This window comes from Echiichthys vipera (genome assembly GCF_963691815.1).
Source record: "Echiichthys vipera genome assembly, chromosome: 1".
In the NCBI taxonomy this organism is placed as follows: Eukaryota; Metazoa; Chordata; class Actinopteri; order Perciformes; family Trachinidae; genus Echiichthys; species Echiichthys vipera.
The window spans coordinates 31,122,983-31,267,161 of NC_139826.1; the positions used below are offsets into that span (position 1 = coordinate 31,122,983).

Below are 144,179 nucleotides of genomic sequence, written 5' to 3' on the forward strand. Positions count from 1 at the left end.
AACCAGTGGTTTAATTATATTTTACTGGACTTAAGCAAAGGGAGTGCAGAGGAATCATTTGTTTTATGAACGTTATTCTTCTCCTAATTGAAGCGTAATTGCTTTGTGAATTTCCCGTGGGACTGCTGATGAAATGTAGCTTTGTAACTAACTCACAAATAAATAAATAGATAAACAAATCATAAGAGGAATAGAAGTGTCTTCAACATAGGGGTTCAATGTTACATAATTCAATTCAATTCAATTTTATTTATAGTGCCAAATCATTACAGAAGTTATCTCAGGACACTTTACAGACTAGGTAAAGACCACACTCTATGACTTATTTATGATAAACATAGACCCAACAATTCCCACATAAACACATAAAATATGAAGAAGTCAGAAGTCTTCGTTAAAACAAAGCTGCGTGGATGTCACAAGCATGTCATTAGTATTTATGAAAGTAACCTCATGTCTCACTTCCCACCTTGCATTTGTTGGTGTTAGAAGTACACTGAGATTCAATTGGATGCCTTTGTTTGCAGAGTCAGTGCTGGAATGCTACTAAGAACAACACACTTTGACACACATATAATAATATTTGCATTTAATATTTTCTACTCAGTGAGAAGGTTCCAGGTTCGCATCCCGGCCTGGGCCTTTCTGTGTGGAGTTTGCATATTCTCATCGTGTCTGCGTGGGTTTTCTCCGGGTTCTCCAGCTTCCTCCCACAATCCAAAAACATGCAAGTGTTAGGTTAATTGATGACTCTAAAATTGCCCTTAAGTGTGAATGGTTGTCTGTCTCTGTTTGTCTCTATGTGCCCTGCGATAAACTGGCGTCCTGTCAAGGGTGTACCCCGCCTCACGCCCAATGTCAGCTGGGATCGGCTCCAGCAACCCCCGCGACCCCGACAGGGACAAGCAGTTGAAGATGAATGAATGAATGAATGAATGTTCTACTTTTCATTTCTGAGGGAAATGTTCTACTTTTTACTCCACTACATTTATTTGACACTCATAGTTACTTTTTACTTGCCGTACTAATCCACCCAGTATCTAAATTCACTCCACACAATGACCTACAACATTACAATTATTTCACATGTTAAAAACAGAATACAATATTATATTACAACACTTTCAAAAGGAGCCATTCTGCATAATGAGTCATAATTTAGATTCTTTACGTGCATTTTGCTGATACTACTTTTATACTTTAACTTACAGTAACATTTTGAATTCTGGACTCGTACGGGTATATTGTTCACGGTATGGTTTTTCTATTTTTACTTAAGTAAAGGATTTGAGTACTTCTTCCACCACTGGGCAGAGTGACTGTAACTTTGATTTAATGCTGTTTGTTTACCGTCAGTTGTTCTTTCCCCCCACACAGCATGTAGGAGTGAAGGTTTGTTACTGTAGCTTTCACCCGGAGAAGATTTAGTGTCTTTGTTGACTGGCTGTATGCCATTAGTGGTTTGTGTTTGTGTGTGTGTGTGTGTGTGTGTGTAAGTGTGTGTGTGTGTGTGTGTGTGTGTGTGTGTGTGTGTGTGTGTGAGTGTGTGTGTGTGTGTGTGTGTGTGTGTGTCCATCTGTATACAGTTGAGCTTGCTTTTAGTACATTCAATAGAAAACAATACAACATGATGATGCCAAGCTATACCACAATGCAGTAGTCCCTGTTCACAGCAGACTGTTGGCTTATTACATTAGGAAAAGCATTACTAACAACTTTACAGTTAGCTTTCTTTCTTTTTCTTTCGGACATGTTAAAAAACATGCATCACAACATCACTGAAATCTTATTATTATCTGCCTGTACAGTATAAAAGGTGTTTTTAGGTGTCTTCAAGTACTCTGGCTTAGGGCTGGGCGATAATTATCGTCTTTCAATTGAATCTTATCGTGATTAACTCACACTACTCGAAGTGACCTATCACTGAAATGCACCTTTATCTCTCTTGCACATTAAAATCCACGTAGCATATTTTAATATAGTGTTTATCTGCGATACTGTACTTTTATTTTATTGTTGTTCATATTTTGTATTTTATATTTTATCTTATTTTTAGTACTTCTGATTGCTTTGTACCGCTGCTACGATGACCTAATTTCCCCTCGGGGATAAATAAAGTTATCTATCTATCTATCCATCTATCTATCTATCTATCTATCTATCTATCTATCTATCTATCTATCTATCTATCTATCTATCTATCTATCTATCTATCTATCTATCTATCTATCTATCTATCTATCTATCTACCTACCTACCTACCTACCTACCTACCTACCTATCTATCTATCTATCTATCTATCTATCTATCTATCTATCTATCTATCTATCTGTCTATCTATCTATCTATCTATCTATCTATCTATCGATCTAATCATATATCGAGATATCGCGATGCACAATGGCGTCATCTAAATTGATAATAATGAGCACATACCAACTCAGACTACATGTGAAATATTTTGAGTTTATATTTTACTCTAAAGTTCTTAATAAAATTAGAAAACGATCTTCATTTTTTATGCTGGACTTTTTATTTACTGAATTACCAGTGAACATGCTATATCGTGGTGTATATAGTTATCGAGATATAAATTGATATGATGATAGGGTAGAAGATTTTCATCCAGCCTTACTCTCCAGTCAGTGTGCAAGGTTCAACAAACCTAAAAGGACAGTGAGGAAGAAGTCGTTTAGCTCAGTTTTTACACACCTTGGGAAGCGTCAGTGAATGAAGTCCAATCTACGCACACTAGGAAGCACTTCACTTTAGGTCTATTAAAGGGGAACTTCAATATTTTTCAAAGTGGCCCCTATTTTCCTATGTTTTTGTGCCTAAGTGACTTTTTTGAATTTGGTCCAGTACTGAGTCAGAGCCCTGCAGCACCAGCGGCTGCAAAATGGGCTGCAGTATAATCCTAAGGGGCTATTACGAACTGTCAGTGTACATCCACATAAAGTGCTTGTTTTTGCCACCGACAGGTTTACTGTTCTTACTGTCAACATTATGTAAAGGACCCTACAAAGAAATACAACATTTTTCTTTATCTTCTGCTTAAGCCGGTCCGTTTGTCTCAATCACAGAGAAGTGTCGTTCTGATATCATGGGACTTGACTGATCCACATTGTCCGAATCAGCACAATATTTAGCGTCATGACATTGAAAATCTTTTGGATAACACTATAAGTTATATCTTAAAACACAACAAACTCTCCTCTCCCCTCTGGCTTTCACTCACTGTTTCCACAGCTGTCCTACGAGTCACCAGACAGAACGAGACTTGGTTAGACACAATAACAAACAGACAGGGTAATGTGGATAGCGTAATAAACAGTATTTACAGGCAGGTATTAGTCCAACAACACCACAGGCTATTATAAATCACCATAAAGCTCATTGTCAGGATATATGCTTCAGTTATGGGTACGTATCAAGCATTTGTTTCACGTTGAGAAATCCCCCTTCTGACACTGACAATAATACAATCAAGACTCACTGTATCAAAATCCCCCTTGTCATTATATTTGAATATGATTCACTCTTTGTGTCATTTTGCCAGCTCAGTGCAGATGCATTAAGATTGTAGCGTTAATTGTGCCCTATTACTTTGTGCAGTACAGGATGGGATGTTTGCCACCTCCTGAGTGCACTTCCTGTCCTCTGCCTGCCTCAGCAGTCTAAGGACAGGAGCGCTGCCAAGACAAAGATCCTCAGATAGCCCACTCAGTCAAAAAAGACAAAGACAAAACAAATCTTAGGAACGTCAAATCGTCCAAATCAGTGATAATCACAGAAACGGATCAGATCATTGTCCTCAGCTTTACATAGAATTACATTTACTACAGATTCACATATTTGATCTTTTCTCTCAGTTTTAGCTCAGTCTGTTGCCATGTAAAAAATATACTGCACTGCTGACATCTTGTGTGTAGAAGCTGTAATTACACCATCTCTAATGTTATTTGTTTCCTACAGAGGCACATTTACAAAATGCCAACATTTACACAAGATGAAACCAAAACAAACACAATTTATCCATCAGCCTCCTCCCTGAGAGACAGGATATTCACAATGACTTCCTGACTTCTGACACACACACACACACGCACGCACGCATGCGCACACACACACACACACACACACACACACACACACACACACACACACACACACACACACACACACACACATACACACACACACACACACACACACACACACACACACACACACACGCACACACGCGTACATCTTGTAAACTACTGGTTTGGCTCTGATTGTACACATGGCTTTGTAAACACATCAGTTCAAGTTGTATTCAATTGTAGAATGGCCTTGGTGGTTTCTGTCACTGGTTTTTACTTTGACACAGATGCTCAAATTTTAGGATAAATTATGGTTTAATTTTGCACCTGCCTCGCTCTAATAAATCAATTAAATTTAAGTAACCTTATTTGTCCCTGAGGGGCAGTTTGAGGGTACATAGGGTAGTTGTACACACACAAAACAGAACAAGATCAGACAAACCAAAATAAGACAACAGCAAGCAAACAATTGAAAGTTTGTGAAATAATTTAGCTTTCAAATGCTTTTTGGCCTTAATGACATTTAGTTAGTTTTACTCTCTGTACATAAGTACGATTGTTACATGTTAAATACACTGTGCCTGATTTTCATGGTATCATATGCCAATTGACAGACCTAATTGTCATCATAAACATGTCCTTATCGGCTATAGTAGAATATTATTCCCAGGTCTGTTGCATAGTGAATAAACTGCCATCATGTGTTCACTGCATATACCGAAGTTTGTGCTGAAATAGTGCTTTCTTTAAATAATAGTAGGGATGGAAAGAGAATATTGAACCCAAGTCAAACACTGTTACTTTAAATATATTTTACCCAAGTAACATTAATGTACTTAATTCACAGTTTTTAAACACCAAGTTTGTTGCTACGCAGCGCAGTGGTTGACGATCTGGAGGAAGATTTATTCGTTAGTCCGTTTGTTGTTGTTGTACTCACCTGTCTGAACGTCAGTCTGCTCTAGGTTCAACTTCCTTACCAGTCCACTCAGCCTCTCTGTCCCACTCATAGACTGTATCATAAAGATGGACGTAGCTTCTGTGACCTCAGCCACTGATTTACAGTTTTGAAGCAGTTTTGAAGCCAGGAGATTGCATTTTGGCCGTTGCCATCTTGTTTTTTGAAACCGGACGTGACCATATTTGGACAAAGGGCGAGCTGGATCAGGCTGCGTTCTTCTGACAATTCAATGACGCTGCACTAAGCTAAACACTAAAGAGGGAAACTTTTCAGCCAGTTGGCGACTCATTCGGTGGACTATTGCTGGCGGGAGCTCCGGTCGCATGGCACCATTCGCTGCAGTGACAATGAGCCGGTTTTCCCTTAAGTTACCAGCTAACACTAGCTAGCTTTGTTAGGAAGGTGCATCAAGACATTTTAATGTGACCACAATGTTAAAATGAACTCTGATGAAGTAAAAACACACTATGAGAGGATCAAAGTTCTTAACACAGAAAACACTATCCTGTCACTAGCACGGCAACCTGTCACGCCCCAAAGCATCCCCTGCTTTATAGTCTATTTTCCTCAAAATGGGACCATGACCATTTACAAACCGAACATCGTGCTGTATTGAAGAAGACTTGACACTAGTGATTGAGACTTAAAAGCAATTTGGAAAATGTTTACTGAGGTAATAAATCAATTGATGAAATAGGGTCATTTTCCCATTGACTTCTATACAAAAGGACTTCTTTCCTTCTTATGGCAACTAGTGGAGCTGCCCACTGCCTGAAATGAGAATGAATGAAGGTTTGAGGCATTTCTGCATTGCCTTCACTTTTCAGACCTGGAGCTATACGCCCGTCTTTTCTCAACAATATGTAGACCTACTAGTGTTTTTTAATTATGTATAGGTGCAATCATGGGCTACGTAGTGGTTAGCACTGTCGCCTCACAGCTAGAAGTTTCCAGGTTCGCATCCCCGCCTGGGCCTTTCTGCGTGGTTGGTTTTCTCCGGGTACTCCGGGTATTCCAGTTTCCTCCCCACATGCATGTGTTAGGTTAATTGGTGACTCTAAAAATTGCCCTTAGGTGTGAATGGTTGTCTGTCTCTGTTTGTCTCAATGTGCCCTGTGATAGACTGGCGTCCTGTCCAGGGTGTACCCCGCCTCACGCCCGTTGTCGGCTGGGATCGGCTCCAGCGACCCCGACCCCGGGATAAGTGGTTGAAGATGAATGAATTAATGAATAGGTACAATCCTTTTAACCAAACACTTAAGGATTTGTTCCTTAGTTTAATTTCATTGTTTTGCATTTTTTTGTAACCTCACTTCTGTCTAACTCCACACCAACAGTAATTGTAGGAAGGCGTGAGTGTGGTTTTGCGGGGTGAGGTAATGTGGTGCACGGGATGACATGATATTTAGTTGTCTTTTGTAAATGCCCTTTGACTCTCTTTTGGGAAGGTCTAAACAGACTGTCTCCAGAGAACAAGGCAGATATGGAAGGACATGAATTACCCTCTTCATATCAGACCCAAGGGCAGTCTGTTTGTAGAACTTCAAAGACTGGAGCTGTGACTTTCTGGAGCAGGGAAGCTTTTGATATGCCATCTATTTACAGCCATTTTCAAACACTATACAGAAGATACTTTATTTTTTCAATGTTTCCAAGAAATCCTTTGGACAAACAAACCCTTATTTCGATTCAGATTCCTATCTGTGGTCACCAGGTCTGTGTAAATACGTCTCATTTGAAGTGCTGTCTTTGTTCCATTTAAACATCAGTTTTAAATTTAAAAAAAAACAGTTGTAACACAGTTCAATCCCTTTGATAAATCTTGATATGATGTTAGTTGTAATTTGTTACGCTGACAGTGGTCAGCTTGAGAGCATCAGTGAGCAGCAGTGTAGTATTAATCTGTGTAAAAGTGTCACTTCACCACTAGAGGTCTATGTTTTCCTCTTAGAACAAAGAACAGAGAGTGGACAGAGAAGTTACACAGACTCGGAAAAGAGGAGTGAGGCTAAAAAAATGTACACAAAACAACAAACAAAAGGGCAAAAATCTTAATTATCCATCTATTTTTCCTGCACATGTGCTATTGTTACCACCTTCAGGCAGGCTACAGAACATGAGCCAGTAGTTCTCGGTGTTCCTCAAGGACATTTCAAAAGGTCACGATTTCCTGTGCGGATCAAACGCATGACTTCCCAGCGGTGTTATGAACAGTAGGGCCTCTTCTTCACCGGCTGACTTCAAGTGATGGATGTTGCTGATTCCTTCCTCATCCAGCTTTGGAAGTTCTTTAAACAGGCGGCTTAAGATCAGCTTTAGTCCACCGACCCTCCTTGACGATTAGAAGTTTTTTTTTTTTTGTTTAACTGTATGTCTAAGACCCAGTGTAACACCTTAGTGTGAAAATATTTGTATATAATACATTTTTTTGATCATGTTTTTCTTACAATAGGTCATTTCACAAGTCATGAGTCAGCCTGTGACATTATATAAACAGCTGTATAATGTCATCATTAAGGGGTCATTTTCTCAGACTTGAGGTCTTAAGGAATATTTTTACTTGGACTTGAAGACTGTGTTACACGCTTGGGGCATAGGATAGTTATATTCAAACTGCATTTCAGTCTACCTCACTCGTGGATTTTAAATATAGGCCCAAGTCCTGTCGGATGAGCCAAACTATCTGAACTAATATCTGACTCCCCCATCCTTCCCTCTCTCTCTCTCTTGCTCGCTTTCTCTCTCTCTCTTACTCTCTCTCTCTTAACTGACTAAACACAACTGTGCTTTTGTATGGATGCGTGCACAGTAAAAAACACACACATATGCAAACACACACACTCTGTGTCTACAATCTACCTTGTATTATGTAATTCATGTTTTTGCTTGATTGCCTTTTGATCCTATGTTTTTTTTGACGGTTTTCCAAGCCTTTATTATATTGGACAAACAGGAAATGGGCAGAGGGCATGCAGCAAAGGGTCGCAGGTCAGAGTTGAACCCGTGGCCGCTGCCTCAAGGAACTTTAGCCTCTTTACATAGGGCAACTGCTCTAACCACTCAACAACCGAACCCCGTCTTGATTCTGTTTGTTCGCTGTTTATTTTTGTGGATTACATTACCTTGTATTTGCTTGTAATTCTTATTGAGATGAGAGTTCTATAAACCTCAAGGATTTTATAAAATCTCACCTGCACAACTTGCTCCTTTTGTTATGTTTGTATGTGTGTGTGTGTGTGTGTGTGTGTGTGCGTGCGTGTTTGTGTGTGTTCTTGATTTATCTTAATCGTTGTCAGTCCCCCAACTTTAGTTCAATACAGATGTGGTAAACTACTATTTGGTTAGGGGTTAAAGGAAAAGTAATTTCAAAAAAGGCATTTTTAAAATATGCACATAGACTGTTTGCGGAGAACATTGTAGAGAAGATTCTCTACGACCGTCATAATGAACTACATATGTGATTGACTGATTACATTACTACCACTTTGCTTGGGTTAGTAAATGTGTACGTGCTGTACTAAACTGTACTAAAGTGCTGAGTTTCCCTGCGGTCTTTTGGAGATTAGATAACAACAAAATCATATCAGCTTCTGAAGTCCCATCAAATCCTGGACAATATCAAAAGATGTATTTGTGTCGTCTTCTCCTCCGTCACAGCTCTCTTCATTATGAATTATGTGTTTGACATTAATGCCATCTTTCTCTTGTCCAATAACATTTAAATAGACTACATCTACATAGCTAACGTGTGTGTGTGTGTGTGTGTGTGTACGTGCGTGCAAATGAAGGCTCAAAGGGTGGGTGGTCTGTCTGTTTTGTGTTTCGACAAGGAGTCAGAGGCACTGGACTTCTTCTCTACTGGCTGCCAAAATAATTCAGCTGGAGTCACACCAAACCCCAGTAATATGTTTTCCTGGACTGGAGAGCAGCGTAGACCAGAGGGCATCTAATGAACCAGAAATGACAAATCACTAATTTTCCTGCTCTTTTGAAAATGACTGTTGGCAAGTTTATGCCTAGCGTGCATTTGAGTCAAATGGACGGGAAAGTAGCAGCTTAATGCACCATTTGTGGCTCATTTTCCAGATCTGTTCCACCCATGCATTTTCAGTCATGATGTCTCTTCCCCCTTAAAACATAGGCAGCAAAATATTTAGTAGTTTTTGTGTTAATACATTTAAAAGCATTATTCTGAAGGTAACGGGTTAGCAGGCAAATCATTGTTTTCCTTCAAATGTTGTCTTAGAAATGAGTCCTGAGAGAAAATTATCATTACGACTTCCAACACGAAGGAACAATCCATTTTCTCCTTAAACTTTTCCCAAGATCATATGGAGGTATCGTCGTCAGATTAACTGCAAAATGATGTTTACAAGAAATCTTTAATAAAAGACAAGTGTTACACCCTTGTAGAGAAGATTGACATTGATAATACACACGCCAGGTCATAGTTGGTTTAATGTACAAACACATTATTCAAGCGAATCCCATACAAACACAGACACACACACAAAGAGAGAGAGAGAGAGAGAGAGAGAGAGAGAGAGAGAGAGAGAGAGAGAGAGAGAGAGAGAGAGAGAGAGAGAGAGAGAGAGAGAGAGAGAGAGAGAGAGAGAGAGAGAGAGAGAGAGAGAGAGAGAGAGAGAGAGAGAGAGAGAGATTCCTGCTACTATTTACCTTCCATATCCAACTATACCTAATGTATGTTTTTTGGCCATTGGTACAGTACACTTTTGCACACAAAGGGGATGACTTGGAATTGTATAATGAATACAACGTGATACAGGCTGTCCCAGTGTGCAGCAATGATCCGCTGAGTGGAAAGACAAGTCTCAATTCATTGAACCACAGCAGCAGGATATTACAGCGAGCTTCGTGAAAATGGATGAAGAAGAAACAGGAAGACGACGGCAAAAAGTAGGACGAGGATGTGAGCTGTCAGGGGTGAGCGAGCGTAAAGGAAGTAGAAGGAGGCAGGAGAGACCAGCAAGAGAAGGAGCAATAGGTGAAAGAGCTCAGGTGTGTGAGGTTAAAGCGTTCCTTCGTCCAGCAGTTTGTTGACACCATTGCAGATCTTCCTCAGGGAGAGTCTGTACTCCTCTCTGTCCCCGTACAGCTCGGCCAGGTACTCCCCGTGGGCAAAATGGTTGAAAACATGGTCGATGCGTGCATGTGAGCGCGCCGTCAGGTGCTGCTCGACCAGGGTGTGAAGCAGGTCCCTGCACTCCAGCAGGAGCTCTGACAGAATATTCCTGTCAAAGGTGTACTCCACCTCGTAGAACGACACCGCCGTCATGGCCGCCTGGTTCATCTTCTTCTTGAAGCGCTCCACTGTGTCGAGCTCGTCGGGGCTGAACTGGTGGTTGCGGTACAAGATGCCGATCTTGAGAGCGATCTTGATGACGTCCTTGATGATCTTGTGGGCCTCCTTCTTGCTCTTGGTGAACTCCCGGCTCGTCTTGTAGAGCTCGTCCAAGATCTCGCTGCTGGTGTCATCTGTCAGCATGTTGGCCACCACCATGATCGCCATCTTACTCAGGATCTTCTTCTGGGCCTGCAGGGCCAGGGAGCGAGAGTTGAAGCTCTCCTGTCCTGAGGGGAGAGAAAGATAAGTGGTTTAGGGTTAATTCTCAAGATCAGAGATCTTCAAACATCCCCTTTGTAAAGGAAAGCCAGACGAACAAAAAAAGAAGAAGAAGAAGAATTCCTTTATTCGTCCCGCAATTGGGAAATTCAATTTTCACTTTATTTTTTCATTTTACACACACACACACACACACACACACACACACACACACACACACACACACACACACACACACACACACACACACACACACACACACACACACACACACACACACACACACACACACACACACACACAGGCCCAAAATACACACACATGCACAGACAGGACCTATATACATGCAACTAATGGAGAGATGTTAGAGCGAGGGGGCTGCCAGTGACCGGCACTCCGAGCAGTTGGGGGTTGGTCCACTTTGGCAGTACAAGTTGGAAACACTGACATATTATTATATTATTACATTAAGTTGATATGGAGTTTAGTTAGTGCGGAGTACTTTTCTTGTTGACCTGATGAATGAAAGCACAATATTCACTCTCCTTTTTGTTCACTTTTAGTTTCTACCAATTAACTCCTGAGGGAAATGACATTATTACATTACATTCATTTAGCGTTATCGCCTTTATCCAACACATCTTACAATAGGTGCATTCAACTATTAAGATACTATCCAAAAAGTGCAAGAATCATGTGAGGACATAAAAATTATCAAAACTGCTTCAAGTGCTGCATCTTAGAAACAAGTTACCATCTGGTCAGATGAGTTTTCAGTGTGTGACGGAACATTTGTAGGGTTTCTGCTGCCCTGGTGTCAGTGGGGAGCTCGTTCCACAATTGTGGAGCGAGGACAGCAAACAGACAGGATTTTGTTGAGAGGTGGTTCGTCCCCTGGTAGTGAAGGAGTAGTAAGCCGTTTTGCAGTGGCAGAGCATAGTGGACTGGCTGAGGGGTCAGGTTTGACCATGTCCTGGATGTAGGAAGGACATTCACTGCACGGTAGGCAAGAAATATCTGGCAACACTGCTGCTATGAATAACAGACTGATCCAGAGGACCGTTTTTAAATCAATCAAATCATTTTTAAAACAATATTTTGAGTCAAATTATTGATTTCTTTAGTATTAAGCATGTGATAAGTGGGATAATGTAGACCATGTGGGTCATTATACTGAATTAAACCCCTTCAGCGCATTAGCCTTACATATTTTGGTTGCCTTTAAGGGAATAACGCAAACTTCCCAGTTTCCCTTGCCTGTTTAAGGAGGAGGAGGTCATGGTCATAACACTGGGCTGGTTCTTTTTTAACCCTAGAAAACCATTCCACCCGAACAAACACATTTATATGATTTTCCTTATGTTGTGTTTATCTGAGTGTCATGAGTCTCTGGGTAGCTTCAGCATTGTCCTTGACATCTTTGATGGCATGGATGTTTTTTCTAATCCAAAACACACTTTTACCTACAGGCACATGTTTGGGTGTTTTTCATCAAACAATATCAGAATCAGAATCAGAAATAATAATCCCAGGGGGAAATTGTTTAAACAAAATAAAATAAAAGCATCATTATAGAAGGTAAAGTAGGTTGTGGGTGGATTCTACCCAGGGAAAGTGTTATTTGTGTACCAAGAACACTGAGCCTTTACCAGGAATGGGTGGACAAAAAACAAGTTTCCATCTTCATTGGGGTTTTTTTAGGAATTTTTGGTTTCCATATTTCTAATTTTCCAGTTATTTTGGAGCATTTTTAGATGGTCCCCTCATAAGCATAAGCAACACTACTCAAATGTGTCACATATTGTCATAAGCCTGTGAATGTTCTCATTCGTCCAGGTCATCGTTATCCTCAAAGCAATTTCAGTCAAAAACAACTGGACTGGTTGTTTGTCTAGGAAGACGTTTCACCTCTCATCCAAGAGGCTTCATCAGTTCAGTGACGATGCGTACATGAACTGATGAAGCCTCTTGGATGAGAGGTGAAACGTCTTCCTAGACAAATAACCAGTCCAGTTGTTTTTGACTGAAATTGCTTTGAGGACACATATTGTCATGTTTTGATATATTTTGATGACAAGTACTTTTTATTGGGTGTATTATCTCAGGTAAAAATCACCCGGCGTTAGTGATGGTGTTTTGAATTTGAGCGATAGTGTTCTAGGGTTAAGAGTGTTTTGGTCAAAATGTTATCATTATATCAATGTTAAACTGTATGTTACAGAAGATTTATGTCCAAAAGTTCAGTTCAGTGACCACACTGTTTGTTTTTTTACCAGACTAAACCAACTCAATTGGTCTGTGGCATACATAATACACTGCAAGATCACACTTGTTCTACTGAGAGCATTGTCCATCTGCACAAGTAAAACCTTGTGTTGAGTACGAGCACTGATAAGGGAAAACCAATACAAAACACAAAGTGAATCCTGTTTTTACAAGTTTGACTGAAAAAATGTATAATTCTGGTACTTTTCAACATATAGATGAAAAATGTGCTGTGACTTTAAGAGATATTGAATGGATTTTAAAGAAAAATATAAATAAAGTAAAATTAACATTGGGAAATGATTTACAGTACATCTTGGTTCATGTTATTATAATCATAAACCCCCACCCTTAAATTTCCGTATGTTTACATGACACAGCTGACTTCTATCTGGACAAACAGGCTTTTGCTACTCTGTTGACCAGTTTTATTAAAAATATGGGTCTTCTCTTTATCCTGTTTTCACTGACATTACTTTGTCCTTGCATAAAGAACTCTGTGTGCTTAAAGGAAAAGTCCTATGTATTGATTTATAATTTATTCAGAAGAAGACACTAACTTATTGTCAGCAAGCCGTATTAAATGTGATTTACTGAAATCACATGAAGGCTCAGCACTGATGTAAACGGCTCTCGGAAGATTCAGTGTTTGTGGCTTCCAATCCTTTACAAACTTAGATATAAACTAAGAAGACGGTCTGAACGAGTAAGAGCCGAGGAGTCGATAAAAAAAGGAGTGCAGCCACATTCAAAGCAGGGCGGCGTCCATCCCATCCTGGAGCTGCCTGTGGTGTGGTTGGCTGACGATGGGAGGAAGGATTATCTGCTCTGGATAACATCAAACAGCTGTGCACCGATAAGAACCTCTGTGCACGCTGTCTCTCTTCAGACTGATCGCAGTTTTATGCCGTGTCCCACTGTAGTCGCAATTTATCATGAAGAAGAACATCAAAGGCTGCATGTGTCATCATACAGAGATTCCAGCAGCTTAACATGTGGCTGTGTGAATATGAAGAGTGGGAGGACGGAAAGGGGTTTTATTTAGGTGCCACCCAGTTACAAATTACACACCAGATAACTCCTATTATGATTAAAGCCCAGGAAAGGAGGCCTCACTTTTTTTCTCCTGTTTCCTGGGCACATTGTCAGCCTTGTCCTCCTCCACATGTCCAGAGAGAGAAAGAGAGAGAGAGAGAGAGAGAGAGAGAGAGAGAAAGTGTGGATGGGGGCGTCAATGCCCAGTACACTCAGCACAGAATAGCAGATGAGCCCAAATTCAAAGACACCTGCTTTGTTGTCATTATTTATATATTTTTTCAAAACAGACAGCTGTGTGACCACGCAGAATTCACACCATCATTGCATCGTCCCTGTGTTTGTCTGTGTATAAAGTATGCGTATTATTTAAACACAAACATACACAAGAGGTTGAACACTACACGACAAGTGGCAGAAATCCTATCCATGGCATTTCGTGTAAATGTACAGAAGTGACATTTCGATGTGTTGGTCTGAAGCTAAATGACATTTCATGTACACATTAGCCCACGATGACATTTACAACTAATTATGAGCAAATGTCTTTGTCTACAGTCACTTCCCGATACTACCCTTTGTGCAGCTTCACGAGAGTGAGACCTATTGCATGTTAGAAGATGCCAAAGAAACTTGTATCAAAGTCTTTGTTATAAAGGAAAACAAGTTAAAAAGCTAATTGAAAGGGATTAACTCCTGGCTGTGCCATCACTTCTACTTTTCCAGAATAGTCTTTGCTTTTTTTTTGACCACTTGAGGGCGGTAGAAAAGTTTGAAACAAGAAGATATTCACACTTATAAAGTTGGATGTGTGTATAAAGATGGACGACACGTCTCCACTTCCTCCAAATGTACAAAAGTGAAATCAAAGTATTTTGGATATGGGCGCTACCATGTTGTAATTTTGGAGCCAGAGTCTGCGCAGTAGTGATCGGGAGGTAGAGGCACATAACTGAAGTTGCATCCATGCACCCGCCCGACCATTCAAGAGTCATTCACAGCTGTCAATCATGAGATTTCTCCCGGTTTGCATCAAATAACTTTTTAAACCAAACGTATCAGAAAGATGAACACCTGGATAAATGTCAGAATGATAAAAAAAAATGCCTAAAAATGGCAGAAATCATCTTTAGGAAAACTTTTTAGTTTGTCCCATGTCCCATTGGCTAACATGGAGGGGGCGGGACTTATGACCTATACTGCAGCCAGCCACCAGGAGGCGATACAGATGCTTTGGCTTCACTTTTGGGGCCATCAAACCGTCCCTCTTTATACACAGAGGGACGGTTTATGTCACCAACATATTAGTTACCAAGTTTCAATTCAATTCATAAATATCTCTTTAGTTGCCAACTGCCTTACTTTCTTCACTAGTTAGTTGTCCATCTGCCTTTTGGGTCTGTGCAATTCGGTAACAGTGGGTTAATCAAAACTGTCCCTCTGGAAACAGCTGCCAGCAGCAGATAGAAACAAGGTGAAAGACAGTGGTGACACGAAAGCAAAACCTTTAGGTTGTGGGCCACAAAAATAAAACGATAAAATAAAAGACACTAGAGCTGAAGGTAATTACAAAGATGATAATCCTCTGTGTCTCACGATGAGCAGCTCCTTTCATGTTACATAGTCATTTGATCCATTGTTGATATGAAAATATGCATTAGTGCAGCTTAAAGTGCATTAGGATTGAATCAAGTACATGAACGGTTAAAAACAATTGCATTATTAGGCCCTTCATATTTTACTGTTCTGTGCTGTTTGTTGCATGAATAGATGCATTTTGCATTTACAAAGGATGATATAATGCACTGTGACCACAACCAACATACAGTACTAAGAATAGTCTTCATGACTCTATACAAATCCTAGACTGTCTACCGTCAACGTCAGCATGTGATAAATGTGTATGTGTCTCATCTGCAGGCTGTTGTTCACGCACTTCTCTTAAAATACCAAGTGTAAACATAATGACCTAAGGTGATAGATAGCACATAAGCATCAGCAACATGGTAGTTTCCATGATATTTGAATCGCAACACCAGAAAATATATCTATGGTTCTCATTAGGCAGATCTGTGCCTCTCATCAACAGGCTCTCTTTGTCACCGTTATTTCCTGTTTCTCTGAAGCAGCTCTTTGTTCAAGTGAGCCTCTGATATTCAGAAACCCAACTGGATAGATTTCTGAAACCCTGGCACACTGATAAAGGTGACAGCTCGCTCCATAAAGCCGGCCTTGTCAGACCAATGGTCGTGCAGGCTATTTGGAATTGGATCCTACCAGTATGTGTGACCAGTCACTTTCTAAGTGAATTTCTCTTCCCTACAGTCAATCTGTGATTCTCAATGCAAAAATCAGTTAAAGTTACAACTTAAAAGAGTGTTGCATTAAAGGAAGTGATTGGATCTTTTCTGTTTTTAGCGCAGAGCTAAAAGTAGACTCATTATTCTTCCGCCACCCTCCGCCGCACAGCCTAGAGCCTGTTTCGGAGGACCAGCAGGTGGCTATCGACTCACTTGCATTGAATCCTGGCTCAAGTCTGTTTTTGCACGTCCCAGAGTGGTGAAGAATGTAAGCAAAAATGAAGGAGTGTGTGTGCGTTTGGTGGTGGGGGAGACACTGTGAAGAACGGACACGCGGCTGCTTTATGTTTGAGTCAGAGTGCTGTGGAAGGAGTTGGGTGATTCAGAGTCTGGCAGGAGATTTTAGCACACATAGTGAGCGTAAATGATTCTAAAAGTGCACATGGAGACGCTGAGAAGTCACACTCTCACACTCACATGGAGCCTGTCACCCAGAGGCTGAGATGGGTGACATGCATGAGGCAGACTGTCAGAATGAGTTAGAGGAGAGTAAACTGTCGATCCTGTTTCTTATCTCTCTCAAACTTTCTCTCCTGCCTGCTCATTATTTTCTCACTTGTCCTGAAGTGTAAAGTTTTAACAGAATAAAGCGAGTATTCTGTGTAGCATGTTGGAATAACTCACTGAAAACAGCAGGAGCAGGAGTTGCCCACTGACGCAGGGCCAGTCGCCATCGGCCCATCAAAGTGGTTACATAAGAGTGTTTTGGGAGTTGGTGAAGTTGACTTTTAACATCAGGATTAGTAAGGTGCTCGCTGCTCTCTGGCCGTGGCTGTTGACTAGACAGTCTCTCTTTGTTCCGCCTGATGTTTTTAGAGCGCTGAATCAACATTTTCTGCTGCTCTGCATCAGAACATACATACAGTGTGGTACATGGAGACCAGCCAAACCTGCCCCGCTAAAGGTGGTACCCTGCAAAAAAATGTCCATCTGGGCTGATTTAGTTTCATTTCAGTCAAAGACACTTACAATGAAGTGACATTTATAGCAAATGGTGGAGCAGTACGTCTATCACAAGAACAGAAAAAAATACTTATCACTTCATAGTGGGGTGGTAAATGTGCTTATTCCCTTTCTGGCTAGGTGTTATGGTGTATTGACATAGACCTGAGCTGAGCTGTGTTGACCACTGCTTGTGCTAAAACGAAAAACTACTTGTGTTGCTGAATTTCCAGAACTTTTCAAAAACAAACTGGCTTCATATCTAGACAGACTAAAAAGACATTTGCTTGACGGGGCTCAGTATCATTATGCAGATGCAGGTACCAGGTTTGTTACAAAAACACTCTTTGAGTCTCTGAAATGTAGCAATCTACTGCTGGCGAAAGCACTGGGCATTTAAGAGTGTAACATGCAATGAAACACCGTTGTTTTTTCACCTTTAGATGAGAAATACAAATATGATGAATGTACAGTAAGGCTACAGCCAGCAGCCGTTTAGCTAACTTTAGCATAGTGGTTGCCAAACCTTTTCTGCAGGGTCCACCTTTTTGTAGATAAAAGTCCCCTCTTGCTCTGGGGTCGTCCCTATTTTCCTATGTTCCCCAACCCTTCTTCCCTAAAAGGTCCTACGTTCCCCAGTACCATAAGCCTCTGCCTTCGCTGTTTCAATTCAGCATTTTGTTAGGGTTATGGGTTACGGTTAGGGTCAGGTTAGAGGGTAGGGTAAGGGTCTATATAAGCCTATTTGCCATGGAATTGAGCACTTATTGTGGAAAAAAATAACAGACCGGGGAACATACAACCCTTTTTTGTGAAGAGCGGACCCTTTCTTAAAATAGGGTCCTTATGCTCCCCGGTCACATACAAAGCAGAGAACATAGGACCCGGGAAACATATACGCTCCCCTCGCCCTTCATTACCCAAATTTGAACTAGTGAAGCCTAGGGTGAGATATGCCTTATCATATTCTCTTGTGTTCGTTTTGATCGTTGTGATGTTTGGTGAATTCATTGTCTTGCTTGATGTCTACATGGTAGTCCTTTCGCAAAGTTGTCTGTGCTTTGCTAGCAGTACAGAACCATGCATCTTTTATATTTAGCCTTGCCGTGCCCCCCTCCTTTTATAACTCCAGGCCATCAGTTTGGGAGCCAACCACTGGTTTAGCACAAACACTGAAAACAAGGGGAAGCAGCCTAACTCTGTCAGATGGAAATAAAATCCAAAGGTAAGAAATAAGCACATTTGTAATTTATGTAATGTGATAAAACTCAACACTAAATTAAATCACTTGCCAATCTGGACATTTTCTGCAGCGTGCAGGGCAACTCGGGTGTGAGTCCGAGGTCCTGAGGCTCATGTTGGTCTCGTTCCAGAGTAACCAGTGGAATGAGCCACTAGCAGGACTAGCAGCTAACATGCGGGCCGACTGACCTTTAACGCTGGAAGCACTTGTGGGCTTGTCAGCTAGAACACTGCAGAACTCACGTGTCTGACTGAAGCTTCTGAAGCTCTGCGTGTGCGTGTGTTTGTGCGTGTGTGTGTCTGTGTGTGTTTGTGCGTGTGTGTGTGAGTGTGTGTGTTTGTGCGTGTGTGTTTGTGCGTGTGTGTGTGTGAGTGTGTGCGTTTGTGTGTATGTTTTAGTGGCTGCTTTTTGTGTGTTGGGCTTCATAGCTTGACAGCAGAAGAATAACACTATATAAATACAGAAAAATAGGAAACACAGTAATGGAAATCAATCTAATGTAACCCTGACATTAAAAGAAAAAAAAAATCCAGCTGTCTGTAATCGTCTTTTCTTACAATTTAGAAAATAATTATTTTCTATCCTGAGCTCTAAAACATTTACTTCGGCATCCACTAATGATGTTTTTGCTCTGAACCATTCAGAGCACCGCAGGGCTCAAAGCCTGACAGTATCAGGTATCTGAAACATACACACACACACACACACACACACACACACACACACACACACACACACACACACACACACAATGCTCGACCAGTTCTTCTCTGTTTGGGGTTGCTAATGACGACATTCTCATGTTTAGTATCTGACAAAACCGGGTCACAGTCCCTCGACAGGTGCATGGGAGGATTTTTGCCACATATGCTCGTATGCGCTCACACAACAGACACAGGTGTTCATATACAATCATTGTATTAGGGTTGGATATTAGCACCGGATGAACATGTGACATTCGATAAGAAGAGAGAAAGGAAAAAGAAAAACATCTATTTACCATTCTCTCAACTGCTTAGCACGCTTTCCTCGCAACATTATTAGTTCAAACAGCCAAACATTAAAGGTTGCTGACAACCCGGCTCCGAGATGTAAGGCAGGTTAGGAGTGCTATTGGTGAATGAAAAACAAATAAGCTATTGTTGCTTTTGTTGCCCGACCATCATTAAAATCATCTGCTGTACATTTACTTTCCATGCAACCTATTATTTGACTGTATTTTATAACTGACTCTCAGTACATGCCTTCTGAAATGAGTAGTTGCCAGGTCAGTCTTTGCAGTAAATGCTGAAAAGGAAATAGTTTTCCAGACATTTTCCTTTTCAGATATTTTCTTTTATAAGGGGAACAGCAGTAAAGTTTTAATCCCCCCTTGCCCCGTGTGTACTGGACTTCTGCAGTAGTTGTAAACTAATATGTTCATGTTCTTGTGCTTTTGCAAGAAGTCCAGGAAAAACCCTCAGTAATGCCTTTTCACAGAGTACAAACACAACGTTGACAAAATATCAATACTGACAAAATGCCATGAAAAGAGAAGTAAGAGACGTAAACAAGGGTGACAGCTTGACTTCCTCTTCTTTAGCCTGGGCCTTTCCATTTGCTTTTTGGTTTTCCAATGAGGAGTCGCTGCAGACTCTCTCCGGCTGCATTTACGAGGCTTGAGGAAAACAATGGAGCAGGTCATTCGGGCACGGTAAACAGGTTTTTAATAGCCTGCAGGGTGTTAAGCAAGCCTGAGAGGCCAGTGAACTGGAGTAGGGAGGAGAGAGATGGTGTGTTGTGCCAGCTGGTACCAGAGTCCAACAAGGGTGGAAGAAGTATTTGGACATTTCACTGAAGTAACAGTAGTAATATCAAACTGTAAATACACTGTCTGCCTGTAAGGTTGAGGATTGATTTTAAAAGTATTCGACTTTGCTAGCTTTTAAGGCTTCAAACTTCCTCGTATGTCATCTGGTGCTGGCTTGCTCAACGTACCTGAAATAAATTATAAAAAAGTATGTTGAAGCAGCCTCCTGTTGTTGTTATCCACCAACAGTTTTACTCCAACCACTTATCAGATCAGCAGCTTCTGCTGAGAGTTTTTTTGTAAAAAAGCTCAAAACATATTTTTAAGATATTGCTTTTGCCATTTCCATTTTTGTTTGTATTGTTTACTGCCACTTTTACTGTTATTAAATACTTCCCATACTTGTTATTAGGCTTTTGTATCATAAAACAGTTTTAAGCGTTATTTACGTGATTTATTACAAGTATTATTCCTATTGCATCTTTTAATGAATTGATTTCTTTCGTGCTTTTGTGTGTTTTCTGTTTTAATGCATATGTTACTGACAATATATAATGTTATATATATAAAAATAAACTTTATTATTATTAGTCTACATTCAAAGAAAAAGTATACCAATACTTTATGTACATTAATATTTGGGGATTTCTGAAGTTTTCTGAAAAAAGATTAATCTAAAAAGTAGCTAAAGCTGTCAGATAAATATAATGTAGTAAAAAGATAATTTCCCCGTCACTTGTAGTGGATTAGAAGTTAAAAAAATAGCTTAAAATGGAAACTCTCAAATACAAATACACAAAACTGCACCTATGTAAAGTACTTGACTAAACAAATGTAGTTACTTTACAACGCTGGCTATTAGTGGAGCTGGAGGTAAGATGAATTCTTCATGTGTCATTCTCTGGGCTGCACACACACACACACACACACACACACACACACACACACACACACACACACACACACACACACACACACACACACACACACACACACACACACACACACACACACACACTGTGTATTACATAAAGTGTCAGGCATTCATACACAGGAAAAGAGGCTTCTTTGTCTTTTCATGTCTCTCGTCCACTTGCTTGAGATCTGCAAAGGCTCCTTTCTGGCGTATTTTTTACTCCCGCTTTTCTGATCACAAGACGACACAAACACACAACTCCCGCTCACTCTCCGTCGGCTGTAAAGCATGCACGTGTCTGTGTTTTTTGCATCTAGATGAAAGTAACCAGGGATATTAAATATTAAGAAAGATACAGTTTCTATTGAGAGAAAGAGAGCAGACACAGTACGGTGTAGTGCATTGATGTAAAATCTGACTCTGAGCCAGTTTCCAAAGGGCACTCTGCTGCTGAAAGAGGTCATTCACTGTGCCATTAACAGCTGTTCAGGATGTAGAGAAGCATTTTCACCTTAAGGGTTAATAAATAACTCTCTTTTAATACCTTAATGACTCCCTTTTGTGTAAAGTGGGGTTACAGAGTTTAAAGTTCATTCTCTTTAGTAGATGTGGATCACTGGCTGAAACTGGAATGCGCAGGTTACAGCTAACTCGTGCTGTACTGGAACAAAGTGTAATAGCAGGAAATACGTTCTTATCCTCGTCACAGATCCACAAGACTTGTAAAAGTCAAACTGCTTACTTTAGCCTCGTTTCCAATGAGCAGTCCACTTCAGCTGAGTTCAGTATTTTACATATTAGATTAGTTATTTTTTGTGTTTCCATTGGCAAAAGAAGTTGTGGATGGTACCAATGGAGTCGTTCCCTTCTGTCCTGTGCTGTTTTTTTTGTTACCTTTCTGCTGAGGTACTTAGCACATGACCCGATACTAAAAGTTGAAGCTAGAAACACTGTAGTCTGCGATTGCTGCAGACGTTTCTCTTTATCTTTCGTGAAGAGGAAATACAGTGAGAGCTGGATGAAGCAGTGAGGAATGAAAAGGTTTTATAGTGTCTGTGTTTCAATCGCAAAACAAATCTAGTGTTTAGGTCCACGTCCGTATAAGCTATGTACGGTCCTGAAGATGCTATACCGAAGGTGTTTGATGGAAATGCAGCTTTAATGTAGAAATGGATGTTACTATTTATTGTGCTGTAAATGGCTTGAGCTGACCCTGCTGGTTGAGAGTGATGTTTACCAACAGAATAGATTATAAACTGTCTCCTGAGCCAACTAAGATGTAGAGGGCCATACCGCCTCGTATCTGTAGTAGTGACTGATAAGCATCTGACAACGCTCGTTTAATTGTCTCACAACGTTTGAAACAGAACATGGATGAGGTGAGGCTAAAAAAAAACTGCATCATCACAAAAAACATGAGATAGGTAAAGATAAAGGAAACAAATGCACATAAAGGACACACCATAAAGTGCAAAATCAGCTGAGAAGGCCAACAAATATAGACTTCGCTGTCGGTCAGACTAAGGCCTGATCCTGTGAGTCACTCTTTTATGATCTTTTTTGTTGGAGGACTGTGTGAATTTGATCCTGATAAAAGGATGATGTTTCCGTTGAAAGCCTCGCCACCAGCGCAGCAACATGACATACTTGATTTGACAAATCTGTTTGAGCTGATATATAATATTGGCTCACTGCAGACATATTGGTGTCATGATATTATTGTATTTTAGCTGAGCTGAGGTAAATGTACAGAAATGCTGACGATATGCGACACCAGTTAGTCCACTATAAGCACTAACAAGTCTGTTTCATCCGTAAAAAAAAATCCCACTCAAATATGCAAATGTTGGTGACAATCATTCAATAACCAAATGTACTAAACTTTTATCAAAACTGTTTAAGGTACAAAATAAAAAATTTGGCTGATCTATCATTATGAGATCTAAAGTAAAACCTTTCTCTATCATGCTCCTGACATGTGAGTGTGCTCATACAGTGTATAAAAAATGGATGTAGCCTCTATGTCGAAGTCCGTTCTCTCAACTTGATCTAATCACCCTCGCCTATGGGAGTCGCCATCTTGTCAGACTTTGATTCATTCCTGTTACAATAAAAAAAGGCATGTGTGTGCATTTGTCGATCTGTCTGACGGTTGCCTCCGAGGCAAAGGGAGGGTGAGGGGCTAGCTTTCACTCAAGAAGCCACGCCCCTAATTATTCATAAACAATTTACCTCCAATAAAATAAAAACTAGCCTGGTTCAATCCACCATCCCCCCCCCCCCCCCCCCCCCCGCTCAGTGTTGTCATGGAGATATGACCTAAACATACAGACTAGAATGTTTTTTGTACCAGACCTTATATGGGTCTAATTGTGCTGTGAAAACGGTCTATTTAACACAAGGGTCAGTGAGTAATGGCTCTATTATGCAAACTTGCCCCTAGTGGACACTCAGAGAAACTGCAATTTTTGGCTCTTCTTTATTGGATCAACCAGGAAGTCTATGTGATGGGGGCTTGGTTGGTGTAAATCAACATAAAGATACATTTAATTGAATAGAACAGTTAAAATGAAGGCATAAGAAGCCGTCTAAATGAAGATGGTAGACTTTAGGATGTCGTCTGTGTTACAGCATACATGGCAATGGGCACTCAAACCCGGTCTGACTCAACATTTCTGGGTAATACATACAGATTCAAATCACATAAACAAACCTGTAAGGAGAATTTCTCAATAAAATCCAATTGATGTTAGTTAATGTAGCTGTAATGAAAAAGGTCTGATATACAGTACGAGGCAACGTTTGACCCCACAAGTGTGTTTATCCTGGGGCTATCCTGTCTCTACAGTGACTAACAGTCCATGGGAAAAGCACTTAGGAGTATCTCTGAATCAGAAGGGACACAAGAGCAGCCGCACAGCCTTATTTAATGCTCCATCCCTCATCTCTTTCTTTGTCTCTCTCTGTCTCTAAGCCTTAATGGCCACCCATGTCCCTGTAGAGCAGAACCAGAGAGATGAAGCGAAATGAGGCAGTGACAGGAGATGTCTGATTGATTTATGCGCCGCTAGCTTGATCTCCTGTCACAAGAATCGGAGAAGGGGGGGAAAGGGTGAGAGAGTACGATATTTGACCTCGTCCGTTAGCGCCGACCTTGGCTTTCACCACAGTCACTCCTCGTCAAGAACACCAGAGAAGCGGCCTTTCCGCGAAAGAGGAGAAATGGTATCCGGGACTTCTTGTCAGAACACAGGGTGGACTGCAGGGCCCTGTGAGATCCTCGCACTTTGACCTCTCCTCTGCTGTGAAGCTAATGTCTTCACCAGCTGTAGTTCGCCTTGTCTGCCATTGTTTAGATACAGTAAAGAGCCAGGCCACAGTGAGCTGGTTAGCCGGGCATGGGAACTGGCCGGAGGCTGTCTCCCCTCTCTGCTTCCTTTCTCTGGGAGAATCTCTGGAAAACCACTCTGCCACGAATCATTAGCTTCCAGGTGGGCGTTGTTTTAGGGTAAAAATACTGAACTTTTCAACATTAGTAAATACATTTTCACGGATATTTTCTACACCACAGTAAAGTGTATCAAACAAGATCAAGGTTTTGCATGTACAGCTCTAAACAACCCGTTTTAGGTACATCTCGTGAACTGTCTTTGCTTTTGCAGGAAATTATGCTTTTTACGTTTCTGTCAGCAACAACAACCACCACGATTGAATACACAGAGCAGCAACAACAGTCCAACCGTGCTGTGAAAACGTTAGACAGCGCTAACAATGTGATCGCTGGTTAATGCAGCTGAAGAGGAAAAAAAATCCCCATATCATTTGATTCGTAGAACCGTCTATTTATAGAAAGCTGGCTACAAATGTGTGGGTGTGTGTGTTTGTGTGTGAGCCATAATGATAGACTTTGAGACTGTGAGGCCTAATAAAAAACAGAGGATAAAATATTGGGGCTTTCCTTCCTTTATCTGGCTTGGAACTCAGACAGAAAGTTCCCTTGACTTTTTCCGTCTGAAATAAAGAAACTAAGCTATTTACAGAGAGAGGAAGAGGGTGAGGAAAAGAGGGAGGGGACGGGCAAAACTGGCAACATGTACATTTTCATTTCACACCATTCAGTCAAGACTAACAGTAGGGAGCATGAGAAGGCATAATAATCAGAGGAAGAGGACATGTTGGCTTGAGAAAGGGTCTGAATTGAAGAATAAAAAGAATAACTACACAATCATAGTCATTCTGATAGCCTGCAGATGTGTCACTTCATTTAAAACAAGCATGGAGGAGTGATGGAGCGAAGGATGGAGGAGGTGGGGGGGTGTTAAAGAAAGAGAGGTGAAATTATATATGTCCATGCTTTGATTGTCTCCTGTCAAAGTGGCTTTATGTCAGACACAGACCCACACAACATCAGTTCTCACCCTCGTCCCCTTTTTAAATCATCTGCAGCTGTATGAAGAACCGGATGTAGCGTGTTTCTTTTCTCTTAGATTCATGACGCTCTTGTCTCTTTTTGTTTATCTCTTCCCCTCTCTGTTCATTTCTCACCAGATCTACACTGACCCGAGCGTGAGTGGCAAGGAAGTAAGTGTTTTCCGGTCCTGGGTGAGTTGCTCCTCTCATAGACCTCAGCCAAGTCTCAGCATGCCGTGGCATCGTTTACAAAGAGGCGTACACATACACACACACACACACACACACACACACACACACACACACACACACACACACACACACACACACACACACACACAATCATCCAGGCCTTGCCAACTCTCCCCATAACTTTGGCCTCCTGGTTTGTTTACTAGTTCACCCACTATAACTGCGTTTATGTAAAAGTGAGGCACTGGGAAGTTTTAAATCACTGTCATTGCCCTTATATAGAGCTGAAGCCCCGCCCTCTGCCCTAGCGACCCTCTCTATCACTTAGCAACACAAAGTAAGCTACTCATTATGCAGCAGGATGGCTCCTGCCATCGCAATGCAACTGTGTCAACTATTATCCAATAATTAGTAATATAACATGTCTATTTAAGCAATTTTACACTTTTCTTTTGTAAAATGCTCCTAATAAAGTAGCTGAAAATGGAAATGCTCAAGTAATGAAAAGTAGAGTCAATGTACTTTTGTTTTTCACCACTGATCATAATGCAAATTACAAAAAATCCAGCCCTCAGCACTCACTTTTTGTACATACAACTATGATAAATAGGCACTGTACTTTGTGTGTAATCAATGTATTAATGACAAGACATTACGTCCGGCGCAAAGAAGGAAATCAGGCGATCACTAGTATGAGAGCCCTAAACTCTGTGTAGATAGGAGGGTTGGGGTGGTGGATGGGTCCAAAAACAGAGGACTTTGACCCAGGGGACCAGTTCAGGTCCTGAACTAAACAAAGCACCAACCTTTTCTTATAATCCTAACCAAGTCATTTGGATGCCTGTCACCTTTTGTTGCCTAAACTTACCGTTGTGGTCTACCTCTGGTCTCCATTTCGCAGCGTGTTTTGTACGATATTATAGGAACCTGTTAATGATAATAAGTGCAGTTCAATCAAGCACGGCAACTAAATAACAATGGAATAATGCTGTTAAATCAATGCCAGCTTTTTTAAGATGACCTGTGACCAGGACTTAGGCTATAAAATATTGCATTCAAGCATGTGGCTGACAGACTCAGTGTTATAGTTCTACTAGTCAGTACAGCTGTACCTAGAGTTATAAATGTTAAAGGCGCAAAGGTTAGGAAGGGGTGGAGTTTCAGATGTCCATGCTGCCTCAACTAAAAGGTTGCTCTTGCTTTGATTGGAGCGATAAAATTGGATATACTTTGGCCTGAAGGCGCTCAGTGTGCATAACACGCTGTAGTGTAAAGCCAAAGTGCTGCTGCTCTCTTGGCTGCTAACCCACCACTAACTAATGACCAGGAAATAACTGTGGTTCACACACACACTCACACACACACACACACACACACGCACACACACACACACACACACACACACACACACACACACACACACACACACACACACACACACACACACACACACACACACACACACACACACACACACACACACACACACACACTTGTAGATTTGTTTCTGACTTTTAGTGAATACATTCCTTCTTTCAACTTAACCCTTTACCAGCCAAAACCAAATCCTTCCATGAGTTAAATCAAATCCTTGCCTTTGAGGATAAAACCGTGTAGGATTTTAGTTTCTCTCTTTTGCCATTATTTCCCATGAAATGTCTAAACCCACAAATGTAATTGCCACATTTCTGTCCGTTCCACTGCTTTCTGCCTCCCAGAGGCAAACTGCTTTAAATGTATGCTAAAAGCAATTTAATGTGACACTACACTAATTGCTGTTATATACCATGCTGAACATAAACTTGTTCTCGTCGTAATCTTATGATGCTATAATGAGCAACATTATTTCAGTTGTGCCAGAGTTAAGTGTGAAAAGCTTTGTGTGTAATTTCCTCCCACTCTGTTGCCTTTTTTGCATTAAATCAGTAGGAAGAGTCTCCATTTATCTTAATCTGCATGCTGAGGTTATATTAGGAGACGGTAAAACAAACCCAAACCACAGTGTCTGAACTGAACCTTAACCATCCAAGTCTAAGTTGAAACCAGAAACCGTACCTCAAATAAACAAATACGCTTCCTCAACAATTTTTTTTCCGTTAATGTGAATTTAAGTCAAAAAAGGGGACGAAATTATAAAACAACACAGACACAAGTTCCACAGCTCCTGTGTTCAGCATCCACAGATATGTGCAGGCTCAAAGCTCCACCCACGCCTGTCCAGCCTTCCCTTGAAGGATTACTTCACCGTCACAATGACCATCAATTACTCATCGATGTTCAATCTATGAAGAAATTTATATCAAACTCAACAATGCCTGTGTTTAGGTAGTTTGGGAAGCACTGAGCTAGAACTAGATTAAAAAAGAGACTTGGATTATACTGCGTGAGTTGTATGAGAGTTTGTTAACGGATGATGTGATTAACGATAGGCCGATACCATCGGCCGACATTTGCATTTTTTAGGTGTATCAGTATCGGCCGATGTAGGCTGCTGCATTCGCAAAAAAAATAAATTCCCCGCATTATTTACAGACAGGCGTCCACAGGCAGCTCCGTGTTGCCGGAGACGCCTTTTTAAGTTCAATAAATGTTCCTTTTTTAAAACATTTTAAACAACATCATGACATTTGTTATCATCATTGTGTACTTTTTATGATGTAAATTGAGGGAGCAAAAGTAGTATCATCTCCAAATATTGGCTCAAGGAAAATCAGCAGTCCGTATCAGTCATCGGCTAAGGCTGCCGAAAAACAACGACATCGGCCCTAAAAAATCCATATCAGTCGATCCCTAGTTTTGATATAGTTCTGCTGTTGTTAAATGTGGCCATCTATTTGCAATTTGTAATTTGTAATTCATTTATTTCAAGACAGGGACAGTGCACAATAAAACATTAATCTTGTACAACAAGATAATAAGCATTGTTCCAGGTTGTAGCAGACTGCTATTTTCCACCTGTAGTCCCTGGGCACCTGGATGGAATAGTACATAAAAAATTAGTATAGAAAAAGAAAAATAAGTAAAATAACAATATAGTAAAGAGACAATAGATAAAATGGATAAACAGAAACGTGCAAGCAGATTCAACAGGACATGGGATGTTTCAGACGTTCACCCCTAAGATTTAAAGCTTGATGTTTTTCTTCACTACACAAATACTTTTCTCAGTTTTTTAACCTCTTTTCACAGTGGACAGAGCGTGTGAAGGGAGCCGCGCGCAAGTGAGCCGAAAGCGTGAAGATTTTGGATGTTTTTGGTACTGAGCTGTGAGCTATTTGAGTAGAGAGAGGTGAAATCTGGGCTGAGCACAGATTGATATTGAGCGGAGCGACCAGGAGCGTCTTTGAGCGGGGGTCGGAGCGAACGAAGAGCTCTGTGACCGTGGAGCGTCAAAACCAAATTTTTCTTAATGAATTCAAGGCAACACTCAGTGAGTAATTGATACACATTTTGAGGGTGAAGTACTCCTTTAATACACACTGCCCTGCCTCAAATAGCTCGTCTCTCACACCAGGCGCCACCAGTGACTGTTTGCTTTGCCTCGACTGGCCCTCCAGTAAAACCACAGCCTTCTCCTCCTCCTGAGTGTGTGTCTATGAGGCCTTGTCAAAATGCCTCTGCGGTCTAATTTCATGTTTCAGTAATGGCTCAGCCATGGGGAGAAAAAAATCTCTCCCCAAATGTCCCACAAACACTATGATATGCCACAGTATTATTGTGTCAAGGCATGCATGCGCACACAAAGGTGAATGCACTAACACACACACACACAAACCGGTCAGGGACCTGAGAGTTTTAGGGTTTGTCTTTCGCTGCAGCTAGAGGAGGAAAAAAATACTTTCTCCTGAGTCGTCTTTTCCACTTACGGCTTCACTCCTGTTTTATTTTTTTTCTCAGTTCATGTTACAATTTTCCAGGACCAGCTCCTGGTGTCTCGACAGTGTGTGTGTGTGTGTGTGTGTGTGTGTGTGTGTGTGTGTGTGTGTGTGTGTGTGTGTGTGTGTGTGTGTTTGTGTAGAGGGCTGGGGTGCAGTAAGCACTCTCCATCTGCGGGCCAGATTAAAGGCAGAGGGAAAAAAAATCAGGGATGGAGACCAAGGGAATGAGAAAGAAGAGTGCGGGCATTTTTTTCAGTGTGTGTGTGTGTGTGTGTGTGTGTGTGTGTATGCAGGGCTGGCCCACTCTGCCTGACTCTCATGTGTAAAGCATGTGGCCAGTCTGCCAACATGGCAATCATGAGGCAGAAGCTCTCTCTCTGATTGCTGGGTGCTCCTGGCTTGGTCTAATGCAGCAGTGATCTTTGAAGTGTTTGTGCAAGTGTGGATTAGTGGCTATTAACGGGGGCAATAGAGTCGTCGTGTTTGTCAGCATGTGAATGTGTGTCTATACTGAAGTTCACCTGGCTGGAGATTACATTTTTTAAGTTTTGTCACCAAACATCTGCAGCTTTTTTTTTGTTTATAATAGAACCAGCAACAGCCCTCATGCCCTTTTGCGTCCCACAGCTGTCATTTCACCAGCCAAAAAGCTTCTCCGTTCACCAAGAGTCTGCTTTCCATAGAAAATGTGAATTACACTCACTCTGGAAATAGCTCTAAAAATGGCAGATTGGGTGATGGTGTTACAGTGAGTCGCATTGCTATGATGAATCAGCCAAAAGTGACCGTGGGCTGATTATTCACCAACATAATGTTAGACTAATATAACAACTAAATCCTAATCTTCAAATCTACAAAATGTCAAGTCTCTATTGTACGTTAATCGTGCGACAGGCCTTCAGCAGAACAGGTGTGTTGGCAGCCAGTCTCGCCCTGACTCATAACAAGGTGTGGTCATCTCCTCCACCACAGGAAGGAAGGACTGGACTACTGGATGAATCAGTTATTGGTATGGTCGGTGACGTGCTCACTGCATGACTGGATGATTATGGGAAAAAATGTGAGCCTTTATGTGTGTGTGTTTTTTGTGTCAAAAGGTCTAAAGGCTATTTCTTTGGGAGTAGTTACAGCTGAGCTCTTCTGTGTGTTGTGGCTGATCTTTGACCTTTGCTTCATCACAACAAAAGGTAGAGAGAACAGTGGAGCAAAGATAGAAAAACACAATGTAGAAAATAAATTATTTCTCTCCCTATCCGTCTGTTTTCATTCACTTTTCTTACGTATACCTATAAAAAGTTACGCACTGTAATTTCTATGTAATCTACATATTAATTACTGTAGAAATTGCGTCCGGAGCAAACGTGACGTAGTATAAGAGTGCCAATATCTACGTAGGTAGAGGGGTCGGGGTGGTGGATGTGTCCCAAAACACAGGACTTTAACCCTGGAACTACAACCTCTCTCTATAATCTTAACAAAGTCGTTCTGCCTAAACGTAACCATCATTTCACAGGGTTATATTGAATGTTATATATAATGATAATACGTTGTCTCTACAGTCTCTGTCTCACTCCGTAGTTAATTTCCACTTCATCTTAAAAAAAAAATAGAAAAGCTTTCAGCACATCAGCAGCAAGGATCAGATTTTGGCCTATAATCCAAATGCAAAGACAATGTTTTTGCTGTAAACTACATTTCAATTCAATTCAATTTTATTTATAGTGTCAAATCATAACCAAAGTTATCTCAGGACACTTTACAGAGTAGGTAAAGACCCAACAATTCCCCCATAGAGTACGGTGGCAACGAAAACATTTTGGACAATCTATTCACCTGAGAGAAACCAGGAAGAGCTAAATATTATTCCCATATCTATCTATCTATCTATCTATCTATCTATCTATCTATCTATCTATCTATCTATCTATCTATCTATCTATCTATCTATCTATCTATCTATCTATCTATCTATCTATCTATCTATCTATCTATCTATCTATCTATCTATCCATCCATCCATCTATCTATCTATCTATCTATCCACTTATCTATCTTTCAGTCACCTAGCAACAATGTTCTCATGTCTTAAACCACGCAAATTCCCACCATCATGTGCTTTCGTGACTTCCCATGTTGAAAACACAACCTCGCTTGCTTTCACTCGGAGGCAGCATAAACATGCGGCTGCATGGACTAAGGTTAGGCATGTTCTCTGGTGCGTTGTGTGAATACAAGATAAGTTGTGGGAAAGAAAGAAACCACAAGAATGAATCAAACTTCACTGATTGCTAATAAAGACCGTATCTGAAAGTGCATTTAAGGGAACGTAGGACTCCTCAGGTTTCAGGCTCACTCTACAACAACAGCCACTAACAGCTTAAGGGCAGAGGAGAAGTCCACCTGAAACAAAATACCTCCATATTTATGCTACGTTTTGTGCCAGAAAACATATTTAAAGCACAGTTCAATCACCCACCCCTCATCCAGGATTAAGGGTCATGTTTGTGTACAGTGATGCTTGCAAAATACACCTGTTTTCAAAATACATCTGCTCCGGTTTTGGTTTGCCAGTTGACCTTATAAAGTGAGCCATAACCGTTTCTTTTCAACTGACAGACAGAAAAGTAGAAATCGCAGCAGAGCCACAAAGCACGATGCATGTACAGCATGAGTCAGACACTCCAAGAGACACCGGGAAAAATGTCATTCTACTTTTTGCTCTCACATCAACCTTCCTTTTCAACATGTGTGACATTGTTTTTCAAAAAGACAGAGAGAGAGAGTTTAATCCTCTTACATTGCTGGATGCTTTAGCAGATTTCAGCATCTGTAGAAAACTGTTTTCATGATTTACCTCTGGCTCAGTCTCTGGAAAACAGCGTACATCGTTCTGTCTAATGAGACACCCGGTGAAAGTTCTGCGTAAAATCGGCAGATCATACGGACATGTCATCACCTACTAATGATGCGCCTAAAAAAAGTCCCTGGCTCTCTTATTCCGGCAAAGGGACCAACAGACAGACGGACAATGAGCCAGATGGACAGGCAGATGGTAAGTTCAACAGAGCATCATTAACATACAAACTCCTCTGTTTTCTAATAAAGAGGCAAATGGCCACACCATCATCGACCTTATTATGCGATCACCAACTGGGTCCTTTATATGTCCATTATTTGACACCTATTAGATCTTCTAATAGTGAGAGTTCACACATGTATCTGATGTAAAATCATTTTAGGGGAACCCACAGCTCTCTAATAGAGGATAATGTCATTTAAAGCATGAATCTAAATCTTTACAGGGAGGAGGTAAAAAAAAAGCAAAGGGTAAAAGGTATTTGACTGTTCCAGTATGTTGCACTGAGTTATGAAAACCTCCTTGAGGCACATTTGATTCACGATCTTTGAACTCAGACTTATCTGCCGAAGGCTGCCTCATCTCCTGGCTTCAATCCTCCACAGGATCACATTTCAAGAAATCGCCCACTCGCTTGGAATGCTGCAAAATGTCCAATGAATGAGATACAATAAACTTCAAGGAGTGTTTGCGTGTGTGTGTGTGTGTGTGTGTGTGTGTGTGTGTGTGTGTGTGTGTGTGTGTGTGTGTGTGTGTGTGCGTGTGTATCTGCATGGTCCAACTGTTAACTCTCAGCACTGCAGTAAACATTTTTGCTTTCACCATAAAGCAATCTTCCCTGCTGTGCGAGATGCACCGGTGAGAAGCAGAGGCGTTCGGGGAGGCTGTGCTCTCTTCTATAGCTGGATGTGTTGATGAACATACTGGCTGCACGTGTCGGAGCTTGCCTGTTCCTGGTGGCGACTGACTGAGCCGGCTTTCATCCGCACACTCAACGAGGCTCTGCCAGTCGCCGGCATCAGGGCGTACATGCACTAGAGCTCACAGAAGCATGCCTTGGATGCATCTCAGCAAAGAGCTACAGAATCTGGATAAAGTGACTCTGAAAGTTTTTTCTTTTTTAAATGTGTGATTCTTATCTTTGAGGGTGCGTTAAAGAAGTATTGTGTAGCTTTAAAGGATGGCTGCATTGTGAAAGAAATGGTACAGAGTTGATGAAGGTGCAGTTCCTGGGATTTTCGTACCTGATGAAAACACGCAGAAAGAACTCACTGACCCTCTGAATAAACTAATACACTACAAGAGAATATGCGTACTCAGAGTCATGTTACCACATCATGATGTTGCGGTTGCAGTACTGGTCTTGAGCCTACCTGGAGACAGGTCTCCGTCGCTCTGCTCTCCGGAGTCTGAATCCATCTTCCCCTGCAGGACGCTCGGAGGCTGCAGAAGCTCTCGGATTCTTTCTTCTTGTTCCCTTTCCTCTCAAGGGAGTCTTCTGGTTTCTTCACCGAAAGGAGAAAAAAAAAACTAAAAATGCAGTTTCTTTATTTTTTTTTCTTCTCCTGCTGAGCTAAACTTCCCCTCCCAGCCTGGATCACTGCAGCTGTGAGAGGAATGCTACTGGGCTGATTTGCTGAGCTTTCCTCCTCTTTTATTTTTGCTCTTTTCCTTTTGCTCTCCTCTCCTGACTCCCTCTTTCCTTCTCCCTCTCATCTACTTTCCCCGTGTCTGATGCTCCCTCCCCTCTCTCGCTCTCAGTCCGTCCCCCTCTCGGTTTCTCCCTCCCTTGTCTCTGCCACTTGGTCCCTCCTCCTCCTCCTCCTGCTCTCATTCGGTGCTGTCACACTCAGCCTCTTCACGCTTTCTCCACTCAAACTCTTTCTCTACCTCTTTCTGTATTCTGTAAGTGCCTTCTCTTCCTCTCTCCTCTTCCTCTCTCCCTCCCTTTCTCTGTCTCTGGGTAAGAGTGCTGCCTGTGTTTTAGCAGAGCAATGGGAGAGACTCATTCATGGCAACTTGGAATTCATCTCTAGCAGTAAAAAATCCCATGACCCCTTGTTACTGGCTGTTATCAAATCATCACTTACTATTTGTGTTGGTCACATGAAGTCAGGCCAGGTTACTGTTTTACTTTCCACAGTAATCACTGGATGATGCACATTTAGAAGAAAGAGTCACCCCAACACACAATTACCTTTCCATCACTGATCACGTATCTTTCTTTCTTGCAGGGATATACTGTATTTGTTTCCAGTTGTTGCAAAGACTTGTTACTTGTTTTTGACAGATGCTCAAGGATGTTTGAGGATACTCCAGCATGTAATATATATTATATTCAGTCCACAAACAGCAGCCTCTCAAAGCAAAAGTTTATCTTCAACAACCAGTCAAGTTGCAGTTTACATCCATGGCTATTAGATTTCCAAATTCTAATAAGTTCATCCACATTTGAAGAAATTCCCTCATGGCACTGGAGTCAGAGCAGAGGCATAAAAAGGACTAAAACAGTTTTTTGTTATTAGCGTATGAATGCTATCTCAGTGTTTGTGTCCTCGATTGCCCCTTTAAGAGACTTTTAGAAAGGCATTACCATTCAATAACGTGGAGAAAAAAAGAGTGTTATATCAGTCTACAGGGAGATTTGAGTCTGTTAAAAACTATTCACAATAATGGTGTATTCTTTAATGTTGCACTAAACCAACAGACAATTACATTACTGTCCACAACTTTACTGTTTAGGTTCACTCTCACAGCTCTCTTTTTTAAAAAGAAGCCCTGAAAAATAGAATTGATGCTATCTGGATACACCAAACAGCAGACAGACACAGTCGATGACTAGCTGGTGAACACTTTGGAGAATTTAGCAGATAAAGAGACAAATATTTCCCTCAGGAGGTGGGGGAGACCAAAGTGGAACTCAATTGAGAGGAATTATCAGACTTTCGTTCAGGAAGCTAGAAACACTGCTCCAAATGAAGAAAAACAAAGATACAAAAAGCAGCACAGGCATTGTCTCTAGGTGTTTCCAGCACAGCTGCACTAGATATTCAGTAATCAATGTCAGGTTTTGGCATCAGAATCAGACGGTAGATTCTTTGTTGACTCACCGTGTTATACATTCAACAACCATACAGAGAGGGGTTTATTGTAGAGGAAGATAAAACAGTTTCTCCAACCACTTAAAGCAGAGAGACACCGAGGTGTCACTGGAAGACAGACGTATAAAACATGTAAAAAAAACACTATGGGTGGATTTCTCTATAAATTAACTTGAATCACCTTTTGTCTCTGGTCTGTGAGACGACATGGAGCTCAGATTCAGAAGTGTGGGGGCAGGTGGGCGTGCAGTCGGTGGTCCGACAACAGTTAGAGGCGATACCATCTCCCAGGTGTGGAGCTGACTGTTGCTCAGCATGAACACTGGTCGCCAGATGGTATCAGCCTGCTTACCCACTGCCAAGGGCTCACTTATCTTCAACCCTGTGCACATTTGCGTGTGTACTCTCTTCTGCAATATTGCAGTGACAAAAAAAAAAACAACAAGCCGAGCTACATTGATCCTAGCGATGAATCTCTGTATTTCTCGTGATAGAGGAGCATAAAAGTGAGTCTTCAATATCTTGATTTGCTCCGAGGATCGGACACTTTTAAATGAAAAAAAGTAACAAGAGCCCAAATATGAAATTGATAAGAATATTATTCTTCTGGAGTGCAGTTCAATCCCTCTGGCCTTTGCATGAACTCTTGGCTGAGCCTCAGTAATTCAGTTTCCTGACATAATCACCGTCATAAGCATCGCCATAAATGTGCCCTTAGTCACAAGGGGCCATCTAGTTTGTAAGTCTTGAATCTTTTGCTGGTGTAACTACAAGCTACTGTCAAATATGTCTGCGTGTGGTTGGACTAACCAATCAAACTTCACTAATAGGAGAGAATGGTGAAAGAACAACTCTAAAAAATAAAATAAAAACTCCCTTACAAGTGAAAGTCATGCATTCAAATTCTATGCAAGTAAATTTACAGTGTTATCAGCTAATGCTTCAATATCAAAAGTAGTAGTAATTATGCATAAGTCCACATTTAGAGTGTTATAAATTATATTTTGATGATGTAGCTGGTTGAAGCAAATTTAAGTACATCCAGTGGTGGAGAGTAACTAAGTACATTTACTCAAGTACATTTACTCAAGTACATTTACATACAAAGTACTGTACTTCAGTACGAGTTTGAGGTACTTGTACTTTATTTGAGTTTTTCCATTTTATGCTAGTTTATTATTTTACTCCACTACTATTCAGAGGAAATATTGTTCTTTTTACTCCACTACTTTTATTTCTTAGTTACTAGTTTTTAGCTACTAGCTAGTTACTTTACAGATTCAAATTATTATTATTATTATTCAAATTAAATAACATATAATGCTATAGATTAAGCTACACAGCAGTCTGTAAAGTAAATACAATTAGCCCCACCTTTATCAGCTGCAACATTAGTTATTTACATGAATCTATCAATAATTATATTCTAATAATATAATATTCTGAAATGGGCCATTCTGCATAATACTTACCTTTACTTTTTGTACTTGAAGTACATTTGGATGCTTATACTTTTGCACTTTTACTTAAGTAACATTTTGAATGCAAGAGTCATATCACCACTTTTACTTACGTAAGTTAAAGCTCTGTGCACTTCTTCCACCACTGAATCCATCAACCATTAAGTATTCTTTGAAGGGTCACAAGGGGCAGGAGCAGGGGCTGGAGGTTGGGTGCTCTCTCAGCAGGTCATCAGTTTGTCACAGGGCTGACACATATAGACAGACAACCATTCAAACTCACAATCACACCCACCCAAAGGCAATTTAGAGGCCCCAGTTTATGTCTTTGGACACAGGGAACACACTAGTAGTTAAATGTATGACATATTCAATAAACTAAAATATATCTTGTAACTATAATTCTTAAACAGAAGTGATGGAGTAAAAGTATAATATGGCCCTATGAAATGTGGGGGAGTGGAAGTGTAAAGCAGTGACATGTAGGATGGCTGTACTGTAAGTGTGGAAGGAACTGAAACTTGTTTTGTAGCAGATTTTATTTATAGTGCTGGGGGAGAGGCGACAAACGTCTTTGTTTGCAGTTTAATACGTTTTATATTCTTTAATGATTCACCACTCTAAGTCTGTGTGGGCTGAGCACATAATAAACAACTATTATATTGTTGAGTAGAAGAATAAAGTAGTGTCAAGTAGTATACAAGTAGTTTTAATTCCACAACTGTCGAACACAAACAAATGGATGGGCAGAAAGAGAAGAGAAGTAGCAGCATTGCTGTAAAGAGTAGCAGCTGTACCAACTCCGCAGCCTCGAACTAAAACCTCCAGGCTGTCTCATGTTGAAAGCAAGAGGAAAAGGAAGACTAAAAGAGGAAGGAGAAGAGCTTGAGCCACAACTCTCCTCTCATGTTCAATGAGAAACAAATGAGCTGACTTTGCAAGGCAGGCTGCATGAAAAGGCCATGAAGTGAGAGTTTCCCTGTGATCCAGTGACTTTACTGGCGAGAGAGCGATCCAAGCTGGGCTTCTTCCGACGGACCGGCTCGATGAGAGAGATTCACTCATGTTTCTGTTATTACAAAACGATTGTTATGATTTTTAAAAGCACTGAAGTATGCAGTTCATATAAGCACAACATCTCAGTAACGTTCAAATAGGTATCATGGAAATATGGCCATTGCTAACTGTAGGAGGTACAAATCGCACTGACAATGTACCGACAATGTCGAGAGATGAGTACATTGCCAGTTTACCCTTCCTGCTAGATGTTTCTATGGCAACCAAGGCTCTCTTTTACGTAATAAAGCATTAATCCAGCAGGGGACTAAAACAGAGAGACAATATGGCCACTGGCATTTAAGAATTTGTGTGTGTGTGTGTGTGTGTGTTCGTGGTTGGCTAACAGCATGTAATTAATCAGATTGTCAATCAGAACACGATGCCGGACAGTCCAAACTTTTGCTGCAAGGCTCTTACGTCTGAGTTATTTTAAAAGCTGTCTGGCGTCCTGCCTCTATAAATCTGTCATGGAGCGATAGAAATAAATGGCACGAGAAGGAAAATATACACCATGTGACTAAAGAAAACCACAAATGAAGAAGCATGGACTTCTTTAAGAGGAAGAACAGACTGAATATTTCAAAGTAGTGCATCAGATCCTGCAAGGCGAGCTGTTATGAATCCTTAAAACCGCACAGTAACGTCGCTCTCTGGTCCAGGTAAAATGCAGTTCTGTGTTGCAGGTTTGCAATATTCATATATGCATCTTTGAGATGCCCTAACTTAAAATAGTAAAAAGTGTTTCAGGCTCCCACTTTCAAAGATACTGGGATGAGGAAACTGCACTCACTGTGACAGACACACGGACGATCCGTCTGCCAAAAGCAGGCAGGCTGACACAGTTTGAAACCACAAGTATTATTCAATTCCCTTTTCAAAATATTTCCTACTGACACACACACACACACACACACACACACACACACACACACACACACACACACACACACACACACACACACACACACACACACACACACACACACACTACAGTCCCCAGTAGTAGACTTGAAGTGAAAGTTACCACAGATCCATTTAGCAGATGCCTGACATCCCGCAGTTTGGAGCACGAGGAATCACATCAGCTCAGCATGCATGTACTCTGCTCTCCACATTTCTTCACTGTGCAGCTGAAATGGCCTGAAATTAAATTCAGGGTTTGATAAAAAGACATGCAGTGACATATCTCATCAATTATTGGATGCGTTTCCATGTCATTTACTACAGATGTTCCCCTAAAGATGAATTGTAATAACTTTGGTCGACTTTTCATCTGGTAAATGCTGTAATGTGTGTAATGTTGTATTTTGTGTTAAGTGCTAATCATAGACTGTATAAAAATGGACATAGCATACCTGCCGAGGTCCGTTCTCTCAACTTGATCCAATCGTACTTGCCTATGGGAGTCTCCATCTTGACTTGGACTCCGCCTCACTTCCTCTTACCATTGACGTGACGTCTGGCTGACGTATACCTTCTAGGAGAAGTGAGGGCCAGAGGCCAGTTGTCACTCAAGAGTATATATATATATTTATATTGACAATTATGTTTGACAATCACATCATCACTTGCGCCATTTCTGAAAACGTCAGCTAACACGTAACAATTCGGCCTGATGGCTTTTAGAAGATTTATGAAAAGGGCCGTTCGGACTCTTCTCGTGAGTACAGTAATCAAAGCCCCATTTGAAGACAGCAATTATACCTAAACCTACCTTGTACCTTAATTATACCCTCGCTTAACACCAGCATGATACCACCATGTTAGCATCGACTTTGGGAGTATGTTAGCATGCTTCCATTAGCATTTAGCAAGCTAGCAGGAAACAAAATATATCAATAGATAGGTAGATACAGGGTGCCTCTCGTCATCGGTAGTGGTAGACTTGATTGAGCCAGTGTGTGGCTGGAGTGTGTGACCATACCTAGATAAGAGTAACTGTCCCGCTCAATGCATGACACTTGAGAGGCCCATAGATAGTTAATTAGGTAGACACAGTAGGTAGGGAGGTAGGTAGATAGAGAGATAGATAGATAGGTAGATAGATAGATAGATAGATAGATAGATAGACAGATAGATAGATAGATAGAAAGATAGATAGATAGAATGGCAGACGCTGTTATAAGTGCCACTTAACTCATACAGATAATACATGCGTTTTATTTAATTAATTTAACTTACTCTTTAGCCTTTAGTCATCCTCTACAGAGTTGGGAGTCAATTTATCTTTATAGAACAGTATTCTTCTATTATGACCCATTTTTATAGACTTTATTGGCGTAATCAAGCTTTACACAGATGATAAAGATGACAGTCTTCCTGGTAAATTTACAACTAACAAAGTGCAGTCGGAGCTACTGCAGTGTACTTGAGATGATTTGCATCCTGCTGGAGGACACGGATGAGACTGAGGTTAATGAGAATATAGTGATTCATTCTTTGTATCCCAGGACACCTGCAAGGAACAGGAACAGCCTGTGACAGACGGACACACACACACACAAACACACACACACACACACACACACACACAACGTACTAAACAGTAGAAACACACGCTATTTACATGCACATACACACAAATGACATTTTCACAGTTCATAGAAATCAAAATATAAATATGACCCAGCTTCAAGCTCAATAAAGACTCTAACTCAGTACCCACACACACTTTTACAGTAAATGCAGTAGGTATAGTTCTTGCTGAAGTGATGAAACGGCCGGTTGCAGAAATTGATTTGAATTGATAAGCCTAGCAAGTACTGTGTGTGTGTGTGTGTGTGTTTGTGTGTGTGTGTGTGTGTGTGTGTGTGTGTGTTTTCCTGACATACTCTCCTCCTCTCACTGTAATCCGCACACACAGCTCCCAGGTGGTTGTTTGTCAGTGGAATTGAGATCTTTTAGATGTTTCACTCTCTTGCATCACTGATAGACAGCTGATGGTTGACATCTCTGGAGGATCAGCCGAAAATGCTTATCTACCTGTACGTTTTATCTTAGCTGCTTCCCCAACGCCTCCATCTCTGTTACTCTCTTGTTTCTCTTCACACAATCAAACCAACATGTTTTCGAGTAGAGCTGCTGCCCCGTAATCCTTTGAGTGGTCCTGCTGTTTAGAGAGTGGAAACGATACAAATAGAAACATCTGCATGTGAAATGTGTTGGCCACGTTTGCCCAGAGGCAGAGCGATTGAATAATAATGAACAGATTGGTTGCTTAATTTGGGTTTGTGCTGAAGAAAAAGCATCGTGTTATGTGTTGGAGTGCCCTCTCCTGACCAATATGTGCAAATACACAAAGAGAAATGTAGTTTTTTTCACTTTCTCTATTTAACATTGTTCTTATTTGGCCTTTCAAGGCTGGAGTTTACTCTTGATGTACACAATTTTTCATAAAACCATGTGTTCCAATAATAGAAGGAACACTTTATACAGCACATTGTTTACACAAACTGCAGCTTAAAGTGCAAAAAGAGAAGAAACATCACAGAGACAACACTTAAAATATTAATTTATTTAAAAACAGGATGACGATTAAGAGTCAAAACGCTTGAAAAAAGACCCTCTATATCACATTCGGTTAAAAAAGAGAAAAAAAAGACAACAACACCTAATATTGGCACAATAATTTACATTTTCACACACAATTTCTGATACATACCACAATATAAAACTTTGTACAGTCATGAAATAATATAAATGAAGTAATTTATATATATATATTCTGAGTTACCCTATATTCTGTATAGATAGGTACAAGTAAAGGTCAGAGTCTCAGAGCGTTTGCCAGCTTCCTCTCTGTCTGGGTAAGAATGTCATGCTGAGATGTTCGTCCTTGTGCTGATGTTCAACAGGCTGCTGGGAGAGGTTGTTGGTCTGTGGGAGGCAGTCCAGGGTCAAGCCCTCGTGGGTGCAAACAGAGTACTGGGAGAGCAACGTCACCAGGATGGATTTCATCATCACCATGGCGATGTGCTTGCCAACGCATGCACGAGGGCCCGAACCGAACGGCTGGAAGTAACGGCGAGGAGCCTGAGGGAGGACAGAGGGTTACAGACTCTGAAAACAACTTTTGGTATTATTCACAAAAGTTTGACACAGTTAACTTTAATCTGGACTGTTCGGCAATTTAAATGCATCGGATTTTGATTCAAATGTAGTTTAATCCTGATTGGCGCATAGAAATATGTGACATCGCCTTTTTTTTTTACCCAAGGCCCGCCCACTTCACAACAGTGAGAAAAGCAAGGATGAAAAAAGAAATGAATAACTCTCATAAATTAACCCAAATTGTTCTAACTTCGAGGGATCTCTTGCTCTCAGTAAGAAACTGAATGGAAAAAGAGGCTTTCAAGAGTTGATTTAATGACTTTAAGTTTTTTTTATCTGACACTTTTGAGTCCCTGAGGTGTAGATAGAACCTAAAAAAGGCAAAAAACAGAAAAAGAAAAAGAAATCGACTTACATTTTTCTTAAAGTTATCCAGACTGAATTCATTGGGTTTGAGGAAAAACTCTGGTGTCCGGTGCATGCGGCCGGTGTTCAGGATGATATTTGTACCCTTCGGTACCCTGTAGCCATCTATGATGTCATCGGACAGGGCTCGACGCATGGTGAAGTCCACCACAGGGTGGAAACGCAGGCACTCGTTGATGAAGCTCTCCAGCACCTGCAACTTCTGAAGGTCCCCGTTCTGAAGCTGTCTCTCACCTGCAGCGAGACAACGGCACTGAGGTCACACTATGCTTTAACACTCACAAAATCTACCATTCTAGCACTCTGCGATATGTAATCAGCATCTTTTAAGCCTCGAATATCTCAGCTTCTTACCTACAACGGTGTCTATCTCCTGTAGCAGCTGCAGCTCCACGTCTGGATTCTGTTTGAGGAGCAGCAGCATGAAGAAGAGGCTGATTGACAAAGTGTCTGGGGCTGCAATCACCATCTCCAGCACGCACTGCCTCACATTTTCTGCAGACAGTTCGCCGTGGTTCTGAAAACATGCACACAAATGTGAATGTGAAATGTCTTTGATCACTGTGTTGGAGGAAGTACTTAAAGAGCTTGAAGATAGGACAAAAGGGGACGTACTTTTCTTTTAAACTGGATAAAAACTCTGAGTATTTGCAAAATAGAAATGGCAACAGTTCAATTCTCAGACTGACCTGTGCAAATATAAGCTCTGCGGTGAAGTTGATGCTGTCCAGTTTATCTGCCTGCTCCATATCTCTCCTCTTCTCTTCTACAAGGCTCTCTATGGCGTCCAGCAGCTCCTGGCTGTGAGATGACATTTATACAAAACACTTGATTGTAGAAGATCAAGTCAGACGAAGAAGCGCGATAATATGGATGATAAAGTGACGGAGTGACTCACGCTGCTGTCTTGTGGCGCTTGTGAATCCAGTCAAACTTGAAGAAAACGTCTGGTTTGATCAGCACAGTCTGCCATGTGTCAAAATACTTCTGAATCTTCAGCAGCAGCTCTTTTTCTGAACACAGGGTTGACACAAAGTCACTGTATCTCAACTGACCCACGCACCCACACACAATGAGTCTGATCTAAGAGACTAACGCATGTATACTTACCATTGACAGGTACGCCCAGGAAGAGTCTGTTTGAGATGTCGACGACGGTGCAGCGCAGCAAACTGAGAACATCCACATGACCCAAACTGTCCAGGTTGTCCAGGTGAATCTGTGTGGAGGAGACGCTGACCTCCGCTGTCTGCTGCAAGCTCGGGCCTGTCAGGGCTGATACAGAAAGTTTTTGTGATAGACGTTTTTTTCAGGATCAGGCTCAGTCGAGTAGTTTGCGAGGCTGATAAAAGGTTGAAATGCCCAATAGTACCTTTGCTGAAGTAGGTGCGCATCTTTTTCCACAGAGTTACATTGTTGTTGAATATGATGCCTCTCTCATTCATGCCGACGCAGCTGAGACCCTGCTTGCTCCCAAAACGTGAAGTATAATGCCCATTCTTCAATACATGGTGCACTGCTGATGCCCTTGTGGTAAAAAAAGAGACAAAAAAAGAGATCAATCAATTTACACTTGGATTAATAGGGTTATATTTTATTCATCTGCATTAAGATGCAGAGATATGAAGATTTACTCAGGTACAGTTTGAATGCACTGTAGTATTTGTAGTATTTTTTTTTACTTTATTACATTCATGCCATCATTTCAGTTTGCTAAAATATGAACATTATGTTGAATCGTTATAGATTAAGCTACCCAGTGGTGCACAAAGTAGTTAAAATCATGCCCAACATTACCTGCTGCAACATCCAATGATGCTTACGAATTAATGCATCACAGTTTAAAAACCCTTAATATAATATAGCTGTATTAGTATGAAATGAGTCATTCTACACAATGAATATTTTGGGGTATTTTAAGTTTATTTTGGTGCTAATACTTACTACTTCTTTAACTCAGGACTTCTACTCGTAACAGAGTGTTTTTACACTGCAGTACTTTTTAAAAGTAAAAGATCTGAGTACTACCAACCTGCTGAGTATGAGGGTTTCCTCTCCATTGATCCAGACTCTGACAATGTCTCCATACTTGTTGTTGTAGTAGTTGCTGGCTGTGCCTATACCGGTCCAGATGAATCTCACATATGACAGAAGTGGCCCCAAGCCCAGACAGAAAGAGGGACCTGTTGTAGTAAATGATAATAAATGTCTTAAATTATACAAAGATCAGTTTAGAAATATGAACAGAACTTGATATATGACCATCGGACCTACCTGGTACACTTTTCTTGTCTGTGTGGCTCCATGCAACCAGCAGCAAACAGACGAGCAGAATTAGGGTTGCCATAGAGATGTCCGGCGTTCCCACTGCAGTGGCGTTCGGGGACATGGACACTAGGTTTGCGGCTATGGGGTCCAAACCTACAGGAGTCATCGCCCGTTCACAGTCAGTGATCAAATCCATAAGAAGGAATTTAAAACAACCTGCACACGACTGCACAAACCCAACGCACAGTCCAAGTGATGAGAGCGGCCTCAGCAGTCTGGGCTTTCTCTTTTTATGGGGTGTGAGCTGGTTACGAGCCAGGTCAGGGTAATGCAAAAGCCACAACAGGGGAGGAAAATGGTAAACAATACACTTGTAACCTTGACGCGTTGGATTTGTGCCTGTGTCCTTGAGCGTACAGGACTTAGTTCAGTGGGTACATGTTGTGGAGCAATCCAATGAGTTCATGGGTTGTATTTGACATTTTGATGATGAGAGACACGCTTTTCTCCTCCTTTGAACATCGAACTGATCTGATTAGAGGTTCAAAATAGCACCTGGCCTGTGAGAACAAGTGCAAATATGTTATAATTATTATTACAGCTTTATCTGTCTTGCAAAATTAAATTTTTAAGTTTTAAAAGAAACATCCATACTTCCCACAGTTTTCTTTCTTTTTTTTCTTTATAAAAGGGACAAAAACAAAGGAAAGCTCATTTATTTTTATATATTTTTATTGTAGTTCTCATTACAATCTCTTCAACGTAGAGTATTTGGGATCACTCCCAGATTCCTCCATCAGACCACCAGTAGATGGAGAAGCAGAGCTGTGGGGCTTTAAACCTGATCTTTAGAGTCACGGCAACATGATGGTTATGAAAACAAAATTATACACACTTTTCTATTATGAGATGATCAGGACACAAGCTCTAAGGGAGCTCTTGGGTCCCACTCACTCGGCTACTGTTGAAGCTAGGAGGTTGAATGACACTTTTTAGACCAAAGACCATTAAATTTGATTATTTTCCTAGCCATGAAAATTTTAAGAAATACATAAATTGATGTTTATTTACACTAATGCAACAATTTTTATTACCAGGACTGGAAATTAAGTGAAGTGGACGGAGCGACCGTTAGACGATCATGTAGTGAACTGTTTTATAAATAATACTACTACTACTACTACTACTACTACTAATAATAATAATGATAACACAAAGACTCATCTGCTGTGTCTTTCTTAACTAATCGTACAGATGCTATATCTGTGTAGCTTGTTTGTGACATCTGTGTAATTTGTCAACACTTTGTAACTTATGTATACAATTATAGAAATACATGTTTTTGTATATTTAAAATGTATATTTATAGCCTCAATTTGATTTTTTAGTCGGCCTTTTTTTAATTCTATGAACTATGAGCTCTGTGAACTGTGTCTCCTTCCTCTACTTTCTTTAAAGCAGGTGCATTTTTTTTCATTTTATTTTGAAATTTGTGACAAAGCCAATTCGGTTTGGTTTGTCTCTGCCTTTGTTCCATTTGCTCGTTCTGTATAAAGGACTCTGTGAATTCACTCACCGCCCACACTCGAGTACAAGAATGCGCATAGTTCAAATGGCCGACTGTGTGCTGAGGCCCTGCCCTGATAACGATGCCCTGTAAGATGGCTCGGGCCGAGATTGTTCTGCATGATTAAGCGGGGACAACCCGCCCCGTCTTCCCCGAAAACAGAAGTTAATGTAACCTTGTCTCTGTGCTCTGTGTTGTGGTCAAGCACATCTTTGTCCCCACCACATGTGTAGGGTTTTGTTTAGAAGTGAACTCACAAGATTTAAAGTGGTTAAATGTCAGAAGATGTATGATGTCTGAAGGGTCGGCGGTTCAAACCCCGACTACTGCTGTTCACATGTTGAAGTGGCCTTGAGCAACTGACACTTAGCCCCATGTTGCTCCCGATGGTTGGCCAGTACCTCGCATCTTCACCGGTGTGTGTATGTGAGCGTCTGTGTGTGTGTGTGTCTGTGTGTGAATGAGTGAATCCGAGGGTAAATTATGAAAGCACTTTGGATAAAAGGGCCACATAAATGCAGCAGAAGTGAGTGGAGCTGACCTGCCTGACAGTTCAGATTTAAAGAGGCATTGAAGAGGTGGAAAAGAAATGTGACTGAACGGCTAGAAGATAAACTCCCAACCACCTCTCTCACAAGACACAGGGAGTCACGTGCCATAGAGAGCCTAGCTTTACCGTTTACTGTCCAATTACCACACGTACGTAATAAATTTCACTTATATAACACATTTAGCTTCAAAATGTGAGACATTCTCGTTGTATTTAATTAGAATTCAGGTTGTTGTATTTTTTTCCATTTTCTTAAGTGTGCGACTTTACTGATTTAACGTGATTTGTTCTGATATTTAAGTTTTTATGACTTTGCTGAATTGCGGTATTACATTTTTAAACATGGGAAACTTCACAGATACCAGTGTTGAGAAGAAAAAGACTCTTGGACAGAGAAAAGAGAAGGATGGGAGGATAAAGTTTGCATGAAGACGCGAGAGGTCATCTGGCTGTCCTTGGCCTGCAGCAGGAGGACGGACATGGACCTCTCAGCCCGGGGGTAGGAAGACAGATAAAGCTCGTCTCCCAACAGCTGCACCTCGGGAAGGAGGAAACAGAACCAGAAAAGGTCAATGAGAGACCTGAGGTGGGGAAGATTTTGTGTGCATGCCCACATATTTACACTACAGGGTTCATTTTAATGGATCCTCACTTAAGCTGAGTTATTTAGCAGCTTTGCGGTTCAAATGTGAAACACTAAAGATATTTTGAATCAGAGATCCAGGTAAGACATGTAAGTTGCTTTGCTCTGCTTTTTGTTCCCAGTCAGACCTCTCAGTGAACGAGAGACAACAAAAGGAATGACCTCGGTGCTCTTAAGATTGTATGTGCGTACACATCTGCACATCTGCTGAAGCAACTCAAGCTGTCCAACAACTGACTGTCAGTGACCTACAGCCTCAGGCCGGAGCCCACGCACTGCAGACCCCAGTCAACCTGAATCTAACAGTAATGTTGCATGTTTACTCTCTACCTCTTCCTGTGTGTGTGTGTGTGTATGAGTGTGTGTGTGTGTGTGTTTGTGTGTGTGTGTGTGTGTGTGTGTGTGTGTGTGTGTGTGTGTGTGTGTGTCTGTGTGTCTGTGTGTGTAAGAGAGAGCGAGCGTTAAAGTTATATGGGGCATAACAGGGCTGCAAGAGCATGTAGGTCAGCTACATGATCTACTTCACACCAGCAGAGAGGCCAATTAACTGACTTATTGAAACAAACTGGGATTATTATTGAAGTGATTACAGAAAATCAACCAGCTACATCCACAGTTTAGTCAAAATAGACGGTACCAACTCCTTTTTCACAGTGAAGAATGCTTCAAATGCCTAAAGTTGATCCCCGTTGTCATTTTATGTGATGAAATGTCACTTCTCTGGCCCAAATCAAAGCAATGGAAATTGTTGCAGTCGGTGGACGAGTGCCGGGGGAGACATGAAGGGAGGATACAGGAGTCAGGGAAGAGAGGGCATGAACCAACTCAATGGAAGCTACAATGACGCTGATGCATTTTGATGCCGTGTATTTATTTTCATTCAAGATTGGGTCTTTTGCAAAAAATAATAATAATAATGATAAAGTGTACACGTATAAAAAACACCAATGACCAGTCAGTTTGTCTGGTGTAATGCATATCTTCATGTGTTATGCATGTGAGTGCTTTTGTGCGTACATCATACATATGTGCATGCCCGTGTGTGTGTGTGTGTGTGTGTGTGTGTGTGATGTCAGTCTGCCCACGGCGGTGCAGTAGAATGGGTAGCGCAGAATATAAATCAGGTGACTGAACAGGCGGGGGTTTCTTCCCAGACAAGCCCAGAAGATTGTGTAATGCCCACTCCTACATTACTGGTTTGCATGTGCGCGCGCACACACACACACACACACACACACACACACACACACACACACACACACACACACACACACACACACACACACACACACACACACAACCCCTTCTCCAGAACAACACAACAAGCACTGTATTTACCAGTCTGCCTTTGGATAGACCATCACTGGAGCACAGACACTGAAGCTGGCTGGACTTGGAGCTTTCAAATAATCTGGACAGGACGTTAAATTTCAGCAAAGGATTTTCTTTTTGTTGGATAAGTTTGGCTTTAGTTTGATTAGAATTTTTGGTGGAAGCCTCTTGCCCTTTTATATTCACTCCTTCACTGGAATTGTATCCCCCTGAATGCTGAAGTCTGGAGACCTCCAGAAAAAAGGAGGTGAAGTCGTAACCATGTGGATCCCGACCCCCAGCATGACTCTCCCTCAGCGGATGATGCTGTACGGGACGTGTGTCTTGGCGTTGATGAACTCTGTGGGCCTCCTGGTGCTGTTGGTCCAGCAAAATCAGCAAAGTGCCTCGCTGCAGCAGACAGAGGCGAAGCTGAAAGAGGTCGAGCAGAGTTCACTGGTGGAGTTCCTCCAGGAGTTGCCGAGAGGGGCGGCAGGGTTGCGGGCGAGTGGGGGGGAACATCCGCAATACCAATATCAGTACTCCAGGAATAAGAGAAGTGAGGAGCTGGAGAAGGAGCTACAACGGGAGCTTCAGCAGCAGGAGGAGGAGGTGGAGGTCAGTCAGGAGGTCCATCAGCAGGAGGTCAGCCAAGAGGTGGGAGAGGAAGCAGAGAAGAAAATGAAGAATGGGATAAAGCACAAGCACCGACACGGCCAGAGTTACCACAAGGCACACGTGCAGGATGACATGATGATGATGATGACTTACTCCATGGTGCCGGTGAGATGATGACCTGCAGGTGGATTCATGAGAGGGAAAGAGTGAGGGGGTGCAGGGAAACACTTTTATAAATACTGTAGTATTACTTTGTTACTGCTGACTAAAGCTGCGTCACCAGCTGGTTACATGGAAACAGTCCAGGGCCTGTGACCATCAGAGCGCATGGTCCAGGGCCAGCGTGTGTTCATTTGATTAATTGAGTGTTTTATGCAACACAGGCATGATACAAACTGAAATCAAAGAAGCCTTAAAAAGAATTGCTTCACCCTGAAAATGATAATTTCTATATGATCAGAAACAGGGCCTGTCATTCATTCCCTGTTTCTGGATTCTTCGTTCACCGTGAAGGAATGCGAGAAAAGCGTCATTTTTCTTCAAGGATTCAGGGCAACGTGGATTATTGAAATACAAAAATTCCTGTTGAGGGTGAAGAATTCCATTATTTCGTAATAGCAAGGGCTTCAACTTCATTTTTCCATTTTGTGCTTTCTGCCTTTATGCTCTAACTCCACATTCAGAGGAAAATATTATACATTTAGCTTCACAACAAGATTATACGTAGAAGAATCAGAATCAGAATCAGAAAACCTTAAATGTCCCGCAGACGGGGAAATTCTTTTGTCACAGCAGCAACAGAATATGACAAAATAAGATAAAAAATGGCAAAAAAAGCAATAAAGTTAAATTTAAAAAGGACATAGACATATAAACATATTCACATGATATAGTGCAGTTGTTCTTTTCTTGTTTGTTTGTTCTTGTAATAATATAATATGGAGTGAATAAATATGAGTAAATATTACCAAATAGTCCTGTGAATGTTCTCATTCGTCCAGGTCATCGTTATCCTCAAAGCAATTTCAGTCAAAAGCAACTGGACTGGTTATTTGTCTAGGAAGACGTTTCACCTCTCATCCAAGAGGCTTCATCAGTTCATGTACCCATCTGACCAGGCTGGGACTGGACAAATAGTGCAAAAACAGAAGTTCCCATAGTACAGGCATATTGCACAGTGCAGGGTACAGGATGAGGTCGATAGAAAACATCAGTTTATGAAATATGATGCATTGTTACAGATTAAACAGCAACTATCTTAACGTCCGTAATAATACTCCTGTAATATATGAAAACATGGGCATTCTGCTGCAGGACTATATTTACTTTTGATACTTAAAGTATATTTTGAGGATTATATTTTTACATACTTGTAATGGAGTATTTTTATTGAGGTGTATTGGTACTTTTAGGTAAGTAGGTAAACCTCTCTGGTGGGGGGTCCGTGGGGACCCACTGCTATTTTTTGCTCCAGAGGCCCCTCAGCTTTTGCCAAAATGCATTGCATCACCGTATTTTAATTATATTTTCTCTTTTCTTCTTGTCAGATCAAATTGTTAATCGACATTTGCAACAGCACCAAGGGCGTCTGCATCGCTGGTATGTTTTATACTTTTACTGACACTTAAATCACCTACTCATGAAATATCACTTTTTATTCTCTAACATCCTGGAAATGTTTTGTTGCAGGGCCACCAGGACCGCCTGGTAAGTGAACCCTTCATTCTGGATCCAAATTTAAAACCTAGCCGTAGTGTTTGTGTCCTTTGTGGTTTAGTGACCCATTTCTCTGCTGAGTGTGTTTTCTATTCAGCCCACAGTGAAGGTTTTTTGTGTGACTATAGGTCTGCCCGGTGTGGACGGTATGCCCGGCCACAATGGGACTGATGGCATCCCTGGACTGAATGGACTGCCTGGGGCTGATGGGAAAAGAGGAAAAAAAGGTACAGGATAACTGACGCTGTGTTATAATTTTACTCACGGTCCATTTTTATTGAAGCCACTGGCGATGCTGGCCACTTTAGTGAAGAACTACGGATACAATGCAACAGTCAAAGGGTTGAGATTAACCATGGGTTGGAAATATCAAAATACCAAGCAGCAGTCATGCACACACACACAAACACACAGTCAAAACATACCAACACGCTCAGTTCCCTGGTTTATCCATGCATCATAACTATGTCAGTAACACATAACAGTAGATGACTTTCTCTCACATACTCAGCCAATATTATTCATCTCTGTGGTTTTGGGCTTCAGCTAAATGAAACTCCTACCCAGTATTCTCCCACTTCACTTCACTGTTCTCCTCCACAGCATGATTCACCCGAGAGAGTCAATGGGGATAATTCATGGTATTAACAATAGGGCAAAGTGAATTGAGTTTGTGAATGCATGTGAAAGCTATCTTGCATGATGTCCTTCTCCATCAGGTGAGAAAGGAGAACCGGGCGAAAAAGGAGAGCGGGGAGAGGCCGGTCCGCCTGGAGAGATGGGACAGCCATCCAATGACGTCATTATTGAGGGCAAGTACAGTTTCTCAGTCATTATTTGGTGTCACTTTAGATTAAAATGATGTTAAAGAAAATTAGCTTACTCTGGGACACTACTCATAATATTTCTTTGTTGCATCCTGAGGGTTTAGATCTTGTCCTGTCTGTGTTGTACAGGTCCTCCTGGTTCTCCAGGTCCTCCAGGTCCACCTGGTCCCCCGGGACCTCCTGGCCCTCAGGGGCCTCCTAGAACAAGGCACCACAGAGCCAACCTTCAGGCTGCTCATACTCTGGGTATAGAGGCCTTCACTGACCTATATCAAACATACACTCAGCAGTTGAGATTGAATGTTCATTCTTGACTTTGGAAACTGTAGCTGGGAAAATCAATCCCACCGCAGGGCTGTGTGGAGTAGTTCTCATGGGATTGTATTTATTTTTCAGAGCACTTTAAGGACTTGGGTGAGAAGTCCTTTAAGTGTTTGAAAACCTCAAAACCTTTTGAACATCTAGTGTAGCTATATTCATCCATAAAAACCGTACAGCTCAATCTGCTGAGGAAGATTGTGTGATATGATAAACAGCTGTAGAACATCTAATACATATATCCTTGTGGTGGGATTGTTTTGTAAAATACACACCCTTTGGTGTGAACACTGTGAATGACACAAGACTAACTTTTTTTCTAACAGGGCTTTTACACACAATTCCAAACGATGAGACTTCATCTTTGAAGGAGGCTGTGAAACTCCACGAGAAGCCTGCTAAGAAGAACGGTGCGTGTTCAGAGAGTCTACATGTGTGCGCCGAGCAGCAGAGGTGTAAGCATCTTAACTTAGTGTTATTTTGTTTCCCCTCAGAGTGCCTCATTAAGTCTCTGATCAACCCCAGGAACGTGACAAAGATGGAGAGCACATTTGGCACGTGGATGAAAGACACGGCTCAGCTGAATGATGAGCGAATTTGGGTGGCAGAGCACTTTTCGGGTAGGTCGGTGATGACAGAGGACCATGAGCGTGGATACTGAGGTCTAACATGCAGAGATGTTAGACTATAGAAGCAGTTACCACAGAACATTTTGCTCGTTCTTCCCCAGGTCGTGAGGTGAAGGAGTATAAAAACATCGCCTCCTTCCAGAACAGCAGCAGCAACCCTGTGGATGTTAGAAAGTTCTACCAAGGCTGCGGCCACACTGTTCACAACGGTTCCCTCTATTATCACATCGCTGGTACTTTCAGTATTGCCAGGTAAGCTGATAGACATGTGATGCAGAGTCAGATGCATTATCATTTCTATTCCCTCCTGCTAACAACTCGCTGCTTGATTGTTCACAGATTTGACTTTCACACCAAGAGGCTCCACACTCTCGCTATTGACAACGCGTTGTACCACAACCTCGCCTACCTGTTCCACAACTCCAAGACCTACTTCAAACTGGCAGCAGATGAGAACGGCTTGTGGCTGATCTTTGCCTCCAGTGTGGACGACTGCATCACTGTAGGCCAGCTGGACCAGAAGACCTTCTCCGTGACGTCCTACATAAACACCACCTACCCTCGCACCAAGGCCGGCAACGCCTTCATTGCGTGCGGTGTCCTGTATGTCACAGACACCAAGGACACCAGAGTCACCTTTGCTTTTGACCTGCTGAAGGGAAAGCCGGTCAATGTGACCTTTGACCTGAGGTCTCCAGGCGGAGTGCTGGCGATGCTCTCCTACAGCCCGAAGGACAGACACCTGTATGTGTGGGACCACGGCTACGTCAGGCTCTATGTGGTCCACTTCATCTCTGACGAGTGATAAACGTACTGTCTGAACATGACAGACAGCATGCAGACATGACTGTAACATAGTGAGAGCAAAATACCTGCTGGCCACCAACTGTTTACTCCATTGTTGGGAAGTGGTCATATCTAGATTTTCAAGAGAGATGTAGCCTACACATCCGCCTCAGCTTTATCGTCCTGTAGAGAATTTCTGTCAGTAGGGGAGACCAGGGACGGCTGTAACACTTTCAGTCTCGGCACACATAACTCTCTGACTATTTGTGATAGAGTTCTCAATTTTTGACACAAAGTAGCTTTCTGTATCTACTAAAAATAGCAACATGTCCAGTGTCTCAAACTTATTCACATAATTAATAAACTGATGGCAAATACAAGGAATTGTTACAACCTGCCCCACTACCGGGGTTAGTTGTAACAATGAGAATACAGAATTAAAAATGAGATGAGACCACACCACGACTTTGCCAAGTGGTTCAAAAAGATCACTTTAAGAACGACTGTAATCCACAACAATGAGCTGTCGCTGATATATATTACATGTGCTCTATGTGTCATTAGGTTTTAGAACCGTCCTCATCCGTCAGCCATTGTTTAACTAGCTGTTGCAGCATGGTGGTTAAACTATCATGGAGTAATTACCTCACATTTTACCCAAGACACAACACTCTAATCTAACTCGACATACAGTGTACGATTTGATCCCTTTTCTGACCCGATTTCAGCTTCACTTTTTTTATCATTGCACCTGCAAGTGGCAAACAGCGCGTTTCTCAAAGTGTCATTAGCTACATGCCAGAGAGGGACAGAAAGTTAAATAATGCTACAAAAAGCATAATGGGGTTTTTCATCTGTTAGATTCCCAGCACAGTAATGTACGAAGATACACGGTGTCAGAGGCGATGATTGCTGTGAACTGTAGCTTGCTTGCAGAGTCTGTAACTTTATACCAGAATGTTACAGACTCTGCAAGCAAACAAACATACCCCTGTCTTGGAGCTTTCAAACAAATCTTTATTGACCATTGTCAATATCCAGAACAGTCCACAGGGGCCGTTTTACTTTCTATTTCACACTTATAGTGTGAGCATATAGATCGTTGGCTTTACTCGAGGTTGAATTAAACAAGATTTCCAAAACCATACACAGTAGCTTTATATAGGTTACATAATTGTAACTTCAAAAGTACGTGTCAGTATACTCACTTTGTCGAAAAACATTTCTGAAATATTTGTTTTGGCTTTAAAATCTGGAGACTTTTTAACACAGCTCTTAAATTTCATGTGCAAGGTCAGGAAGGAAGTGGTCGTACGTGACACTGATCTCATGACTTTCGGGACTTCCCTTTATGGCGAAAGAGGCGCTGTTACAACCATCCCCAGTCTCCCCTAAACCGTTGTTAACGATCCCCTTTTCACTGAAGGAAATCAGTTTTTTGTCAATAATTGTAGTTATATTGTCAAAAATAAATACTGCTGTATTTATATCTTATTGTACATGTGAGATTTTGGAGTTATTAACAGTGTGGAACTTTTGTTATTATTTTGTATCAAACAGTTCATGATTTATACAGATTGAACTTTTAACTCAACATTTGTGACCGTCTGTGTTGTAGGTTGTTATTATTGAGTGAATTTGCATGACAATGATCTGTTATGTATTTTTATATAGGTGTACGTGTTATCCCCTCGAGATTCTGTACATATAAAGTGCACCTTTCTTTGTAATGGAGATGGTAACGTTTTCCTCGTGAGAAAATAAAAAACCAACAGCGCCAAATCACCCTGATGAAAAAAAAGAATTTATTCACTTTACAAAGGTAAAACTCTGACCATGACCTGTTCTCTGACACACCTCCAGGCTCAAGTGCCCTAGTAAGCGTCTACCCATGATATTGGCTTCTTTTGCATTGCGCACACGCACACGCACACACACACACATACAGTAGACATAGTGGGCAGAAAGAGGGAGAGAAACACAAATCTCTTTAATAAATACCATACATACACTTAACAAAAGTTACAACTAATCCAGCTGGTATCATACAAACCAAAAATAAAGAAATGCTTTCATGTTTGTACAAGCTGTTGTGGTATTCCATATATATATATATATTATATGTATATATATATATATTTATATAATTTATATATTAAAACTATTTGAAATGTTTTACTACTAGGCCAAATAAAGCCAGACATTCATTTGTATATAACAGTTTCTTCTTCATATCCTATTTATTTGAAATTAATTTTTAGTGTCTCCAGAATTTGAGTGCAAATATCTATTTCTTATGGATGAAACAGTAAAAACAACTAGCGAGGTAACACACACTTACATACAGTAGACTGTGTTGCACATCTCCCAGTCAGATACAGTAAAACCCCTTACATTCCTAAAATAAAAGGCAATAAGTTAAACTGGAATGGACAACCCAACAAACACAAACATATAAATAATTTAAATAATACAATATATTAATTTAAAAAAACAAAACAAATTCAAGAATATCTTGTGCAAAACCAGAAGTGAACCTTTGTGTTTCTGCTCTGGGTGGGTGGGCATTCGGGTTTGGACCAGACAGATGGAAACATTGAAATCACAGTCACGGGAGTAAAACACATCATCTTCCAAACAGGAATGTTCTAGCAGTGAGTCGGCCACACAAACAGGCATTTGAGGGCAGGTGGGCGGGCAGGCGTACAGACACAGCAGAGTGAACACAAACACGCACACACGCGCACGCGTACACACACACTCGAGGACCAAACTGAGCCGGGTCGAGCCCAAGCCGAGAGAGGCCAGAGTGAGTGACGGGCAGCCAGTAAAAGGGGGGTGAGGGGGTGTCACTATAGGAGCAATGCACCATCAACTCTTCCACAGGGGCTGAGAAAAGCCGGGCAAAAAGGCAGGGCGGAGGGGAGGAGGGGTGGGGCAAAACCATTGAAACAAAATGCAGATTCCAACAACTCGATTCACACTGGAAACCACTGACTTAATAACAAACCACAGTGCTGGTTACAGTAGATGCTAAGAGATTTCAGCTGTGGGCACAAAATGACGACAGTTACACACTTTTAAAATTTTTGCTTGAGCACTTTTACAGAGCACTATCAATAGACCTGTGATTGCACCGCGTAACGAGAACAGGACATGCATAGCTTCCCTATGGACACACTCTAAGAGTAGAGATTCTTCAATAAAATTACAATAAATCTAGCTTTAAAATCAAGTATGATACCTTTTGCTTGTAACTTTGCCTTCAGCCTTTGGGGGAAACAAAATATTTGCAGCTCCGTTTTCCATTGTGGACATGATTTACATCAACAGTAAACCCAAGAACTCTGCACACTCTGCAAGATGTCAAAAGCATGGTGATCTTTTGACTACCTCTTCCCCCTTCAATTTTACTATTAATGCCTAGCGAGTGTTACGTAAGCTTTTGTGTTTTTTCTTCCTGTCTTTTTCCTCTTTGGACCCTCAGAAGTAGAAGTAGGCGTTACAGGATGTCGACCAAGCTGCTGGGGATATTGTAGCGGTCAGGGAGGACCCTCATCTTCAAGGTGCCGTCTGCTCCACAGGTGAAGATGCGGTTACCAGGCCGTGTTTCTACCTGCATGACACCAGCACCAATGTTGCGGAAAATGGACTGCTTGGCATGTTCAGTGCTAAAGGAGTGCATGAGTCCGTGCCCAGTTAACTTCCACACCTGAAGAATGAGAAAGAAGAGGGAAGAGAGAATGGAACATGTGTCTAAACAAGTCATCAGTTCTTTATCATTTTTATTTTGCAGAGCTCGCCACCAAGTGCCAAAGAGCGATCGCAACCACTCAAGACAATGCTTGCCATTCCACCAGACATTAAGCGGTGTTTCATATGCCGCTATCAACTCTGCTCTGCTAAAACTACATGCTACTGTAGGTCTATTTTTGACGGAGCTGCTTGGCACACAGGAGCACAGACCATCTGTAGTAGAAGGAGAACAAATGCAAGTGTTCCCCTCCTGCTCACTGTCATGTATGTGAAATATACTGTAGATACTAAATACTTATGAGGATTAATGTATTTTTTATAACTAAAACACAGGAAATCACAAATTCTTTATCCATGTTGTTCATAACTGGACTTTTAACTCTGGCTGCAGATTACAGCAAACAACAAAGTAGTAAATAATAATAATAAACACAATTAAAAGAGACAATAAAGTAACCATTTAACTACTTAACTAGCCTACTAACTTCTAAAGGTAACCTGACTCTTGCCAGATAATTTTTGTTTTGCCTTGCTTCCGCCTTAACTCCACTCATCCATCTGATCCATGATCAATGTCGTCTGTGCAAGAAAAATGTGCGGATAAAAGGCAACTTTGGACACGACAAACTTCCTCCATGCGAGCCGCCATTGTTGTCTGAATCAAAACAGTCGCTTCTCCGCTTTGTCACATCTAGAAAAATCCTGCCTGGCTCCTGATTGGCGTGACCATTTTTCACTGGTCCCCAAATCCCTCTCCTATGGAGCGAGACCGGATGGATGAGTGGAGGTAGGCGGAAGCAAGGACGAACGAAATTCATCGGGGGAGAGTCAGGTTAGGAGATATGACCAAATCGAATAAATCTACGAGTCGAGCAGACACAATGCTCTGCTTCTGAAATGCTCTCGGTGTGCTTTAAGCGCTAAGTTATAAAGTTTAATCAGAATCAGAAATACTTTAATAATCCCCAGGGGGAAATTATTTTTGTAACAAAACTCCAGATATACAAACAACAAATATCATACATATTTATCTATAAATTAATATGAAAGATTATATGCAGCTATGTTTTTCTGATTGTATCAAGTAGGTGTGCAACTGGGAGGAGACATTAATCCTCAGTATGACTGCAAATGTGTTTTGTCAGGTCAGTGAGTGAGTGAGTGAGTGCGTCACCTTCATGTTGCCCTCTGCAGAGCCGGTGACAAAGAAGTCCTCAAAGGCATCCAGTGCAAGGGCCTTTATGGCTGAGTCATGGGCCTGGAAAGTGTGGAGCAGCTGCCTCTGGCGGATGTCGAACACGCACACAAAGCCCTTTCTGCCTCCGGTGATGAGCAACTGCTGTTTAGAAGCATACTGCAGCACAGTGGCCCCGTTCTCATGGCAGGGGAACGCTGAAGGAGTGGGTGGGAAGAAATGTGAAATCACAAAACAACGTGATATACAGGGAAAATATTTCAATCAGGCTTGTTTTCTTACCGTGGATCATGGTATTGCTTGGTGAAATAAGAGTATCCCACAGGCAAACGTTTCTGTTGACAAAGTAAACCAAGGATAACATTAGTGAGTCAATACCGACAGAGAAAGATTAATTAATGTGGATAATAGTGGTGTTCTTCTGTGCAGATGAGGACCTGTTATCATTGGACTGTCCGGCTGTGGCGATGAGGCTGGAGGACGTGATGAAGGCAAAATCGCCGCAGGTCTTAGTGTGGCACTGCCAACTCTGTTGGCAGGAACAGGACAAGAAAAAACGGTGCATATTAATTTGAATGATTTATATTTTATTTTTTGTTTTTGTGGTGATTACAGAGGTGGGAGGGATCCTCACCAGGTAGGGTTTGGGGTTGGAGGATGTCTGGTTGACCTGCCAGAGACTGAGGAAGCCCTCTCCGTCAGCAACTCCACACTACAAGAAGAGTACAGAGCAATGAGAACAATCACGCCGCATAGACAAAACACAGACAGTGTGCAGTGTGTGTGTGTGTGCAGTGTGTGTGTGTGTGTACCTTATTGCCCTGGGAGTTGAAATATAGCCGAGTGACTCGTGCGTTGCCTGCTTGTCTGAAGCAAATGAGCTGCTGTGGTCTGTTCCATTCAAACATTCTTACACTACCATCCTGAGCCCCTGTCATGTCTGACACACACACACAAACACACACACACACACACAGACACGCGCACGCACATGCACACAGACACACACAATGAATGAAAAAATAAATGAAAGTTAATCAAAAATAAACGGTATACTGGCAATGGCTTCAGTGTGAGGCACTTACAATACTGATAGATGGGATGGGATGTCATTCTCTTCACATTGTTTAGATTCCTCTTCATAATCTGAAAAACAGTAATAACAATGAAATATTTATTAACATAATACGCATGATGTCAAGAAGATGAAGTATATGGTGTTCTGGACATGTACCACTCATCTTATTAAATTGACAAGCAAATACGTAATAATTTTGTTTTATTTAAGTTAAAAATATCTGTTCTATACAGTGTGTCACTGCTTAATGGTGCAAACCATATAGATCATAACTATTGTAGTACTATTATGCTGAATTACATTTTTACATATCAATTAAACTTTAACCGATTTCAACGTCAACATTATCTCCCACACGTTAAATGCAAATCTGTCTGTTCAACCTGTTTGCAGTGCTGCATATTTCAGTATGAGCCAGCTGACTTACATTTTCCGAAGAAAAATGTGTCTTTTCTATTTTAGTCAAAACTGTTGTTATGATTTATCGATCCCAATCCTAGTACTAATTTGTTAGTGTCAAAACTCAAGGGGGTAAAGAAGAATATCAGTAATACATGAGAATCCTACATTAAGCCATCATTTTCATTAACTTTATTTATGTTTTGCTCTAACAAACATACACAGACACACAAACAGCCCTGTTACATAAATGCACTGATAACAGTAATAGTATGCTTTTTATTGAATTGTGTTGGCACAAACTGGTGATCACTGTATGCCTTTTAACCTCGGCTTATTGCTCATTTCACATTAAAAAACAGCAACTTCATGCACTAATTAATATTTATTTATTTATTTTCACAAATTGTATAATTGCCTTGATTATTTAATACAGTGTAGGCAAAGGTTACCCCCAATGTCTGACTCTGCTGGAGAAACACCATGCTACAGACTCAAAGACCCCACTGCACACTTAAGAAAGCCCTCGGGTAATCCACTGAACCTGTATGAAACTCTCTGTCCTGCCTCCCTTCGTGTATCACACACCACCACCACCACCATTTATCAACATGGCTGGGACATGGAGAACCCTGGCTGCGTGTAAGTGTGACGCAGATCTGTACCTTGGGTCACTGTCTGGGAGAGCTGCTGCTATCTGTGTTTATATAAGTCCATCTCTGCCATGCAGACACACCCCCCTCTCTGTATCAGCCTCCATAGACTCAGCAGGCCAGCTGTTTAGTCGGCATGGCTCAGTTTGGCTCAACACTGATAAGAATGAATAATACAAACTTCTCCTGAAAATGTACAGGGGGGGGAAACTGCAACATGAAATACCACAGGTGTAATGCTTTTTTGATTCTGAATCAGATGTTTGTCTCATGTTTACATATGGGGTTAATAAATCGAATGCTTTATTCCTGCATTGAATACATGTTATGAAAAGAAAAGACTGCAGAGTGTTAGCACATATTCTATGCCATCCATAGGCCCCAAAACAGAACTTGGTTTCCCCCTGCTGGCTAATACTGAGAACTGCATAACCATCATTGCCTGGTTCGACCGTGTTTGTGTTTATCTGTGTTTGTAATGCATAGACTCTTACCACACTGGCTCCCATGCTGGTCTGCCCACTGCCGAGCCATGGCATGGATGCAGAGACCGGTATCTGTGGTGGTGCAAAGGGGACAGAGCTCGCCTGGGAAATGTTGGTATGAGAAGAACGATGGTCTATGTCGTCAGAGCTGTAACACAAAATACAACCATTACTCATCAAGAATGTTTTGTAGAAAAGTTTAGAACAGAGATGATGCACAAAGACTATTCACATACAAAACGTTTAAGTCTGTAGGTGTCTGCAGAGTTTAAGTCAAATGTAAGACTTTTTATATATTTTTAATACAACAAAGAATGGAAATTCATACCTGTTTTACCATCATATTGGCCAAAGTATGAGAGTATAATGGAAAACAAGTAGTGGCAATACGGCCTACAACCATTTATCATTATGTCAATGTACAGTATTTTCCATTACTTCCCATCAGTGTTTAATGATAATTCCTTGCAATATAACTTATTAACTAGGTTATAACTTATTAATAACTTAATATGACCCAAAAAGCTGTAGATTAGTCATAATTGATTAATTCAAGCTTTTGCTTAAATTGACATTTTTTGCCAGTTTTCTTTTTTTTTAAAGAGGCAGTTTTAAAGCCTCTATTATATAGGACAGACAGGACATTGGTAAGAGAGACCTGCGGCCCTTCAGCCTCTTACATGGGGCGACTGCTCTAACCATTGTGCCACCGGCCTCCCCTTTTGCCAGTTGTTTGCAGGCAATCGAATCCAATAATTATATTTATTTAATCAGCTATTTCTGATTTCAGATCGGCCCTGATACTGATTCTTAGGATCGGTTCAGGATATCACTAATTATGACTTATGTTGTTTTTCTTTTGGTTTTGTATGTGTGTAACCAGAACATGCTACATTAATAATGTTTAATATATAGCGTCATGCCAAATATTAACACAGAACTTTATTTTATTTCTTTGATGAGAGACAGACGCCACCAACAGTCTGCCCCAAACCTCACCTGCGGGACTCCTTATCAAAGTCGTCCCCTATCCAGGTGTAAGGCTGGACAGCCACCAGAGTAGACACGTCCACCTCCTGGACATCATGAGTGGAGGCCAACACAATCTCGTTGGAGTTGGACTGGGAAAGGAAGAAAGCAGTGAGCATGGGGACAAGGAGGGAGGAAAAGACAACATTAAAGGTGGACTTGGCAATCATTTCCTCTAATTTCCTAGAATGGAAATTATATGTATTTGTACATTTACTGGTAAGGATTATGTAATTTGCTTCTGCCTCACTATTTACCCCTTACTTAGTGCCAAATTACACAATTCTTTCCAGGAAATATCCTAGGCAGGGCAGGGATTTCACAACATCCATGGCTATTGCCCCTCTGTCTGAACACTGAATGGCCACTGTGGCTTCTTTGTGTTATGGACTATTTCTCCATACATATATCTGATACGTATAACACAAAATAGGTTACCTACATACAGTGTATCATTCTGTCACTCAAAAAATTGTCCCTGTGCAGGCCAAGTGGCTTTGCCCCTAAAATTACAAAATTCCTGGACTGGTCATAGAAAATAATAAAGTGCTTTGCACTAATTTAATCTGACACAACTTACCTTGTTGATAGCGAATGCCATTATTATATCAGACTCCTTATGAATGATTCTAGCCTTGCCTCCTGGGTACCCCAGATCTGCCTCCACCTGGAAATGACAAGAAAAACAATACATCACGGTTCAAAGGTCACGGCTACAGTAGGGGGCTCCGGGCTTACTCAGTGAAGCTTAAAAAAAAACTTTACTGTAGAAGCTTATTCTTCGCATATTTATGTAAAGTTGATTTCCTTTTACGAGGAGTAGGGCGGACAAATATAAACACTTCCAAAACAGTTAGTTTCTCCAAAAAATATCCCCATTCCACATGAAGGTACAACCACTTTTCCCAGTGGAGAGGAGTAAGCACATCTAAAAAGTACAATTCTGACTATTGATTTGGGACTCCCAGGTGAAAACACCCTCCACGATTAGCAAGCCTTTCCCAGCCCTGACAGTGAGCATGCAAGTTAGTAAGTCTGCTAGTGCCAACTCTTCTATGGGGAGCGTTTATTTGTTGCTTTTAGGCCGAGCAGAATCAGTCCAGCTGAAGAGGAGAAAGGAGTGAGAAACACGGGGAGGGATCAGATGTGAGGTTATGTGAGTGGTTGTCATATAGGTGTCCCAGTGAGTGGAAAAGATTAGACGTTAGATCTGAGCCTTAGAGCCTGAATTTATGCCAGAAGAAATTGCCAGAGGAGTCACTATCAGGCCAAGCTGGGGGACATTAAGAGCTTCACCCAGTTTGGTGCTACCTTAAACCATAACATGCAAACCCTGTGCATTTGGTGCTCAAGACATTAATTCACTCTCATGCTCCTACAAGCTTGGCTTTACAGTGACTCCCCCAAACAGACAGACGGACGGACAGAGCCAGGGCCTTGGCTGGTACAGTAAATGATACTACCTTATAGGGACTGCTAGCTCCTGCTATGCAGTTTGCGCTTATACGGTCCATATGGTTCTCTACAGACTACACAACACACACAGAGGCAATATAGACACAGAACACACCAACACAGCACGAGACAAAACACATGCACAAACACAGAAAACAAAAAAATGAAAAGAAAATGTAAAAGGTTTGACATTAACTTCTACAGTTGAAGTAATCTGGTGACTCTGACTAGCATATTAGCGCTGTAATAACATGAAACGAAAAGCGTCTGGGACCATGATCCATAGGACTTTTGTCTAATTTTGTTCTGGCAGCTACAGTATCAGTCATGAAAGTGATTACATAATAATGAATAGTTCCAGACATCACAGAAGGCAGTGAACTGTACCATATTTGATTTCAGATCTCTATGGAGTCAAAGCAATGATATCGACAATAACAAAACACATCAACAACAGAGACACATGCTAAGTGGGCACTGTGTTACATTGATGTGAGATACAGTACATTAGAGGACCTGGTTATCACGAGACGGTCAGGCAGTCATTCACTGAGGCAAATGATCAGTTTAAAAGCCTCTGATAACCTTAATATATCATCATCTATGTGGGTAATGTGTAGGTTTCCTATTCCTATGGGTAACTTTCTGTAGACATGCTGTACAAATATAAAATAATATATGATAATAATAATAACAAATAAACTAAATTGGCCCATATAAAATGTCCCTTTTAAAACGCCTGTCATACGAAAAGGACATTCTTGTAAAGGGATTTCACTAAATAACACTGTTAATAAACAAGACATTCTGTTTCTTAGTCACATACTTGCACTCTTTTCTGAGAATCAGACATATTTTCTCTGGCGGCTTTTTTTAGGCTCCTACTGTCTCCTAACATGACATCCTGATTGCATGTCAGTTACCGTGAGTTGTTTGATGACTGTTACGTAGCTCATCACCATCATCATGGGCGTCATGTGGTCATTATGGCCTATTTTAAGACACTTTTTTCAACACAGTCTCTTTATCTGTCAATCCTGGCACTTAATGTTATTTCCAAATGAATATAGTGTGTTTGTGGAAAGGAAAAAAGTCTAACTAACATATGAACGAACATGACTTGTTAAATTAAACGATGGTGGGTTTAATCATCTTAACTAATGAACACTGAACTGAAATAAAATCAAGCAGGTATTTTTACATGCATATGAGCCGCTCACCTCACTCTGCTTCCGTTTCTTAGTAAAGATGTAACGAATCAAGGTCTCCTGAAGAACTTCCTGTTTGACCAGGTAATGCCAAAGACGTCGGGCTGGAAAGGACTGATGGTTCTTTGTCCTGAGAGAAAATATAAGCTGGTTACACTTAGTTTATTTTCAATACCATAAAATATGATATGATCTGATAAGGCATGTGTCACTGAAAAACCTTATTGATATGGAAAGGGCAAATGAAGTCAAATGATTTAAACCATTTCCCTGTCTCTGTATTATCCAATATAATCCAACTACTTAAACCATTTGGACTTTTGTGCAGTTTAATGAAATGTTCTGAGTATCCACATCTCTTATGCAGCCAAAGTATTTAAATAATGCTAATAATACATTTAAATATATAATGAAACGTGCCACTGACATTGCATTTCTTTTTGCTAAAGGATGCTTGCTGTTACTTCTAAATCAATAGATATAATTGACGTGATTTTGAATGTACAGTTTCATATGTATTGTATTTTAATAATGTTCGTATTGCATCACCATTATATTGTTATATATCATCTATGATTGAGCTTTTTGTAACTCTGCTAAGTCGTTAAGTGTTAATGTTAGGAGTGGCATGATTTATTCTGAGGTCAAATCAAATGTAGAAATGCTTTTGCTTACCCAACCCTAGTGTGTGAGAGTGTGTCTATATTTTTGCATACTGTATAACTTAATACTCACTTGAAGGGTGTGTTGTCTGGCTCCAGCATGGCCTTGTGACGCAGTATGGCGGGGCCACCTCCTGCGCTGAGGTCAGTAGGGTAAGTGTTGATGTAGTTGGGAGGCGGGCCGTCAAACTTGTTCATGCGCTCCAGCAGAAGCTGTTCCCAATTCTCCATAGTCTTCAACACAGCATTGCTGAGAGGGGAGCTGACTGGCAGGTCTGTGACCACATATACATATGTAAGATATACAGCAGCAACACCAACAAAAGACATTGCATATGTATGCAAATGGATACCTGTGAAGTCAAGGCCAGTGAGAGGGAGAAAGTTTTTGACGTTGTGATGAGCCAGTTTCACCATCACCAGGCGGATCAGAGCCCAGCTACGTACCAAACACACAGACAGCAGGAAGTTTAAAATCTGAAGAAAATTCATTGCGGAAAAATAAAAGAGGATGAGCCCTACCTGTAGGAGTTGGGGTCAGAGTGCTCCGTTATCTGTGTGTCAGAAAGAAAGGCGTCGTCATCGTCTTCATCATCCTCTGCACCGCTTTCGTCTGAGTCACACAGGGCATTGCTGTCCGACAGCGGCAGGAAGGGCTGAGAGTGAGGAAATAATGAAGGCAAAGAAAAAGTAAATGCAAAAGGCAGATAACTTTTAATAACGCAACAGCTTTTAAAAACCTGAAGACTGAGTCACAGATCTCATTAGTCGATTTCACATATGTAGGACTCAATTCCTTACTTTGGCCACAAAGTAGTCCCACATGCTGAGCTCTGGGGGAATGAACTTCTCCCTGTATGCGGGTCGCTCTGTGGGCACAGGAGGTGGGGTGGCTGGTGTTTCCTTTACAGGGCGTCCAGGAACGAGCATCCTCATGTTGAACCTACGTCTGTATCGGTCCGAATCCTCCGCTGGGGGCTGAGGGGGAGCCACTGGGGGAGGAGAAGAACGAAGAGATGGTATCTTTCAAACACAATGAACTCTGTTAAGGTCAGTCTTCAGCAGACTGCAGTATGCTGCAGTTTTGTATAAATGATGAGGATGAGCTGAGACTCAGCATCATTCTTAAGCCAGAAGAAGGTCAAGAAATAGATCAGGAGGAAGTGAATTACACTCACACCCTTCGAAGAGCACAGTATATCCTTCATCCACAAAAGAGCTGAATTATGAACATTAACTTGTCTAAAGATGTAGTTCCTGTCTTTAATATAACTTTGAGTTCCATGACTTTGAGGAGTCATAGCACAAAAGAAAATCAATACACTTGGAAGAGAGACACAAATGCACAATTGCAAACATTAAGGATGGAAGCACAGGGCAAGACACACTAGGTTGTGCACAAACCTGCCCCATTATCCTGGATGACTATCTCTGGCATCACACCAGACAAAACAAGACAAGACACAAACCAGAGTAGACAGTGCAGTTAGACACACGGATACTACACAGACCATTACATAACTGAATCAGTGTACAGTATATTTGATGTAGTGTGTGGCACATAATAGACACAGAAAACAAATCAAACAACAACAACAACAGCATTTTGTGAGCAAACACGATGAGATTTCTGACTGTTTATTTTTAAAATGAGTGTTAATCGGAACATGGTAGGGAGAAATCAATGTGTAACATTTGTGTATGACTGCGTTTGAGACATGCATGTCAATTTGCAGGGGCACTCAAAAGAGCAGAGTTTTAACATTTGGGAAAGTGATTCCTCTCAACAGGCTGGCATTTAAGATCTCCCTAACCAGCTCTTCAAAAGGCTCTTGGCTTCGCTGAGAGCTATCTCAGACTCTACTGTGATATTGAGTCGAAATGCCAGCTCATATCTTCCTCCCCCACAAATACAATGTGAGCACAGATTACTTTGGCCTAATGAATATGAATGAACAGTGTCAAGTTCAGTCAAGACAACTTATACAGCACAGCTGCTCAGGAAATGGCTTAATTTCTACAAATCTAAAAATCTGATGCAGACAAACTGAATAAAGTCACACAAGAGCTACTTTCAATCTATCATGTAGTTATTACCTCTACTACAAATGACTGATTTTCAGTAACTCTGGTCCATCTACTGATCACAGGTTTAAACATTTAACTAGAGGTGTCACGATTCTCCAAATCTACGATTGGATTTGACTTTGGATTAAAACTTAAAGACGTATACTTTAAAATTAAACCGGTGACTCCAGGGATGCAGGAGGATTTAACAGTTCTGGTGTTTTCCTGTCATCTCTAATTCCGGCAGTTGCCACAGATTATACTTAAAAAATGTGTAGTTACAGGCTACTGGTAAGCTAACATGCTACTGTATCGTCTATTTGTGGTGGTGTTTTTTTTCTTCAAACATGCGCAAGTAGGCGAGGGTGGAGAGTGAAAAAAATACTGAGAATTGTCGATATTGATATTGATTTTGATAACTGAAGTTAAAAGCTCTGTGGACTTTTGATTTAAAAAAGAAAGAAAGAAATTGTGACACCTCTACATTTAGTACTACAAACTGGACAAAACAGAGCACCTCTACAGTAGTATTTCCTTGTCTAATAACCTCTCAAGGTGTACCTGGTATAATCTCAGATTCAGATTTAGTCTGAGATGACTGCACAGCCTTGGCCTCTGAACACTCCTTGCTAGGCCCAGCTGTTGCTTCAGTGGAACAATAGGAATGACACAATGACATGAGCATAGAGGACGTTACAACACGTACATGCAATGCAGTACACTCACACACTCACGCATACACACACACACACAGCTGCTGGCTTATCATAACACTGAACACAGATGACAATGTCTTCATAGCACTAGTCAGCTTTGTTGTTTGTTATAGGCATTCAGTAGTAGCTGCATGAGAGAGAGAGGGGTAAGTCAAGCATCTGCAACAATGCAAACCTGTACAATTACCATGCACTGCAATCCTGCAAACCAGCACTGCAATCCACCAGCCCAGTTACTCACAGCCGGCCTTAGTTGCTGGTGCCACAGTGCCCAACCCCTCTCCCCTTGAAACTGGAGGAGGGGGTAGTTTGGGGCGCTGGGTTTCAGTGGGGATGGGAGTGGGGTTTGGGGTGAGGCTGCACTGCTCAGGTCTTCCTGCCTCTTGAGAGTCCTCTGGCCTGGCTGCCTCAAAATCAGCTGGCACTGGGACACAGGGCAGAGGGCACACTCACACAAGACACTACACAGCAGCAGCATCTTAGGAGCATCAACAGGACAGGACAACGTGTATGTCTATGTAACTTTGCAGACAGGCCTGAGGGATGGAAGCATCGCCTCATGTCAGAAAAAAGTCAGGATGTAGAAAGTCAACAGATCAAGCAGAAGGACAATGGTAAGAAAAGAATGTAGGGACGGGGACAGATTATGAAGACCAGGAAGGAAGACAACGGACAACAATGATGGTGAAGATGGAAATAAAGATATTAGTGATTAACAAAGAAATAACAAAATAATTCTACCTGGTGGGGCTTCGGGCCTCTTTGGCTTAATAACGACTTTGGCCCCTCCTCCAAAGACAGCGGCCCACATGCGGTTGTTGAGGGGATGTGCTGCCAGGCGGAAGAGTTCGTTGCTGCTGTGAGTACCCAGGCCATGAATGAGTAGTGCAAGATAAACAGCCATGACCCCTTCACACAGCAGCACGTTGAGCCTCGGCTGGTCCTCCTCTCTGGCAGACGTCAACAGAGAAATCAGGGAGGACACACCTGCAGAGAGAAGACACACATACACACGACATTTTGTGTAAAAGATTAAACTGTAAAGAAAACTTCCACAGCAGAACAAAACACTATCTCTACACAATACAGAACACATTTATGAAACATTTGCAGGATGGCGTGATCAGTCTGTGCCATTCCGTTTCCTTCCCAGAGGCCATGAAGCTCCTATTATAGAACACCATCTGCCTCTCTGCATAAACACAGACGGTCTGCTTTGCTCTGCTCTTCCATTTCGCTCTGCTTTTCATATTCTCTCTGTATCATGTCTTTGATGCTCACACATTTAATTTCTATGCATTCTGTGAGGATTCTGGAACATGATCTAACTTAGCTTCAATCTCATTAAAACAAATCTTAAGAGTATTAAGACCAAGATGTTAATGAAGGCCCATCCCCTGATAGCAAAGCAGCAATCTTTATTTCTTATTTTCTGCCTTTAGTAAAGAGTCTAGCTCAAGCTAACCCTCCAAATAACACTCGTTGGTAAAGCAAGGTTTTACTTTTTACCTGGCCACTGTGCAGGAGCGGAGTTGGGAGTTATATGTTCTTCAATGCTTTCTGTGCGGAGTCTTTTCCTCTCACTGAGCAACAGGCCCTGGTACACCATCCCTGTAAACTGGTTGGCCTCTGCCTGGCTGCTACAATCACAACAACAGAAAGGTAAAGTTTGAGTCACAACCATACAACGATGAAATGTGAAGGCATGTTTCAATCTCTTGTTTGTGTATCCTGTCTGACCAAGAGCCAGGCTGTAGTTAGCTACGCTTAGCGTCAAGAGCAACTTTCCCAACATGTTTAACTACTACTTTAACTTTCAAAAACACTTTTTTGGAGGAGCAGTGAGTGTGTACTTTGAGGCATGAATAGTCACACACACTCACACAAGCAGTGTTTTCAGCAAAGCAATACAATCTTGGGCATGTGGCACTGCACTGCAAAGGCAGAGTTACCTGTAGCTGTGGCTGTCACACAGTGCTTGATAGACACAAGCAGATAGAGATGCTGCTAGTGTGTGCAGAGCATTCACCTGAGGGTGAAAGACAGACACGTTTGACTTATTAAACATCAAAATGAACAAGCTCAGATGATTGTTGAAAAGGCTCCAGAGTGTATGCTATCTGAGTTCTGACCCGATCATCCAAGATATCTGGATGTGGCGGTGTCTCCATGAGGGTGATAGTGTGGAGGATGTCGTGAATGTGGTTGCTGAGGTGGAGAACTGGATTGGCAATGACCGTCTTGGTGGTGGCAATGCAAGCTGATAGCAGAGGCAGTGTAGTAGGCAGAGGCAGAGGAGACTGCAGCTGCTTCACTGTGGTCTCCTACGGAGTGAGTCAGGAAGATGTAAATTTGCTTTTTCTGAGAGACTGTTTTGCAATAATCCAGTGGAAGTATATACCATACTACATGTGCTTAAGAGTGTGTATGTGTACCTGCTGGCTCTCCTGCAGAAGGAATAGAAGCTCCATGCGAACAGAGGTGACTCCTCCTCCCTTGGCTCCATGAAGGCTACAGTAGGACAGAAACACCCTCAGCAGGGCCTGGTTCTTCCTCAGCCATGCCTTGCGTCTCTCAGAGTGCTGCTGCTTGGCCTGAAGACGGCGTCGCTCCATCTGGTGACGCTCGTAGGCCCCGGCCTCTGTATGCTCCAGGGCATCATCTGATATGTCCACAGATGCTGTACGCTCTCTCCAGCGCTCCACCTCTGAATCTTCCTCCTTCCCCTCCACCTTTGTGGTAACAAAATTTATGTTGAATAAACATGGTCATTTCAAAATAAAAACATGCTTCTGTTATTTTCTAGCAATGCACAAGCGCATATAGACTATATCATCAAATATGATCAAGGTGTACCTTGTAGTTGCAGATCGTATGCATGGCTGCTATCTCCTTCTCCAGCCAACTGTAGAGCTGAAAGCGGAGCTTCCCTCCATCCACCTCAAAGCCTGTGGCCAGCGTACGCAGCTCTGTCATCAGGATCTTCAGACAGGCACGGAACTTAAGCTGCTCTGCTATCACGTCCACCTCTGACTCACACTGAAATATATGAGAGTGACTTATAGGCAACAGGCCACACTTGGCAGACTTGCTGACCTCACAGGAGCTTTGCAGTGAAGTCATGACTGTTTATGGCTGATTAAATTCACAATTCAGTTCCGTCCTTTCTACAGGTTTCCATAAACTAGTGCAGACTTCACCAAAAATATGTCTTTTTCCTTTTACATAGTGATGCTGTGTTACTATAAGATGGATAAAATTCAATAACTTTGCAAATATCTATTTATAAAACATTTTATATATATATATATATATATATATATATATAAATAAAACTAAATATAAACACATTACACATCCCTGTAATTATTCCGACGTATTCTAGATATATTATTCCTACCTGTGAGTCCTCTCTCTGCAGTTTTGATCCGCCACTCTCTGAGTCTTCTTTGGTTTCAGTCTCTGGTTTCTTCATGGTGAGACCATCATCATCATCATCCTCATCTTCATCATCATCATCCTTGTTCTCCCCCCAGTCCAGCTTCAGATCGTCCTCCTCCAGCTTGACCAAAGGCTGGCTCCAGTCCATCCCACCCACACTATCATTTCCTCCCCAGGCAGAGGCTGCAGGGGAGCTCCACTCCAAGCCTCCCTGGGTGCCATTTTCCAGGGGTTGGCTCGAATTTAAGTTTGCCTTAGATGAAGCTTTGCTGAGTGGCGAGGAGCCAGATTTCTTAGCAACTTTTGGAATCTTGGAGAGCACTTCCAGAGCCAGTACTGGGCAGCCCACCTACATGAGATTAAGATAGGATTAAAACCATGTCTTAACACTTTCTATATAACATTCACATGTTTGCTTTTGTAATCAACACTTCATCAGTCCGTGGGACTACTGTAATAAGAGAGGCAGATACAGCAAAAAGTCATACCGGAAGAACTGGATTAGAGTGATAGGCCATATTACTGATTAGCCCACCTTGAAGTGCGCATTGGCAGTGGTGAAGAACAGTTTGCGCTCTATGAGGTTGATCTCAACTGCGCTGCTCTTCTCAGCACTGAGGCCTACAGTTGTTGCTGGGCCTTCTGGATTCGCAAAGTGTCGACGGATGATCAAAGGGTGTGTCCTCAGGTAGTTATAGAAACTAAACACCACAGGGTTGCAAGCTTTCACCATCACATCTAACACAGAGAGATGAAGAAAATAACAGAGACAAAGTATTTAAGCAAAGCACAGAATGCAAATGATGAGCCCAGGTTTTACTGGTTTCAGTGGATGTCCAATATAGAAATGTCTGCAACCAACTGACCAGGGTTCTCATCGTCCTCTTTGGGGATTCGTTCCAACAGTGTGTCCAGGGCTCGGGTGTAATCCTTCATGATCCAGTAGGCAATGCTCCGGAGGAATGGGTCAGGGTGCAGTCTGGAACAGTGGTAACCACTTCCATCCCTGTTACAGCCCAGGACCTTCTCATAAAGGAGGCCTTGGCAGGTGGATGAATTCTCAAAGTCAGCCTCATACAGCCTTGCTACTATCATGGCTAACTGGATATCCTCCATCTTCTCCATCAGCACCTGCACAACATGGAACAGCAGAGGAGAGGTGAGACTGGGTTAAAACGGCAAGTTAAGGGAGAAATGTAAATAAGCATTTAAGTGGTATTGGCATTAAGTTTTCACTGTAACTAATACATGGAACTGAAGCATACAGAGCTAATCCTTCCATATCTTCTTTTTTGGCTATCTGCATATTTAGACTGTGCGGTATGAAAACCCTGGCCAGGGAAAACTATGCAGGCTTTTTATGCATCTTATCAGTTTAATTTAGACTTCTCTCATGATTCAAAGGATGCAGAATATACAGCTCTCTTGAGTTAGACAGACATCTAGGACTATTAGTGATGTAGTGATTTAACTCTCACAAAAACACATATTCCATAAAACAAGGCTACGCCATGTTTAAACTGTGAGGGAAATGACGATGAAGTGTTGGAGCAGACTCAACAGTAAAAAGCTTTGTCTGTGTGTCTTGTGTGTGTTGTTCAAACCTCTATGGCGTCTTTAAGTGATCCAGCCAGTAGGAAAAATGCAGCGGACTGTTCAAAGCGCTGCTTTCCCAGCAGGGAGAAGGCATTTTTCAGAGCTGCCTTTCGCCAGCGGTCTTCACTGAAGTTGTTCTTGAAGAACTGAGTCATCTTCTCATCATGTTGAGACCTGAGAGAATAAAACCACACGGCTCAGTATCCCATCCAGGTTTTGTGGATAATTTCATTGATTGTAACTCAATAAAAAATATCATAATTATATGTTCAGAAACAATGTCCTACCTGAAGAGTCCCCACAGGACAGCTTTCTTCTTCATGGCCAAGAAGAACAAAGCAGCATCTAAAGGGTCGTTGTTTCTCTGGAACGCAGCTTTACCTATCTAATTACACACACACACGTCACTGTTACTAAATTAATCATTCCAATTATATACTTTATATAAAATGATAATAATAATAATAATAGTAATATTGTATACTTCCTGAAAAAAATACAGTTAAGTCTGTTAGTACAGAGAAGAATGTCTCCAGATACAATAACTTTGACACTCAGTATAGTTTTGATGGCTGAACTAAAAAGGCATAAAAATGACAGGAAAATCTGACCTGAATGCTTTTTTTTTTTTTTATGTACGAATGCATTTCTTTTGTTGAGACATGTTGGTTCAACTGTGGTATTTCTAAAAGGTAGCTAATGACAATGTCCTCACTGACTGCATTACACTGTAAGGTGTTCATGTTTCTGATATCCAGTGGAACAACAAAGTGCAAAACATTACCCTTACATAGCTGGAACCACAGGACACATTTTAAGCTTTGCAAAGCTGCTTTAAAGGACTGCATTATATTGTCAGATACAGCTGTTTTTGTCGACCGACCTTCGTCCTGTGGAAGAGTCCATATTTACTTTTCTAGTTCATGTTTGCATCACTGTCCTCATGTTAGAAGCTGTCAATTTTGTCTGAATTTTTAGTACCTTCTCCACTATTTTCCGCAGAGTGTTGATGTTGCGTATCCACCAGCCCACTCCAACAGCTCTGAGCTCAGACCACTGTGGGTCTCCTCTCTGCATGGCTGGGATCATGTTCAGCAGCTCTTCTTCTGCCTCTGAGTGGAAGGCCCATGCAAAGTGGCATGTTGATAGGCCTGCCACAGAAATAGATGGAGAGGGACATCTGATGTTTATTCCCAAGATTAAATTTACTAGAAATCTATATCTCATTACTGTAAAGATTTGACAATATACAGTAGTGGTATTACTTTCATACAAAACAATGTTTTATATGTTTCACAGCAGCAGTATAATGAGCAGTGCCGTTTACCCTGGTGAAGCAGCTGCATGCGGTATAGGGGGGGCAGAGAGGTGAGCAGGCAGGTATGAAGACGCATGGCCAGCAGGTACCTCAGTCCACACTCATCAAGAGCCTCACCACCTACACAAACACAACACCAGGGATCTGTTAGCTTTGTCATTGTTTTTCCACTGACCGCTCTATTAAAATGGAACCTGCAAAGCAAAGGCGTTTCAATTTTCAGTATCACTTGAGTTCAATGCAATCCTGTCAGAGACTGTTTCATGTCCCTGAACCTTCTTACCCTGTCGGTGCTTACTTAGCCCTGGAACAACCTGCTAATGTCTTCCTCTCAAGACTAAATAAAAAGGATGGAAAATTAAAGAAAAACGATAAAGATAATGGAAAAAGTGCAGTGTTTGTATATATACTGTTAAAGAAGAACAGTACAAGCACTGTTGTTAATGTTTATAAAGACTTTATGGCTGGAGATTAACTATAGCCATAAACGTACAATCAAGAATATGATGATTAGTAGTTTTTTTTGCCTACAACCTTTAGTCAGCTAAAATACAACTTCTTACCAAGGGTAAGCGTTAATAGACTGGTAGACATTAAGGTGGGCCAAAAAGCCAAATTACAATACAAGCCCATTCAGCAGACATGAGTGCATCATGTAATTTAAATACAATGTAAAAAATGAGGCAATCATTTAGTCATCCAAAAAGAAAAAAAGGATCTTGTCACTTGACCTCCTCCCCTGACAGACCACAGAGCTGGGGTACAGAATAAAGATCCTGGAGCTAGTCCGTCCCTTGCTAAAGGACATTTCAATGGGGAGGATTCTTGTACATGAAAGAACTCCTAAACATAAGATCTTGGACTGCCAAAGGTAACTGTCATATGGATGTGAGGATACAAATCGACACTGAAAATGGCAAAAGAGCTACAATTACAATAATGACAGGGACTGTACTCGAAATACTGGTGAAAAAATGGTTGGGATTGTTTCCACAGGGCTCTCACCAATACCATCAAATAGAGACATTTTGTTACGGCCCTTTGCATCTGATACTGACACACAAGGCACTGACATGCACACGCGGTCGAACCTGCTATCAAAACAAACAACAGAGAGGGAGAGTGACTTTCTTTGCTCAGGAGTACTCCATTATAGCTTTACTTACCAAATATTTGTCTGGTGCTATATCTATGTTCTGAATGTTGAGCACAGCTCCTTTAAAGGCAACCAGTTATGTGGACAGTAGAAAATAGAGAAGCGGTCAGCAAAGTGTGATATTTTGTGAGGTGTTTAGTCGCTATTATACAGAGTTAACTGTGAAGAAAATCCGGCATCAGAACTAACCTAAATATATTGTGGATGTTTTAACTTATTTGAGTGTTTATTGTGGTTTGAAATAATGTATTGCTGACCTGTGTACTTTTGATCAGGGGCGCTGGTGACCTCAGCACTGGTGGTTGCAACAGTATCAGCCAAGGCCACCAAGAACATCTGCTCTAATCTGGTCAATCCTGGTAGGCTGGAGTGCATTAGGTGACTGGATAATACCTGGACACACAAAGGAAGGAAGAGAGCAACCAGAAAGTGATGATGTTGAGCTGATGTACTAATGGAATTTATAATGTGAGCCATTACTGTTAATTTAGTTATACATTTTAAATTATAAAATTCTTAACCCATCCGCGTGGTTACTCTGATATAACCAGATTAATATGTGCCGTTAGCCTATTACTACAATGTTATTATTGTCATACAACTGAGAACTAAAAGGAACATTCATTTTTGGATATTATCATGAATAGTTTACATAAAAATGGTGCAATTTCCCTTTAAAAAAACATAATAAAGCAATACCTGAGCATGCTCTGGTCCAAAGTAGGTAGGTCCATACTGAGAGAGGTTGATAACTCGAGACTTCCTATCTGGTTTGTCGGTGGCAAAATTCACAAAATCATCTGTGGTAACTGCTTGAACCTGGGGAGGGAAGGAAAGGAGTCAGATATGTTAACCTTTAACCTTTAACAACAAAAGAGCTCTCTACATACCTGGAAGAGGTCAGCATACTGGTCTTCTGCGGACTTCTGGGATCCCTCACCGTCAGCCCCCTTAGTTCCCTTAGTGGCCTCTTCCGCTCCTTTGTACGAGGTGTCTAGGTCAGCCAACATGAGGGAATAGAGGGGCAAGGGAGGGATGGAGTTGATCTCTGTATAGTCCCTGCCCCCATCGCGGCCAGCTACAATGGTGTCTTTTGCTGTGCTGCCAGTCACACTGATGGTCCGGGACAGATGTCTCCTGGCTCCGCCCTCACCTGCCTCCACATCCCTCACTACAGCGACTTCCCCGGCAATACATTTCACCAGGTGAGCGAGGATGGCCTGATGTACAGAACAGCAACGGGTTACACAGCATTTCCAACAAGTGGGGATTAGATGTGCTAGATCGCCACATATCCCAGTTAATCTTGACAGTGTCTGTGGGCATCTGTCGTTCAGATTGGTCTAATCCAGAAAAGAATGGGGCTCACTGTATTCTACTAGATATTTTAATGACGTTTTTGAATACAACAGATAACAAATAAAAGCTTTAAATAATAATTCTGCATATTTTGGAGTTACAACACACCTTGGCACGGCGAACCTTGCCCAGGTCCATGAGTTCCAGCAGCTGGGTGGGATGGTACTGGGGTAGAGTTGGAGATAGGGAGTGAGCTGCTTCAAACAGTCCCCCTTCCTGAAGTCCTGCCGGGGCACGAAGGGCCTCGTCCACTGCAGCACTCCCTTCAAACACACTCTTAGACCTGGCTCTCCCTTCAAAGGCCGAGGAGCAACCTGTGATTTGACCTCCAGCAATGTCTGCGGATGATAGGTTGCCCTCCTCTCCCTCTCCAGGCTTCTTGTCCTGATGCCATTGGGCATACACATGCATTTCACAATCCATACCCACCACCAGTATGCCATCCCTCACCCAGGACAGAGAGACTGGCAGAGATGGCGTGCCGTCCACAGACGACAGGAGGTCCACGGACCGAAGCAGGATCCAACGTGAGCGGATGCCCTGTTTGATACTGCCCCCTAGAGGAAGGGTGATGACAGCCACCCCCTCCTTGCTACTAGTCGGCTCATTTACCACACCAGAAATACGGCCGTACATGAGAATGTTGGATCCAACTCCCACAGTGAGGATGTGAGATCCATCCTCCTTTGACAGCCAGTCCAAGTGAACGTAGTGCTTAATGTTGGGGGAGCTATGGTCTCTGCTCATGTACAGGTCAGACCTGGCATGGAGAAAATTATTATGAGACTTATGAGACACACAGTGGCTGAAAGAATATGATACAAACACACATGCAGTGCCCCCCTCACCTGCTGTAGACAAAGAGGTTGGAGTCCACACTGACTCTTGGATCCAGGGTTGACGAAGGTCTGGTAAAGTCGTCCAGGTGGAGAGTTTGCTCTAAAACCCACTCTGAGCCACCAGTAGATTCACATTCATAGATGGACACATGCATTGAGAAGTCCTGTCCAGAACCCTGCAGCTGAGGACAAGAGGAGAGCAATTTTCAACCTCAAATTGACTGCTACAGCAAAATTAATTCCCACATCACTAGGTTTTTGGTACAATACACTGAAAACCAAAGCAATCAAGCCAAATTCTAATTTCTTACCTGTCCTTGTCGTGGCTTTTTAAAGGCCATTGCCAGTCTGCCGATGTAGGAGCAAGACACAGCAACAGGACGTCCAGAGACACACACAGCACTATTGTTGTCTTCCTCCTCATTCATCAAGGCCCAGGGCTCCCAGCGGTACGCATGGTTGTCCCGGTCATCCTCGCTATACCCGTCGTCACCTTCCACAGCACAGCGCCAGAACCGCACGCGAGAGTCAGAGCAGGTTGTGACAATCAGGTACGGAGCCAGGCACACAGGATAGATAGAAGAGGAACTCAGATGACCTAGCAGAAAGAGGAAGGAAAGAAGGAAAACTGAGAAAATTGTTGTTCTGAGTTTTCTTGCATTTATCCAATTTCTGGAACATCTAGCAAATAGATTTCCCAGGTACTTATTGCAATCCGCCTGACCTGACTTAAATGTGAAAACCAAAGAAATACCTAGAAGAACCTTCAAATTTCTTATTTTATTTCTAAACAAATTGAAACATAAACATTGTCACCAATACAGCCTTAGGGGGAAAAGAGGGTTTACATATTCATTTTAATTTGGCAAAAACAACATGGTGTGAGTCATATGTGTAAAAACTGTGTGCCCATCCCAACCTGCAGAAGGGGTGGCCCTGGTAACCTCCACCCCATGGGGCAGGTCGAGCCGCTTGCTGTACACCAGCTTGGAGCTGAGGATGAGTTTGCTGGCTGATTGCAAGTTGGCTGTAGAGGCTGACCGAGGCAGGGGTCTGATAGGTGAGGTCTCTGGTGACGAGTCAGCATTCATGGCTTGATTGGGAACAGTTAGCTGGCTCTGGAAGCTAAAATCTGGGCTGGGCTCATCTGGAGAGAGAGCTGCAGTTATTAAAGCTGGCCTACACCTTGGTAAAGGAAGTTTGGTGTGGATAAAAAAGGTAGGATTCATATTTAAGATGCTTAACAATTCCCAGAAAACTTCTCATTATGCCAATAACTGCTAAGTTATGTGTAGCCTACACTTACCAACACAGGCCTGCACAGACTTGAGGTGCAAGTGCCACATTTGCAGGACTGAGTTCCTGTTAAGATCCTTTTCTATCACCACCAGGAAGAACTTCTCAGAGAATGGGGCAGGTTGGTAATCTGAATATAGTAAAATTACATTTTCTTCATTAATGACAAAAGGGTTTTCAAAAGTATGAGAAAACAAATGTAAACAAAGCTTTTACTTGACAGTGTGGTATACCTTCACCAGATGGGAATGCCGGTGTGTATGCTTCTGGTTCCTCCTGAGGCTTATAACCTAGAATGAAGTCCTCTTGGAAGACATGCAGCAGCTGGGTGTTGGCGCCGCACTGGATGCACATGGAAAAGCATCAAACACGTTACAATGTCTATTGAACAGAAGGTGTAAGGATTTCCAGCCCTGAATTTCTATGCACCATTGATCTGAGGTGGTTGGTAAAAATACAGAGCAGCCGCTAACCTGGTTTGTAATGACGTCCAACTCTATGATACATCCAGGTCTGGCGGTGGACTGTTGGCTGACAATGTTGAACACCTCACCCACTAGTTTCTAAACAAAGACAAATGGAAATCTTATCACTGTACTGTATTTGAAACCACTAATGTGGTGAAAATATATAATGGGATTTAAAGTACAGAGACAGCAAGAGATAGGACAATTAGCTTCATGAAGAAAAATAAGTATGTGTAGACAGATTATCATTGTTTTGCTTGCATTTTGGTAACATTTATGAATAAAGGCAGCATCAAAGGGAAATCAAAGGCTCACAGATGTTGAAAAGCTGTCTTATAGCAAGAAGTTAACATCTGTAAATGATGGGAAATTTGTGGCCCGCTTTGTACTCCTGGTCCTTTGTGACAAAAAGTGTCTTAAGAGCCATAGTGTGATTATTGTTTTGTGCACAGTGACGAGTGAGTTAGTCCACTTACAGACGTTTCAGGGTCTGACAGCTCATCCAGTAGTTTTCTGGCATCCACCACAGCTTGATAGAGACGCAGGTTTTTACCATCTGATGCCACAAAGCAGGCGCTGGCGCTGTTACAGTAAGTTCCTGAAGGACACAACACAAAGTTAGTTACAAAAGCCTGCAGTGCAAAATAATGTATTAACTTCTATTTGGTGATCAATACAGGAAAATAAGACATTCGATATTTGCTAAATTTAGTCATGTGTCTATATCAACCAAAGCAGCTCCAAACTTAAAAAGAATGACTTAAACATGCTGTCCTAGAGAAACTAGATCCAGGCTCGATAAATATAAAAATATATTTTGCTTCAAAGGCACAGTCATGAAAATATGTTTATATCTTGGTATGGAAGAAATCATTAACTACAAGTCTGACATGCAAAACTGTCTTAGTGTGACTACTGTATAGCATTGGAGGCGTGCAGATTAGTGACCTGAATGCCATTATACCTGTATATTGTTTACATTTGGCAATTTTTTTTGTTCTGACAAAAAAAAAAAGAGGAAGCTAAGATGAGTTAGCATTTATGAAACTTCCACTTTCACATCAATAACTTTGATGAGTTTACTCATAACAAGAATCAGTGGGGTGAAAAATGTATATCCATATTAAAACTGCATTGTGTGTTTACCAAGTACAGAGCTGGGCACGAGTGTAGGTAGCCAAGCAACATTGCTGAAGGCAGAGGTGTGCAGAGAGTTGATACGGGCCAGTTCAGAGACCCCTCCAGTGCAGGACAGGGGTCCAATGTGGTCCACCCTCCACAAGATAAGCTCACTGTAGATAGCGTTGGGGTCATGGAAAGTCCTTGTAGCTGCATTACGTAGCTGCTTCCTGCTAATGGAAAAGTAACGCATTGTTACAACTCAAGATTCATGCAGAGGACAACAACAGTGAAAGCGTGTCAGAGTGTGTTACAAAAAACATTATTTATGGCATTTAAACCATTTGCTCTTTACATATTATTTCTTATCCGAATCCCTTTTTTTATCTACTGCCTCCCTGCTCTTTCTCTGTGCTGTACCTGGGAAGTCCCTTTGGTAGAGGAAAGGTAGGAGGTTGCTCTCCTTCCAGGCTGCCGGGGGCTGAAGGAGGCGTGAGCAGAGCATTGTGGTGAGATGAGGTCAGCAGCAGTGGCAGCACTGTGTGGCAGGCTTGGTCGTTGAGATGGAAGCGGTGGCCACAATACCGGAATTTGTGTGATACAGTTAGAACGTTGGAGAAAGCAGATCGCTCAGCAAATGTCACTGCCCACTGCAGAGAGATGAAACCCCAAAACTTTATAAGGCTGGGAAGGCTGAATACACACAAACATACCACACATTCATTTTGTCCCTTATGACATGAAATTATCGCGTTGGTGGGCCTGCGTTTATTGCGTGCATTAACTCTGGCAGAAATGGTGCATCCAAAGAATTCAGTATTGTTCCTAACATTATTTTACCTGATTGAGGGATCCATCAACATGCTTAGAGACCATCATTACAGCAGGACTGTTACCAGGGCGAGGGTTGAGAGGGGGGCCGAGTGTGGGGGAACCCAGCCCGCACGAAGCTGAAGCAGAGTGGGAGACACGTTGGACCATCCTCCCCTGCTCCCCTGCACTGGCACTCTCACCCTCAGTCAGAGTGCAGGCGTACATCAGGATGTTTTTACTCAGTGAGTTGGCATCACCTGTAGGGAATGCCACAGGAATACGGGAAGAGAAGGACACCTAATGGGAGAGTTGGAGGGGGAAAAAACCATTAGGACCACAGGCACATTTATTTTTTATTGATTTATTTTTAGCCATTTTACATACATACACTGTCACTTTCTACAGTATATATGGACTCCATGTGCACATAGCATTATAAAGCTCTTATTATATGATGACAATGTCTGTGTTCTCTTATTATCATCATAAAGACGAGTAGCTTTGTGTCCGCATACAGTACTGTATAATTGTAGCCCATACATAGGAATTACAAAAAGTTAGGGCCTGTAAAAAGCCACATGAACTTATTTGTAGCAGCCAAATTAAAGCATTCAGGTAGTCACAGTATGGTAAAATTTTCAAATAAGTTACATTGCAATAATGCATATAACTCCAAATATAAAATAAATATAACAGTAATACAGTAAGATTGGTTAGCTTGGAGCCTCTCAGTGACAAAAAAGCCCACATGCAGGTGGTGCGCAGTGTAGTTCGAAGGGAAAAAAACAGTCTTACATAAGGCTGGGGGAGAGCTGAATCACCTTACATTGGAGACAAAGACAAAAATACTGCTACACTGCTGTCACTGTGTCTGTATTAATGTGTGAATGAGCACTATTGAGTTTGAGTTACTAATTTGGAAAAAAATGTCACTTGCTTGTGGAAATTACAAGCAGTATGCAAAAACCTTTTTTTTTTGCATGCTGCCTGATCATCTGCTCACCTGAACCTGTCTGAAGATGCCCTGGTTAAATTCATCCAGGTACTTCACATGCCAAACCAGGAAAGATCCATCGGTAGGGTGAATGGTAAACAACATATCTGGGCTCTTGTTCCACTCTGTGATCAGAGTCTCCATCTTCCTCTCCAACAGCATGGAGGGCAAAGGCATGCTGGAGCTGGACCCCGGGGAGGATGCCTTGGTGCTTCCCTGCTCCCCCGGCTCACCCTCTTCACCAAGCTCTGAAGACGCTTTGTCAGACATGTCGTCCAGGTCTAGAAAGCCAGAAAAAAAAATATTTTTACAACATGATGAGCTAATATTTTAAGGATCATGTGTTGGCCTGGTTATGGGTCATACCAAAGTCAAACTTCATAGGGGAACCTTCAGGGTCCAGGGGGTCCTCAGTATTCTGGTCAAGCTGCTGTTCAGAGAGCTTACGAAGCTGCAGCATAAAGAGGTCCATGGATGTAGTAAAACTAAGGTCCTTATTGTTGAGCCAGTGAACAACAAAGCCTCCTCCACCACTGCCATCATCTGGGTTGAACACTGCAGAGTCAGCCAGCACTGATGGGATATCTGACAGAGAAAGAGGGAGACAGGTGGACGAGTTATACAGATGAAAGTAGTAAGAAGGGAAAGGCTGAAAAAAGTGTAACTTCACTGCCAGGTCTGAGACTACCTCAGATTAGAGAGCATTAACATTTTTATATTTGATGACCAAGAGACGTCCCAACTGGTCGACTCTATCTCCGCATTAGACTTGCAAGGTTAGGGCTGATTTAAAACAGTAGACATTTTCAACCCATGAAATGCCCTTTTTTTTATATATAAATTGGGTGAGAAATGTCAATATTAACACAGGCATTGATGTGTTTCATCACAGTAGTCATTTCATTTAGTTAGCAGCTAAAAAAGAACATTTTCAGTGTGCGGTATCTCTTTAAGCTTAGACTAGGTTCACAGCTATTTTCACTCACAGAAGCAATTGCTGCTATATCACTCCCTGTTGCACAACATGCATGACATGCAAAACAAATTCTATGTAGGACAGCCATTTTATTAGGTTTTGCATTGAAGACATTTCTTTCATTGATTAACATTTAAAACAAAACAAAACTTGAGACTATCTTGCACAGGGATCAGACCAGCTGGGATGCCAAATCATGCCAGGAGCATAGAATGTAGGGGTAATGGGCCCCTTCCCTAAATTTTTACCCCGACATTCTGGCACCCTTGCTCAGATCAGATTTGAACCCGGCTTTAATTTTGATCTCAACTGAACACCTGGATGGATCTATGGTGAAAATATAGAAATACTTCTAAGTTAGTGCCAACAAAGACACCTACCTGTGTTGGGGTTAATACTGGCTGAGATATGGAAGTGACACAGGGCATTAGCATGATGAGCGATGTGGCGGTGAGTGTGTGCATCCTGCGTGCCAAGCTGTGAGGGTAGCAGCTCACTGTGTGCCACCAGGGCAGAGGACCGTCGCCGGCCCCGGCGCAGGTGCTTCAGGTGGTGGATTGACTAATCACGAAAAGCACAGGAATAAAACACAGAGACCATGTTAATCAGAAATAGTATTATAGTAATAGTAAGTAATAGTAGAGCAATAGTATAATATTTTGTATTTTCTTTTACGAATTATTTCTGGTCAGAACTGACTGAGTAAGTCAGTGTACCTCCAAAGCATGCTGGATCTTGTCCTTATTGCCTGCCAGGCCTGGCAGGCTGGAGCTGAAGGAGTGTGTGTTCTCAGAGATCTGTCCTCCAAGCAGGCTGTCTTCTGGTAGCAGTGTCTCTGACCACAACCTACACACACCATCCTCGCAGGATGTCAGCAACACATTGCACACTGAACCCCTGAAAAAAAGGAGAATGCTGTTTCAAAGGAGAAGCTAAAGTGAAATAAAATAAATATAATATAAAATTAAAAATAAACAGAGACCGAATTAAACAGATGAAATAACTGATTAATTCAGGGGAATAACTGAACAGAGAACTCCCTCTGACTGGCTGCTTCTACCACCGATCCAACTTTCTTAATTTACGCACGTAGCACATTTATTATCCATGTGGCAACTTTGAACCCCTCAATATATACAAAAAACAGAAATGTACAACAGACATGATAAAAACCATGTAGCCAATATTAGCACTGTACACAATAAATCATTTTACACCCCTGTCCATTGCTAAACAACTGAACAGAGGCAAAATGCATCCTTTTTCAAGAAGTATATACTAAAAGAAGTAAAAATAATAATGTCACCGGCCACCCTGATCATGTGATTGCACGTGTGCTTTCTTACTTGGGCATGTACTTGCTGGTCTTCCTCCAGGACATACCGGTGACCGAGCGAGGATGGGCCAGGTAAACAAAGGAAAAGTGAACAGGAAGATGCTTTTTATCAGAGGGGTCGTGGACCACCACTGCAGAACGCCATCCCGTGGTGGGATACCACACCTTGAGTAAACAGTCATCCTGTGTATGCAAACACATACATGAACATACATTATATAAAACATCACTATGGACCATACAAACTCTTCAACAATTTGTTGTTTTGCAACGTCTTGACATGAATCATGTACCTTCCCAACTGTTGCAAAGTACTCCCCATCAGGAGACCACTTGGCAACATGGACAGATGCAGCAGTTCTGAGAGAAACATAAGCATAAACGACAATATCAGCTATATTCACTTCTCCATGGGAAACTCTCCACGAACACACACACACAGACTAGGTTCTCCTGTCAGCTGTCAGTGAGTATGCGTGGTTACTTGCGTGAGCTATTGCTGGTCATTTCGGAGCTTGCACTTCCCTGTTCTAGCTGCTTTCCTGAGCATGCACATGTGTCATCAGATCACAATTATTAACATGGTATTGTATGTCTATGTCTGTTTACACAGTTTAAAGCACAGGCCACAGACTCAAAAGAGTGGCTTACAACAGTGAATACAAACCTTTCATGTGAGGCTGTGTACGGATGAGTTTGGATAATCAATAACTGCCTGTAAGTTTTTATTAGTAGAAATTATGTAATTCCACAACCTTCAAGAGGAAAAATTAATGTTAATATTTTGTCTGCACAGAGCAGGGAGTAACTCTCTACAGCATGACAGAATAAAAAACCAAAAATATTAGGTGCCAACATAAAAACATTTTGCTCCTGTTTTACTTTTAACTAGCAAAGCTAAAAAACAGTGCATGGATCTTATATACAACTGCTCCCTCAATGCTCCACATAAACTAAATTTACCGCTGTTATATCCAAACTGTCCATACTTACATAATAAACATCAAAACAGACATGGATGCTTCACACACATCTTCAACCCAGCAGCCCAGAAGATCTATACAACCAACACACTTTCAAGATAATGTGTACCAATTCAGTACCCAACCAAATGTCCCCCTTCTCTTCTGTTCTGATCTGTTACTGAGTTATGTCATTGTGAACGGCCAGGAACATTGTGAATTCACCTTTTGGAGATAAAATGTCATCACTTTATCAATTCTATCCTATTCGACATTTGTATAAAATATGGCTCTAGTTAGCGAAAGAATACTTGGAAATAAATGTACTTTGGGAGGTCACAGTGAGCTTGACCTTTGACCTCCAAAATCTAATCAGTTCATCCTTGAGGCCAAGGGACATTTGTACCAGATTTGAAGAAAATCTCTCAAGCTGATCCTGAGATATCACGTTCACGAGAATAGGACTGATGGATGGATGGATGGACGGACAACACAAAAACATAATTCCTCTGGCCACGGCTGTTGCCAGCACGGGAGCAAAATTACCTGTGACAAACTTGACTTAAAGTTCTAATCCGTAAGATTTTCACCTGGTTAATCGTCTGTAAAATGTCTATCTATCAAAGAGTGATTTAAAACAATGGTGGTTGATCATATGACCAAAGGTTCTCTGGGAGATGAGGTCCCAGGGGCACGTCTTACCGAAGCGGGCCGCTAGAAACAACATATTTTAATTCTTACGGATACCAACTTTTTACTGACTTTATATTTACAAGACAACTGAACAAGAGTTGAGAGAAGACACAAAAATCACTTATTAAACTTATTAAATCTCTGGTAGGCTAGCTATTAAGAAAGCACTACGAGACCATCTACATCAAAAGCATCTCTGGCTAACCTGGAAGCTGCAAGTTTTTTTTGTTCTTCATGTCTGCCGGATGCTTTTACAGTATGAGCAAAAGCAAAAAACGTACTTGCACTGCCAGACACAGTTCCAGTCATTGAGGACAGGGTGGGGCTTGTCGTCAGTCAACTGTCCATCCTCCTCCTCTATCAGAGCATCTGTCAGTGGAGGAGCCCACAGCTGGAGTCGCTCAGTTGCTGCTAGGATACGGTTCCCTGTGGACACAAAAGCACTGTGTTTCACACCTCTCATCCCACGTTGACTACTACAGTACACAGAGCCACATGCACACATGCTTCCAGACAAGCCACAGGGGGCTGTAAGGGGAGCTGAGCATAGTGTGGATTAATTTAGTCAGACAGTCAGTGAATCAGTTAAACACAGAAAGCATGGGTGTACCTTGTGGGTCCCAGGCCAGGTTGTAGGTGATGGCATCAAGGAAGAACTGTCCTGTCTTTTGCCACTGATAGTTAAGCTGCTATTAGTGATAGGAGAGTGACACACAACATGCACTGTTATTGGCACACGAGTGTGATTAAGCTCAATAGATATTGATTTAAACCACTAAATATATATGTCTAACATGCCGACATTCATGCTCACCTTGTGGCGTTTGTTTGGGTTGATAGAAAGAGGTTCAAAGATGCAGACTGTGTTTCCGTAGGATGCAGCAATCTAAAAATAAAGAGCTGCGTTCATCATCACAGCATTACTCACCCCATCAGTGCTTCTGCACACCCATTCCCACGGGAGAGGGGTAGGTGGGGAGTGGTGCGGGAAAGCAGGATGGCAAGGAGAAGAGAGCATGGGCAGTGCAAGACGGGAGCAAAAGCAGGGCTAAATGTACTTTTTTTTGCTCAGCACAGGGCTAGGCATCAGCTAAATTGCTAATAGATTGCACAGACTAACTCAAATTTCTCCAAAAATCTGGTGTGAAATATTTTGAAGGAATATCATTCGATTTCTAAAGTTATAAATAATGTAAAGTATTTAATTTCAGAGGCGCATACACAAAAAGGCTTCATCATGTTGTTATTGAATATAGACTATCATGATATATATTGTTATCGAGACATGAAAAAAGGATAGAATAGGAGCACAGAATGCTTTGCGCCCAACCCTAGCTCAGCATCATTGATAATGTCTTCTGGCTGCAGGGAAAAATGAAAATCTCCATGTGGGAGTGTGTCTGAGTGTGCAGTCAACACTTACCCTGCCAAGCTGGTGGGAGCACTCCACACAGCCCACCTGTATGTTTCCATTCTGAGCTCCCGGGATAATCTGCACACACTCAAAATCACTGGCCAAGATCACTACATCACAACCCGAGCCATAGGCCTGAAAAATAAATGGGAAGAGGAAGCGAAACCAAATCAGATCGTGCCATAACAAACAAAAGAAACCAAACCACAAATATCACTGCAAAATGCGTTAATGATTTAAATAATGTCTAGAAAACCCATTTCATATAGTTTACTGCTTTACAGCTAAATTGATATTGAGGACACAATATGATATCAAATAAATGACTAAAAGCAGACCACTGTAGCACTCAATAGCACCAATATGAATATTGCATTAGTAGGGTGAGCTATTACAACAGGATTAGCACAGCATAGCAGTTACCTTACACCACCCCCACCATAGCATTGGTAGGTTGTGGTGATAGAATTAGCACAGAAACCACACACTGTAACATAAAACTAACATAATGCTGTTTCACAGATCTACTGCATAAAAAAAGCATAAGTAGATAAACCCAGCACACACACATTTAATGGGCAAAACTGTGTTAAGATTTGGATAATGGGCAAAAAGGTAAACTGATACAATAGTGTTCGCTAGCAGTTGGCAGCCATGTGTAGAAAGGCAGCAGCACCTGGGAGAAAGGCAAGCTGGCCTCGGAGCAACAGTACAGTCAGGATGACGGCTTGTGTCTTTCATTATTCAGGAGAACAGGAGGAGAGGCTGGGAACCACTGGGTCACACAGCAGGACAACATTACAGAGCCAGTGGTGTAATGTAAAGCAACAGCCGAGGATGAAGTTATAGTGAAGATTGTCAGATAGGATTATACTTTATATACTATAACATGATGTGTGAAAAACAGTTAGAAAGAGAAGTAAGAGAGGCACCTTCTGTGCTTTACCATTACTGCGGCATTTTCTCTGCACATTACAGCTGGAATTAAAAGCGGTCACCGTCACGCATTGTCTAGGACTGCTTTGCACCTCTGTCTCTCTCTAACACGAGCACACGCACACACACACAAACACGTGCACGCACACACACACACACGTTAATGTGCAAGCCCATTCTACTGTCTTTGTCATCAAGGTAATTTGGACCTGGTAGGACCTTGAGCCAGACTGGCACCGTGAGCACCGTGTGCATCCGTCTTAAACAGGATGACCTATCATCACTGCTTTGTTCTTTTGGTTTGAGCTTGTGTGTGTCCTGTATTTCTTTCAACATCCACAAATCCACATGCACACGTGCATGCACAAAAAACAACAAGGTATTGAGGGATGGCAATATAAAGTAGGATGACTCGTCATTAGTAGAAGCAGCCTAATACATCATGGTAAACACTGACACAACTTAATACAGACGGAAGACTTAACAGCATAAACAGCTGGGACTTAAATATCATTGTCTTCATTGGCTAATCATTTTGAGTCAGTAGGCTATATAGATCTATTGTTTTTATGTTTAATTGTGGGGTTTTTAACAGGTTACTTTACATTCATTACCAGAAGATTACACCTCCCCTATTTACCATCTTAATTGTGGTGTGCTTTGGTCTTTAAAAGAAAAATAAACTCTACTGTAGATTTTAAGAGATCGGTCTGCATAACTGCTTTTATCTAATGTGGGGCAATAATGTTGCAACAGTCTGAGAGAACAAAGAATTGATTTGAGTAAAAGGCAGCTTTTCAAGCTGAAATAACAATGCAATGTAATTAGGTGTTTTTTGTAGAACGTGAACTGTACTTATTTAACTACTGTCATGTCACTTTTTGCTTGAATCATTTTTTACTTGGCCCTTGTTGGGAGCATGCTGTTACTATCAAGCTCTTCAAGGGTATCCATTCCAGATGTCCCAATACTGCGTTTTAAAATTAACCAAAGATACGTTATGTGTTTTACTGGTTGATGGGCTGGTTTCTTCCAACTCTGGGAATCCCCTGTATCATGCTTTAAAATGCTCTATTCTATTGGAAGACATCATGGTCATCCACATGTCATGTTTATTTTACTGATGAGATCTACAGAAACCGATGCACATCTCGCCTTATTTAGAGTATCTTAAATGTCATTTGAATAATGGCAAGTACAGTGAAGCAGGAACTTTCTTGATTTTCAGGTTAAACATATTTTCAAAGAAAGGAGTGAATGCAGTCCTGTGAAGTGATAATGAAAGTAGATTAGAGGAAGAGAGTGAGAGATCACTTCTGCCTTTCCATCTAATGCCAGTCATTCCACGTGCCTTGCTTGCGCAATCATGCGGACATGGGCCAGAGTCACAGCTGCTACCATGTACCATTATCATGTTTGTGTTTGCTAGCTGGCTTTGAACTGCAGTCAAAGGCTTGGCTGCAAATATTGAGAAAAACATGAATTGATCAATTCTGGCCTATAGTAACCTGGTCTCTGTCAATCTGTATTAAAGCATTATCCAAGTCAAAGCCCATAGCACAGACCTGTACTTTGATCCCACTGCCTATAGTTATATCATTTAGGCCTTGTTATTCTCTGCAGCATGACTGAAGTGAAGTGGTGGGCATTAAACTTCCAGTAATGATCCATCTCCATTCTGCCTGTTGTTTATAACATATCCAACTTGATCAATGTAGCCAACTGACTGCAATTCCAGCAAGTTAATGGATCTCAAAACTAAGACTGAACCCCGGCTTTTTGCCTATTCTCATATTCATTCATTGGGTAGGTATTCAATTTCTGCTAAATGTGGGCTTTCAAAGGCAAACTGTAAAGTACAATTTGTCAGCAAACATTCTTGTAATACATTGATATTTTTTATTGCACTGTTAAAAATGTTGAAATATATACTATCTCATCAGGTCCTTAACTGCATGGGTTACGCATAATTAAAGGCCATTAATGAGCACACACCACAAATGCAGAGCCATTACAAAGAGGTAAAACATGAATTAAGAAATAAGAATAAACACAGACTAAGGAATTGGCTCCTACAGGTGATAATAAAGTGTTTGTCTATCCAGGGTAAGCAGCATAGCAAAAACATAACCACAGAACAGATTTATATTAAAACTGCATGGTCATGGGCTAAAGAAGAGTTTTTATCATCTATAACACACATTACTTTTTGAATTATAATTCCTCAACTACAGGGCACATCGGTCATTTTTCTTTGCTTTACTTGGTTTGGTATAGGCTGCTGCAATTTCTGCCAGAGGTTCTGTTTCTTTGAATTTTAGTACATTATTGATGAACTTGTAAAAGGTGATTTGAAATGCCCAAATCTCGTATGCATGGCCCATTTGACAAAAACTTCCATACCCCCATACCTGAATGTACTGTGCAATTGCAACCAAATGTAACCAGGACACGTGAAATATCTACCTGTAGCAATCCAACAGAATTTGGTAGCATTCTGCCATTAGGTGTTATTACACGGTAAAATGTAATAATTTAAAAAGGACCATAGGTCAGTCCACTCTGAAACATTTAGGCTGAAAATTTTGCAAATTTCATACTAGCACAATATACAGAGACTTGAAAATTCACAGACAGGATACAAGTAATCTCAGAAAATCATGTCTGCCTTCAGTCAGTCAGCATCTTTCTTACATGTCTGTATTCTGATGTAGATCAAGGTCCAGAATGAATATTTTCTGTTATCAAAATAACAAATTTCATAGGAATATGGAGCCTCTGCGGGATACAGTATGTACTCTCTTTGTGCTTTGTAGTTTACTCAAGTCTTCTATTTTTAGTGCATCACACATTTGCAGCTCTACATATCAATCCCACTAGGCTGTTTGCACTCTAACCACATGTCAAAAAGCACTGTTAGAGACACAAAAATAGTATTTCTTAACATGTTTTTTACAGTCTCTCAAGATCACATTATTATCTGGTCTTCAGTGTTTAACTTTCACAATCTAATGTTGTACAAAACAGTTATGTCTAGTGATAGATACACCTGATACATTGGGTCGATAATATTTGTGTTTTTGTGGTATTGGAATCAGCCAATGCGGGCTGCTGTGTTCCCCGATTTTCCAGCATTATTTACAGACAGGCGTCCACAGGCAGCTCTGTGTTGGTGGTGACGCCTTTTTTAAGTTTAATAAATGTTCCTTTTTTTAAAGTGACTTGTAACATTTGTTATCAACTTTGTGTTATTTTTATGATGTAAATTGAGGGAGCAAAAGTAGTATTGGTTCCATATAATCCACTCAAGAAAATTGGCAGTCCATATCGGTCATCGGCTAAGGCTGATGGGAAAAAAAATTGGTATCTGCATCTGCCCTAAAAATTCCATATCGGTCGATCCCTAGATATGTCATATTTGTCAGACAACAGACATTTTATGTAATTGCAAGAAATTTATTATTGAAAATCAAACAACACTGTGTTTTCAATTCATTGTGACAAAGAACACAATTTTCTTTTGCCTAAATAATGAACATCTCTTCCAACTTCTTGCTCCTTCATATTCCTACTTATTGTTCTAACTATTCAAACAGTGGGTTCTCAACACAAATCCACATCTACCATCCATTGGCTCACTGGACTGACAATGGCAGGGTACCTGTGTTCTACTGTGCATAATTCATACCCCCGTTTATATGACTTTCAATTTCCGTTACTATGTTGATCACGCAATATTCATTGCAGAGGCCTTCCTGAGCACAGAAACAAACATGGAGATGGAATGATTCCATATGTAATAGAGCTCTAGCGCCTTTCTTGCTAATTTGAACTGGTGCATTCATAGCTGCTGTAGATTACGTTTGTGTGTGTTTGTGTGTGTGTGTGTGTGTGTGTGTGTGTGTGTGTGTGTGTGTGTGTGTGTGTGTGTGTGTGTGTGTGTGTGTGTGTGTGTGTGTGTGTGTGTGTGTGTGTGTTTGTGTGTGTGTGTGTGTGTGTGTTGTTTGTGTGTGTGTGTGTCAGGGTCTGGCCTATAAGCCCTAGGGGTCACTGTGAGTGTAACTGCTTTGGACATGATGTCTAGTGTTCTTCAAATACCCTCTCAGACACAGAAGTGGAAAACACCAAGCATAGAAACTGGGGCCCTGAGGCAACATGCTAGGCTTAGCTCCACAACCAACTCTGCCCTACGTATTATGTTGAGCAGATATGACCCTAGGTACAAACCTCGCCTGTTTACATTCAAACAGCCTTGATCTGGGTACAGTGTGAGGGGAGAGGGGGACAACTCCTCTCTATTAACAGAAATGAATTATCGCACTAATGTAGAAATAAAACAACAACAACAAAGCACAACTTCACTGATAGGCAGAAGGAAAAGACCGAGCCCAGAGTTGGCAGCCATAATGCTGTTCACAGCAGGAGGGGATGATGGAGAGAAACATAGCTGCTCAAGAATTTACTGTGAGCCTGCAATGGCAGATTTTAACTAAAGCATTCAATAAAGTGTTTCTATTCTATTAAATTGCATAACTTTTGGTACGAACTAGGGTGATAAAGACTCAATGAGTCTGGTCCTGGTGATTGACATGACTGCTACAACCTATGTAGTCATCAACAAGGCAAAAATCATGACAACATGAATGATTCATAAACAGGACGGCTATCCTGTCTAATTTCAATCACGTTATGACAAAGTAACAACATATTTCCTCTCCCTTCAATATTTCTGGACAACACATGCTAAGCTTCAGTTAAATGCTATTATGGATCTCTGTTGTACATGGATTATGGATTTTGAGGGGTGTGCCCAATTGGATGTTATGATCGATCATTCAACTATCAATAAAGTCATCATCATTCATCTTATGCTTTCAATTCAAGAGCTCGGGATGCTCCATTTTGCTTTCTACTGCTTTCACTTAAAACTTTAACTCTACCATGTAAAAGAAAAACTCACAACATTTCTTGGGAGGCTGTGGCTCAGTTGGTAGAGCGAATCGGCAAATAGCCACTAAGGTAGCCATGCACAGATACAATTCAGTGTGCCAATGTATGTTTAGCATTAACATATGATGTATTAATATATGAATATGTTAATAAGGATCATTGTGGTTTCATTGTACCTTGTTTATCTACTTGTGTTATATGTTATTCAATTATTTAGTTGGTTACTGTGACCATGTCTGACATGGGTTGTTGGGAGGGGTAGTGGTATTTATGTTGGGTTTTTTTTGTTTTTGTTCCTGTTTTATTTTTACTTTAAGACGGATGTATTGACACACTGTACAACTGTTGTACTTTTTCTTATTTGACCATCAGAAAATTAAATTAAAAAATGTGGGGAAAAAATAAGATCATTGTAATATCTTAGTATTGTATGCACCATAAAAAGCTATGTGTGTAGTCTTAAGGCCACCCTATATGTTTGGCCCAATGTAATATGCAACTCAATTTAATAGATTTTCTGTAGTAGGGGGTCCCTGCTTCATCTCTCTTTCAGCTATGGGGTCCTTGGCCTAAAAAAACATCGGTCTGGTCTAAAATGCTGGTGATAAGGGCTAATAAAGGACCAATACACATCAGTATTAAAAATGTGAGTGCATTCTATTGCGAGTCAAAATGATGACAGATGGCACCACGTTTTTGAATATTATTTCCACGCCAAAACACTGCCATTAACCCCTCCAGCTCATGTATCCATATATGGCTCTCTACGTCACGGCTGGCGCAGCTGATGCTAGGATGACAGCGAGCTAAATGATCCGTGAGGAGGATTTAACGCCAAATGGTAGCAAGAGCAGGCTTAGCTTACTTCTGCAACCAAACCACAGCTTCTTTTTTTTTTCATCCTGCGTAAATTGTGTCAGTCAAAGTCACCTGAGAGTGTGCACTGCGAAATTTCGTCGGAGCGTGTCCCATTGCAAATATTTGCTATTAAATGTTATGGCTGCGCAAAAAGGGATTCCCCTTGCAGTAAGTCTTAATGTAACGAGATGCAGCTAAAGGTCATTTGAGTGGCTAAGTAAGTAATATAACGTTACCCTAAAATAAAAGATGCAGACATTGCCGTTGAGCATCTACTTGAGGATGTTCGCTCGTCAATGTCTGACTGACTGTCAAAGTATAAGAAAGAGGGGCTCATGGGGAGGCTGCCCCCGAGTAGTCTCGACTCACTATTTGTGAATCTCTCGGTGCGGCAGTTTGGCTACTTAGCACGCTACCCGGCTAGCACAGCGCTTTAGCTGGCGAGCCACAGTCGTTTACGTTAAGTGTAACGCGAGCTAAGCTAGGCTAAGTCAGCCGTTAGCTTCCACGGTAGTGTCACCGTGAGCCAAATAATATCAACATAAAATAAAACCTCACCGTGAAAGGGATGTCATTCACGCTTCCCACCGAATAGCAGCAGTCTCCGGGGTTCACAGCACCCGTCAGCACCTGATGCAGATGCATTTTCCTTTGTATATTTTAGCAGCAGATGTTGTTTTTTTAATTATTAATAACGAGTCCACCCTTTCGGTTTCTTCTCCATCTAGCAACGGTTGGGAATTCCATCAGTTAACGTTTAACGTTGTCCTCGGCCCTGGCAAGCGCCGTGTTCTTCTTCCCCCACGAATAGGTAAGGTTTGCGGGGAATATGCGTGTGTTCGAACCCGGATAAATTGTAATTTCACCCGGTCCTGTCATGTATTAGACATGTAAAACTGGCCGCTCGTCGCCTCTCGCTGTCAACACCATCCCCGCTACGATTAATCGTGAGAGCAGAGGCAGTGGGACCTCTGCAGCGAATCTGACATGCGCGTTCCCGACGTTGTCCAGGCACGACTGAATGGCTGTAGAAATATATTATCTAGACTGGGAATATCAACTCCTCATTTTCACTGAAAGCTTTATTTGGTTTATTTTTGTTTAAAAACAGCCTAATATTCACGTCGTCGTATTTATTTTTTAAATGAGTTTAAAACGTTTTTAATGATCAACCGTGTTCCTTTCTGGGGCACCGTGTAGCTTATCTAGTAGTGTGTTTCTATGTTTACGGCGTGCCATGTTTGTAAAGCACCCCTCTGTTGGCGATTCATTGATCATAAACTTAGGGTCTGGAGGTAAAAACAAAACTGATGGGGTGGTGACTTTGTCAGCAACCGAAAATAAGTTACTCAATGAGAGAAAACTGGAGGCATAAAACCGCATAGAAATGCAGCAGAGAGCAGCCATATTCAAACAGGAAAAAAGCCTATATGGATGTGTTTTGGAATGGGTTGTGGCCTCCCTCTCTTCCTTTAAAGTCTGATTTGACATAAATTGTTGTTTTAATGATGCATATGAAACAGCATGTAGGCAAATGGGTTTAATAATTTGACTGAAACAGAACAGAAGTGAAACCACTGATTAGTGGTGATAAGTGCTGTGGGCTTCCCCTCAGACAAAGCCTGGAGACAGGCCACCCCTCACCTCCCTTAGTTTACTTGGGTGGTTTCGCTCAATGAGCCAAGATAGCCTATTATGCTTTTTGACATAAATTCATCGATACAAAGTTTATTTTCTACTTACTTTTGACACTATTTCATTAAGTAATTTTTCCAGTGAAATGCTGAACATTTGATAGTTCAGCTGTAATGCAAGCATTTGCAGATTTTCTGTGTTTTGGACTGTTAGTCAAACAAAAACAGCTATTTGAAGGTGTCACAACTGGCTCTTGGAATTATTGCATTAGGACATTTTTCTAATCTTGTGGGAAACAACTGTCACAACTACAACTGATGATACAACATGCTGCGACAATGATGTCCACAACTGTTTTACAGGGAGCAGAGCGTGAGTGAGCTAGACCTGGCCAAGGTTTATAGCTGTGACTGTCCCTCATCTACTTATCTACACTCATTCATCTCACTGATGAGATTTAATGGAGCATGTCACCATAACACTGTTTATTTTCTTTCCCTTTTGTACCCCCTCTGACATATCCATTGTCACTCTCTCTCCGTTGTTTATAGATAAATGATGAGAGGTCTGACAGGGATCCATAGTGGTGAAACACAACCAACCATCATCGCATTGACCTAGTTGTTAAAGCCACACTGACATCACCAGGCAGGGCCTGCCTGCCAGCCACCATGACACACGGGACAACAAAACAGAAAATGAGAGGCAGCAGCCCAGAAAGAATGTGACACATACACATTAAGAGTGTCAACAACAATGGTGGGGCAAACTTGTCCTGTAGTATGTGTAATACTGTCCATTTGGCATTTGGTGACAACCATTTTTTGAACTGTGAGTGTCAGACTTACAGCTGTTCTGTAATTATAGACTGGGCACGATGACTGATGCTTAGCACTGGGGTCCAGCAGTGCTATCTGTGCTGACTGAAGGAGGGAGGGAAATGGATAGACTCAAGATGGCTCAAGATATGATATTGTTCATAATATTTTAGTAATTACGATCACACAATAACTTAAAGACCAGTGTAATATTTAAACTGTACAATCAGCTCTTTGTAAGTCATTATAAATCAGCAGAAAACTCCCTGGTTGACTATGTACGTAGCATTATGTAACCCAGATACTCATCCAGTAAATTAAATGTCAGTGAAATCTGGCAAGAAATCTGCCTCTTTCAGCACCTTTGGCTTTGAATAATTTTAAAAGCCAGACTGCTGTGAGGGCATGTGACTAATACTGTGAGTGCATTTCTCCCTGCTGTAGTTTATACCTTAAAGCACCTCTCTCTGAGTGAAAAAAAGAATCTAGCCAATATCTCAAGGCAGTTTCCATTCCTCACCCTTTTCATCAACCTGGAAAAAATAGATGGACAGGTTCATGCAGATTCCCAGCAAGCTTATTTATATATGCCTGTGATTATTGGAGGTGATGGGGGATATCCACTTTATATTATTAAGAGACAGGATATTCATCTCTTAAGTGCTAGAGGTATTGTGCAGTTTGCCAAGAGTGCTGAGATTATTACGGAGAGAACAACAGAGCCAACAGCAAAGTATAAGGATATTCCACTGCTACAGTGCAGCTAACAGATGAGGAAAAGAGCTCATTTAGAGCAGGAAATGAGGCTCGTGCAAGTGTGTGTGCTGTAAGTGTGTGTGAGAAAGAGACAGAGATGGTGGACACTGTGAGTAACACCAACTGTATGTCTGGATATTGTAGTTGGATTGGAAAAAGGTTTATGCAGTGTTTGTAGTCCCCGCGGTGCCATTGTGAGATAGAGCCTTGATCTACAGAGAGCAGAATTAAATGCATTATAGATTTTCTCATTTCATGGATGGTTGCTTGCTGGAGGGAGCTCCAGTCTGGCCCAGAGGTGCAAGACATTCTGCACCCCAGGACAAAAATGTAATGGAGCTTCTTCACAATCTTAAAAAATTTAATAAGTGCATATTGTTTAAATGTAACAGTTGTGAACTTATCATAATGTCCAATGTGAGTATTTCATATTCTGCTAAAGCAGCACACATATACTGAGATAAACAACAGCTTCAACATAATGGTATCTTGCATCTTCACAGCAAATGAGGAAAAGTGAATCTGACATTTCAATCACACTTTCATTAAAACTTAATAATCAGTTTATATTTCCCAGGAACCTTTCTAAATCAAATTTTACGACCAACAGAAACACTAATGCTGCTCTGTTTATGTTTACTGGCATTGTGTATTTTTGTCACAGAAATAGGCCACAACCAGCGAGGGGCAACCACTAACCAACATAAGTATTCACATGGTTCTCTGAAAATAAGGTCGTCTTGAATCAAATTATGGTAGAAATGATGAGATGAACATGATGTGATCTTGGCAAACAATGCAAATGAGGCCCATAGGAGACACAGGACATGTTTTATGTTGATTGCTCCTTTGAAATGTTAGTAATTTGGAGAGAGCATGGGGGAAGAGAAGATTCAAGATAGCTTTCAGAATTGCTACTAAATTACACTATTAGCTCTTACAGAAAGACACACTGATGACATACTACGAGTTAGAATAACGGGATCAAAATACATCAAGTGTCTTTCCATGAAAACAAGTGATCAGATCAGGATACATTTGTTCATTAAAACAATTCTCAACTCTTAACACAATCAGAACTCAAAGCTCAAGAATCACTGACATGACCACACTGTGACTGTATGCAAATATAATGCATCTGCAAAATCCATGCAGGACTTTTTAAACATTCAGCACCACAGTTTCATCTATTTATTTCCCTATTATCTACTAAGAAAAAGAAGATGAAATGTGTCTAATGGCGGAAATGCAATGCAGCATTCCAAAAAACAAGACTCTTGTATAGGATTGGGCACAAATCTCATCCATCTGCTTGTGAGGAGTTACCAAGGGCGCTGAATGAGACAGGACAAGGGAAGCAGGCTTGAAACAGCCCACTCAAGTGTTCATTAATCTACCCTATTCATGAACACATGTGACGTACATGCCTCCAGATTTAGATCATGCTGCATGCAGTCCGTGTGTCTTCTCTTCCTCCCCCTAATATTTCACAAAGTTGATTGTGCTCAACCTAACAATTGATACTAATGAAATACAATGTGAATAATTAAAAAAAGGCACAATCCATGGATGTACAAAGAGGCACCAACAAGGGTTAAAATGCAGTATTGGAAGCAGCTGTCACTAACAAAACTGGGTGACATGTCCACAGTATATGGATGTCCTACATGGACCAACCCTATAACTAGTGAGCAATTACATTTTATGATGATGTGTAAACACAAGAGTAAAACGGGTCAGTTTTTCCAACTATGCACAGTTGAATTATTTAAAAAAAAAATAGACTATCTTTAGTCATTCTTGTTTTAATCTTTAAGTTATTCCATTAAAACTTTGTTTTGAACTTTAAAAGAACATGCTAAGTAGTACTAAGTAGAAGTAGTAAGACGTAAACATTTCATAACAGTGTCAATAAAACTTCAGAAGGGTTTTATTGAGGCGTAGAGATTTCCCTTAAACTTTGATGCAAGGTCAGACCTTTTTTAAAGCCTGTAACGACACTTTACCACTTTGTACAGTTTGTGTAATGCAAACTGAAAGCTGGGGTCAGGGGCAATGTCTATTCCTTGTTGGCCTTTTGTGTCCGTGTGAATGAATACAAAAGTGTCACTGCAATCAGCCAGTAAACAGCAAACTGCACATTTTGAGTCACATGGCTTGAGTAATACACATTGGTCTTTAGGGCACAACAGGAATACCTGAATAATGATCTAAAAGTAATCAAATTTCATTAGTCTAACTCAAACTTGCCCAAATACGATTTTTTTCTTCTTCTTTAGGTTACTATAATGTCTTTCTCCTATACTGCAAAAGGCTGCTGTGACAGTTTAAACTCAGACATGCTATATGACTCACATTGCTCCAGTGCTTACCACATTGCTTCCCCACTGACACGAGAATCGGGTTGAACCATTATGTTTGTTTAGATCTAAAGCACTGCAGGGGCGAGCATGACCTAAAGCATCCCGTGACTGCTTTTTGGACTAAATGAGGTCATCATGTTTGATGTTGTTGCTCCTAATACCTGGCATCATCTGTCTTTACAAATTCAACCATATGAAGTCCATACTCTCTATATGCATGTTTCCTGTTTATTACTACTGTCAAATAAAGGCAAAATGCCAAAATAATAATAAAAAAACAAACCTGATTATTCATACATACAGTGTGTTGTTTTAATCATGTGAACAAATGCTGCAGAGCGGGGGCGGTAGTAGCTCAGTCCATAGGTGACTGGGCTCAGTGGGCTGGGAACTGGCAGGTTGCTGGTTTGAGTCCCTGTGTGGACCATGAATTGAGTGTGGACTGGTGGCTGGAGAGGTGCCAGTTCATCTCCTGCGCACTGCCGAGGTGCTGTTGAGCAAGGCACCGAACCCCCAACTGCTCAGGGTGCCGGTCACTGGCAGCCCCCTCGCTCTAACATCTCTCCATTAGTTGCATGTATATAGGTCCTGTCTGTGCATGTGTGTGTATTTCGGGCCTGTGTGTGTGTAAAGTGAAAAAATAGAGTGAAAATTGAGTTTCCCCATTCGCGGGACTAATAAAGGAATTCTTCTTCTTCTTCTTGCAGTTCTTCAGGTGAGTTCAGGTAACATAATGAGAGTGGTCTAGTAGAGTTATTATTAATTTAATATCTTTATTTCCGTTTTTATCCTCTACTTTGTGAAATGTGTATTCCTGCACCTTGTAACCATTGTTCTCAAGTAATAAATCACTAGAATAATAAACTTTACATCATAGCACTTTTCTTAACAAGGTTACAAAGTGCTCTTTGGAAAAAAAGAAAAAAAAAGCAGCAGATAAAAACTAAAACCAAAAATGACAATAACAATAAAGTACAAAAAAACTGAGGGATCATGAAAACATAAAACGCCGGAGCATAAGTTAAAACTGGCAAGCAGGGATGATAAAACCAAGCAACATATTCCCTAATCATGAATAATAGATAAAAGTATTAACACATTTTTTCTGTATTTGTTTACGGTGCTAATTGAACTAGTTTATGTGACTACATTTTAGAGAGAGGACTGATAATATTTGGGGTGTGTTGAAAATCCCACCTTTGTCCTATTCAGCCTCATTATGTGGTAACAGAACCACTTAATAGGATAAAAGCTTCTCTAACTATGGCAGCCTGGGCCTCTGCATGGATGGATGGAGGTTAATGATTATTCTATCATGGACGAAAAAATTAAAACCGCTCACATTTTGTGATTCTCATACCCAGTTTATTTATTCTTTTATCAGCAGGTGGCAGGTTCTTGCAGTGGTTGAGAGTAATTACCTCTCTTCAACCCTCCGGCCTCAGTAATTTCTTCCTCCGCAGCACAGTATTTGAGTTTGGTGTGAATGCTTTTTAACCTCAAACACCTGCTTCACTCTCATACACTACAGTCTCATCTGTTTCTTCTGCCCCTCCTCTATCTCTGTCTGGCACTCACAGCAATCCTGCTCAGACTCTCAGAGATTTCTGTGTCTGCCGAGATACTAAAGATTGATGACAGCTATTCCAGAGCATCGTCTCTGTCTTTGACATCGAGCCGTCTTTTCCACCTCTCCCTGCACTCTTGTCGCTTCCCCCCTCCTCTTCCCGATCTGTGGAAGGTCAGCCTCTCTCACTGTGGTTAAACTAGTCCATCTGTCTCTCCTGCTTTCCTGTCCAGCCAGCCTTGGGCTAACAAATGAATCTCTCACACCTGCAGTTGTTTCAGGGAGGATTCACTGCCACTGCTGATGTGCGTGTGTGAAATATTTCCTTTTTTCTATTCGCAGGTTCAGAAGAAATCCTTTTTCAGGTCTGTTCCTGCACTCCATAATACAATTTAATTTTGAGTGTGTGAGTTCACCCACAAGTGCATTTCTATTGCAAAGTTCCCACTGCCCCTTTTGTGCTCTAACAGGATTACCTATTTTTTCATCTCCACATTATTGAGCTTTATTGTGTTTCTCAATCTCATTCATATTTGGACCACATCCTAACCCGTTCTATTTTCGGCAGCAGGTGCTTGTGCTCACAGTGTGTGTGTGCATGTGTCTATTTTCCAAGCACCTTTGCATACATGAGTGATATACTCTAGTGTACAGTATAATTTGTCAGACACAAATATGAGTTCTTCCAAGCAGAGTAGGCCTATATTGTATGATTGAGGACCAGATGGTGGGCGTGAGCAGATTTCTGAGGTGGTTCTGAAGTGTGAAGAGAAGATCAAGGGCTTGGCAGAAAAACTCACACTCTTTCTCTCTCTCTCGTGCGCACGTACACACACACACACACACACACGCACACACACACACACAGAAAAAAAGACCCTATCAAAGCCTATAATCCGAGCTGAGTTGCAACAGGTTACTGAATCGCTATGAGCTCCTGAAAGGAAAGAGAGGGCATGTTAGAGAGATAACGCCTACATGACAGCTGCATGGTCATTTGGTTTGTATAATGCACTGGCCTTACATGAAACTCAGCATGTCAATTTATTCCTCTAAAACTGAAAACATTTGCATAGAAAGAGGTTCACACACATCTGTTTTTCATATATGCATCGTAGGACTTGAACAGTTTCTTACAGTGGGATCCAGTAGCCTAAAGAATACAACTCACTGTGTCAGTATTGTAGTTTGGGTAAAACCCGGTGTAGAGGGTTAGGTTGTATTTTTGAGTTTAAAGGGACCCTTCAGCTATTTCGAAGTGGGGTTGTGTGAGGTACTCATCTAGTGTATAACCTACACTAAATGACAGTCAGCATGCCATCAGTTTGGAGAAGCAGACAGGAGTCGGACAGTTAAGCTAAGCAATGTGCGGCTGTGGATCGGGGCAGCAATCTTAACTTATTTTAGACCCATAAGAGACACACTTAAAAAAGGCATCTCAGTTTGAATGTATGCTATATTTATATTATTTTTTACCTCTTTACCTTACTGTCAGAGAGTGCTCTGCTCCTGTTTACGCAGAAGTGAACAGCACTTCATCGTCGCTGTTATAATCACAGCGGCATGCAGTGCTCAGCACAGCTGCACTTATGTGTACAAATAGTTGAGAAAATGTAGTCGCAAAAGAAAGTGCTGTAAATGGTAAGACAAAGCAGTGGAAAATAATATAGCATACACTTAAACTGATCTTTTTTTAGGTGGGCCTTTTTTTAAGGTGACTAAAGAGTTTGCACAGCAAGGTCACAGGCAGGTGGAGTCAGGCTGAAGCCACTAGAGAAAATGTTGGCTACATGTGGGCAAACATGCTCTGACACCATGCTGCCATGCATACATGTCAATCTCTGAGCACTGGAGTCCATTAAAATGTCTTTCAACGAAACATTTTTTTGAAATATCAAAGAGAATAACATTAGAAAAACACTGCTGGGACTGTACCCCCTTTAAAAGTCAAATGTTGACTGGATTCTTGCACAGTAGTCTGGCCTTGGTTAGAATGAGGTACAGTACTTTGACAGCAAGGGATCGCTTCTGCAGTCAACCACTAGAGGTCAACAGATCATCACTTCCATTTTAGCATCAGTAAGTAAGGGTCAGTCAGACAGCATACATCAGCAGGGATTATCTTCAATTGTAACTACTTCCTTCTTTACCATATATACTGTTTTCTGTTTTTCAGGGACTCCATTAACTGTGTCTCACGCAGGGCACCTCGTACTCTACGGGGGAATTGTTGGGTCTATGTTTATCATAGAGTGTGGTCTTTACCTAGTTTGTAAAGTGTCCTGAGATAACTTTTGTTATTATTTGGCACTATAAATAAAATTGAATTGAATTGATAGCAAAGAAATCTAAGGTACATATCAGCTGCAATATCCAAGTTTGAATCTGACTATGGGCCTTTGTCCAGTGTCTCAGTACCTACAGTACAGTACTAAAGAAACATGTCCGAGAACATAACAATAAAACATGCGAAAATAGATCCCCCAAAGCAATTTTAGTCAAAAGCAACTGGACTTGGTTATTTGTCTGGGAAGACATTTCCACTCTAATCCAAGAGGCTTCATCAGTTCATATATGCAACTGACCAGGCTGGGACTGATCCAACTATCTGGTGTGGAGATCCAGGTATTTAACCTCTCACAAGGCCGATGATGTCACTGAAACCCTTTGTGCTCCGAGTGCTAACAACAGTCGTTGGTGGGAAGTTGGTTTCGACTCTGTTAGTGCTCTTTTGAGTCTTAACGACAGTCATTGGAGTCACAGGAGACCATTTGTGAACAGTTGTTCTTTGAGGTTAGATTGTTGAATCTCCTGGGAAGGGATGAGAGAGCTGCATTGTAAATTGGAGATAAGTGGTGTGTCAGATCTCCTCCTCTGTTTAGATGGCTTCATCTTACTCCTCTTTCAAACCATCTGTCCTCTCTGTCCAGGATGTGGACATTGTTGTCATCAAACGACTGTCACTCTGTCACGACTGTCACTCTAACGACGGTTGTTGGCACTTGGAGCACAAAGAGTTCCAGCCCTGATGGCGTTGGGTGCTCAATCAGCAATTCGTTTTTTTTTTTAGAAAAAACAGATAATACATTTCCCAGCCTGTTGAGACAAACAGCCAGTACAAGGTAAATATTACATTTTAATTTGTTTTATCTTTAATATAATATATTCCTCTTTGAAAAAAAACAACCTCTTATATGAATTGGTACCGTATAGGGTATGTGACATTTATGAAAGAAACTTTTACGGAAAATGGTTTGGTGATAGGGCAATACAGCATATATGCCAGAAGAGGGCACCATTGACTGACAACTACTCACCAAAGGACCGTAATATTCAGACTTAGTCGGGGGCCTCTGTGTGATTTTGGTATATTAATAAACCAGACAAAGGATGTGTGTTATACCCTTATGTTGGTTTGTGGGTCCTCCTGGCCATAGACCATATCAGAGGTAGTAGTTGTAGTGGTTGAAATATGTCTGTATGTTCATGCATGTGTATATGAAATTTGTTGTTGCTGACATATCTCAAATGTGGGATTTTACTAAATATGTAAGTCTATAGTAAAAGTGCATAAGTAAGTGCATTTTCTTGGGTGCAGATATGCAGCATGCATTGGCAGACGGGTTAACCCCAGGAATGTAGTAGCATATAGAGCAGGAGGAAATTATTATACCACACGGTGCCACTGCTGCTGCTGGGCAGCCTTGCCTTTCTGTTGGCTCAATAACCTACAGTGAGATTATCAGGATTATATCATGATCAATGTGGTAAAGACAACAGATAGTAAGATTAAGAAAGTAACCCCACAAAGAAAAGTGTTTGCTCATTGGCTTAGATTGCAGTAAAAACTGTAGGAGATAAACCTACATGTTGTTTTTCTAAAAGTAGAAGCAATTTCAGAGTTACTGTTTTTGTCAGAGTTGGCTGAGTAGTTAAAGGGAATATGGCGCAGACTTAGTCCTTTGCCTTCATAGTTATACAATAGTCCATATTGTGTGAACAACAGTATTTAATAGAGACTACTTTATTTAGGAATTGTATTCAGGTTTGAAAAGACGCTTTCTCTAACAGAGAATAGACATGAGAGAAAATGACTGCAATAATAAATGATGTTTTTCAATAGCGCCTGATTTGAAAGCGGACTGATGTAGTAAATGGTTCTGTCTGTTTGTGTCTTTGTACTCTGGCTGGTCATTAATCTAAACTATCAGCACTGATAAGCTGTTTCTAAAGAGAGAGGCAACCACAAAGATCACTCTCAGAATGATAGGTGTGGCGTGTGTGAGAGAGAAAGAGTGTGTGAGGCCATAGCACTTGAAAAGACCTTGAGTTTGATGATGGTCATACTGCAACCCTCTTAAATTGTAAAGGAAGCCTATAATGGACTTCTTATCTGAGCTGAAGAGACAATGAAGCCTGTGAAGAGAGGGCACCAAATAAAGGGAACAGGAGAGATGGGGAAGACTATTCCATACCTGTTCAAACAAGAGCCATTAGACTTTGGCAGCGGGAACAGTAAACTGTGGTGAAATGAGATTCAATTCCAGGTGCAGAGAGATGCAGAGATCACTTTGATCATTGTTAACCTGCACCTCATTTTCTGATACGTTTTTTTCCCCCATTTTCTTATCAATTCTTTTCAAAATAGTCAAAAAATGTTAATTAAGTCAACTAAGTGTTTCAAGCTTACTATATTTTTCTTGTCAGTGCAATCTTTCAGTAAAATCCTTATCAAAAAAACGCATTTTAACATCTTAATGCTTACTCTGAAGGAGGCTTATATTGAATTTCATTTACTTGTAGACACACAGCCAAAAGCTGACGAGCAAAAAAAAAGATACTATCAAAACAGTGTGTAATTTTTAGTCGGTATGTTTCAATGCAAATGAAAAAATGAATATGTTGAAGGAGATCTGCTTAAGTGTTAATGGAACGGTGTGGTGTGTCATTCGTAGGACTGCACTTTGTAAAATGACACACTCATTGCAGTGAAGTGCAATTCATAATTTGATCAGAGCTGGGTTAATCAGAATTAAATGGTTAAATGTAATCTCAAGTTAGAAAGACTGTTCTGTGTCAGTCCTCCTTCATTATCACCTTATTTAGTTTTGCATGACACTTAGTGATTTGTTGAATGATATGTTGAAAACACCAGACAGCGGGCGATGTGAAATGAGGGCACTCAGCATGCACAGTGTTGCATTCAGCTGACTCAGATGTGTCACATTTAAGTGTTAAGAAACGGTTCTACCCTTCTCTTTGCGTTATGCCAACACTGCACTTTGCCAAACTTAAGAAACTTTGCATTTCAAAATGCTGTGGGATGTTTTGGGCAGAGAAAGAGGCTTGTTATTTCTAAATTACTCACGATGACATAATCTTCGTGGGACTGTTTTAAATTGCCAATAATAATAGTAATTTCTGGGTTAACCTTTCCCTCTATTATTGTAATGTGTCTCTCTACGATCAGTAGGGGGCAGTAGAGACCAAGAAAAAAGCTCAACTACAAATGACTGGAAGGGCCATTTTAGGGTTCACTAATAAATTCTTCTACCTTATTTTTCTCAATATATTAATGTCATCAATAGAGATAAAAACACATCCACTCATAATAAAAAAAACACGTTTGTAAATCAGCCAGAGATGCAGAAAATACAACTGACCAACTGAAACATAAACAGGCAGATACACTGTGTGTGTGAGAGAGAAGGTTGGCAGCCTATTCAGCTTTGTTTTTATGTCCTCCTTGTGTGGATTGAATGACACTGTTATGATTGTCTGTAATGGATTCTGCCAGTGATATATACCAGGGAGGAATTCATCTGCCCCAGCCTCTCCACATGGCCTAATATCACTCCTCTCCTCTAAATGACTGCTGTCAGAGATGTTCTTGAGTGTATATGTGTGTGTGTGTGAAAGAGTTCCTGCATGTGAGTGACTTGACTCCAGATGGACATGTTAACAAGAGAAAGAATTGCCCTCTCAGAGACTGGAAAACCGTTTGTTTCTGTGATTAGACTGTGCCGTTATGTGATTCCTTCCATAATCACCTCATAAACCCCTCCCGCCCTCACCAGTCACCCTTCCCCCGGCTCTCCCTCCTCCTCTTTCCAGTCCTTACTTCTTTGGTCCCTGCATCTCTTTTCTTCCCTATCACAGCATCCACTTGCCTCTTGTCTCTTTATGTAGTGCACCCTCTCAACCTCCCACCCCCTCAGTACGGAATGTGGATGCACCTGGCCCATAAGAATGAGCAATGAGTGAGAGGAAACTGTGGAGCGTGTGGTGGTTCGGGGCACACCGTAGCCATTATGGGGCTAAAGCACCGCCGACGTGCTTGATGAGGGGGAACAACGGAGCCTCGCCCTGGGACACTCCATTAAACTGCCCCTCTTTGTCTTTCTGTCTCTAGCTTTTACCAACACATACAGAAACACACACATTCAATTCCATATGGGTCTCTGTAGCGTTCCTGTACATGACCAAAAGTCATTACTTTCATCTGGTTTTATAGGATAACCCATCACCTGGACAATGGCGTCAGCAGCACCAGCTCCTTCCCCACGCCCCCAGCATTGCTCCATCCTTACAGCTCTTTCCCCATCCACATTTGCTTTCTCATAAGCACCTCTCAAGAGGCAATATATTTAAAACCTTCATAATATGCAACAGGGGAAGAAACAGCCTTTAGCTATTTGAGGTTATTGAGGATCAAATCTAACAAAAGTGCAGAGTGTGTATTATTAAGGCTGCGGCTCAACGTAAAGAAACATTTAAGGGGGCTTTTGCAGTGTATGGCAATCAACTTTATTCATAAACCTCAGCGAAAGACAAAATATAAAAATCAATTTAGCTTCTGAGAAAGGCTTGGAGGATCACCTTTCATAGCTGTGGATATTGATCATAAATGATGCTTGTTTGCAAACAGTAAAAGCCAGGATTGCTTAATACGGCTCCCTCGTTACACTGACAGTGTCATTTTTCAGCAGCGAGTTGAACATGTTTCCCACTAAGAAATGGGTCATAAAAATATATATCTCAACTATTCCCCTTGCAACTAAAATGATGGGGTGGGGCTGAAAACCCATCTTTATGTGTTGTTATTCTCTTTGAAGTAATTAGCATGGTAATTGGTTAATAAAAGTCTTCTTTGTTGCTTTAGGAGTTAAAATATGACAAAGCACTTTTTAATGACGATGTGCTATAGTGATATTGCTTTCTATTGGACTCATCTTTCATTGTAAAACTTTTATTGAAAAACTTTTGCAAATGATTTCTATATCTCTCTCTGAGTAAAATAATTAAGTTCGACCAAAGAGTAATCATAGATTTAAATTACACTTTGTGCGAGAACCTGAACAAAGATAGCAAGGCGGCATCTTAACCACAGGCTTTCAACAAGGAAACGAAGGGTGGTTTGGCTGTACTGCACAGTAATTTAGCCTATCGTTCATTTTTTAATCCCTTTAAACTGAATTTTGCACCATGAGACCTGGAGCTTAATTAGTTCATTTTAAGGGGCAACTCAGACAAGACACACAGCCCTGCTATAAATGTTTTTCTACTTATCATGGCAAATCAAACAACTACATAACCTACTCATCAGTCAATGTGTCCAGGCAGAGTTTCAGAGTGTGTAAGGGGTGAGGTCGCAACTGGGCAGGGCAGTTTGTTAACAGTGGGCAAAGATTCTCCACACAGGGGTGCGTTCAGCCCCAACAAAAGGTAACTTTTATTTAAAGTGTAACTTCACCCCCAGGTCCACCCACTGCATCATTTTGAAAAAATACTACAAAGAGAGAGAGACATTTTTAAATGCGATGACATAGAGCCGTCCCAACCAGTCGACTCTTCCGCAACATTAGACTTGCAAGGTTAGGGCTGATTTAAAACAGTAAGTGGCATGTTGATTTTTTTCAACCCATGAAATGCTGATTTTTCTAAATTTGGTGAGAAATGCCAATATTTACAGCAGCATTTATGAGTTTCATCGCAGTACTGTATTTTGACTACCATACATAACATTTTAGATATGTAGAAATATATAGTTTTTACTGGTAAGAATGTTATTGGGGATATATTTAGCTAATTATCATTCTGCCTAATACAAATTCAATTTAACAAGGAGAAATGCTACTATGGATAAAATGCAATTGCAGACAGGAGTGTGCCTCGGCTTGCCTTACATGCTTCTGATTTTAATCTGACACCTCAGGTTTGATTGTTGTTTTGATTTTGTCTCTTTTTTTGTCCCCATGGGTCTGGTTGTTTTTGGAGACCATTGAGTCTGTCCTTATCTTGATTGCTAGTTTTTATTTATTTTTTATTGTTTTAATTATGCATTCTTTTTTCACCTCCTCTTTTTTTGTAAGAAGTTGGTCTGTTTCTCTGGTTGGTCTTGAGTTATGATGAAGGTTATGTATATTGTTTGTTTCTGTTTTTATCTGTAAAATAAAATAACTTTCTGTCTATCAAACTCTCCCTGAAGTCAATGAGGAAAAGAGAGAAATCATATTTCCCATTGAGAAAACCCTTCAGTGCCGCTATCTTGTCTCAATGATGAAAAACTCTCCATTTCTAATAAAACAGATGCTACTGCAGCATCTCAGCTCACCTCTCTATGAGCCGCCATTGTTGGTATGAAGACAGGCCGCCTCGTACATGAATGGACTATTCAAATGCTATGCAAGGTAGACTGATTTCTTTTATTGCATTGTTGTGTAATTCCGCATTTCCTACAGCATATGTTAAAAAAGTAGCATCTCCTCTAATTAATCAGGGTTTTTAATGCGGCATCCATCCTGCACGTTAAGTGAAATTAAACACACCCTGTGATCAACAGGTGCATTCTGTGCCTTGCTGGCTAAAACGCTCATGTTGTTTTGTGAGGCCTTATTTTTGCCAACAGTTCCTGGCACAGGTGTGTCTGCAGAGATCAACAGTTGTTGAGGAGTGCAGTGGGACCATAGTGGGACAGAGTCTGACTGGAAATACTGGAACAGAGAGGCTGAGTGGATTATTTACACCCTGATAATGAACGAGCAGATAAGCTGAACCTGGAGCGGATCGAGGAGGACTTTGCGATGCTCACGCAGATGTTCAGACAGGTAAGTGCAACAACAAATGATGATCTATGATTGGTCCTAATTTTATGTGCAATAACAGTGCAGGCTCTATTTGCTTTAACGTAGCCATTTGGGCGTGCATTTTAATGTTGTTTTTGCCCGTCTCCGGTAAAGCAGCTGAAGGATTGGCCAACTCTATTTCAGCCAATGCCAGCCTACAGTAGCTGCACCCAACAACAGACAAACCTGGCAACCTGCAATGCCAGCGGCTGTTGGCTGGTACAATGAAAACAGAACGTGACAGAAAGTCATTATCAAACCCGTCAGACTAAATATATTTTTTTAATGGAAAACTTTAATTCTGTACCCCTCAAAACGCCCCATGGGTGTATCATTATTATTGTCTTTTTTTTTAAATATAGCTTTTAATGACTACATATTCAACCTTTAACAATCTGTTGTATACACAGGCTACACATGTCTGTCTGTAGAAAGGAATTTCTTATTGATTTGGACATAATAAATAAAGGAGGTCTGCACCTGAGGAGGATGTCAACCACTGAAATGATATGCAATGAAGTTTACTCACTGCATTTAAACTGACTTACTTTTTACTTATGTACATTTCTACATTGTCTATTTCAACTGATGTCATTTGATTTAATGTAAATATGAAAAGCCTTTTTTATCCTTCCTTACCAATCACACCAATAAACTATATGTTTTTATGTGTGATTAAAAAGGTCTAGGTCCCTACTGGCTGTGTACATTACCAATTTAGAAGAAGTATAATCCAAACACCTGTCAGCTCTCATGAGAAATCACCTGCACACACTGTAAGCAGAGTTTGTATTGTTTTTTCCATCTGCAGAAGACTCAAGGACATGAACATAATGAATATCTTGTCAATTCACAGTCTTTCTCACAGTGGCATGAAAAGACAAACTAGTGAAGCTAAGAATAAAAATGATGGAGGATTAAATATTTATTTCACGTCCCATTATGTTGCATTGTAAGTGAGTGCAGAATAACCTGAAGTTGCCACAAGTGCACAAGAGACCATTTTTCCTTTGTATTCCATATACTGTTCGTTGTATAATATGAATCAAAGTAAAGCTCCAAACCCTACAAATCTCTGATTATAACATCAATAACATTGATCAATCACACAGGACATTATGTTTGCTTGAATGAATCATTTAATACATCATGTGTATTTTCCAAAGACTGTGAGCATTTGTCTACTGGCTTTGATGAAAAAAGAAACTTCATGACATTACAGCATAGTGTAACATAGGTTAAAAAAAAAAAGATATATGATCTCCTTCCTGTCAGCGTGGAAAGGCATCTAAAATGCAAATTGCATTGACTCATTCAAATGCATCCCTGTAAACCGCAAAACAAATGAGATTTGAAAGCTGAAACAAATTTTCAATTCAATATGCTGGACAGCTCACATTCCTCCTGAGGTGACATCCTCAATATGATACTCATACATCTGTGATCCTAACAGCATTTGGCATGTAGAAATTGTTTTTCATGTGAATCAGTGAGGTCTGTGTGGACTAGAAGGAATCATATCCTGAACAAAAATAGCCAACCGAGCAGAAAAATGAGCTGTCTTTGTTGTTAATCATCATCGGATGGGCTTATTGATTCGACGGTGGAGCAGTGTTTCTGTGTGTGTGTGTGTGTGTGTGTGTGTGCCAGTGTGAGTGCATGAGCTTTTATTCATGTGCTTACATTTGTGCTGTGCGCTAATTGTGTGTGATAAGGAGATATACTTGTGCTCTGGGAGAGCTGGGAGAGCGTCAGAGGACATCAGAGGACATCAGTGTTTTCTCGCAGGCCTTATCATCACGCTGTGTTTCATTCTAAACTAACAGTGCAGTCACAAAATGTCCACCAAAACAAGCTGCTTCTCTCATCATAAATAATAATTAAAAAAAGCAAGCTGATCGTCGATAAACCAGCCTACTTTAAGTGACTGGGTATACACTGGATTGTACAACACATGAGAAATATGTGTACTGAATCAAGCCAACAGCTAAATGTTCTTCCTTTGACACTTGCTGAACTTTATGCAAAATCATTAGACTCCAGAGGAAACGCATGATGTAATATCTGACCATACCTCGGCAATAAAACCACAAGAAAGAGCAACGGTACTATCTCAGTTCCTCCTCCCTCTCTTACACGTGGCCCCATGTTCCTTTCTATTCACATCTAAATAATTCTCTATCATGAGTCCACCTGAGTGAGGATGAGTTGCTTTGGGAGCACACAGTTTGACTTAGAGTTTCTCCACTCATGAAATATTAAATCCGGGTTAAGAGCAGCATAACCGTTGATCCTGACCATGGCTTTGAGGGTGCAGCATTTAAAGCAGCTCTGTTGGAAAGCGCGACATGACAGGAACGTTAGCAAGGTTCCACATAAAAGGACACAGTTGGATTTGCATCGTAAAGCACTGCTAGTAGCTCTCTTCCAAACAGAGGTGAGTGAATCTCTGTTTGGCATATCAAACTGACAGCTCTAGGTGATGCTTGCGTGCATGCTTGCGTGCGTGTGTGCGTGTGTGCGTGTGTGCGTGCGTGCGTGCACGTGTGTGATGAAGAGGGAATTACCAGAGAGGTGTCCCTCAGCATCTGTTGGCTCCACAGCCACTCAGGCCACTAATGAGGGGCTCCACCACATAGCCCCCTTCACAACCCTGTTAGAGACATAACAAATTTGGTGGAATGGTTGTATTGTTTCTGCCATGTCATTGTCTTTGGTGTATGTGTGTGTGTGTGTGTGTGTGTGTGTGTGTGTGTGTGTGTGTGTGCGTGTGTGTGTGTGTGAGAGAGAGAGAGAGAGAGAGATAGAGAGAGAGAGAGAGAGAAAGCGAGAGAGAGAGAGAGAGAGACAGAGAGAGAGACAGAGAGAGAGAGAGAGAGAGAGAGAGAGAGAGAGAGAGAGAGAGAGAGAGAGAGAGAGAGAGAGAGAGAGAGAGAGAGAGAGAGAGAGAGAGAGAGAGAGAGAGAGAGAGAGAGAGAATAATCCATTGTTGAAGCTGTGATTACAACAGACAGGTCGTGTGGGTACTCTGCGATAATGTGACAGGACAAACTGATTTGAGGATTGCCTGGCTAATTGGGATTGTGTAACATGACAGGCCTAAAGGGCTTGTCAAGTTACACAATCCCCATTTTTATTTTATTTTTCTTTGTTCATTTCAAAAAGTTCTAAGCGTAGCCTGAGTTTCACTCTGCTTGTGGAGAGACCTCCCTTTATTTGGCAGTTAATATTCTTTTCGCTGTAACCTGTAAATTCCCATGACAGTACGAATGGTAACATGCGTGTGGTGATAAAGAGTACAAAGCATACAGAGAAGCATCTTCGGGCTATTTATTTTACTTAGAATAAATTCTTTAGGGTCTGCCCTTTTTAGTAATTGATGCAAATATGAAATCATTTGCATTTTTTGGGCTTTTTCATACATGTTTGTTTTTGTCAACAGTAATCAGAACCATCAACTTAATTTTGTTTTCTGCGATGCTCCATTTCAAATGTTTCCCCTGGATATACACCCACACACAACTTGTAAATTATTTATGAAATTTAGTGTTTAAATTCAATATTAATTCAAATAGCAAAGACTAAGGTTGTCACAGTGCCAGCGTTTTAAACTTTCATACCATACTAGCATTAAAAAAGGAAACTTGATACCTTGTTTGGTACCATAGCAAAAAGAAAAAAGATCCCTGCAGCACAAGAGAGGATGATATTCCATTTTTTTAAAATTACCAACCTGCATACAGGGCTGTTTCAGAAAAAGTCACCGAACACATACCAGCACACAGTTGATTTCCTTCCTTGTGGTTTCATCTGTGGAAATCTAATTGTAGATTGGCTCTGGCTCAGTTGGTAGACAGGGTCGGCCAATGTCTGAAGGGTCGGCGGTTCGATTGTGTCCTTGGGTAAGACACTCCCCCCCCCTTGTCTTGTGTGAAAGTGTATGACTGCTGTATGTTTGAGGTGGTGGTCGGAGGGGGTGTTGTTGCTGAATGGCAGCTACGCATCCCAGGGCAGATGTGACCACTCGTGGTTTACCACCACCGTGTATGTCTGTGTGAATGAATGGAACCTGGACTCTGTAAAGTGCCTTGAGTACTGAGAAAGGCGCTATATAAATCCAATCCATTATTAATATTATCATTATAGAAAAGCATAATTGATGTGCGAGTGTTAAACTGTTGTAACTAGTCTGCCTTGCATTGTGGGGAGGCTTCGGCAGGGAAACCATAGTTTTCAACACTTGCATGACAACAGCCACCACAAAGGATACATCCCTCAGTTGGAATAAAGGTCACCATAGCATGTTCCTTTATCTTCTTGCCTCATTAGCCAAGCATTCACTGCAGGTTAATTATTGTGAGGCTGTTTATTTGTCCTCGGGACTGTTTATCTCAAGAGTATCGGTCTGTCATCTGCATGTACAGTTGGAGCAGGTTCTTCTTTCATGAGCATGTATAGTTCCTGTGGCCCCTCGAGGACAAGACATATCAAGGAATGAATACTAACATACAGTACATTTTAACATTAACATAAAAATAATAAACATATAAACAATTAAACTGCCATTCTTGATGTTAGTTTAATGGAAAAATAGTTGGATTAAAGCATATTTCCTGTTTTATGCCCTAACAGACACTTCCTGTCATCCTCTGTAGCTAATTGCCATAGTGACTAAACGAGTGTCAGCCTTAGTTTGAGCTGTTTTGGGGGTTTTTAAACAGTTGATCAACAAATTAATTGAGTCAGTTACCTCGAAGAGCCCAAATGTTTTCATTCTGTAATGAAACGTTTAGAGATTTAATTGCAACTCTTAACAGCAACGTCTATATGCAGTAATGTCCAATGAGGCTTGCCATTATAACATCAATAAGAGTGAATGTCACTCTGAATATGACTGCATGGAATTCTGGGTAAATAATAGTCCAATATGTTTGGATTTAAATTCAAACGTATTGGACTATTATTCAGTGTTTGTGAACGTAAGTGTTAATTTTTTTTTTTTTTTTTTTATTGTACGTGCGTCTCTATGTGCCCTGTGATAGACTGGCGTCCTGTCCAGGGTGTACCCCGCCTCACGCCTGATGTCAGCTGGGATCGGCTCCAGCCCCCCCCCCCCCGCGACCCCGACCCCGGGATAAGCAGTTGAAGATGAATGAATGAATGAATGTATGTGCGTCTGTTTGTTTGTGTGTATCAAACAGAGACAAAATCCTTCCTACTTGTTCTTCTCCACTTCATCTCTTTATCTGTACTCTTGTTGCTCTTTCCATCATACTCACTTATAATGTAATATTTATACATGTAATACATCCAATGCAGACACACACTCACTCACCTTACTTCAGCCAAATGTGCCCAAAAGTGGTCTATTGTGTGTTCTCTCCCTAATCTTAACCATCTGGTAACTGTAAAGGCGACTGCTGGAACCAGAGCTAAGTGGCTTGTAGAAAATTTACGACTTTGTGCACTGGACATGGTTAAACTCACCAGGGTGTAGATGAGAGCTGCAGCCTGTTGGATAAATGTTGATTGAAGGCCCTTCTTACTGTAGATTAGACCTTAGGTTAGAAAAGGAAAGGTCAGCGTCATATGGCTCCGATTTCACCCTTTTAGTCAAACTCTAAGAACTAGAACCAAACCTAGATGGAAAATGTTATATAAAGAGAGGCATCTCAAGAGTCAGGGGTGAAATAGTTTCGAGACCATTAATAGGATCGACAGATGTTGTCCAGACATTTTCATACAGCAATTTCCTACGGTTATAATTTCCGCTTGTGTAGTCTATTCATTCCCCACAGCTATTTCTATTACATTTTGAACCTTATCTTATTGTAGCATTAATAGACGGGAAAATTAACTATCCATGTGAGATGGCATATTATTTTTATTATTATTATGATTATTATGATATGATTATGATTAGCAGTAGTCGTAAATGTTTTTGTTGTTACTGTTACTGTACGGTACTGAGTGCCACAGTAGACGGGTTCTAATTAACTCTAAACAGTTTAGCCTGTTGTAATGTCTGTGTACAGTAAATTCTTTTTAGTATGGCTTAAAAATAAAAATCATTTTCAAAGTCAAAGTCAAAGTCAGCTTTATTGTCAATTCTTCACACGAACAAGTATTCAAAATTTTGTTTCTCACTATCCCATGCGTAGACTAGACAAGACAAAGACAAGACACAATTAGTAAAGTGCAAGACACAATGGTAAGTGACATAACATGAATTATCTAACTGCTATAGTAACAACAATGAATACAATAGTAATAATAAAAATAGTAATAAAGTGCACATGGTGGCATAATAGTGCAAAACGATTGATAGCAGCAGGTCCGTATGTGCAATTTGCATAGTCATTTTCTGTGTGTCTGTTATGAGTTGAGGATGTCTCTTGGACGGCGGATTATTTTATCTTCCTGACGCCCTGCTGGGTCCGGCTGATATATAAAGAATCTGATAAATACAAGTCAACGATATAAAGGTCAGGGTGAAACATATATTCTCCCACACAACAACTTGAGAATGCGTACGAACACACCACCCCTGTTTTTTCTGTGAATGAATGATCTCTAGCAGCATGATGTTATGAAAGGCATAAAAAAAGCTCAAGTTAAAAGGCATTTTGTGTTAGGCCCACAAATATACATTTTAACTTACAATCAGAATAATATTGATCAGTTAGAGCTGGTTAATGTGGCCCGGGAAAGGGAAGTTTGGGGACCCCTGCTAAAGCTGCTGCCCCCGCGACCCGACCCCGGATAAGAGGCTGAAGATGAGATGAGATGAGATGAGACATGGATATTTCTAAAAACTAACTTTCTACTTGAATACAAATGTAACCACTTCCCCAGTAGATTAAATTATAAGATGGAAGATGTCCCTCCCCTTTCATATCTCCAGGTCAGAGGTCACCATTGATAACCATTTAATTGAAGTGGGCTACGCTGCGTTAAACAGCAGTTTATTGTGATGAAACAGCTTTTGGTTTAAACAAATGATCTGCTCAGTGACAAAACACAGAATAAAACCAAGCCTGCCTTCACCTTTCTCACCTCAATTATTTTCCCCCACTAACCTCCCGAGTGTGTCGGCTCCCAGCACACACACACATGCACACACACTCCAATTAGTTCCTTCAACACATTTTGTATTGCCCCTTGACCTCTTTCCCTCCTCGCTAATAAAAAAAGGGCTCAACCCAGACGATGTTTGAAATCTGATGTAGTCAAAAACAGTCTAGTGTGTGAGGAAGTTTAGAGAGAGCAGCGAGAATGATTTAATCAGCAACACTAAAATTAGGCAGAGAGAATACAGAATGGAAACTACAGAGCCTCATTTCATCACTCATGACGTGGTGGCCACACTTTGCAGAAGATAAGCTTTGCAAGTTATTTTATCTTCCCACTTGGCAAACGTATTTCAAAATATTGAAATGTAAAATATCACAGTGGGTGTGCAGTTTTTGCCAGATTTAGGAAATTTCCCTTATTTCATCACAGCTAGACCTGAAAAAAATAAAAATGTAGGAGCTGCAAAGCTGGAAAATTATTCATTTTCCCTCAAAAGAGTTTCACTCCATTTAAAAAAAATAAAAAACACTATGCAGGTACAAGTAATGAGACGGAGACTTGTTTTGAGACAGCGGCACAGAGCAGCTTCTTTGTTTTGTTGCACTGTTTTATTCTTTATGTTAGATCGTAACATGTACCTGGCCCTTCTCTCCGTTGCCTAGATCATCCTCGGCTCTGATGAGATTCACTCCCAGCTGTGTGCTGACAGGCCAAGTGCACATTCAAACACCATAAGGGGTTTTCCCTCCAGACACACTGTGAAAGGAAGTTGCAAATTACACTCTTTCATCCGATGCCTCTGTCTCTACACAGCTGCCCAAGTGGAAAACAGGCGTCATCCTTCTGAAATATTCATATACTGTAAAACCCTACATACTGCTGGGGTCAGCCCATTTATGAGCACAAAACACGGTATAAGAGGTCTCCACATTCCTCCCTATCTCTCCCACTTTGAGGCACACAAACCTGTGTTGTTAGTCTGTTTACACTATAGCTTTATATGGTAAAACTGACAAAGGTTCTGAGAAAGTGTGCGTATGTGGTCAGTGGAACACTATTAAGGCCTTTTTATATCATAAATTACAGATGTCATAGCGTAAGCAGCCAACTTAATTATTTATCAGCCGGAATGTCTTGAAAATGGGGCTGACGAGGCAGAGGTTTAATTTTAGCTTACTATAATTTGCAGTGTAAATGGGGTGTTTCCAAACAGCCAAACCTCATTAGGAAACATCATTATGACTCACTGTATAGAGAGAGGCCACAGACACAGGGAGCAAAATATAAATTGGTGTTATTGTATAATTTAACTGGTGTATGTCTACCGCTGCATAGAAACTATCAATGGCGCCCTTTGAGAGCGAAATGAAATTAGATTTTGACAGCTTTTCTTAACAATGTGCTCCTGCGAGGAGAGCTATCACACTTTGATGGCCATCAAGATCTAGCTTCAGGCAGTGGCACATTGTGAACTGCAGCATAGTAACACTAATAAGAATACTGTCATTAAGTAATACAATTCATAGTGAAATTTATTTAACAGTAACTACTTTATTAACTAAAGGTAATTGTTCAATTAGCTGTGATTGAGTACAATGACTGACGAAGCTAAAAAGGGGCAATATAAGGGCAAGTCAACAGTGACTTGATATGATGATGTTCTGCAGGGGTGTAGCATGAAAATCTAAGCTCTGTGCATTATGCAGTCGCTGGTTTCCTTTTTCCTCTTTAAGGCCCACAGGCCACTGCAAATTGACCGGCCTTTTTTTTACAGTGCTTTTTCTTAATGCTGCACATGTGTTGTCAGATTGATGAAGATGTTTTCTTAAGTTGCAGTGCTGTGAGCTCTTAGGGCCACTGCACAATCTTTATTTTAGTTTGCAAAGATAAATCCACATACCAATATTATTCTAAAACAGCACTGGAAACTTGTTTGCTCACATTGCTTTTAAAATAGTTTTCAGATTGCTTTCATACTTGTTCTGGTCTTTCTTTTTGGGTAGCCTGACTTCACTTTTTTTGTCTTAAAGACATTATTGTTGCACAATGAATTGTAATTTTATCACAATATGGACTAGTGCAATATCCAAATCACAATGTGTGCAATATTTGTTTAAATTAAAATATGTGTCATTCTTGATTAAGTGTTGTGGTGAAAATGATCATGCCATCAACCACATCACGTGTGTTTTTGTCCAACCCATATTTACTATTATGTACACATTTCAGAGGAGCAGAGGTCCAGAGAGGCTCCAGCATTTTAGCCCATATAGTTGTGTTGTGTTTCTTTCAGCCAGCAATAACAATTTACCTTTGACTCTAATAAAGTTAAATGTATAGAAACAAACGTAATTTAAAACTACCTGAGGGCACTCCACATATTGGTGGCCTTGGATAGTAAGTTAGGTTTAATGTATGAGATCAATTATAAGGGTGCACACTGGGAACTGTGATGTTTGTTGTCCCTCAGTCCGTCAGTGCTGATATGTGCAGTGATTTCTGCATACTGACCACAGCATTAAAGGTTTCAGATCACGTTATCATACACATCCATTACAAAAGAACATATTGATTTGATATTCCCTGCTGGCAGTCAGCGAGGTTCAGCCCAAGGAAGAGACTCATGTGAATGCATTACGGCCCAAGTCAGCAATAACCACTGGCATGGATGGGGCGCCATCTTGGAAGACCCTATTAAAATCTCATATTACATCCATTAATTTAAAAGTAGTTAGATATGGATAACTGGTTATTTCCTGAAGGATATTAAATTATAAAGTAACATATTGTCATCATTAGCTGGTGTTTCATCACGCCATTATAGCTTGGAGAAAGTTGAAGACTGCCAGCTTGGATTTTCCAAGAATAATTAATTATACCCTCCAAGACAACAGAATGTGTTTACTATAGAGGGGATCTCTGTCAAAATTGAAAATGTTAGATAAATGTCTCACAGCTTACAAGTCCTAGTACCCAAAGAACAAAACAAGTTATGCATTGTTGGCCTCAAAAGCAACCCACACAACTGATTCAAATGAGCAGATATTTTTGCAGCATGGTTCTAGGAGTAGCAGTAAAGGTTGGTGTGTTGGTCGGTCCACTACTTTCCCGCAGACTGGACCATCTATACAACTAAAGAGTAGATATTGTCCAGGTTCTCATTGGTCCACAGAGAATGAATCCTAATGACACTGATGATTTTCCTCTCAGGTTGACATTGATGATTTTGAGTGGAACGCCATGCAATTTTACAATGTATTCCATACATTCATGTTCCCCACAGAATTAATTGTATTAACTTGAGATTCACTGACTTTTCATCTAGAGCCACCACCAGGTCAAAAATGGTATTTGTTCAATACGTATGACAATTCAGGTGAACTTAGTGTTTTGCGCGAATTAGCACGTTATGATGCTGACATGTAACATGGTGAACATTGTAATCACTATATTTGCTATACCTGCTTAACAACAGCAAGCTGGAATTCTGGTTGTGATCATATTACAATGCCAACATTAGCCTTTAGCTCAAAGCACCACTGTGTCTAAGTACAACCTCACATAGCCACTAACATGGCTATAGACTCTTAGTCTTGTTTACTTGCTACCCTTGTGGTTAATTTGAGGGAATGAAAAACTACTCAGTTAAGGTTGATGATCGTCCTTCATGGTTAAAAATAACTGTTGCTCGTCAGTAGGATGCAAACCACAGTCTATGGCTTGTACACCCAATCATCCACCCAGACCTTCTCCCTTAGACTAGTTGTGGTGGTATAACAACATCATTATACTTTCCGTTCTGCCACATAAAGAGAAGTCATTTCCTCGACAAAAGGTCACTGCTCAGAATAATTTAAACAAAAGTCATTTTAAGCTTGTGAGCAAACCAATGTGTGTCTTTCCTCACAGCACTGGGTGTCATGTTATGTTGCTTTATCACAAAACGGTTACAATAAATGAGAAGAATGGGGCTTAGGTTTCTGAGAGTTTAACATGAGGCTGACATTATGACCACTGTGACTCATTGGAGACTATGAGTGATCCGTAACTCTCGTGTCTCTGCTCTGCTGAAAAGGAAAGAAACAAATACGTTTCATATTCCCAGCGGTGCACACCACTATGCTCACATCCATTGTGCCCACATATGTGTGAAATTAAACCTTTCACGATCTTACATCTGAGTGAGAATGCTATTTCTCTTTATAAAACATTTCAGCAGCAGAAGTATCAGTGAGGACACATTTTCTCGCTATGATGGCCGGCAATTCACAAGGGCTGTAGTGTAGTCTATGTGACACGCAAGTATATGCCATATTGCCACTAAGAAAGCTCAAAGGTTTCCGTATGCCCTCTAATAAATTGGCACGGAAATGTAACAACATCGTTTTGTGACAGAACTTTCATATCAGCCATTTGTTTTCACAAATACAGGGTAGAGAGATGTGAAAGCAAACCAAACAAACACTGCAGATCATGTCATTGTCTTTCCTCACCATCACCCCACTGCGCTCAGTGCATAGTGTGTTCATAGCGAGCAAATATTGGGAGAGGAAATTAGCATTAAAGTTGTGGTAGTAAATGTACAATGAAGTTTTCTGTTTACCCCATGAATAAACACTGCAGCTCCTCAAGACCCAATTCAATTTTATTTATAGTGTCAAATCATCTCTGGACACTTTCTATATAGAGTAGGAGACCCAACAATTCCCCTATGAGCAAACGGCAAGTTATAAAGGCAACATCAGTAACAGTGACTTGGAAAGAGAGGTGACGAAACCCTTCCTGTGGCATGAACGTTGGACAGACCAGGCTCTATGGTGGCGGACGTCTGCACTGACCAGCTGGTGGGGATGGACACACAATGCACAGCAAACACTTGTATGTACAGCATGAGTTTAAGTTCTTCAGGAAGACAGGAACCTTCAGGGTTGGGGTGGTTCTACACCCTGTTGTTGAGTTATCTCCAATTAAAGTTCCTATGTCTGACTTCTCAACTGCTTCTCAACACTGGGTAAAGTGAAGCTAGTTAGCATCAACCCTGTAGGCAAAACAAAGTCACTTAGTTACCTAGTCGTCTAATGAAGCTATGATGATATGTTGAGGCTTGATTGTGAGTGACCTCGACCTGACCTAATGATCTTTTGAATTTTTTTGTTAAGAGCAATGTTGTAGGAATAATTAAATGTCACTCTTTGCATAACTTTTTATATGATTCACACCATCTCAGGCTCAAGACACAGATGACCATCATCATCATCAAGAACTTCAGCTGTCCCAGCATATGAAACGCATAACGTATTTGTTTTATATAATAAATAACTCAATCCTATAGAGCGGATTACCCTGAAAACTAAAGAGATATACAGCATGTCAATATACATAACAAATTGAACATTAAAGTGTATGAACTGGTAAAGGACTGTGAAAATCAGTCCAGAGCCTTTTTATATATTCCCCGGCTCTTAATGTCCTTAACTGCTAAAGTGTTGTGTTGCTTACAATAAACAAACAATGTTTCAGGAGGTTTGCTCCTGATAACACACACCCAGTCTTTTGGACTGCCTTCAATTACGTGTGAATGCATATATGTGTTCTTGAGTGTGGTCGTACTTATGCAGTGTCGCTCTGGGACAGGCATGTGTGAGGTTGGGGCGACTAAACCACTGCACAAGGGTAATAGCAACAAGATGCATGTACTGTAGGCAGTGTCAACAAATAAAAAAAGAGTGTGTGTGTGTGTGTGTGTGTTTGTGTGTGTGTGTGTGTGTGTGTGTGTGTGTGTGTGTGTGTGTGTGTGTGTGTGTGTGTGTGTGTGTGTGTGTGTGTGTGTGTGTGTGTGTGTGTGTGTGTGTATGTATGTGTGTATACGTACATGTACACCTCGCTTATGTGTGTATGTGTATCCATATTCATTAGAAGTGCAGAGAAGAATCCAATAACGACTGTGTCAGTTGAGATTAAAGAGATTGACCTTTCGTGACTTCAAGTGTAGCAGGGGCGCGTGTGTGTGTGTGTGTGTGTGTGTGTGTGTGTGTCTGTGAGGTGGGTTGTGAGGTTTGGTGGTGAAATGGAAGCAGAAAAAGGAGGGGGAAAGGGACACAGGAATGTTACTGACAGATACAGACATTGTATCTCATCCAGTGTGGCTTTTCTGGGTAACTGTGTTTTTTTTCAGCAGGTGCAATGCAAGCTGTTCCGTTGACACCTGTGGAAGACACCATAAGTCCTCACATTTATGCTGAGGTTGACTTTCATATAATTCAACATATAAAGCAGATAAAAAGAACTGAACTATAAGTGTAAGTGAAATTTATTTGCTCATAAAACAGGATGCATTTAAAGCTGAAGTAGATAACTTTTAATGAAAAAATTATTTATATTTTTTTAATTTGCTGAAACTGTCACTATATCCTGACCGCACATCTGTGAAAAAGTGATGTATCTTTACTTCCATCTGCTGTGCCTGTCTGCTCCTAGAGTCCTGTGTGATCCTAATGGCATCTGCTACGTGATCAGCTAGCTTCCACTGCGCCCGAAGAAAACAACCACTCAGAGCCAAGGTAGTCTCTGTCGCGGTGTCAATGACTGCTTTGAACTCAGATCAAACTGTGAAACCAGTCAGCACTGATCAAATATGACCCCATATTCTGTTACTGTATTGCCTATTTCTTGCATAGTGTTTTCAGTAACATGTTTTAGTGTACCGTTTAGCTGTAAAAAGTTTGCAACCAAGTCGAGCTGAAACTAAGCCCCGCCCAGCAGCCGAGCGGCCGGACAAACGTTCTCATTTTAAACAGTACACTAAAAAAAGTTTCTGAAAACACTTTATGTGAGTACGATGCAACACAGTTACAGAATCTTGATCCATATCAATGCTGCCACATTTTGAGCTAATGAGCGGTTATTGACTCTGTGTCAGGGACTCCTCTGCTCTGATTGGTCGACGGTCAGGTGCAGTGTATATAGCAAATGACATGAGGAGCAAACAGAGAAAGGTAGAGCGACCTGACTTTTTCAAATATCACCTGTCTAATTGTGCTGCCAGATATAATGACAGTTTCAGCATATATGAAAAAAAAAAACAACAATAGCAACAATAGCTTTAAAGCTGCATTTATTGATAATTGTTGGCAACCTGGGGGGTATTTGAACAAGCTGTGAACACAACACTATTAACACCTTTATAAAGTTGAAGAATGTGATGATTTCCATAACGTGCTTAGGAGCACTGCACGATGGCTGCGCCTGAGTCATAAGTCGTAAGTATGGATTTCCCACCAAGAACAACCTGCCGCTAAAAAAAACCTTGCCAACAAAGTGTGGGAGTATTTTAGACAGAGACCCAACAATGTGGTGCTCTGTAAGCTCTGCGGAGTGGAAATGTCTGATCACAGCAGTCTACAGCTGCTCTGCATGAACACCTGAAGCAATCGCATCCCAGAGTATTTCCTCAAGACAGCAGAGAAACAGCAGTTTACTTTTTGTCTGCACCCAAACATGATATATCAGGATCATCCAGAGCTGACACACAGAACATGTTTTTGTTTTTTAACAATCACTTATAAGGTAACTGCAAACCACGCATCGTCTAACATTATTTGGCCGTTTTATATTTTCTGTATGATGATATAATTTTCTGTATGACTGAGGAAATGTCTTAAACTTATGTTACACTGTTACACTATTCCTTTCCCCCACACTGATGAAAAAAGCATTAGCTAGTGATTATCCAAACTGTGTATTACACCGGTGATGAAATAAAGTCATAGCATAACCATTTCTGAAAATATAAGTCAGGAGTAAAAATTAGAGATGCACTGATTTGATACCTGGATCAGATATCGGCTCCGATATTGACTAATTAGTCATTCCCTTTTTATTAATATCATACACAGCAATAAAGCCACTTCAATTCTATGTTTGCAACATTGGTTAGGGTTTCATATTACATTTTACAATATCTGTTTGCAGTGCATTTTACATGGAAGTGTTATTTATTTAATTTTGCCGCTAATGTACACTTTGTTAAATTTTAATAAATATTATTAAGTACATTTACATCTGTGTTAGTTTGTTACCTTATTTAACAAGGCTAAATGTTTATATCAAGCCTGATGCCTTCATTCACATGAAAAGGTATAGGATTCATTAATTCAACAGTAGAATCAGAATGGTATCGGGTATCGGCAGATACGTTCAGCTCAGGTATCGGTATTGGATTGGATCAGAAAAAACTGGATCAGTGCATCACTAGTAAAAGTACTGCTTCTTAAAACCAGGGAATTGGTTGCTATGACACATTTGTTTGTTTTTAAAGGAGGATTATTAAATATAATATAGTGTAAAATACCATCTTTGGAGGCTTCAGCTGCAGCGTAAACATTGAACTTCTCCATAAACACAGTTGGGGAAAGTGAAAGTGAGACTATTGTAGGAACAAGTAATGGAGTTTCAGCTTGGATCCCACACTGAAAATGTTGGAATGACATTTCTCTTCCATCAGAGAGAAAGTACCTTTGAGCACTGTGTTGAGGCCTGAATTGGCACTCAGGTAATCAAGGAGTCTCTCTGTTCGCCTGAGTCAGTTAAGAGGGTGGAACAGAGTGGTTATTATTTTGTGGTTGCAGAAATAGATGGGGAAGAGAAAAGGAGAGTGAAAAAGACAACAAATGGAAAAGCTGCTTCTCTACAGGATGATTTTAGTGAGTTAAAGTAACTGCTGTAAATAATCCCCTCGGTGCTCCTGTGAGCACTAGAACACATGCATTCGGAAACTTTCGCTTTTTTGACTGACAGGGAACGGGTTCTTCTGTTCAGAAATGTTTGAACCATGGTGCTATCTAGTGAACGAGCCTGCGTTTCAATCAGTTTTGTGCAGAACCACTGCAATCAAGGATGTGTCAGCACATGAGGGCGTGTACAATGCACAACAGCAGTAAATGTAATATTTTGCAAAGTGGGCCTGATGTATTCGTTATTGGGATGCAAAGTTGACCTGAATGTGCCATAATGCAGCACCAATAATGTGAAGTGCTAGGCCTACTTATTATTTAGTTCCATGTAAAAGTTTGTATTTCTAATGTTGGGGGATTCTCTCATCAACCAATCACATTGTGCTGTTTACTTCGGAGGATTATGAGACAACAGCACAGAGGTCTGCTGTGTGCAGAGGGAAAACAGTTTCACTCCTTCAATCTGACAAAAGCAGCGCAGATAGCTTCACTTCTTCCTTTATTCCTCTCACAATAACAGAACCTGTTTCCTGACGGTCGAAAAGCGCTATTTGAGAGTGCAAAAAGATTTTGCATGTGAGGTGATTTGCAGGGTGTCTTTTTTACTGTATCCACGCCATGACTAGCCTTTGTTTCTGCACATAAACACAGTATCTCTGCTGTGTATGCATTGAGCTTGAGCTGACTCCTGTGACCTTTACCTGTCCTGCTCCACCATTGCAGAGTGAAAGTGACTGGCGAGAATAAATGCTCTCCTCTCATCAGACACACACATACAGAGAAACCAATACGCACACTCAACGCTACGACCATCGTGCTGATGTAGGTGCCTGGGTGAAGTCATCGCTTGTCCCCTGGCGTCCCTCCAGCAACCGGCGTGTCCTCTGTCAGACAGCCTGACATTCAGCTCGGCAGTAACTCATCGATCCTTATACAACCGGAGAGAGAGAGAGAGATAGAGACCACTAGTGAGATGGGGGGGGAGTAGGGGGAGAGTCAAAGAGGTTGCGTAGAAGGGAGAAGACATGCTGCAGGGCTGATGGATTGATAGCTAGCTGGAGCAATAGATGGTATCAGAGGGTTGATAGAGAGCTATCAGGAAGAAAGTGGGGGCGAAGAAGCATGCTAGAAAGCTGACTAAGTGATAGACTGGTGAAAGTGGGATAGCCTGCCACCGGGCTGGCAGGAACTGTCAGCTCTCAACAAAAGACCATGCTGTTTTGATCAAAACGGCGGAGTACTCTGAAATCTTTTTTTATACCCCTGTGCTGCTTTCTGTCTGTGGTCTGCACCATGACGTGTAGGCATGAGAGGCATCGACACCTCTGAGGTACTGTGTGGGTTACATTGGGTTAGACTTTAAACTCAGAGCTACCCTGTGGACTTCCCTTGCAAACAAACACGAGTACAGTATGTGTGGATGCAATGTTTTTCAGTGAAAGGAACTTGCACTGCATCTTTCAGGTATGAATGTGTTCAATGCTTTTCCTTGCCCTGCAGAGCCACTTAATTCTTGCGAAAACACGAGATCATGTGAGAATCACGGGTTCACGTCATACGAAAATCCATCTTGTCAAGCTCCAAGTAATGGGTCTGTGTTCCGAGCAAAGATGAGCTGATCAATTAGCCTTGTGTGAGGAGCTAGTGGCAGTTGAGGGCAGACGAGTACGCGAGAGGCGACTGTTTGTTCAGAACAACAATGGCGGCTCCTAAAGAGGTTAGCTTAGATGCTGCAATAGCATCAGTTTTATCAGAACAGGAGAGTTTGTAAAACATATTTTCTCTTTTCTCCTGATTGACTTTGGACAGAGTTTGATACACAGAAATTTCATCCAATCACCTGCCAGGTATGTTCTTTAAGCCCTTGCCCATTTAACAAACCATCTGATGAGTCAGGTTATGCATTTCCTTCCTCACTAAACATTTTTAAAACTCTGGAAAAATCTTAAATCATTGTACACTGACTACATAGCATCTTAAAGGCTGTTCACACCTGTTATACTTCCATCATTCTCGTTTGCATATGAAAAAATACGTTTTGAATGAAAAATCATTTTTGTTGAGAGAGAGATTTTCCCCATTTTAATTCAGGTCTGTGTCATTGTAATATGGGTATTGTGTTGGCTTGTCTCTCAGTGGCACAATGCCCACATTACCATGGCATAGACCTGGATTAAAATGAGTAAAATATCCTTTTAACACAACAATTAACAACCCACAATTAACTCTCCCTTAACAGAGCAAAACACCATGGCACACAACAGTTTGTACCACATAAACATAGGGTGACCAGATGAGAATGGGTGAAATTCAAGACAGGGGAGTTGAGTGGTGGTCTCCAGTACAAATGAGTGTCAACGAACAGTTACAGTAAAGCACAACATTACAGTCAAAGGTCTGTCATAGTAGGACAACACAACACAATGACTGTAGGTAACAGAAACACACAAAATGACACAGCAGACAGGCATGATTTTATAGTCTATGTACTTCTGACATTGGCAGGGGCCGTTATACACGTATAATAAGGCCTACAAAAAGTGATATACATGCACCATGAAACCACCAGAATCTTAAAAAGTAAAGCACAACTGTATATCTATGTCACTCTCATGGACGCTCTATTTCCCTCCCTCATGCACGCACACACATCCTCAAATACATCACCACTCACATCTCCTATGTTTTCTTCCAGTGTGAGTGCCATTTTATTTTATTTCCCTCGATGTGTTATATATCTCATTGCTGTTACAGATCAGTTTCAGACTGTGTTACCCACACAGTCGTGTCTTGGATTGTCGCCTTACTATGTTTTGTTGTCTGTTTGTTGTTCGCGGTGAGATGTTTTCAGACCCCCTTTGGGTTTTTGTCTCCCACTCACTTATTATTGATTACATCTCTCCCCTCACTGGTTTTTATCATCATGATTTAGTACTGCTCCTGTCACTGCTCACTGTGGAAATATGCTAAACCACACCCCGTCTAAAATAGGTTTAATTATTTTTTAGACTAGCCTCTATTTGATCGAATGTTAGAAAATGTATTGGAGTATAACTCAACAGTACAAAACATGTAGAATGTACTTGTGGTTTTAAAAATATATATATTTTTATATCTTGCCTGCTCATCAGACTGCCTAGCTGTTCCTCCTTTTGATCTAGAGCACAGACTCTCCTATGTTCTTGTCATCCTTTTTAGGTTCGGCTCCAGACAGTGGGCTGCTAATGAGGGCTGTTCACAATCATCCTGGATGATTAGGACTGTGACCTTTAGCAACGCCAGATAATTCGGAGCTTAGTGATTTTATCCCCCTCTAAATTCTGACAGAGAGAGATAGAGAGAAAGAGAGAGGTAGATTGGGGCTTATCAGAAAGGAAGAGGGAGCAGATCCGAGAAACAAGGTGCAGAGGAGAGGATGAGGAGGGAAATGAAAAGCAAGAGGCCGTGGTGGCACAGATGAAGGGGGGAGGATCACACTGCGCTCCTCACCCTGGAGGCACTGACATTATCTAGGAGAGACAGGCATCAGGGAGAGGGAAGGGGATGAAAGGAGAGGGCGGAGGAGCAAGGTGGAATAAAAGCAGTGAAATGTAGCTTCTGACGTTCTTCAACAACACCTGACATTTACCTAGTTTTCATGTGTTTGGGATGGACAACTGGAGTCCAGTAAAGGCCACCAGTCCTCTCTCTCTGCAGCAGGAATGTCGCCTGTCTGCGGGGTTCACTCAGTTTTCATCAGTGCTAAAAACAGCCTTCACAATATACTGAGCAGATCAATCCATGAGCAGGATAGAAGAATGTGTTTTATCAACAACGCAAAGCTGGGAAAACCTCTCCTGCGCCCCATCTAAAGGTGCTGCACGTCCATTCCCTGAGTGTTTTGGCCAAAAGTGTGCTTCATGAACCTGAAATAAGATAGATTTTCCAAAATACGTGGAAGGCTTAGTGCCTAAGTTTGCTTTGTGAAATACCCCCAGATCATTATCATGTTTCCACTCACTGCAGTTAGCCTTTGCTCATCCAGCTGCTCATGTGGAAAACCTCTTGGCTTTGCAGTAATTTTGTCCTGTCTATTATAGTAAATTGCATCATTACAAACCAAAAGCGAGCAGGAAAGTTAACACATGCAAAGGTATCACATTTAAATCGCATGGTTAAGTTGCGAGACAGCCACTGGTTGACCTCCAAATCAGTGACAATACAGCTCAAATTTAAATAACCCTTTATAATAAACAGACGCAGTCCATCCCCCAGTTAACAATGCATCCAGGTCTGCTGTATCAGCACTCTGGATGGATCTGTGGAGGAGAGCAGCTTTACCTCAACTTGCGATGGCAAACATCATTTCATCATGAATAAAACTCAATGGTTTGAGACCTTGTCAGATGCCACACAATTAGCCCATATGGCAAACTGCCAAACCGTGTGTGTGTGTGTGTCTGTGTGTGTGTGTGTGTGTGTGTGTGTGTGTGTGTGTGTGTGTCTGTCTGGGTTGGATAATATACAACTTTGCATGAATGCGTGTCTCCCATAAGGAATGCTGATTATCAATCTAAGCTACCACTGAGAAGAAAAAATTGTAGAAGAGAGCAACTGGTGGAAATGGATCAAGAGGAGGAGGTGAGAGGTGTTGAAACTCTGTTCTGTTCATTTACTATTATGATTTTCATTACTATAATAAAGCTACTGTACATGTCATTCTAGCAGTTAGGGCTGGGCGATATGGAAAGAATCAAATACCATGATTTGTAGGTTGAGTATTGGTGCTTTCAGAAAATATTCACACAGTGATTTTTGATAAATAATCATCAGTAATGTGGGTATGATGACTTAAGGCAAATTATAGAACAGCTAGAACAGTCTGGTACGTACAAACCAGGTTTAAAACCAGGAAGACACTAATGTCATGTTATCATATCCAAAATCTAAGACCATATCTAGTCTCTGATCCCAGTATCCATATAATATTGAAATATTCCACAGCCATACTGTCAGGACAGACAGTTGTCATATAAAATCTCCAACGGTTACTTCAATCAAAAAACTGCAAGATGGTCAGACGATTTAAGGCAATGGCTGAAATGGCTGCTGTTTACATTTGTCATGGTTTTCAAATTTGAACCATTCAGTAACGCACAGAACCATTCAGTAACACACAGTACACACACACACACACACGCACACACACACACACACACACACACACACACACACACACACACACACACACACACACACACACACACACACACACACACACACCAATGTACTGAGGACCAGCTGTTCCATGCAGAACACTATGATTAATTGCCTAAATCGTAAGGAATTGAATGCAGTTAATTTCTCTTGTACAAGCGCAAGAGTAATTTTGCATTAACCACAAGGGAAAGTTGTCATATAGGCAACATGCATTAGCTGTTTGTCGGACAAAAAAGAGACCATGATAAATTTGGATAATGGAGATACTTTTTGGATGTAGTGTAATGTAACTGGAGGAAATGATCGAGTCTCAGCAGAAGGGCTTCATTTGTAGCAGATCCTGCCCGAACATCATCTGGGACCTCCCAGATTGGGACCGACACATGTTTGATTGTATCCAGCATCTCCTTTGTCACTATCTAACCTTTTGTGTAATCTTAAATGCTATTTGCTCTGTCATTCTTTTTGAAGTGACTTTATAATTCCATTGTTTGCCTATTTTGGACGCATTTATAATTAGATTTATTTATTTTTAAGAAGAGAGATATCACTCAGGTCATGCAGTGACACATGAAGTGGGTGAGTTTTTGCATGTGAACTAACTTTACTGCAATTTGAATTAGAAGAAGAAGAATTACTTTATTTATCCCACACGGGGAAATTGGATTTTTTCACTCTTATTATTATACATGTTACACACACAGACCCGAAATACACACACATGCACAAACAGGGCCTATACATGCAATTAAGGAGAGATGTTAGAGCGAGGGGGCTGCCAGTGACCAGCGCCCCGAGTAGTTGGGGGTTCGGTGCCTTGCTCAACAGCACCTCGGAAGTGCCCAGGAGATGAACTGGCACCTCTCCAGCCACCAGTCCACGCTCCATACATGGTCCACACGGGGACTTGAACCAGCGACCCTACGGTTCCCAGCCAAGTTACCTATGGACTGAGCTACTTCCGCCCCCAACAACCTAGGATACCTTCGGCAACAAGGAGGAAGCTGGTGAAATGTAAAACATTGCTGTAAGAGCAACAGCTAGAAATGAGTACACTCAATTATTTTTGCCATGGTTGTGGACATAAAGTGTTTACTAGGCTCCATTGTCGTGTGAGAGAAGATACATTAATATTTTTGCGATATCCCCATAGCCTCGTTCTTTTTACTCCCTAGATCAGCAGCCTCTCTATGTTAGTGGAACTGCTACTAAAATATTTAATATCTGGTCAAGTACGGATGTTTCCATACACAAAATAATAACAGCTTTGTAAGAATCTGCAACTATTACATAGTTGTTTCACCAAAAAACATTGAGGTTAGAGGACTATGATTTCATTACAGAGCTGGGTTTATTCTACACTCCAACCGGTTGAGCTGTTTTTGTGAGCAGGCTCTTGGCGTACATGTGTGTGTAAACATGACCTCAGTAGCAAGTTCATTGTATTCTAGTGAGGCATGTTTCAGAAGAGAAGCCAGAGGAGAGCAGGGTCATATATCTGTGTTGACCTGCGTATGTGTGGGATCAGTCTGAGGTCTCTGAGCGCTGGCCCTCTGCCAGGTGTAGCAGCCCACACAGTGAAATCCTATGAACGATGTGAGTCCCCACATGGATACCGCCATTTCAATAATGCATGGATTATACAGTGAAAATCAATCCCTATTGACCTGCCAGGTGCAGCAAAGTGGAGTCAGGGCAGGAATAAATCATGTAATTCAACTTTGAAAACTACATTGTGTGAGATATGTTTTAGTTTGTGACTCTCTGAAAGAAAAACCGTCTACTACTCCCTGTACCCCCTTAATTCCCCCACTTCACCTTTAGAAACCCAATGAAATATTGAAAAGTCAATTGGACTAAACTGCAGAAAATGTACATCTATTGTCATTTTGTAATATCAGTCTCCGAGATTTAGCCTTCACCCAAATACAGTGCTGGTGAATGCAATTTTGTTTGTGGTTCTCACAGCATTGAACTTTATTATTAACAATTTCAAGAGTAACATGTCTTTCCGGGAAAACTGTTTCAGGTCTTTCACCCTGAACACCCAGATAGATGTGCAGAAACACAGACAAAATTTCACGCAGCCCTATTTAATTGGGATGTAGGGAGAAATCTCAGGTATCTTAAAACTTGCATGGCAAATAAAACCAAATTAGCAGGCTATGGCTTTGTCATTTGAGTTAACTGACCCTTTAAAACTGAGGTTGTCTCTGATAATTTCATACTTATATGTTTTTAAATAGGCTAAAACAGTATCTGAGAGTATTTCTGAAACCTTATTGTGAATAACATACTATTTTTAGTAAAATATTACAAAATGCAAACACTGAACACTATAAACACTACACTGACTTAAATATCCCACAATGCAATGTGTTAGTAACAATTCGGTTTGAGTATGTACTGCATAGTACGTGATTGTGGGTGCAAGCCTAAGAAATAGACCACACAAATACCCCATATTTGATCGATCCCCATCTACCCCCCGGTCCACATGTCAAAGTGTCCTTGGGCAAGACACTGAACACCGAATTGCTCCCCGTGCTGCGCATGGGTGGGTTAAATGTGATGTGAATGGTTAGATCAGATTAGATGGTCTGTAGATGTCCACTGCCATCTGGGTGAATGTCTGTATGAATGGGTGAATGTGACAGACACTGTGAAGCGCCTTGAGTAGTCAGATGACTAGAAAGACGCTATATAAGTGCAAATCCAAGTCCATTTACTTCCAAACAGGGTCTTGGACAAATATTGTCATGACAGTTAAGAATACAACACAGGATATTTTATAAAACAATGTAAAACACCATCATACCGAAACATTCTGCTAAATTACCATGCTGAAATAACAAGTGATATGTATGTTGAATATCTGCACAGATGCTCTGAAGTAAAACTGCTAACACAGGCATTCATTTATTCACTTACTTTGTGTGTGTGAGTGAGTGAGTGTGTGTGTGTGTGTGTGTGTGTGTGTGTGTGTGTGTGTGTGTGTGTGTGTGTGTGTGTGTGTGTGTGTATGTGTGTGTGTGTGTGTGTGTGTGTGTGTGTGACGAGACCGATGCAATTGACACCCTTAGTATGGCTTTGCCTTGGATCCAGTGACATGCGGTTCATTAACCTCTGACACATGATTGGTTAAAGATGGCTGTCCGCTGGTTCGTTACAACCAATTCGGCCCCACTCAGAAGCTGTTAGCCTCCTTCCCAGAAACAAGAGGGCTGTCATGGTGATATTTCACCGCTCTCTGCTCTGATCCCAAACCTTCCCCATTACTGATAATTTGGACTATTAGTTAGGGAGTGCCATCTGGGCAGCGTAATTATCCTCTTATGTTTCCCAGCTCCTCTTGTCCATTTCATGTTCTTTTCTAGACTTCCTTTCCTCTCATTCTGTGACATAGTTTCAGGCAGAGAGGTGGATCTAAAGGAGGGGATAAAAGTAAAGGGCTGCTGAAGATGAGAGACAGAGAGGCATATTTAAAGGCATACAGGGCGATGGAAGAAATCAGTTTTTCGGAGTTCCCAATGAGAAGATGAAACCGATGTTTTTTTTACTCTTTACCTTGTTTCCCCAGGCTGCCTGCTCTGTTTGCTTATAGCTTCTCAGATCATACGCACGGCACTCACACTTCAAACCGTTCGGTAAAAGCAGAGCAGGCACTGTGTGCAACCTGTTCCATTGCAAGTAATCCTTTCATCTTTATTTTTTAGCTTTAATCAAATGTTTGTTTCAGTTAATGAAAATCCTTCTTCAGTACAAAAAGCCATCTCTTATTAAATGCCATGCATGAAGTACAGTGGCAGTGGTGATTTCAACAAATATTTTGAGGGTGATGTCCGGGGCGCCAAACTGACAGCCTATAATCATTCACACATTGCTTTCACTACTGAACAGTAGGGAAAGGAATCAAGAACCAGTTCCAGCTGAGAACCCGTCACAAACTTGAATCGAAATCAGAAGTCAATAACTCTGAGCTTATCAATTCTTTTTATCAATGCCCCCATCGTTTTGTGACGGTTTTCTTATTTCTAAGCAAAATAACACTGTAACAACACTAAAATACACTTGATGTGCAGTGGTACTTAAAGTGAACTTTCAAGCACAACGGGCATGAATATAATGTTGCTAAAAACAATTTTAGTCGAAGTGCAATTCAGAACCGAGCACAAATAATAGTGAATTCTAAAGAATATGCTTTGAACAGAACTTTTATGGCTACGCGGCGGCAGCGGAACAAACGCGTTGGTCTCCCTTTCACAGCAGACATTTTGACTTAGAATAGATTGCTCTATTCAACTGTTGTGACAACCCGTGAGTGTGACAGAAAGCCAGAAATACCAGGACCCTGAAACTGTAACAGCTAAGTGGAACTCCGATTTACGTCTGTGCTTTTTTCTACTGGGACATGTCAAAATGTCCTCTGTGAATAAACTGTGTGCGTCATAACTTTATATAAAGCTGATGAAACACTATACAGCTTATCATTGGCTACCAGTGTGTAACTTAACAAGTGGAAAAATACATTTCAAGTATGCTATGATATGATATAATTTTTATAATTTAAAAGCATAATATCCATATGGAAAAAAATTAAGTCAGTCTCTAACCTCTTCTTCCCTACCTAACCTCTCTTCCTTCCTTCTGTGCTGTATCTCTCCCTTCTTTTACTTCCTCCTCTCATTGGGAAAACAAATCAACCTGCTCTTTGTGAAGTGTCCAGTAGTTCATCAGCATGAGTAAAGTGACTTACAGCACAGCCCTACTTCCTGTACTGGCTTTATGAGGTGGAGCTATCAGCACGTAAGGAATCCTAATCAGTTTTTATAGATGCGGAAAAGAAGAACAGTTAAACTGATCAGAATCAAGGTAACAAGCACAGGTGTACTCGAGGTGTCTGAGACAACAAGCAGCTTGCCCTTTCTCTTTGTACCCAATTGTCTGCTTCACAACTAAATGGATTGGGTAGAGAGGAACACTGTTGGATCAATGCGCTGTCTTGGGGAAGGAGTGGGGAATGAAGGTAATAATGGTAAGAAGCGTCCAGCGCGCACACACGCGCACGCGCACACGCACACGCACGCACGCACACACAAACACACACACACACACACACACACACACACACACACACACACACACACACACACACACACACACACACACACACACAATCTCAGCATGCATGACTGCAAGTCTTGCTGTTCTTTTCAATTACACACATTGACGGCTCGTAGTTCCCTCCACCCCCCCCCACACACACACTCTGATGGCTTGTCGTACCCACACACACACACAAAAGGTTTCAGCCTTGATTTGAGCTGTTCTGTCAGTCTCTCAGTAGTGATTTTTATTCCAGTTTTATGCTGCCAAGAAGACAACAGTTTCTCTGCCATCCTGTTCATTCTTTCAGACAAACACCTGTCTGTCACACACACACACACACACAAACACACACACACACACACACACACACACACACACACACACACACACACACACACACACACACACACACACACACACACACACAGTTGTCAAAATACACTGATGAATTCCCTTGGTTGAATTATTGCATCTGCCAATCAAATTCCCTGTTATTCTTGTGAGTTTTACATCCTGTCACCAGATTTGTTTTGTGTGGGCGGATAAGGTAATAATGTTGCTATTTCTTCTCTCTCTTCTTTTCTGTTTATATTCTTCGTTTACCATAACCTCAGCCCTTCCTATCTATACGTCTTGATATCCCCTTCCTCTTTGCGTCTATTGTATGAGCTTCTTTCTTTAGCTTGCAGCCCCGCAGGCAGTGACTATGACTAGGGAGCGCACAGGTCATGTACATTTGTGAATTCCACTGTGCGCACGTCTCTTCTCCCAAGTCACACTGCCATCACATTGCACATCTCAGTATGTTTGCTTTTCTGCTTCGTGACACTGGTGACAGCCCCATAAGACCTTCATGTCAGAGCTGTTTCTTATCTCTGTAGAGCGGTACATTATTGAGGCTTTTTTTTTCTTCAAAGGATCAGGCCATAACAGTTTAAACTTGCCCTTGGATCCTGAAAGTGACAGACACCCTGCTGGCTCTTTATTTCTCACACACGTGCCCCCGATGGCTCTGCTATATTAGACAGGCAAAGAAGTGAGGTAAAGGGAGGATGGAGCAGGTAAAAAAGACAAAAAGTGCAGTGAAAAGACAGTTCTGAGAGCGAAAGAGCAAAAAAAAGACAGGAGAACACACTGAAATATAGGAATGTCATCGACAAATAAATGTGTGGCCGTTGTTTTTTTATGGTTTGACAGCTTTAGAGCATCTCTGCGTACCTACAAGACTCATCTACTCCCTCTGCTGGGCTTTTTTTAACACACTGTGACGACATAGTACTTCCACGGAGGGTTGGCTGCATCTGTTTATTTATACTGAGATTGATAGGAGAGTGGACTGGGGGCTTGATCAAAGAGGCAATGCAGTTTTTTTATTTTTAGGATAACTATCCCTCGGGATTTGAGGCCAGGGGCTGTTCCTACTGCATCTAGAGGCCTGGTTAGCTCCTGGGGCTAAAATGGTTTGTAGGGTTCATAGGATTTAAAATGAGGGGAGAAAGGGGGAAGGGAGTTAAGACAACAGAGGTTTGGATGAGGTAAAGAGAGCGAAGTAGCTTTTTGGCTCACCAGTGTGGGGATGGGGATTGGTGGTGGTGTGTGTGTGTGTGTGTGCGTGTGTGTGTGTGTGTGTGGGGGGGGGGGGGTGACTCAGTGAAGCTGTGTTTGTGGAGGCAAATTGCTTATTAAAATGGGGGGTTGTGAGATAAGTGTGGTTGTGCAGACCAGCAGATATCGCAGGGTTCCAGCTCAAAGAGGCATGTTTCAATGATTGCCACTGGCTCCATCGCTCTGCCAGAACACACAGCTGTTGGCATGTAGGTGTGTGGGAGATTGTGTGTTTGTGTGTGACTGTCTATATTCCTGGCAGCATGTGTATATGGGTCTGGCAGAAACACGTGGCTAACAGTACTGACCGTTATTGAGATTTAACGCATCTCTTGAGCGGGGTCATGAAAACAAACCGGCTAATCCGAGAGCAGTGCTAAGAGACTGATTCTGTTTGTTTCCTGCAGTTCCATGGTTATACAGTATCTGTAGCAGAAATGTAATCAGAGTTATGTGTGTCCTCTGGGGCTCTTAGTGAGGGATGTTGTCATTCTGTACAGAGCAGAGAGAGCTGGTTTTGCCTGAGATGGCCTGATCATTTACATTGACACTGATGACGCCATTAGCCAGCTGCCAGGAAGCCTGTCGGCCATGTTTCACTAGGCTGTGAATCTAAAACTCAACTCCCTCCTTTTTTGTTGTGTCTATCTTTTAATGTTAGTTTATTTAACCATTTAAAGGTCAGGGTTCAATGTAAGTAGCTCTGAATTGCCATAAGAAAGACGTGGCATTATTAGCCGTGCTGGTAGATTTCTCGAATAAAAGCAAATGTGACATTTTAAAAATGCCAGAAGTTTTTGTAGTCTCATTGCTTCTGTGCTGGAGGCAACTGACTTAACTGCTAAATCAGGGAATGGCAATTTATCTATGAACCTATTACTCGTGAAGAAAAGCTTGTGACACGTGGTCATAATGATAACATCTTTCTCCAGATAGTGTGACTGAAAAAACGCTACATCCAATTCAAACAGTGCAGACGTATGAAAACTGAACAATACAGCATCTTTATCCAGCTTAAATGACAGCTCTGTTTGTGGCTGTCTATCCTGATCTCCACACCATCATCTACTATGTGGCAGCGGGCATCTCAAAATGCAATCATTCAGAAATGAGGAATAAACTCCTTAAAACTTTGAAATCTTTAAGAACACACAGTCTCGCATACAACCAAACTACACAGGGTTCCCCCACCTTCTTGGTCATCAAATTCAAGGACCCTACACAGCCTAGTTTGAGACAGGGATCAAGGTTAATTACTATGACATCACTATGATTTTTATAATGAGAAATAGCAGTCTTTAAAGAAGCTCACAGACGACAATTTAAGAGCGAGAGGCCTGAACATGCATTCACATTTTCAAGGTTTCTCGCTTGCTTACCACTGTTTAACCTGTATCATTCGACTTCAGGCACTCATGCACACACATGACCATCGCACTTTCTCGTTGTAGGTAGCGTTTGAAACAATATCGCAACACGGGAAACACGGATGCAGTAGGGTGAGGCGATTGGACGAATATATCAGCTAACGAGGATGGATATTCACATCGCCAGTTGTTGTTTTTAGGGCGATTGAATGATCTGCCTTAAAAGAAGGAGCTACTGCTGTGCATTGTCGGAGAGCTGCTCATCAGGCAGCAGGGAGAGAGTTGGGAAAATCATCACTTAGATCAAGATTTAAGGATTTATTTCAACCAAACAAGAGTCACTGATTGTTGGAACAGTGGGAAAATGTATCAAGACGGTTTGGTGACTTTTGAAATGTTTTACAAGGAGTTACTTCGTCAATTAAGCTGATGTCTTAGTTTGGTAAAAGAGAGAATCTTACATTCTGAAGGTGCACGAGTGTAACCTTTTTTCTGTGAAAGAGTATATACTTACAGTTGAGTTTAGTTATTCCTGGGGATCCCCACTGGAAGCAACATATGAGCATTCTGTCATCCTGTCAAACTCTGTCGCCTGCCGTACAGCGTCTGTCAGCAGCTAAGTGACAGCAACTGGTAACCTGCCTTCACCAGGTGGCAGAAATGTACTGAACCAAAATAGTTTTCCTGGCAGCTCCATGGAAAGAAATCTTGTGTTAATCTAGGCTATTGATTAATTTATATTTATTTATTTTGAGATTTAGATGAATCTGCCTGTAGTGTATACACGGCAGGATATCCGTGTGAATTAAACAGCCGTCTATGCAGGTTAGGTTTCACTAAAGCAAAAAAAATAAAAAATTTGACTTGAATCATTATATAAGAAAACTCGGTCTCTGTAAGACTGAGGGGTTTGAGTGGGAGGTCGCCCCACACACACCCCTGTGAATATATCAGCAATCGCCGGTTGCTGGACTCGCGGTGACCAGATATAAAATTTTACATAAATCACCCAACCCTTGCATTCAGACAATGGAATACAACCTATTTACTAACATTAAGTAAAAAAATATATAATTAGAAATTGCAAAAAATATATAAATCCTAGCACTTTCAATGAGCCATTTCTATGTCTATTTTCAAAAACTCACAAAGCTTTGATGAGGATGGCGAGATCACGATTAGGGGGGAAACATTCATTCAGGCACTTTCGAAGAAGCTCATTTTGATTATCTTCTTTTGATATGTGACAAGTCAGTGAAAATTCTTCAGAAGTGGTGAAGCATCCAGGTGGCTGTCAGCAGGAGGGTTCGGCTCCTTAGTCTCACACATTTTCTGATTAAATCTGCTACAGAGATGGTGGATGCACCCATTCTGGACCAATATCAATGTTGAAAATAACAAGTTGGCAGATTACCAATACCCTTATTTATTCCCCCTTTTGTGACAGAGAAACAAAGAAATTTTCATTATAAAAATGAATAAAGCAGCCTTTAATATATCTTTCATATGAAAAGTAACTGCTACCTACTCAGTGACAATTATTTACATTTTGTCAAAAATAAATTAAATGTATATGTAAAAGCAATTACAAACATGTATACACACAATATTACTCGGAGCATAACACTGCTGTTATCAAATTAAAATCTTTGTCACTCCATCAACTTGTTAGTAATGCCTTTTAATGTCCATGAAGAATTTTCAGCCTTTACCAAATGCTGTGATTATCATGACTGAGTCTTGCTTGGGACAGTTTATGTCGCTGATCTTTCTCTGACAGACTGTACTCCCACATCACTGCACACCAACCACAGATGCACATGGCGCCCTTTATCTTCTTACGTCACATGTCATGCCAGCATTGTGTCCGGCCAGTGGCTTCTAGTCCACAACTGAAGCAGCATATGCTACCAGATTATTGTCCAAGTCCAATTGCAAAAAACAGCCACTGTAGTCAGTTAATGTCACATTATCTGCTGATAGGCTGATGGCTGTCAAAGAGGCAAATATTGGTCGATACCGATGTTCTGCCGATAAACTGGTGCTTCCCAAACAGAGCTACAACTAGGTGGATGGTTGAATTTGTGAAATAATAAGACTGGCAGTGCACTTGAGATTAAATAAAATTTGATTTGTTTGCAAAGGCAAAATTATGGATTTGTGACCGAAGGTAAAGTATTTGGTCATGATTGCTGGTGCAACTGATCAAAAATATGATTGTTTATTGTATGTTTTAGTATGTATGACAAGCTTGTCTTTTGAGCAGCATGGTTTTGTTTCACTTCCTGCCATGACGAGCTTGATGTTATTCACCCACTACAACTCATAAGATTCCCCCGTCTGGCATGGACATCATTATACGAATGGTTCTTGAGCTGAAGTAAGTGAATTGGCAGCAGCTCACAAATTCATACTGTAACAGCAGTGTCAGGGCCTTTGTGCAAAATCTGATTTTGTTTGGAGAACACTAGAGTCTCGAGTGTCTGAATGCAAAGTGTGGCGATGACATCTTAGAGGTGACAGATTTCATATGGTGAGGCAAAAGTGAGACAAATGTGCAGTTTGTGTTAGTCCCCTACCCATTATGGATGACACTTTTATTTATTTTTTACCACGCAAAGAGAGAAGGAGGCAGAGAGCAGTGAGCATTCCTTCCATCTCCTGCCTCCTACAGTATATCTTTTGAACAAAGAAATCATATCATAATTAGCAACTGTAGGGTACTGTATGTGCAATGGCAATCAACAGTATGCAGGGAATGCTCAAACCACACAGTCACAGTCATTACTTCTGGGGTCACTGCCAACATGAATTTAACATACTTTAATGGGACAGAATGTGCTTTGTCTTGTTTAAACGTGTTTAGTTTAAAGTGGAAGAACAACACTTAAACATTGAACAGGCAAGATACTTTGTAGCTAAACTCAGGTATTGCAAATGTATTGTTCATTTAACTTCCATTCACATAGTACATTTTATAAGTGATATTGTCAAAATTAACATGATCTGGTAGAACTCCTTTTAAGGAAAAGTTTTGGAAATATGCTTATCCGCATTCTTGTAGAGAGTTAAATGAGAGGATTCATAACACTCACATCCGTAGAGTAAATACAAACCTGGACCTGGGTAGCTTAGCTTAGCATAAACACTGGAAATTGGGGTAACAACTAGACTGACTCTTTCCATAGGTTATCAAATTCACTTACCACCTGTTATCCGTACAAAAAGAGTGTCAAAATGATGACAAGCCAATGTGCTGGACCAGTTTCTAGCCAAGACGAGTTACCTGGCAACCACACATTTGGTTAATATTCAATGTATCTTGTCAAAATGGTTTATTGGCTCATTCTGAACAAGTTGAACGGACGGACAAAACAAAAAACTCTCCCGTTTCAGAGCGCCGCCATGTTGGATCGCATAGAACGCTCGCTGAATTCTGATTGGTCGAGAGGACGTATCGCATTTAGGCTAAAAATAGGTTTGGCGCTGGTCGCGGTTTGGAAAGGAACTGCACCTTGAGGAACATTTTAAACAAGGAAATATAGAGATTTGGCAGAAACACTGATGAAGCAGTGAAAAGGTTCTGTAAACAGCCAAGTGGCATGACACACTCATTTTTTAAATGTGGCTTTTATCTCGTTTTGGAAAAGAGCTCTTCATATCTTCTCATCTATCTCTAAATGAAAGTCAATAACCTTAGCTCCCAAAATGTCCAACTTTAAGTTATTCAATTTATGAATGCATTTACGGTTATGT

At 41.1% G+C, this 144,179-nt stretch overlaps 4 protein-coding genes across 4 annotated transcripts; 1 reads left to right on the forward strand and 3 right to left on the reverse strand.

The window, feature by feature from the left end:
* Positions 1-9,662: 9,662 nt before the first annotated feature.
* tnfaip8l3 (tumor necrosis factor, alpha-induced protein 8-like 3) lies at positions 9,663-34,205 on the reverse strand. The gene is made up of 2 exons (XM_083916482.1): positions 33,892-34,205; positions 9,663-10,639 (listed from the first exon to the last, which is right to left on the reverse strand). The coding sequence occupies exons 1-2, from the start codon at positions 33,935-33,937 to the stop codon at positions 10,077-10,079; spliced, it is 609 nt and encodes a 202-aa protein (XP_083772608.1). The 5' UTR covers positions 33,938-34,205; the 3' UTR covers positions 9,663-10,076.
* A 7,707-nt stretch (positions 34,206-41,912) lies between these two features.
* cyp19a1a (cytochrome P450, family 19, subfamily A, polypeptide 1a) lies at positions 41,913-45,078 on the reverse strand (the record flags this gene model as incomplete). The annotated part of the gene is made up of 9 exons (XM_083940307.1): positions 41,913-42,170; positions 42,604-42,848; positions 42,969-43,131; positions 43,304-43,415; positions 43,513-43,627; positions 43,725-43,889; positions 43,987-44,141; positions 44,647-44,797; positions 44,889-45,078. The coding sequence occupies 9 exons, from the start codon at positions 45,076-45,078 to the stop codon at positions 41,913-41,915; spliced, it is 1,554 nt and encodes a 517-aa protein (XP_083796433.1).
* Positions 45,079-49,040: 3,962 nt separating this feature from the next.
* On the forward strand, positions 49,041-55,542 carry gldn (gliomedin). The gene is made up of 10 exons (XM_083921039.1): positions 49,041-49,736; positions 51,119-51,170; positions 51,261-51,278; positions 51,416-51,514; positions 52,007-52,099; positions 52,244-52,360; positions 52,759-52,842; positions 52,927-53,052; positions 53,163-53,313; positions 53,401-55,542. The coding sequence occupies exons 1-10, from the start codon at positions 49,188-49,190 to the stop codon at positions 53,864-53,866; spliced, it is 1,755 nt and encodes a 584-aa protein (XP_083777165.1). The 5' UTR covers positions 49,041-49,187; the 3' UTR covers positions 53,867-55,542.
* Positions 55,543-55,820: 278 nt separating this feature from the next.
* On the reverse strand, positions 55,821-95,994 carry dmxl2 (Dmx-like 2). The gene is made up of 54 exons (XM_083912858.1): positions 95,632-95,994; positions 88,339-88,464; positions 87,730-87,801; positions 87,526-87,604; positions 87,197-87,341; positions 85,554-85,620; positions 85,271-85,443; positions 84,641-84,821; positions 84,305-84,485; positions 83,315-83,533; positions 82,958-83,229; positions 81,982-82,251; positions 81,562-81,791; positions 81,169-81,374; positions 80,499-80,620; positions 80,029-80,118; positions 79,789-79,897; positions 79,566-79,685; positions 79,179-79,406; positions 78,571-78,857; positions 78,269-78,441; positions 77,529-78,180; positions 76,952-77,281; positions 76,761-76,880; positions 76,319-76,454; positions 74,915-75,025; positions 74,569-74,738; positions 73,875-73,972; positions 73,596-73,761; positions 72,858-73,122; positions 72,527-72,729; positions 71,951-72,340; positions 71,407-71,589; positions 70,986-71,282; positions 70,683-70,874; positions 70,503-70,579; positions 70,060-70,190; positions 69,292-69,537; positions 66,569-66,759; positions 66,290-66,423; positions 66,121-66,206; positions 65,841-66,042; positions 65,118-65,235; positions 63,906-63,971; positions 63,023-63,109; positions 62,413-62,534; positions 61,423-61,561; positions 59,884-59,944; positions 59,611-59,738; positions 59,433-59,510; positions 59,236-59,327; positions 59,081-59,133; positions 58,778-58,995; positions 55,821-57,559 (listed from the first exon to the last, which is right to left on the reverse strand). The coding sequence occupies exons 1-54, from the start codon at positions 95,716-95,718 to the stop codon at positions 57,350-57,352; spliced, it is 9,189 nt and encodes a 3,062-aa protein (XP_083768984.1). The 5' UTR covers positions 95,719-95,994; the 3' UTR covers positions 55,821-57,349.
* Between the last annotated feature and the right edge of the window lie 48,185 nt (positions 95,995-144,179).

What these genes read in the sequence shown, in the direction of transcription:
- tnfaip8l3 (XM_083916482.1), bottom strand. Translation starts at nt 33,937, where the DNA reads ATGGATTCAGACTCCGGAGAGCAGAGCGACGGAGACCTGTCTCCAG. An exon ending in CGACGGAGACCTGTCTCCAG is followed by an intron (nt 10,640 to 33,891) that starts GTAGGCTCAAGA and finishes CTCTCCCCTCAG; the next exon opens with GACAGGAGAGCTTCAACTCT.
- gldn (XM_083921039.1), top strand. Translation starts at nt 49,188, where the DNA reads ATGCTGAAGTCTGGAGACCTCCAGAAAAAAGGAGGTGAAGTCGTAACC. An exon ending in TCAGGCTGCTCATACTCTGG is followed by an intron (nt 52,361 to 52,758) that starts GTATAGAGGCCT and finishes TTTTTCTAACAG; the next exon opens with GGCTTTTACACACAATTCCA. An exon ending in GGTGGCAGAGCACTTTTCGG is followed by an intron (nt 53,053 to 53,162) that starts GTAGGTCGGTGA and finishes GTTCTTCCCCAG; the next exon opens with GTCGTGAGGTGAAGGAGTAT.
- dmxl2 (XM_083912858.1), bottom strand. Translation starts at nt 95,718, where the DNA reads ATGCATCTGCATCAGGTGCTGACGGGTGCTGTGAACCCCGGAGACTGC. An exon ending in CTACCAAAGGGACTTCCCAG is followed by an intron (nt 81,375 to 81,561) that starts GTACAGCACAGA and finishes CTTTTCCATTAG; the next exon opens with CAGGAAGCAGCTACGTAATG. An exon ending in TGCAGAGAGAGGACTCACAG is followed by an intron (nt 71,590 to 71,950) that starts GTAGGAATAATA and finishes CATATATTTCAG; the next exon opens with TGTGAGTCAGAGGTGGACGT.